General features: G+C 35.5%; 1 protein-coding gene across 1 annotated transcript; it reads left to right on the top strand.

The window, feature by feature from the left end:
• Window positions 1–32,474: 32,474 nt before the first annotated feature.
• Window positions 32,475–115,882, top strand: SPINK5 (serine peptidase inhibitor Kazal type 5; the record flags this gene model as incomplete). The annotated part of the gene is made up of 39 exons (XM_081303142.1): window positions 32,475–32,529; window positions 33,745–33,770; window positions 38,807–38,934; window positions 40,383–40,446; window positions 54,690–54,817; window positions 56,663–56,726; window positions 57,583–57,710; window positions 59,156–59,222; window positions 62,162–62,289; window positions 63,686–63,773; window positions 65,442–65,569; window positions 66,811–66,892; window positions 67,971–68,098; window positions 68,820–68,889; window positions 69,201–69,328; window positions 70,038–70,110; window positions 70,447–70,574; window positions 73,259–73,307; window positions 81,442–81,569; window positions 82,730–82,802; window positions 83,124–83,251; window positions 86,042–86,090; window positions 88,215–88,342; window positions 90,269–90,356; window positions 92,321–92,448; window positions 93,319–93,382; window positions 94,642–94,769; window positions 96,402–96,495; window positions 97,732–97,859; window positions 103,671–103,743; window positions 104,609–104,736; window positions 104,894–104,972; window positions 107,295–107,422; window positions 108,421–108,499; window positions 109,108–109,197; window positions 109,311–109,438; window positions 110,281–110,380; window positions 112,962–113,092; window positions 115,723–115,882. 39 exons carry the CDS (start codon window positions 32,475–32,477, stop codon window positions 115,880–115,882), a joined length of 3,894 nt encoding a protein of 1,297 aa, XP_081159268.1.
• Between the last annotated feature and the right edge of the window lie 28,297 nt (window positions 115,883–144,179).

The following is a 144,179-nucleotide window of genomic DNA, read 5'->3' as shown; positions in this document are numbered from 1 at the left end:
TGAGAAATAGATATTGAATTAAAAGTAATTAACTTGCCATATTGATGCTCAGAAGGGGAAAGAAATTGGAGCCTACAGTTGGAGTACTTGTGTCTTAGCCATTACCGATACCTACTAGACATTTTATTTTGAAACTGAATTCTTCATAACTAACTCTCCTCAGCGGTGAAATTAAACACAAGCATTTACTTCACAAAGCTTTTGGAGGTATGGATCATTAAAACTGAGTGTTTTAAAATGTCAGGGACCAATGTTAGTAGAGACTTTTCTGCCCAGGTCAGGTAACATCCACAATTTAAAAATACAATCTAGTATTTAAATTAAAATTTTAATTAAAAAATGTTAGAAGGACAAAGAATGAGAAAATTCCCTTAGAAACAAGGATTTAAATACTCTACCACATATTGTATTTGCAGAAATGTATAAGACATTGCCCTGTTAGAGTCATAGCTAGATTTAAAAAAAAAGAAATTAATCCTTATAATAATATCTCAAATGGGTGTTTGATTGTACGGTACATAGGTGCTAGAGGATTTCAGAAGAAGGAGTGGTCCCTGGATACAGGTGGATGGTTCTTTATGGCTGATGGAACTCTGTTCCACTTAGAGTTGAAGGTAGTGGGCAGATTCTTTGATACTGAGCTCCTGTAATAACATTACATCATAAAATGATGCAGTCAACTAATCCTTCTTCCTCATTTCACCAATATAGAAGGAAGGGCCCAAAGAAGGCAATTTTCCTATCATCTAACTTTTTAAAAAAATCAGTACTCAATTTTTAAAAAATCAATACTCAATTCCAAATTACCTGGCTTTCAGGTCATTGTATTTTAGCCTTTCCCTACCTACAGGTAACTGTCGCCCTGGAAGACCTCTGAGTGAGCTCTGTCATGTTTATGGCACTCTTTATAAAATTCAATCACTTTGATTTAAGAGTTCAACTGTCTGCTTCCAATGCTTATTAGAACAAATAAATTAGTGAGCATAAATGGACATGAGTAGTCCTGGATAAAATAACATTCTTAAATCTAAGGAAATACTATGGAATGAATCATCACATTATAATTTAATCTTGGATATTTTGATGGATTTTATGGATGGTTTTATTTAATTTTTAAAAAGAGGATGAGTGGGATCTTAAATAAAAGGCAAAGAGAACCCTTTTTATTAACCAATTACTGGGACAAATTCCATTTTACTTTAATCCTCATGTTATTTTATGAGAGCATTAACATCATGTTTCTTTATGCTAAAGTTTATGTACCTGTCAGATGGAGAAGGCAATATCTAAAGCATGTGTTCTTTCTTTAGCACTGGTTTGTTTTGTACAGTCTCCAGATTGGGTGGGATTTTAGGATTCCTCATCTATAAAATGGGAAAAACATTACATTTTCCATCTATTGCCTACGTAGGAACAAATGATGCTCCTTTACTCGTTAAAGAAGAATTAAAGGTATGGTAACATATTAAAAAATGGTATACTATTTCTTTAAGTTGGCGATGTGGGATCACAAGCTTTTGGAAGTTTAAAACTGGAAAGATACCCAATGGCATGGCTTTGTGAACGCACCCTTCAGGTTGGAATTCACTCTGTACCACTCTCCACTTTTATGATTTTGTGCAAAGAAACTCACCTTTCTGAGTCTCAGTTTCTACTTTTAAAATTGGGCTAATAATACCCCATAGTGTATTGTTAATGTTATACTAGATGACAAGTGCGGAATATTATATTAGATAGTTTTCTAGGTCATACCCAAGGTCATACCCAAGCTACATCTATTGATGGGAAGATAATTTTTTAAAAAATTGTAAAATAACTGCAAAAAGAAAGAAGAACCCTGAGGGAGGAAATGTGATATATACAGACAATGGAATTATTCAATCGTAAAAAGCAAAAGATTCTTTTATGACTCAAAAGAGTGAATTTGAGAACATTATGCTACGTGAAATAAACTGGTAACAAAAAATCAAATACTACATGATCCCACTTACACCAGGTCTAAGAAGTAGTCAAAATCACAGAATCAGAAAGTAGAATGGTGGCTGTCTTGGTGTCTGGAAGGGGAGATGGAAAGCTGCTGTTCACTGGGTATAAAGTTTCAGTCACCCAAGATGAAAAAGTTCTAGAAATTTGGTATACAATATAGTACTTATAGTTTACAATACTGTACTATACACTTAACATTTTTCTGAGAAGGCAGATCTCAATTTATGTGTTTTGTATCACAATAAAAAAGGAAGAACAAAAGGAAAGAAGGATCCAAACAAAGTCTGAAAACGTTTTGGTTCAAGACCAAAAACAGCCCAAATAGTTGTTCCAATAAGCAGACTGAAAATGTGCTTCAGTCCTACACAGCCAGAACTTACGAGAATATTTTTCAAAGTTCTGACATTTCATTGTAGTTAGTGTATAGTTGTGAAAGGAAAACACAAGTGTGTTTGGCTGCGGTACACATGATTTACATTTCTGAAAATTTTGAATTCCATATTTTGTAGAGGGGATTGTCAATGTAATTACAATGATTGGCAGCCATGTCTTCATCTCTGGTAACAACAGATTTCCTTGCTGCCCCTTTCACTAGTTCTTTTTTTAAAACAACAACAAAACAACAAAAAATAAAAAACCTTTTTATGTGTCTTATAGTTATATACAATAATGGGACGCATTGTGATATATTTGTACATGCTTGTAACACATCACGAGTTCTTCTAACTCCATACTCTCCTGATGTCAGAAAACTTTGAGTCTTATTTCCTTTTCCATGGACAGTTTCATGGTTTCTTTATATTGCACTACTCAAATTCTAGAGGGATTATTTAGCTAAGATGATATCCACTGCCTTTAAGAAGCAAGTCTGTACATGGCATCCTCGGCCTGTGGATAGACTGCCTGTGGCTATGTGTCTACCCTCCCCCCCAGTTATCATCCACCTTTCCTCATTCTCCAAGAACAGCCTAGAGCTTCTTTTTCTTCAAAGAAATCAGGTGGGAATATTTCATGTAGTCATGTCAGGTACCATGGGAGACAAATTACTGTTATAGCCATTATTTGAAATTAGAAGCCATCTGGTTTATCCTCTATATGGCATGAATAAGGAACCTCTGACCTAAACCATCTGATTTAGTCAGATGACTTGAAACTGGTGGCCAAGATTACAGTCTATGTTTCTGGCTTTCTACTTCCAGTATTTCTCCTCTATCATTTAATGTTATCAGCTTGGTAATAAAACTTGCTAAAGAAAACTATCCTGTGTCAAACAAACCCTTTGAGCAGTACAAATTTGTTATTGACTTTGTCATAGTAACTGTTATCATCCGCTGAATACTTGGGTAAATGGGAGTGGGGGGAATTTAAAAGCCACAAAGTTTGCAATATATTTTCTTCTCTTTCTCCTTCTTTGTACTCTTCCTCTTCTTCTCTTCCTTCCCCTTTGTTTTACTTTATTTTTTTGTGTGTGTGATGGAGATTAAACCCAGTTTTGTGCAGATGTTAAGTATATACTCTACTACTGAACTTCATATCCAGTGTGTTTAAACAACTTTGATAATTTCTCATTTATTTTCTTCAAAACATTATTCATATAGCTTGACTCATTTCCAGTAAAATTGCTTATGAAGTTCCATTTTTAAATATCATTTGTGCTAACCTTGGCCATGTTTTTAATAATAATATATCTTTATTGTTTATATATGATTGATATTTGTAGCATTTATATTCTTTAACTATGAAGGTATATCAGGTTACTCTTTAATTTGGCATGCCAAAGTTTGGCCACACTCAGTAAATATTCAAAGTAAAACAGTTAACTAAGATGTTTATTTTTATATAACAATAGCACCATATACTAATTTACTATAAAGATTTGATATTAGAAAATTACAGACAGAAAAATTTGTAAGAAATATATCAGGATCAGACCTATGATCCAGATATTGTGTCCTTCACATTTTGGACACAATTCCTTTTCTAATCATATCTATACTTATCTTTATTTACTTCTGTCACACTTAAAATTTAACTCTAAAATATCACTTTGCCCCAACATATTCTCTTCCTTATTCCCACTTACATATTTGTGTGTCCAGATCTTATTACAAAACATTTGTCAAATTTCATTTTTCCTATAAATTTTTTCTTGAACTTTCAGTTGACTGTGATTTTATTTCAAGTCCTCGTGAGTCCTTATCTTTTGGAAGCTTTCACTTTTTATTTCAAGTAGAGCTCATTGGAGATATGCCTTAACTATCTTATTAGCCTACAAGGTTCTGAAGGGAAATGCTTATATCTGATGATCTCCATTCACTTCTATAGAACTTTGAAACTGATGATCAATTATTACCGAACCAATGATGAATAAATAGTTTCAACAGAGATAAAGAAAACAATGAGAAGTGAGTTTTAAAAATGAAGAAAAGGAACATCAAGTCTGAATGATACAGTCAGTGGAGAAAAACACAATCCTTCACCACATGAGGAATGTATGTGACACAATCTGTGACTTACCTTATAGCATTTGAAATATGGGGGCGGAGGGGGTGAAAGAAAGTATCCATCTTTAGCATGGTTTTGATTTTCAAACTGGTTTTGGTTTTTCAATGTTTCCTCTTCATCAATAATTCAGTATACTAATAAGTATGTATATGCTTGTCTGCATTTACCTACTCAGCTAGCTGCTGGACTTAAAAGTTATGTTCCCTTAAAACTGACTTAAAAGTTATGTTCCCTTCTAGATAGGGCAGATGGGTTGGAGGGGAAGGGAGGGGGCATGAGGTTAGAAATGATGGTGGAAAAAATCAAATAATTTGGTGATGGTAATTATTATCCAAAGTACATGTATGATGACACGAATTGGTGTGAATATACTTTGTATACAACCAGAGATATGAAAAATTGTGCTCTATATGTGTAATAAGAATTGTAATGCATTCCACTGTCATATAGAAATAAAAAAAGTTACATTCCCTGCCCTTGTGCCCATCTCTACTTGTAAACAAAACACTTCTATTATGCACATTATGATTATGTTTAATATTTTTGTGAAAAATGTTATCATTTAAATATTAAATTAGATATAGTAAAGACAGAAGCATTGTAAGTCTCAAAGAAATGCCAGAAGACATTTGGCAAGTTTTCAAAGAACAAGAGGAGAGGAAATTAAGAATGTAAGCTTTGTAATGCTAAAATTTGAGATAAACCATGCTTAGGAGACTAGAGTCATAAATACAAAACAATGACAACAACAAAGCTTTGAAGTGTGATAATCTTTGAATGTCAGTGTGGACTGACTTTAAAGTTCTAGCATAGGTGAGAAACCATTTAAAGAAGATCCTTGTAAATAAATGATCTAGAAATTCAATCAAGAGGAATACTACCTTGGAGACTCTGATGACATAATAATGACTGGAAAACAGAGGAGAGGCATAGAAAGACCAGGGTAATAAGTCAAGTGTGCTACACCTTCTCTTGGAAAGGGTTTTGGGTCAAAATGGGTTGTTGATGGGATCAAATTTGTGTGTGTGTGTGTGTGTGTGTGTGTGTGTGTGTATTCTGCACTCAGAAGAATAAAGATTTGATTTTCTTTTTTCAAAACAGAGGTAAGAAACTGGTTTAGTTTAGAAGATCATTCAAAAATCAGTGTTGCTTAACTTGTCTGGTAAATATCCGTACCTTCTTTTAAATAACATAGCAAAGTTCATTGTTGGAGAATTGACTGTCTCCTTACCATGATAATTAATGAACATTTAAAGCATATCTGACTAAAAAGTATAGAGCCAGGTTGCCAAACCTCTTTATTGGCATCTTGAACTGGGTTATTATTTGTTGGCAGAGGCATCTTGTGCTCAGTAGGATGTTTAGCAACAACCCTGTCTTCCACCAAAAGCTAAAGTGCCCTGTTTGTACCACTGCCAAATATCCCCTGAGGGTCAGAAGAGCCTCCAATTGAGCACCACTAGAATAGAGGGGGGCTAACACAAATGCAAGCTAGAGGTTAACCCCACGACTCAGCATGCTGTACATGAGAGGGAAAACAGAGTGAAGAAAGAACGATCAACCCCCAAATCAGGCATGAATCTATGATGGAAAAGGAAATTGTGGTCTAGGAAAAGCTCCAGGACTGGGAGTCAGGAGAATAGGAACAAGATTCAGCTCTGCCACTTTCTAGCTATTTTTCCCTGAATCACTGACTCTCTCTTATTAGGGATGAGTGAAAAAATGAAAGGAGTAGAATATACTGGAATACCTTAAGGCCCACACCAGCTCAGAGTTCTGTTCATAAATCTGTAGTTGATTCTTAAAGTACTGAACTCTCTCAAATATTATACACTCAAGAGGACAGAATATATTTTCTTGCCAGAGCCTAACCTGAGTCGTTTTTCTTCTTTTTTCCCCATCCTCCTTTCTCTTGGGACTCATCCTTGCATCTTCATGGCTTTGTCAAAATTGTAGGGAGAAAGTATGATATGGCTAAATAAAGCTATTTTTGCTTTAAAATGATATTGACCTACAGAGAAGCAGTTTGGGTTATGAAAGCACTTGCTTTTCTGTTTGTTTATTTGTTTTGTTTGTTTGTTTTTATCTCAAAAATGTACTCAAGTGGGCAAGGACTTAAAGGGGAACTTCCACTGGAACTATATTATCCAGTCTCCTGAACTTGCCTCTTAGGAAACGGATGTCAGAGGAGATGTACCATTTCCACCCTAAGTAGGCTGCTATTTCTCCACTGCATCAGACTGAAATGAAAGATTACTCTGACTCCCAAGGGTTGTTTTCCACACACCAGTTAATTAGGCAACATGACAGCAGGGTGGAGTGATACTTGTATTCGAGATGTCTCCACACCCACAGTGGATTTGGCCTGGTGCCGCTGCAAACCACCCTCAGAGCAGTGGCATCTGAGGCAGCCACACCCAAATGACAACAAATTTTTTTTATTTAAAGGGCTCATTTTAATCTAAAATGCCATGTATTAGTTAATTTAGGTGTAAATGAGGAAAAGTGCCAGTTCTTTATTTCCTCCTCTAATTCTGCCCTTCTGTCACCATTTCTAAGACTTAGCTATGTAACAAGCCAGCCTGTGAGTGCACTGGGTCACGGTAGGAATGCAGGTGGCTTGACATACAGAACATCAATGTTCTGAAAACCTGGCCTTGGAATAGAAGGACCAACAGCTAGCTAGCTTTTACTTAGCACCTAATAGCTCACATTAACTATATTTTAATTAACTATATTTTAATGATGAAAGTGACATGCAGATGGTAAAATATTTCAAAAGAAAGAAAATGGGCTCAGAGATGTAAATAAACAGGTCTAGAGTCACCTAGACAAGTTCAGGGTACAACTCTTTTGACTTCAAATCTCATGGGTTTTTTTTCCACTCTTTTTTATAGCTGTTCCCTATGTAACTTAAGTGGAATGTTCAGGTTAAAGAAGTCATTAATTAACTCAGTATATATTGAGTACCACTGTGCCCGGGTACTGCTGCCTCTGAAGACAATAGCTTTACATTGGCTGATGTACTTGAAGAGCACAATGTAATTATCTGCCTCTTTGTTCTCTCCTTTTCCCATCTCCAATGAGCCTCACTTCTTGAGTAACTTCAGTCTCACCTCCGCTAAACCTGAAGACTGGAATTAAAACTCGATCTCAACATCAGACATCATTTCGATCACATTTACTACCTTACTAGTGACAGAGGTAGAGAGGGACTGGTAACAATATGAAGGGCAGTTTTTTCCCTCTAGCTACAGGATAAGACATTCCCCCTCTTTTTAAGAATAGAAAACGTTTGAACATTTTAGAACTTAGAATGAGTTGATTTTCAGACCTATTCGAAAAGTGTCACTTTTTCATTGTTCAGATGACTTGCCAATCCATCCAGCTGTGTGTGGCAATCGTTCATTGAAAGGTGACCCAATTCCCTGAAAAAAGCTTCACCACCTAAGTACAATCAGCTGTCCAAAGCAAGGGTCACTAATGATTAATTGACTCCTCTGCTCTGGAAGCTGTTTGTGTTTCTAAGATTAGGCATTATTTTTGGCACTTCCATGAGATATTCAGTACTTCAAGAGACCTGGAGGAGGACACCCCCATTTTGAAGTCCAATTCAGCATAATCAATAGACTAACAGTAGACTTCCAATAACAGCTAACATGGAGAACTTCCCAGGCACAAGGTACCATCAAAAGACTTTTCGTATTAACTCTTTTAACAGTTGGGACAACCACTATTATAATCCTCAATTTAGTGGTTAAAAAAAAAAATCGAGAAAGTGACTTTGGATAAATTCTTCATTGTCACATAGCAAAGAAGTCAGAATTTAAACAGGTATCACTGCTCCAAAGGTCAACGCTGAACTTTTTCTTCTTGACCCCCACCCCTCTGTGTTAGGAATTGAATACAGGGGTGCTTAACTACTGAGCCACATCCTCAGCCCTTTTTAAAATTTATTTATTTTATTTTTAAAATTCTATTTATATATATTATATATGACAGTAGAATGCATTTTGGCATATTGTATACAAATGGAGCGTAACATCTCCTTCCTCTGACTATACATAGTGCTGAGTCACCCCAGTAGTATAATCATACATGTATATATGGTGATAATGCCTGTCTCATTCTACCATCCTTTCCATCCCCACAGTGCCACCCCTCCCCGCATTTCCCTCTGCACAATCCAACATTCCTTCATTTTTCCTTACCTAGCCCCCACTATTCCCAGCCCTTTTTATTTTTATTTTATTTTGAGACAGGGTTTTGCTGAGTTGCTTAGCGCCTCACTAAGTTGCTGGGGCTGGCTTTGAACTTGCAATCCTCCTGCCTTAGCTTCCCAAGTTGCTGGGATGACAGGCATGTGCCACCATGCCCTGCAAAACACGGAAATTCTAGGTTATACTTCCTTCTGGTTCTAAAGTAGGCTTCACTATGTATGACATGAATTGTTACCAGTAACAATAGTTGCTGCAGCTTCCTCATCATCTTCTGAATCTGATCAGCTATCTCGTAAGTGGCTGGCACTCTTATGATATGCCTCAGTTAAAAAAAAAAGCTGGCAATCATATTCACAAAGTCTTTGATCTTATATGAGACATATTAGAGTTTGAATTAAGAATGTCCCCCCGAAGACTCATGTGTTGAAGACTTGGTCCCCAGTGGAGCAATACTCAGAAGTGAGGCTTTTAGAAATGATTGGTTCATGAGGGCTCATCAGTGGATTCCTCAATCTGTGACTATATCTCATCCCTGGCCTCTTCCTCACTTTATCTCTCTCCTTTTTGGCCACCATGGGATAAGCAACTCTGCTTCACTGTGCCCTTTCCACGATGATGCTCTGCCTTGCCACAGGGCTATAGCAAGGGAGGCTGCCAACTGTGAACAGAAACTAAAATACTGATGATCCTCCTTTTAAGTTGTTGAAGTATTTTGTTTTGTTTGTGTCACTGGGAATTGAACCCAGCAAGTGCCCTACCATTGAGCTATCTCCTCAGGTCCTTCCTTAAGTATTTTCTCACAACAATGAAAATCTGACTGACAACATAGATTGGAAATCTTAACTTCTCTGTCTAGGCACTGTCTGGATAAACCTTCAGATACTGGTCCAGGGATATCTTGAAACACTTTACTTTGCTATGATGGAGTGGGAGTTTTAGAATGGGGAAAATCACCCCATCCCCAGTTAAAATAAATTATGACATCTGTAACTGGATTATGTAGCTCAGGAAAATGCAGTACTGAGGGCATATGCAATTTATTTTAAAATTTGAAATAATTAGGAAAGTTCACTCTTTGCTTCAGCCAGCATATTGTCACCTATATAAACTAAAGGGGTATGATGGTTAATTTGGGATGTTGATAGTATTGACAGATGCTTGGAGGACTGGTAAAACATTTCTTCTAGGTGTGTCTGTGAAGGTCTTCTTGAATATTGTTATGTAGATCAGTGAACTAAGGGGAGAAGACTCACTTTCAAATGTGGGCAAGCACCATCTGATTGCCTGGGGATGATATAGGAAAGCAGAAACCTTCTCTTTGATTTTTCCTTCAAGACAGGGATATGTTTCTTTTGATGCTGTTCTTAGACATCAGACTCTAGTTTTTGACCTGTGGACTCTGAGACTTGAATGATTGTTTCTTTTTTTGAAATTTGCTCTAATTAGTTATATACGACAGTAGAGTGCCTTTTGACAAATCATACATAAAGGAGTAAAACTTCTCATTCTTCTGGTTGTACATTATGTAGAATCACATTTGTTGTGTAGTCATATATGTATATTGGCTCTTGATGGGGCTCTTAGGTCTTTGGTCTAGGAATAGGGCCTGTGTCATTGACATCCCTAGTTCTGAGTCTTCTGCTTCTTGGACTGAGCAATTCTGCTAATTTCTCTGGTCTTCAGCATGTAGATGGCCTGTGATTGAACTTTTTAGCCTCTGTGATTATGTGAACCAGTCCCCACAGAAATCCTTTTTAATATATGTATACACATTCTATTAGTTCTGTTTCTCTGAAGAACCCTGATTAATATAGGGGGTTGCCTGATGAATTTCAATGTCTTGTTCAACCCTAACAATGTCTGATTATTTTGTTAAAAATAGTGTTCTTGTCCTTAAAAATAATACCTACTTCATACAAAAATCTTATCAGACAAGGAAATTAGAAAGAGAAACATAAAGTGTTATAAGCAATTCCACCCACCATCAGAGATAACATGATAGGTTTTAAAGCAACAACAACAACAAAACATCTGTTTCTGTTGCTCAATGAATAATACATAAATAGTTTTTAAATGACCTGGTATTGATTCTGGTTTTTAAAGTACAATTTGTCGAGATAAATTTTATTTAAGAAATTGCAATTTAGGGGGTGCAGTTGCAGAATTTTGACAGACATAATTACTTAAGTAACCATCAGCACAACTGAGATAAACTGTTCCATTAGGCCCAAAGGTTCTCATGTACCTCCTTCCCCAGCCCATTAGAATCACTTCTGATTCCTGCTTCTAACATTTTGCCATTTGGAAAAATGTCACATCAATGGAATCATAAAGTATATAACATATAATTTTCTGTATATGGATTTTTATAGAATAATGCTTTTGAGTTTATCCATGCAAGTATAGTAGTTTATTTTTATTCTTAAGCATCAGTCCATTGATATACCAAAGTTTGCTTATGCATTCATCAGTTGATGTATATTTGAGTTGTTTCCAGTTTATAGTGATTATGAATAATGTTGCCGTATTTTATTGTAGGTATCATGGGAATGTTTTAATTTAAAAACCTAGAAGTTAAATTGTTAGTTTCTATGGTAAATACTTATAGAATTCCATGACTTACTTTTTTTTTAACAAAATAATTATAGATTCACAAGAATTTACCAAATTAGCGGAAAAGGTTTTATGTACTCCATCCATCATTTCCCTATAGTTAAATTGTATATAATTATAATACAATGAATACAATGTAAAAATCAGAAATTTGACTTGGATACAATGCATATATATATATACTGTTACTTGGTTACATGAATAGATTTGCATAATTACCCTGCACTCAAGTTATTAAATTTCCCATCACCAATAAAATCACACTACCTCTCTCCACCATCACCCTTAACCCCTGACAATCACTAATGTTTTTCATATCTATAGTTTTATAATTTTGAGGATAATATAAAGATTGAAGTATTCTGTGTGACTTTCAGAGATGTTTTTTTTTTCATTCAATTTAAAACAATTAAGATTCATCCATTTGTTGCATGTAGGCATAATTTTATTGCTAAATAAGATTCTATGGTACAGTGGAACATTTTGGTTATTTCTAACTTTTAGCTGTTACAAATAAAGCTACCATGAACAAGTAAGTATAGGTTTTTATGTGGATGTAAATTTTCATTTCTCTTGAATAAATATATAGAAGTATAATTATTGGGTGATATAAATGTATATTTAGTTTTTGAAGCAACTGCCAACCTATTTTTTGGAGTGGCCATACGTTCCCACCAACAACAGACGAGAGATTTAATTTCTTCAAATCCTTGACAGGATTTGGTATAGTCGCTATTTTTTTTTAATATTAGTTATTCTCACATCTACTCTTCTAAAATTGTTTCTCCCTCTTTTCCTTCTCATTTATTCATTGCAGTTGAAAGGCACTGCAAACTTTTCATGGATATTCCACAATATTTTGTTCCAGGGTCTTTGCTTATGTTATTCTGCTGAAATATCAGACAATTTTTTTTCTTTTAAAATTGGTTCTTTTTAGTTATACATAACAATAGGATTCATTTTGACATAATTCTAAAAGCATAGACCAGATACATTCTTATCCCCTCTTATTCAAATATCCTAAAGTCTCAAGGCCCAATTCAAGCCATGTGCAGTGATGTACAGTTGTAATCCCAGCTATTCAGGAGGCTGAGGCAAGAGGACCACAAGTTCAAGGCTGTCCTGGGTGCTTAGCGAGGCCTTGTCTCAAAATAAAACGGAAAGGAAAATGTGCCAGGGGTGTAGTCCATTTGTACAGTGGTAGAGTGCTTGTTACACATATGCAAGGCCCTGGGTTCAAACCTTACTACTGCAAATACAGAGAGGGGGGTGGGGAGGGAAGCCAGATTCAAAAATATCACAGCTTTCAAAACGGGTCATTGCTCATCTCCCAGATTTTAAATATATATATATTATCTCCTGAATATTCCCCCATGCTTATTTTATGACATATGTTATGTATTATTGAATCACTTTTGAGCAAGTATTATCATCCTTACTAGGATGTTAGATTCTTAAGGGCAAAGAATCTTTCCATTTTATTTTTTCTCTCCTTCCTTCCATTACCTAGGATTTTCAAGTGTCCAATTAATAAAATTCAACACGATTCCTACAAATTGATACTGATTTAATTTTTTGATTGGCATTAATCCTTATTGATTAGAGTATGAGAGAAAAGCATTTAACATCAAACCTCTGTGCTGATCATTTCCTTAATTTTATACTATCATCATCCTTACTTCTGCTGGTTAAATTCTATATAAACTTCAAATTTTATAGATTGAAATCCATTTATTCTATTATTGGCCCAGATAGTAGCTGCCCAGTTACAGGATCCATAAGAGTCAGTAAAGTTTTTCTGTCATTTCCAGAGACATAAAATATAATCTCTGCCAGACAGACACTTGTCTTTCTTTCGGTTGAGATTTTATTGCAGGAGAGCTGCTGTTGGAGTGGAGAGATCTCTGCCCCTAATGTCAGTTGGGTTTTTGGGTTACATGGAATAAAACTACCATTTTTTTCTGCTAGATAATAAAGAATTTCAAGTCTTTTGTGACAAGAGGTAAAACTCCAGATTAAAGTGAACTTTAAACAGATACCTTACTATGTGAATGCCTTATTTTCATGTAACAAAACAATAAAAATAGTCTCAATTTCTTTAACTTGGCTACTTCTCACTAATTAAGTACAACCATTTGAAACTGGCCTTGATTAATAGATTTTTGTCATCATGAAAAATTTTCCTTATTCCTGGTAATATTTTTTGCTCTGAAATCTATTTTGTCTAATATAAATATACCACTCAAGTTCTCTTTTGATTCTATATTTTCCTGTCATTTTATTTTTAATCTCTTTATATCTTTATATTTGAAGCTTACTTCTTATAGGCAGCAAATACGTTGGTCTTGCTTTTTTTAAAATCTAACTTGACAATCTTTAATTTACATATACAACACATTTATATCTAATATTAACATAGAATATGTTTATATTTAACAAATGTATAATTTATATAAATTATAGGCACACAATACATAGATTATTGATATGATCAGATGTGAGTCTACCATCTTGATATTTGTGCCACGTATTTTCTATTTGTGCCATCTGTATTTGTGGTTCCATTTTCTTTTAGGTGAATCAAGTAGTTCTATGATATCATTTGTATCTCTTTGTTAGTTTATTAGCTATGCATCTTTAGTTGTTTTTGTTTAAATAGTCTATTATTTTTAAAAGAAATTGAAATAAGAAGTATTCTTATATATTTACTCATACACTTACTCTTTTTAGTGTTTTTGCCCTTTTGTATAGATCTGTGTTTTTCTCTGCCATGTTATTCTTCTGCCTGAAAATTCCCTTTAACATTTTTTTTTGTGTGTGATATGTTCATGCATGTACATAACATAATTTGGTCAATTTCATTCCTTGGTACTTACTCCCTCTCCCTCTATCCTCTTCCTTGACTGTTCTCTCTATTTTCATGAAATCCCTTCTTAGTTCTTTTTTTTTTTCCAATTAGCATGATGTTCTCTAGTTTCATCCATTTAAGAGCAAATGACATAATTCCATTGTTTTTCATGACTGAGTAAAACTCCATTGTGTATATATACCACATTTTCTTTATTCATTCATCTGTTTACAGAACCTAACCAAATTATGCTGTGTGCATGTATTAATATATCACAATGAATCCCACTTTATATTTCATCATAATGCATCAATTAAAAAAAGATAGGACACCAATAGGGTAGAATAAGGGGGTGGGAGAGGGAGGGAGGGAGGGAGGAAGATAGGGAGAGAAAGACGAGGTACTAGGAATTAAATGGAACAAATTATGTTATGTGTATATATACATATGTCACAATGAACCCCAGTATTATATATAATTATAATGTAGTAATAAAAACATAATTAAAATAAGATATAATTATTTAAAAAAATAAAAACATTCTTCTAGTTCAGATCTTTATAAGTGATAAATTCTTTTAACTTTTCTATGTCTATATTTCTATAGACTTTATTTCACCTTAACACTCAAAAGGTAATTTTGCTGAACATAGAATTCTGGGTTGACAGTTTTATTTTTGTTCTTACAGTTTTTGAAAGATGTTGTTTCACTGCTTCTTCACTGACATTTTTTTCTAAAATAAATTTGGCATCATCCTAACTTTTATTTCTCTGTTTATAACAAGGTTTCCATATCTCTACCAGCTACTAGATTTTTTATGTTTTACTGTTTTTGAAGAATTTGATCGTGGTGTGTGGGTAGAGTTTCTTGAGTGTGAGTTTCATTGAGATTCTTGGATCTGTCAGTTTATACTTAGAAAATCTTTTCAGCTGTTAACTTCACATATTTATCTGCTTTAAAATGTCCAACTTCAGGGACTATAGTTACATTTTTATGAATCTGATAACTGTTGTTCCACAACAGTGAGCTGTTCTTATTCTTAACTTTTTTTTATTGTGTCTTATTATAGTTTCTTGTATATTTCTGCAAGTTCATTAATTCTTTCTTTTTACAAGGTCAAATTTATTATTAATCACTTTTATTGCATAGTCATCTCAGACTGAAAGTTTAATTTGTATTTCTGTTTTTGTATCTTCTAGGTCTCTAATTTACATTTTGAAAATGTTAAACACATTTATAATAACTGTGTTAATTTCCTTTTCTGATAAAAATATCCATAACAGTTTTGAATTAGTTCTGATTGGCTAATTTTTCCATTCCTCATGGCCTATATTGCTTCTTAGCATGTCCTCAATCTTAGATTGTATACTAGACTTTGTTAATTTTACATTAATGGGTGGTGAATATGTTTGTATTTCTACAAATACTCTTTTGAGTTTTGTTCTGGGACACAGTTAAGTAAGTTAGAAATCATGAAATCATTTTGGGTCTTGTTATTAAATTTTGTTAGGTAGAACCATAGAAATATTTAGGCCACCAATGGCTAAAAGTCCCCTACTACTGAGGCAAGGCCCCTTTGAATACTCTACCCCAAGCCATATGAATATTTGAGTTGTTAAATTCTGGATGGTAGGAATAAGCAGTATTCTTGAACCCACATGAACATTCGGCTGATTTTTCTCTAATCATTTTAGATGGGACAAATATTTCCTTGATTTCAAATTGCTTCCCCTCTGCATTTGATGATCAGTACTCCACTGAACACTAAGGAACATTAGATCTCTGGAATCCTAACTAGGCTTAGCTCTCTCCTCTCCAGTTCTCTGCTCTGCAAACACCAGCTACCTTGACCCTCTTGGAAGCTGAACTGTCACCTCTACACAGCTAGTCTGCATGATTATGCTTGGGTTTTCTTCCATAGCTAAGAAATTGTCTCAAGCCAGGAGGCTGAAACAAATTTAGCATCTGGCTTTTTTGCTTCTTGTCTCTCATAGACCTCATCTTCATTTTATGACTGATGTCCACCATCTTAAAAACCATACTTTCCTATATCTCTTTTCTGTTTTTAAAAAATTGTGGGGCCCTGGGTTCAATCCTCAGCATCACCACCACCACCAAAAAAAAAAAATAAAAATAAAAAATTATATTGTTGCTTCCTTGCTGCATGCAGGAGGGTAATACCAGGCCCTATTACTTTATTTCAGCTAGTCAATTTCTTATGGTTGGTTTTTCTTATTATTATCATGAGTCTTATCTCCTAAATTTGTATGTCTCATGATTTTTATTGTATTTTAGGCATTGTGTATTTGCTTTGATGAGGGATGAATACTTTTTTTATATTCCTATAAATATCTGTAAGCTTTGTTCTGGCAAACTGTTTAAATTACTTGGAAATACTGTGATCCTTTCAAGACTCGTTTTTGAGCTTTGCTAGGTGGAAAAAAAGCAGGCTTTGAGGTAAATTTTGCCCCAATGTGGGGGCAATACTTTCTTAGACATCTAAATGAGTGACAAACTTCCCCCTTCTGACTAGTGGGAACACAAGCTGTCTCCTGTCCTGAGTAAAGTCTAATCCCTAGAGTGATTCTTACTATAGCTTTGACTAGTTTTCTCACGTTTTACTACTTAAAACTCAGCTGAAGATTCTAAATGCACTATTTGCTGCACATTTCTGAAGTTCTCTCTTTGGAGTTCTCTCCTTTTACAACTCTGCCATGTGAATATTACCTCCTTGGATCTCCCAGTTCCTCAGATTTATATTCTCATCTCAGGAAAACTTTAGGGCTCTACCTGTGTTCTCCTCTGTACTGCAATCTGGAAAATTCTCTCCAAGCAGGAGGCTGTGGCAATGTGGCTGTGACAGCACTGTAGTCACTTCATTTATTTTCCCTCTCCCAAGGATCACTGCCCCGCACTATGTGAGGTACAGTGTCAGAAAACTAGTATCTATGTTTTTGTGTGTGTGTGTGTTTTTTCTCTCTCATCATTGCAGGTGGGAAACATCTTGGCCAGAAGCAGAAATCATATTTGTCATTTAAAAACAAATTATTATATCCCTTATCTCACACACTAATTTCTATTTGTCTTTTCAGGATATAAAGAAGGTACTTAATTTTTTTTAACTTCTTATTTGCTTCCTAATGAAAGTTTGAAAGCTGTGTCTTCAGGCATCAATACATGGACAGGAAAGTTTAAGGGTATTAGAAAAAGCATCTTGAGTCAATAGACATATCTAATTTCAATTTTCATTACTTACCATTTGTATCTCTTAGAATATTCCTATATGTCTTTAAATTTTAGTAAATTGGGTAAGATAGCAGCAATACATGTCTAACCTACTCACCAACATGATCATGTGGAAAATATATAAGTGTATGTATATGTGTGTATATATATATATATATATATATATATATATATATATCCCTTAGAATTTGTAACATATTTTACAAATGTTAATGCTTACCTTTATCATCAAGACTGGTTTAAATTTTTTTTTCTTTAATGTATTTGTTGTCTTCCTATTCTCTGTTTCTGCATGTATGTTTCTCTTTTGCATTCTCTCCTCATTTTGTATTTCTTTCCCATCCTAAAATCACTGAATTTGTGTTTATAATTCTTTTGAATATGAGTGAGTGGAAGAAAAAAATGCATCAAAATATATCAGGCCTGTTGGGTGGTGCATGCTTATAATTCTAGGAGTTCAGAAGACCAAAGCAGGAGGATTGCGTGTTCAAAGCCAGCCTGTGGGGATGTGTTAAGCACCCCTAGGTTTAATCCCAAGTATTAAAAAGAAAAAAAAAGGTTTAGGCATCCGAGTTCCTTTGTCTATGTCTACCATTCATGGCTAACTAACCTGAGGCACATCAGCCAGTCACACTAATCTTTAATCTTCCTGGCCACAAAGAGGAAATAAATATTCTTTGCTTAAATTAGAAATACTGTGAGGATCAAATACACAAATAGTCCTGACTTAGAATGTCTTGACTCATAATTTTTCAATGTTGCAATTGTATGAAAACAAACCCATTCAGTAGAAACGGTACTTTTGATTTTGAATTTTCATCTTTCTCTGGGCTGGTGATCTGCGGTACAATCCTGGGCAGGGGCAGCAAGCCATCACTCCTAGTCAGCCTGTGATCATGGGGTGGGGGAAATGCTGGTACTGTGTAGTGCACCATGTGGCTGAGCTGTGATCTTCAGCTCATTAAGTATATAGAATACATTATTGATATACTTTATTTAAAATTTATAATGGGCTTATCTGAATATAATTCCATTATAAGTCGAGGGTCTTCTGTATAAGATATAAATGTTTCTATACATACCTATTCCTTACAAATTGGCATTGTGCCATCTTTGATATGTATTGTTCTTTCATAAAATATACTCCGAGTATAATAGACAGGTGAATATATCTTTATTAATGTTAGGAACTATAAGAAGTATTTAAATCATTTCCTATATACTTTTTTTAATATTTATTTTTTAGTTTTCGGTGGACCCAACATCTTTATTTTATATTTATGTGGTGCTGAGGATCAACCCAGCGCCCCGCGCATGCCAGGCGAGCACGCAACCGCTTGAGCCACATCCCCAGCCCCTCCTATATACTTTTAAAATAGTTTCTCAGATGGTATTTTCTAAGAGGTAAAGAAAAAAAGTCCCATTTTAAACTTTAGACTAAAGCTAGTGATTGCATTTTCTGATGATATTTACATGTTGGTCAAATACACTTACACTGTGTATATTTTATTTTATTTTTTTTTTTTTTAAAGAGAGAGTGAGAGAGGGGAGAGAGAGAGAGAGAGAGAGAGAGAGAGAGAGAGAGAGAGAGAGAGAGAGAGAGAATTTTTAATATTTATTTTTTAGTTCTCGGCGGACACAACATCTTTGTTGGTATGTGGTGCTGAGGATCGAACCCGGGCTGCACGCATGCCAGGCGAGCGCGCTACCGCTTGAGCCACATCCCCAGCCCCTGTGTATATTTTATTGATCAAAAATATTTAAATAACTCTTTAGGAAAAACTTAAGTGGCTTTACGGTAAGGATTTAATAATGTAATACATTAATATCCCAAAGGAGGTGTCACTTCAAATAAACAAAAAGCATACTGAGTACAAAATATTTTTCATATTAATTTTAATTTCAAACTCTGTACCCTGATTATGTTGTGGGGCAGGTCACTCAGAAAACACATCAAAATTTTCTTCTAATAAATCCGTAGGAGGATATAAATATGGTTATGTTGGGAATGAGTCTGATAAGTACCATGAACAAAAAGTCAGGCTAATCTGAAACTCTTGATTTCAGTGTCCATGATACCTGTTAAGATTTCTATACCTGGCATTTCCAATTATACAGGCCTGACTTATATCTATATATCATGTACTTGATATCAAAATTGACATTTAGACAAATGAGTGCTCATAAATAAAAATTTAAATTAAAAAATGGATCCAAATAACTTAATTCAAATCAAGTAATCAAATAAAAATATAAATGTCTTCAAGGTTCTAACTTATAGGTTTTTCTAGGTGACCAAACAATAAAGTCTTAATTTCTAAAAATATCTAAAATATAATATAATATCCATCCATTACTTCTAAAATTTTTCTTCAAGAAAACAGAGATGATTAATACTATTAATCATGTTTTTCTTATGTTTTTTATATTACAAGTAAAATAAGTGAAGTAGATTTAACATAAATAGGATTAATCTTCATGAGTATAGTTTCTTAAATACATAAATCAAAAATTACAGCTGATGCCAAACTGATCTCTCATTTTTTCCAGTTGTTAAAGAAATAGGATGCTGCCTTCTTTCTTTCTTTAACTCCTTCTTTCAAATAGGATTTACAGAAAATTAAGGATTATCAACAATAATGGTGGATCAACTTTGAATATCTAATATGCCATTGTCATTGATAGTTTTTGTTAAAACACCTTATGCTTTTACAACAGTAGTTGCTAATTATAATAAAAATTATATTAAAATAGTTATGTTTTTTTAAGAGAGAGAGAGAGAGAGAGAGAGAGAGAGAGAGAATTTTTAATATTTATTTTTTAGTTCTCAGCGGACACAACATCTTTGTTTGTATGTGGTGCTGAGGATAGAACCCGGGCCGCACGCATGCCAGGCGAGCGCGCTACCACTTGAGCCACATCCCCAGCCCCCTAAAATAATTATGTTAAAATTATATTAAAATAAGTATATTGTCCTCATTATTCAGGCTATGATATTTTGCCTTTTACTGACATGTGTGCTCAATTAATTACTGATGATAATACTGAAATTTTATCCTTAATAGGTATGAACATTCATGTTTTATACCTTACCTATAAAAAAATTTCATATCTCTAATACTTACAATTTTCCTTTATTATCAAGTTATATTAACAGATATTTTAGCAAGAATTGATTTTCACATGCCTCATGACAGAAAATTCTCTTTGTTATATCAAGTTCCTTAATTATATCCCTTTTCCTTAATTTCCACCATTCCTCTTGTATTAAAGGTTTATACAGATAAAAGTAAATAAAGAGGAGTAATATTTGTTAATGATAAATGGACTATTATACCCTACCTCAAATTTCTCCACAGCGAGCTGAATTAGCTGCCATAATTTTAGCACTATTTTCTACTACTTTAAACATTATTACAGATTCTCAATATCTAACTAAACTTGTTCCCCATATTTTAATAGCTGTGATGTGTCCTCGTTTAAATTCCAACTTACCGTCTCTTTTTTTAACCCTTCAAACTCTTTTATAGCATCATACATCTCCTATCTTCCTCACTCATATACACAGCCACACCAAGATTCCTAGACCTTTGATGGAAGGTAACGCTCATACAGATGAAGCTGTGAAATCCCCTTTGTCCTTTATTTTCAGATGCTGTAAGTTTCCATGGATTTTTTCTTATCAAAATGCTTGATCACTAATAAAAATGTTTTCCATCCCTTATCAACAGGCTCATGCTATAGTCAACAACTGTTCTCACTGTGTATCTCTCCAGGCTCCTATGTGAAAATCTATAAATCCACAAGTCTGGCATTCTAATACATTTGAACAAATAGATGTTACCCATTACCTCCTTTTCGTCCTTACTCCTTTCTTCATTTTTTAATTGATACTCATTCTGTGTTCATTTGGGCTAGTGACCATAGGTCTGATAAGGTATCTGCTTGCATTTCTTTTTTTATTAATTTTTATTTAATATTTATTTTTTAGTTGTAGTTGGACACAATACCTTGATTTTATTTATTTATTTTTATGTGGTGTGGAGGATCAAATCCAAGGTCTCACCTGTGCTAGGGAAACACTCTGAGCCACAACCCCAGCCCCATTGCATTTCTTATTTATTACTCTGCTTTGCCAACATGGGCAAGCCTGCTTATTTAAAAACAGATATGCCCCTGCATATACATCTTGTGCTTTTTATAATCAATGAAGTATAATTTTAAACCATGAAATTCCTCATAATCCTACTGGGTAGGCTTTGGTTAAGAGAGTGCATAATATTCTTAAAATTTACCTTTTAAAACAAAAACAAAAAAGGGGATATAGCCTCTCTCATGTTAATATATGCTTTAAATATTGTATTATTTACAGTTAATGCACTCAACATGCAATACAAAGTAATACTCACAATTGGTCATCTGCTTTGGGTAGATATTTTATTCCCAAACAGCCATTACCAAAAATTTATGTAAAATACAGGGTTCCACCAAACCCAGGATGACAAGACCATATGCCTTTGACCACATGGGAAACGTAAAGACTGCTATGCTTTCACCAACAGGTCCAGTTTGGATTCCGGCTCAGTGTGTGAGACCTATCAATTATAAATGAACAAGTCAGGGACTTGACAACCTGATCCCCAAGTTGCATTTCATGCTGGATGAGGAGAGTCCCACCAAACAAGAGGACAATGATTACTATCCTTGAAAGAAAAGAAACATTAAAAGAGAATTCCAAGCTACTAGACATCCAGTGACTTGGGGAAATACAAAATTATTACCAGCATCAGCTCAGCAGCTTTTGGCTTAAATGGGATTAAAATGTACTCCAGAAGACTTAGTCACACAAAATTCTGTAAATGCTTTGGTCTTAACAATAATGTTTTTCTGTTGTACCCCAGCTGTGAAAATTCAGTACAAACTCCTTGACTTCTAAAACCCGTTATAATATCTAGGTTTGCTTGGTTGAAATCGTTATATACCTGCAAAAATGTCTCATGGTACCCATTGTTGTCTTAGCAGACTGTTTTTACCATCTTCAGGATTTAATAGGCCACCATCCTGCACAAAGCATCTTTAAAAGGTCTATTCCCCTTGATAAAAACTGTGCAGATTCAGTGAGCATTCTCTCTAAGGCAAAATTTGACGTTTTGATGTTTCCCTTAGTGGGTATCCCTGGACTAGCTGTCAGGGCTTACAAAATCACTATAAAACTGGCCTATGCTATGGTAAAAAAATATTAATCAAATCTCTATGGCAAGTAATATACTTAATGAAGAACAAAAACAACATCATCAAGCCATACTTGACAATCAGGCGACAATTAATTATTTGCTATTATTACATCATGAAGGGTGTCAGGAGCTAAATAATATATGTTGCTCTAATTTAAGTGATAATAATAATTCTGTTTCAAAGGAGATAAATTACCTTAAAGATATTGTTCAAAAGATCCAGCCACATGATGGAGGTTTAGACCTATTGGATTGGCTAACTTTGTGGTCACCCAACTTTACTTGGGTCAAACAATTATTCATAGATGAAAGTTTACTAACACTGGGATTGTTATGTTGTCCTTGCTGTTGTCAATGCCCACCCTATATTTTTGACTCTACCAGTATTAAAAAGAAAACAGACATTATTCATCCAAAAGGCATTAAAAACAAGAAAGGGGAAATGTGAGGGTTCTGTTTTGGGATTGGGATCCCTGATGACTTCATTGCTATCGCAGGCTTGGTGCCTGGGAAAGTTTCTGTGCAAAGGCATAGGATACCCATTGCTATGGCAATGCCCTCCATGCTAGAATCTTATCAGCTTAAACCTTAATCTTGGGCACATAACTCCTGGGAAAGGAACTTGCTTGCTAGATAACCACAATGTTTCACCAAGCTCTGGTGCTCCTGGATCTGCCTGCTTAACAGTAACTTTAGCCAATCCGTACAAAGCTCCTGACATTGCATATTGTAACTGTGAAATGTAACTGCAACTGCAGAATAAGCAACCTGACTGATACTCTAAACAATAATGTAGTTATGGTACTAATGACCTAATGTAACCTATTGATATAAATCAAGTTTGGCCTCTTGGTTTCTTAGCCACTCTGCCACCTTCTCTGCCTCTGTACCTTGACTCTGTGTCACCCTTTATTTATTTCTTTACAAAAAACCCGTTAGATTGAAAGTTAACCATTGTAAATTGGTCTTAGAATAAAGCAAAGTGTAATCAGAAAAACATATTAAACTAGACATGTGGGATCAAAATCATGAATTTAACAAATATAGAATTTTAAAAGCCTTCCTGGCCTTTGTCCTGAGATAGTTCTGCTCATCAAAGGTGAAAATAATTAAGGGAATATAGACAAGCAAAGGGGCCTTATTTCTCCCTGAGAGAACTTCCCAAAGAGGCATTTCCTTTTATCTTCTCAGGAGAGTTCTCTAAGTTTGAGGTTCTATTTTAAACTGTTTTTCCTGGTTTCTTGGATAGCAGCCACAAAATTTTAGACTAACATTGGAAAATCTTTGGATGATTTTTAATAGTTGGGAGTTACTCATGTTTGCAAATACTGAGAGACAAAAGCCAAATTTCCTAGACAAAATTATGCTTTTTAACACAATTTAGAAATAATAATATTATAAAACCCTTTAGAACTAATCTGCCCTCTGTAGGAACTGACATTGTCTACCCTCTTGGCCACCTGGCCAAGTTCCTAAATGAAGGCAATCTCTAGAATGTTTTTCTTTTTTTGCCTTTAGCTTTTACTTTTGACATTTTTTTAGTCCTGTTAGCAGCTGTTTATATTTTAATGCAAGCTTTAGTGAGCACAGTTAAAACCTTCTTAACCATTGTTTTAACATTAGAAACAAACTGACATAGAAATTAACACCAAACAAAAAGGAGACAAATAATAACAAACAACAAAAAAGACAAGACAGACAACAAAACACACAACCCATAAGGCTCCAAAGACAATTTCAACCAACAGAAAACCAGACTTAGACCAGAGGGCTGAGTACAAACCAGACCAAGGAAAAGCCAAATCAGAGGACCAAAGGACGTCTCACTATAGCCCTGGCCTCAGGGAAATAATGCTGCGTCCAGCTTTCCCTCGAGCCTCTCCAGAGGCAGATCCACAGGGGCCAGACTTACCTTCTCCTGGGAAACACAGAAGACTCTTGGCAGTTTCAGGTGGGCAGGGGTCCAACGAGGGATGGCCTGGGGCTGAGAAACATCTTCCCAGAGGCCTTCCCCTAAGCGACCTTATCTCCCTTGGCGGTCCTTAGTGATCTCTGGAATTCCAGCAAAGTAGATCTCCTGGGGTCTCCAAATGTTGTGGGGTGAGTGGCTCAGAAAACACATCAAGTTCAAGTTTTGTCCAAATTGAAGAGTCTTTATTTAGCTATCCAGCTGGTGACTGCTTCCCTCCTCCCCCTGCTCACAATATCCATAACTGTCTCTACAAGGAACAGCCCAGATCCTGAGCATTTTAAGATATTTAAAGACAAAAACCACATCTGGTTTGAGGTAGCTGCAAGCAAACAGGTACAGAAGCTGAATTGGGCAGTTAGCGAGACAACGCAATGGGCACATTGGTATTTCCCAGGGGTCTTTCTAGGCTGGCATAGCAGCAAGCAAGCGGAAGGGGCCCTAGTTCAGTACAAGTTAGAGAATGGACACTAACATCTAGACAATCAATCTCCGACAAGGTACCTTGCCCCCAAAAAATGGAAACCAAAGAGAAAATTTTACATTGTATAAGAATTGCTATTTTCTTTAGGTAGAGGGAAGTGAAAGGAGGGGAAAGCAGGGGATGTGGGGATAAGAAAGAGAGTAGAATGAAACAGACATTATTACTTTATGTATGTATGTGACTGTATCACCAATGTGATTCTACAACATGTACACTCAGAAAAATGAGAAATTATATCCCATCTATGTATGATATATCAAAGTATATAAGTGTATTTTACTGTCATGTATAACTAATTAAAACAAATAACAAATTAAAAAATTTAAAAAAAGAATTGCTATTTTCAGTTGTCAAGTATGCTATGCTAGGTAATTATTAATGGGTACAAAGGCAGGGCTTTCCCATGGAGAAGAATATCTTACATGTTATGGAGTCTAAGGGTAAAATGGAGTCTGTTTGGTCATTGCCCAGTTAGCCTGGCCCATAACAATTACTGTTATTTAGGTAACTAACTAGTGGTATAGCAGGTTAAATTGTGTATATAGTATATAATATAGTGGGTAAACTAAAAATGTCAGAAGAAATTACCAAAGCAAAACTTTGGTTCTCTTAATTATTTAAGGAATGATTCAATTCCATTAGCTGAATTTTCAGGTAAATGAGGTACGTTTTAAGCCTCCCAACTGACTTTTTACATGTGCCATCCATTGCCCATCCCCCTACATATGTTGCCTTACATAAATCATTTCTTTGTCTGATTATGTGATTAGATTGAAGGACACTTATGTGTCAGCAAGAAAAGAAGATCTATTTTTAGATGATAACAGAAGGGCATACACAATGTTCCTGGGAAGTTGCCAGCAGTAGTATTGATATTCTACCTCATAATTTTTTTTAAAGATTTTTTTTGTTTAAAGAGAGAGTGAGAGAGGAGAGAGAGAGAGAGAATTTTTAATATTTATTTTTTAGTTCTCGGCGGACACAACATCTTTGTTGGTATGTGGTGCTGAGGATCGAACCCGGGCCGCACGCATGCCAGACGAGCACACTACCGCCTGAGCCACATTCCCAGCCCCTCTACCTCATAATTAAAAGAATTGTCTATTTGTGATTCCAAATTGTTTTGCAGATGAACACAAAGGTGTATTTATCCTAGGTCGTATATCTCCCTACCTACTTGACCTATAATAATTCATCCTACCCTCTGTCATTTATTTTTTCAGCTGTATTAGACTTACTTTAGCTTCTGGTGGGATAGTACTTTCTTCTTGTACATGCTTGGGGGTTATTATTTCTTTTAACTAGTTTTCACCAAATAACAACAATTCATATTTCATTTATTTATTTATTTGGTACTGGGGATTGAACCCAAGAACACTTTACTACTGAACTATATCCCCAGTTCTTCATTTTATTTTTTATTTTGACACATAGGGTCTTGCAAAGTTGCTTAGGACCTCGCAAAATTGCTGAGGCTGACCTCAAATTTGTGATTCCCCCTTCCTTAGCCTCCAGAGTCATTGGGATTACAAGTGTGTGCCTCTGCACCCGGCTTCAATAGTTCATGTTTAAATAATTGAACATAATTTAATCTGGGCAACTCCTTTTCAATAAGTAAAATCTTCCTATTATGTGCAATTTTTTTCTCTACTGATATCATCTTAAAAACTCTTTTGCAGATTCAGTTGAACAATGATTTGTCTGATTATTCCTCCATTTCCTCTACTAGACTATTTTTTTCTTAGAGGTCAGAGATTCTGTTTTGTTCACAAGTTTGACATTGAACTCTAGTACAGTGCCAAGCAAATACAAGCGTTAGTAAATATTTGTGATGTTCATGTGGAGATAGTTACGGAACTTAAGAACTCCTCTGGAATACCATAACAATATCCTCACTTTAGGCTTGGACCTTTAACTTTTTAAATCACATTTTAGTAATTTGTTTCCATGCCTGAGGATTCTCTGCTTTCATACTTATTACTCATTCCTTCTTCTTATTTTACCTTCCTAATGAGTCATGATTGTCATATGACACAATGGTTAGTGTTATTTAATTTGGTATCTTCTTAATTTTTAAGTCTTAAGCCCTAGATATGAGTCTTAGCTCAATCACTTAGAAGCAATGTGGCCTGGTGTGAGTCACTGAGCTTCCCTTGGTTACATTTTTCCTAGGATAACCCTCTTTCTTAACTTAGTAGAGATCAGATAAAGTAATAATTGTGGGAGTTTATTATGAATTGTAATGCTCAGCTCAATTTTCAGGTAATATATCTTATACATCTACTCATTTAAAACAATTATTTAAAAATAATATTTAGCTCATTCACTTTAGGTGTGAGGAAGCTTGCTGAGGAAAATGTGCACATGGATAATATTTGGAGTTACATGAGGGGAAGTCTGGGAATCTGCTTGGCTCTGTTCTATACATGCCTGAGATAAGTGTAAAAAAATGCATTTATTGCATCATGCAATGTCTAAGAGCTTGGAATCTGCAGCTTAACTGCCTTTAATTGCGTTGGCTGTTGTCATTTGCAAAGGTCACTACTTACAAGCTATATGACCTTGAGAAAGTTAGAGAATCTCACCAAACCTTAATTTCTTTTGCTTTTTAAAAAATTTTTAAAGTTGTATATGGGCTCAATGCCTTTATTTGTTTTTATGCGATGCTAGGATCGAACCCAGTGCCTCACGCTTTCGAGGCAAGTGCTCTACCACTGAGGTATAACTCCAGCCCCTTAATTTCTTTACCTGTAAGAAAATAATGAAAGTATACTTAACCTTTATATTTTTGTCATATCTGTCACTAAATGCACAATATTAATAATTTTATGCTTCTTTGAAAATACTTTTATATGATGGAATGATCATCTATTTTCAATATTGTTTATAAATAGCAGTTTTGTTCTTGCTTACCATAAACACATATATTACATGTATAAAATACAAAATGCTCTTTTGGCAAAATTCAGTACACTCTTAGCTATTTCAGAATTAATCTATTGCTTTTTAAAGGACTATAGCCTCACTTTATATTTTTTCCTTTGGTGTCAATATCCTTTATGTGAATTCAGATTCTGAGCCATTTGATAAACATGTTAGATTGTAAAGACTCACTAAGGTCCTTTCTAATGAGAGGAAAAACTGTGCCTCTTTGTTTTCTACTTGTAAAGCTGAATCCCAGGAGACTTTACAATGTACTTAATTTTCAATTTATGGACAGGGTGGGACCCTAAAACAGAACTGTTCAAGTAATAAAAACTTAAGGGACAAATTGAATATTGTATTTGAGAACCAAATGCTATAACTGTAACTTTTTAACTTATTAAAGTTAAAAATTAACATTGAAAATTTCCTGTTTCCTTAATCCTAATCTATTAAAAGCAACAATTATATCTATAAATAGCAGAGTCTTTATGCTCAGTAAACAAATGATGCCCATCCCATTCTATTCTTAGATAAAATGAGATTCTTATCTCTAAATATTGTTAGTCTTTCCAGACAAACAAAAAGGAATTCTCACAGAGGAAGTGAAGTTAGTTGCTAATGAATCATTTCGAGATAAGAAGGTCAGTAAAGCTTGTTTTCCACAAAGGAGAACACAGACATTGCATCCCTGGGGAAAATATTAGGATTATAAGAAAGGGAATTAAAATTAAGAAAATAAAATAATTATTTTATCTTCTAGGATCTATTAGGAAATACAGGTAATACCAATGCTCCTCAACAGATGATGGGGTTGTGTCCTGATAAACCCATCATAAGTTGACAGTGAAGTTGTATGCTTAATGTACCTGAGCTACCAAACACCATAGTTTAGCCTAGCCTGTCTTCAGTGATCTGAGTATATTTACATCAACCAACTGTTAGGCAAAATTATCTAATCCCAAACCTAAGTGTTGACTCTTTCATGTAATGTACTGATTGAAAGACAGAAAGGTTGTATGGGTGTATTTTCCCACCACTGTAAAGTTGGAAAGTTATAAGTTGAACCTCTTAAGTTGAGGGCTGTCTGAACACATTTCTGAATTCATGGTCACTATACACCTTTTTTTTGGCCTGCTTCATTATGAGTACATAGGTGTGTGTGTGTGTGAGAGAGAGAGAACTGAGGGTCAGAGGAAAGAACCACAGTGGTAACTCTGTAGCTGGTTTAAAACACTGTAATGTCTGGATCCTCTGAACTGTAAAGTCTGTGAGTCCATAGGAACTCAGGGAAGTTAAAAGTATAAAAGACAATAAAGAATCAAGGCTATGATGGGCCTCCAAGCCAGGGTTCTATAATGGTACTCCTTTGGGTAGGTGAGGAAAGGATAATAATAACCTGTTTTATCTACCTCACAACATTACATAAAGTAATCAAGAAAGCTAATCAAGGGCACATTGCTTTGAAAGTTAGATGTTGATTTAATCATTAGGGACTATAGTCATTTATTAATTATTATCATCATCAAAAATTTCTCTACATAAAAAAAGAGAGAAGACTAACTGGATTTTGGAAATAACCTTTGTTTTTGGTAACATTACTGTTCTCCAAAAATCTTGCTTACTTTATGCTTTTTCTTTCCATGTCAATGTTCTTCCTGTGAATTCAGATTCTGAGTCATTTGATAAACATGTAAAATTGTAAAGTCTCACTACTGTCCTTTCTAATGAGAGGAAAAAGGGTCCCACATGTTTGATGAATAACTAAACAAACTGAAAACAAAGCAGATTTTTGAGTTTGAAAAGAAGTACTCTGATAACCTAACTCTGATCCAAGCCCCAATTATTCAAAACTTCAGCCCCATTCATTTGAACTGAAACACTGGTGGTTTACAGCAACAAGTAATGATTGACACAGTGTATGCTGAATCACTTCCAATTTACAACATTCCTGAAATGAACCACAGAAAAAGCTTAGATAACTGAGTACTTCCAGTATTGCGGGTGGTCTTTGGATGCTCCTTTGGCCACCTTCTCCTCTTATAAATGATTATTGATTCCAAAACTTTTATTCATCCTTCGAGAAGGCTATGGCTGTCAATGGGTGTTTTGTCAGTAGGAAGGACACCAACTCCTTCCATGTTTCCTCATAGCAGAGATTCTTCAGGAAGGAAATCACTTGTTGGTTCTTGTGTTCCTCCCTAGTGCCACTTCCATTCCTGGGAATTCTACCCATCTGGGCTAGATTTGGGGCCACTGGAGGATGCTGTACAGTCACTGATTCTCTTGTAAGACATTCAACTTTTCTACCCCCAGTGCAGAGTACAGTTAGGACACATTTCATGAGATCTGACAGGGCAGATGAAAGACAAAAATTAGTTTGGTGTGTCAATAACTAGAAGAGGCTTTTATAGAATCATGGAATTATGATTAAATTAAGAAATGAAAAAGAGAACATGAATATTTTTGTTTTAATTTCATCTTGAAATGTGTTCAGGAAGTTATTCTACACTGACTAAACTGAAATCCATTGAGATCCATGTGCAAGAGATGTTGACTTTTTCTTGAAATCTCAGAAATTATCTAGTACAACCATGTCATTATAATTTGAAGACCAGCTATCATTAACTACAAAGCTTGTAATATATACTTGGTATTGTTCTAAACAGTAAACATATATAAACACACATAACCACAATATATGAATTACCTGTAAGCCTTATAACAGTTGAACAATGTAGGTATTATTATCTTTGGTTTACATATTAGGAAACTGAGGCTCAGAGAAAATAAGTGACTTGCCCAAGGCAGAATAGGAGTGGTGAGTCAAGTTTTGCACTCAGAAATAACCTTGCTCCAAAGCCTGCTTAGTTTCCATTACACTGTGTAGTTACAAAGACAGGAATAGAAACAGACTTTCTGACTCCCTCTCCCATGCCCTTTCCAGAAAGCCAAGATGGACTGAGATTTACTAACTTGTAACAGTAATGCAATTTGCTTCCTATGCTCACTTCTTTTATTGAACCATTAGAATGAAACAAGCTACCGCAAAAGTGCAGCCCTTGAAACTAATAATTATATTTTTGTAGGAAACAAATTATTTCATGGGACACCAAAAGAAAGGACATGCTCTTACTTCTATGGTTCTCAGAAGACTGTCATGTCCTCAAAGTTGGCCAGCCTTGATGAGTTTCTTGGAACAGTTATAAAAAAGGTCTTTGACTGCATGAAGTCTAGAACTTTGCTTCTATTGGATGTGAAGCTCATGAAAATGACTGAAATCAAACCATATAGTTTTTGCATGTTCTTGGAGTGGTTGCATTGGACTGGTAGAGTAAAACAAGCTAGGAGTAAAAAGGCATTACTTACAAGATGGAGGAAAGATCCAAGAAGAAATTTTCAATAGAAAAATGTCACACATATTTATAACCTTTAAGAGTTTTTTTTTCTTGTTTTCTTCTTGAAAATATAAATAATAGGAAAATACAAGAATAAGTTTACTTTTGGTAAAAACTAATTAAGACCCATTTTTTGAACAATAATTTGGATATTTATGTGTTATGGGAAGTTAACTTTAAATCTCTGATATTTATGAACATGTTTGATTATAAAATTAAGCTGAGGATAGAAAATCTCATTGAGACTGAAAAAAAACATTAGTAATTATATACAAGCTTTGTTTTGCCTAAGTGTCTGCCTTTGGTAATGAATAGGGGTGAAGCAGTATGTTCAGTGGAAGGAACATTGAATTGTGTGTGGTCTGCTGTGGGTGTCACCTGTCCCTTCTACCTCAACCTTGTGCTCTTGGGAAAATGATTGATCCTTCTCTGAGTTTGGTTCCCTGAGTATTCAATGTTAGAATTTGGCTAGATTCTCCCTTAGGGTCATTTATCCCTTATGACAATTAATTTAGATAATTCAGAACATATGTGGATAGAGTTAACAAGGCCCCTCGATTCTTACACTATAAGCAGTTTTCTCCAAATATAGAAATCTTTACCTTTGTACCTGACTGGTAGGACAACCAGCCTGTCTTCTTTTCTCCTCCCTTTCCACTTATGAAGGGAACTCAGTTGGAAACATGTTGCCTACCAGGTCATATGTCTTGCTCTAATAAGGAACTTAGCTCTTACCCAGGATTATAGAGTGCTCAACTTTGGGTAGGTCCTTGGATTCAGTCCCTCGCTTTTCTGGGGGAGGTATCATGAAAACACTTTACTACTTTAGAAATAGATATTATCTGCTCAAATCTGCCACCTTGACAGGATCCTAAAGGATGGAAGCTAGGTTGGTGTGGTGTATGAAGTCTAGCATGAGCCTGAACAACTGGTTTTATGTGTCACCAACCTGCCAGTATATAAATGAGCTGTGTCTCACAAGTTCCGTCTTAGAGAACCAGTGAGCGATGCATGGAGCAGACCTGTAGCCACCTTACATCATCTTCAACATGAAGTCAGTCACAGTGCCAATACTTCTGACCCTGGCTCTTTGCCTCATTCAAGGTGAGTAATTTGCATGCAATCTAAGCCTCTTGCCACACATCTCAAAGCCCTGAGGAAGGGCCTTTTTCCCCAAATTGCCAAGAAAATGCTTATGTATATCTATAATTTTGAAATGTCTTGCCGATATAGGTTTTGAAGATTTAGATACACGGGTTTGTAATTATTATGTCAACTTTAGAATTAGCAAGTAGTTTAAAAACATCTTAATTTTTATCCATGAGCAATTCTTCTACTAATTCTCTACTAGTTCTGAAAGGAGAATAGATTCTTCTTCACCTTCCCCTCACCAAACTTATCAATTCACTCTACATATGTATGTTAAACATTAAAAAAAAAACTTTTGCAGGTAATATAGATAGCTTAATTCTATATGTATAAATAAAATATTTCAGAAGCAAAATTTAATTATCTATCCTTATTTTAAAGCAAATGTGCCTTCTACCTTATTTTATTTCTGTGTTTTCAAGTGCTAAATGGATTGAAAGTATTGCTCCTAAAATGAGAAAGATTTTTGTATGAGCTAAAAGATGAGTTTTAGCATTTTATATTTTATTGTGAAGGGAATACAGATTGCCTAGATTTATCTTGTTCTGAATCACTTTTTAAAAAAAGAACTACATAAATAAAGTGAGATCATTATTCACAAATGATACCCACTTTCCTAAAATAAATGTATAGGTACAAGACAGTTAATGAGGGTATGTCATAGTCTGATTTTAATTAATCTTTCTTTTATCATATCTTTAAATTTGAATCTACAGTAAGTAGGCAGAGTTGCCAGAATTTAGAAAATGGAATTTTGTGTGTATATGTGATAAACTTTGTGCTCTATTATGCTTTTAAATTAAATTTAAAGGGATATGACATCTTTGGTAGTATGTTACATTACAATTTATAAATGGAGACTGCCATACTTTACTCTGAAAGGATCTTTTGGAAATTAGATATTTTGAGTGTGTCAGAAAGCATCTGAGTATTAGTTCCCAAAGAATTTCAGCTTTCTGAGTGAGTAGACCTTCGTGAGTATACATGCTGAATTCCTGGTGCCACTACCCTCATTATATTTGCAGTGATAAATCTTAATGTGTTCAAAAATAATTTGTGGTTTTACAACGTATTGTTATTAAAGCAATCAAAACACTGCATTGAGTGAATCATTTTTTTCATTTACCGGTTTACATTCCCTTAACTTTGGTTTCTGCATTTTCATCCCAGATGCTGCCAGTGAAGATGCAAATCAGGTTAGTCTTGCTTTTTCTCATTGAATCCATTCCAAGATGCCTAAAGAAAAATGGTTTGTGGCCAAAACCTTCATGTTAATAACGCCAACATTATACAGATGGGTCATAAGAGCTTTCGTTAAATACACAGTGAACAGGTTTTTAGGACTCAAGACATGAATCCCTCTGTCTGTCTTTCTCATTCTCTTTCCCATATGCACACAACCAATGTTTTGATGATGATTAATGTCTATAAGAGACAATTTATTGTGCTAAAGAAGTGCTTTAAAATCCAATAAACAAACACAAAATAAATCAACCAAAAACCATACTGTTGTTCTACTTAGCAGCTGAACAAGCCATGGTACACCACTTAAAGAGCTAAATGTTTTCATAATCATTGTGCAAAAGAGGTTGTTCATATCTTGTTTATAGTCAGTGTAAATATTCCATCCAATAAACATATATTGAGCATCTATTATGTGTCAGACCCTGTTTGTAATGCTGGGGATATTCTAAAGTAAACAAAATAGTTGAAAACTCTGCCTTTCTGACTTGTATTTTAGTAAAGAGATGAGTTAATAACTAAATTAGTAAAATATATAGTACATTAAGTAATGATTATTGCTAGGAGAAAAATAAAGTGGGATTCAGGATAGTAATTCCAGGAAATGGAGGTGGTATCACTTCTCACTGGAATAGTCAGGGACCTTCTCCCTGAAGAGAAAGATTGGAACAAGAATCTGAAGGTTCATTAGAAAGTGAGCTGTGAAGATTTTTGCAACTTCTAACAGAATAGGCAGAAGCACCCAGAGGCCCTGATACAGGAAGAGGGTGCTGAACCAACCAGAAAGGGTCTTTTCTTTGAGAAACAGAATAATCATTTTCTATGGAAGTATTTTTTTTTAACTCTTAGAAAGACAAAAGGGCCAATATCCCTCCATGCACACACACTGCTATTCATGCCATTAATTGAACATTAAAAATGGTGTTATGTACATAACAAAATTTACTGAATTGCTCAAAGACTATAAACGTTAAAATAATAAAAACTGAAATGATTCTTCTGCCTTTTGAAATTCTTTGAACCATAATTAAATTATTTTTTTTGCTCTATTTTATTGAAAAAAAGATTTTTAAAAGATAATTCTCACAGTAATAACCCAGGGAATGCCATCATAGTCTTTTTCATCTAAGTTTGCTGATTAAGGAGAGCTCTAGAAACTGTAGTAGAGTAGAGGAAAAGGCTTGATTTGGGGGAACCAGAGAGCATGCTCAGGTGGAAAAAAGAAGAGTGTAGTACAGATCTCACAGCACCAAGCCAACATTTTCTTTTTCAGAATCCATGAGAATAGGTGATGATTGATAATTTTGCACTGATTTTTTTATATGGCTACATTCTATTTCACTAAACATTGTCTAAAAAATATAGGTTTAGCTACATCATATCAGCATAAAAGGCAGATAGAAAGGAAAACTATTGATGGTAATGTTGTTCTTTTCCATGTTCAGTTGCTAGAGATCTTTCCAGCATCAAACAAGCATGCTGAGTGTTAAAAACATGAGCCAGAACAGCATGGAAAAACACTCTAGCACTTTTTAAATTTGTCAACACAGAAGGGTCCTTGTGAAGCCAAAGCAAATGTGTTATTGCTCTGATACCCAGATAGGGTGATGCCAGTTCTTGGACAGTTATGATGGATAATGCAAGATCACAGCAAAGGAGGCAAACAAAGAACAGTTGATCCAAGAGGGCTCCAGACATGCAGAAAATAAGGACAGCAACAATATCAAAAGAAGAGTGAGCTGAGGACAGGCAGTCACACTGCCGGCTAATTGTGACTAGAAAATCATCACCCCACCTCAACACGACTTATTGGTCTAGATCTTCTCCTGCTTCAACAGGCTGTATCATGGCAATTGAGAGAGAGTCCATTTACCAGAGAGAGAAATACAACTTCTGCTTTCAATTTATATGGCCTGTTCCTGTGTCCCAGGAGAATCACTAGTTAATTTTATGACTCAGAAAAAATAATACTGAGCCTCATCTTAAGTAATTGATACTTTGAGCAAGTTTCTTAATCTTCTCACTAAACCTTTGTAAAACAATAAACAAAAAAAAAACCCAAACAAACAAATAAATAGATGTGAATCTTTCTAGGAACTTAGCTCTCATCTAATTGTGACATTGTAGGTGTTCAACTCAGAATTTATCTGGATAGATGCTAAACTTTTATGATCAACCACTAATAATTATTTAGAGCTTAATTCCAATATTATTATGTCTTTGCTCTATATATTTTCTCTAAGATAACTTCATATGGGATTTAGATCTATTATGAAGACACAAACTCTTCTCTCATTCCATTGACATGTTTTTAGGATGTTTCAGAACCAATTATATGTGGCAATTGAGGCAGTAACTTACAAAGTTGTCATAAAATACTATAGAATCAGAGACCAGACACAGATATCAAGATGCCTAGACATAAATCTATAGTCAGAAATTAACACTGTGATACTCTGACAGTATCACTGGGTGGAGATGATAATCTTAAGAGTTATTTTAACAGGTCACCCTTAGTAAAATTTCCAAGGTCTGGACTCTGATATTTTTTATTGTTCTTTACCATTAATCATTTTGTTAGTGCTTCCAACTGCCCATCATGCATATGAGGCTAGATTGTCCATTAGACTATAAGCACTATTCTGGAAAGGATACTTCTGTCTAATTTGCTACTGTATCTGACACCTGACAAAATACAATAATCTCATAATAAGTGATTGTTATTGATCGAAGTATTACAAAGATATAGGGGGCTCAATAGAATTTTATAATCAGCACTTTTGAGAAGGTTGTCAGAGTTGGAACAAAGATTTTATTTATTTTCTGAAGCAAGCATTATGAAGAATTATTCTTTTGAAAAGATCAAAATATAATAAAATCTTATATCCCAAAGGCTTGATCCAAAGACCTAGTGAACTTTCTAAGCTAAAAGGGAATATTAACACTTTAAGTCAGTACTTTGCTAGATGGCACCAATGTACCACTGATTTTTTTTTTTTTGTACCAGGTATTGAACCCAGGGGCACTTACTCACTGAGACACATCCTCAGCCCTTTTTCATATCTTATTTAGAAACAGGGTCTCACTGAGTTACTAAGGGCCTCGCTAAACTACTGAGGCTGTCTTTGAACTCTCCATCCTGCTGCCTCAGCCTCCAGAGCCGCTGGGGCACCAATGATTTTTAAACTCCTTAAAAAGATTGAGTGATATATTCAGCAGGCCTTTAATAAGACATTTTGAACCAATAAATGAGAAGAAAGAACCATCACTTTTAAAGATGATTCTACTGTCATCCCCCTATCCTCTCTAACATGCATAATGATTTCCACTTTCCTCTCTAACCTTGGTATAGTGCAATCATTGGTATTTACCAAAGCTCATAGCACATAGCAAAATATGTCTTCAAGGATGTTGCACAGAATAGTCAAACAGTGGTACAGGAGAATGATCCAAGAGAGACAAATGGACAGACAGAGAGGGGTAGGTTTTTTTTTTTTTTAAGAAAATTTTCACTTTTTGAAAAGAATTGCTCAATAACTTATTTATTTATTTTTTTAATGTGGTGCTGAGGATCGAACCCAGTGCCTCACACATGCTAGGCAAGCACTCTACCATTAAGCCACAGCCCCAGTCCGAGGGGTAGGTTTTGAGACAATGGCACAATACTTCCATGGACTCACAAGCTTTTATTCTGGTTGTAGTGACAGAGTTGATATTGAAGATGTTGTTATTGGGGTAGGAGTGGAGGCAATTTTAAGAAAAGAATACAAAGTTGAAAATAAAGAATGGCTAAGACTCTCTCACAACCTTGGGAGAAGGGCCATGCACCTTCAACTTTATTAACTTATTATTTTTTTTAATGGCACCAGGAATTGAACCTAGGGGCACTTAAACACTGAGCCCCATCCCCAGCCCTTTATTATATTTTATTTAGAGATAGATAGGGTCTCCCTGAGTTTCTTAGGGCTTTGCTAAATTGCTGAGGCTGGCTTAGAACTTGTGATCCTTCTGCCTCAGCCTCCTGAGCAGCTGGGATTACAGGCATGCACCACCTCACCTGGCCACAAACTTTGTTAACTTTCTCTGTCTCTTTCTGTCTCTCTCTCTCTCTCTCTCTCTCTCTCTCTCTATATATATATATATATATATATATATATATATATATATATACACACACACACACACACACACACACACATATGTATATATATAGTGCTAAGAATCAAATATATATATATATATATATATATATATATATATATATATAGTGCTGAGTATCAAACCTAGTGCCTCATACATGCTAGGCAAGTGGTCTACCACTGAGCCACAATCCCAGCCCAACTTTGTTAACTTTACAGTAATCTTTGCATATTCCAATAATCATAATGACCAGAACCATAATAATATTACTAATAATAATGAAAGAAAATTTACTTATTGAATATTTTCTGTGTATCAGATATTCTTCAAAGACTTTACATAAATTCACAAAATCTAATCTTCCTACAACCTATGAAATGTATATATTTGTATCCCCTGTTTTATTTTTATTTTGAGACAAGATCTCACTAAGTTGCTGAGGGTGTTGCTAAGTTGCTGAGGCTGGCTTTGAACTCATGATCTTCCTGCCTCAACCTCCCAAGCTGCTGGGATTACAGGCGTGTGCTACTGTACCAAACATCCTCATTTTAGATAGCATAACTGAATGAATAAATGACAACGATGAAATATTAGCTCAGTTTTGTTTTAACTCCCAGGCCCTTATTCTGCCTATTTCACTAATTGTATCATAAATGCTTCTTAGATGAATTTTCTATCTTCAACAGGAAAGCCCAAGTTGTATTTTTTGTTTGTGTTATTTGAAGCAATTGACTGAATGTTTTCTGTGGAGGGGATAGTAATTGTTAAGTTATACTGTCTAAGGAGGTTTTTCTTAAAGTTTTGTTTTGACAAATTTTCAGCCAACGCAACCCCCGCTTCCTCTTTGTAGGAAACATGCAGTGGATTTCAAGACTTGATGAAAAATGGGAAATTGTTCTGTTCTCAGGATAAAAAACTTTCTCAAAGCCCTCAAGGAAAATTGCTCCTCAACAAATGTGTCACATGCAAAATGATACTGTGAGTAAAGTTCCTCTTTCTTTCAAGTTTTTGAGGTACATGCTATTCTCTGAACTAGAGGAAATTATTTTTCTAAACTTGAATGGCTAAATAAAAATGCTTAGAAAACTCTTGGATAATTACAACCTACTAGAATGATTTTAATAATCACTCAAATGGGATCCCAAAGGCATTTCAGAGGACCCAATATTAATATCTTATGTAGCAAACTACAGCCTTCTGATAAAGTAGTTGGGTTTTGATTTGGGGAAAAAAGAATTTAGGAAATGAAGTCAGTTTCCTTGGAGCTAATTCTGTTGTAGTGGGACTGAGGTGGGGGTCTTAAAAGTTTCCCTTGAGTAGAATGCTAGGCTTTCTTTGTGGGGATCAAGTAGCAGAAGAATATAAGCAGAATACATCCAGATTCTCTGAGCTACCAGTGTCTTCAGACCTCTTGGATTATGCTGGAATGAGTTGGACCAAAGAGCTATTTGTAGTTTACAGCTCCCTACATATCAGAAAGAACTAGTATCCTGGAAGCTGACCAGGATATTATGCAATGTTTCGGTGTCTGTCCAGTATTTCTGAAATTGATTCCCTTCTTTCCAGTGATTCCCTAAAGGTAGAAGCAGCTTATCAATTATAAACCCTCTGACCAAAGTGTTTTAATTTTTGTTTTTTAAAGATTTACTTTGGGATTTTTTTTTTTCAGTCTGGGAGTTGATCCCAAGGCATTGCATTACTTCTGTGCTAGACCCACAGCCCTCTAATTTTTTAAACATATTTTAGTTGTTTTTTTATTCAAGATAGGAGACTAAAACTATGAATTTTAATAGGAGACCAACATTTTGAATATAATAAACTTAAAAATAATGTAAAACAAAGATAAAATATCTTAAGACTTGCAAGAAAGTTGATCACTTTGGAGTCACTTTTCCAATTACTATTTTTATTACTTATGTAAATTGTGTTGGAATAAATTTGTTATCTTAACTGGAAAGGAGATGGTGCAATGTATTAAAACTATCTTCCGATTATTCCCAGACCAGGTTCATTTGCTCTGTAGGGTCTAGGGAATAGAATTGGGACCAATACAGAAAATTAGATTTTTGATTCAATGTAAATATTGACTTTCAAAGATTTCATTCAAATAATGACACAGATAGGTTTTTATGGTTGGTGAACTTCTGGCTGTTTTAAGTATTCGAGGGAGGCAATCAGCAATGTATTCAAAGGCAGAGATTCTTGCATATAATATTCCCTATTTGAGACATTTTTTTCAACATTCAGGGCACATTTGTGCTTTTGTAATTATTTCTGGACACATCTCCACTTCTGACATGTAAGATTGAACTGAGAAGAGCAATCAAAATTAAGTGTAATTTTGATTTAAGTGTACCATGTAAGTTTTTATTCTTCAAATTTGGGTAAGCAATGTCTAAATGATGCTATTCCTTGTTTTCTTCTAGGGAAAAAGAAGCAAAATCTCAGAAAAGAACTGGGCGTTTAGTGAAAGCCACTGCCCCAACAGAGGTGAGACTATCAGGAGTCAACCTGTTAAATGTGCTTTTGGGTACTGTTTGACCCTAATTAGAGCTATCTGTTTACTTCCTAATTACCAGGTTATACCTGTCGTGAAGCCAAATACTTGGAAGGGAGGGACCCTGGCTTAGTCCAGGGGTGGGCTAAATATCTGGTACATCTTGTCTCCAGGCCCAACCCATGACCCAACTCCCTGAAAACATTTTGGGTACTGACAGGTGCTCTGAGTTGAAGTAAGCCAGGGTGGTGTGTGTCTTCCGGGACCATTTCACATACCTCCTGTCCTGACTACCTCCAGAGAGAAGCTTTCTGGTGCTGTGGAACTAAGATCAAATTCCAAAATTCTTACTATGTAACCTAGGCACTTTATGTATCTTTGGTTGCTATTGTTATTTTTTTAATCTGTGAAATGAGTCATATTTAAAATGAAAAATTGAATTTAAAAAGTTGCACGGTGTTTAACATGTGTTGGCAGGCACTTGGCTCATTCTATTTCCTGTCTTTTTTCTTCTTTTGGATTCTATTATATATCTTTTCGAATACCTTCAAGATTCCCCTAATCGGCTAAGGTTGATTATTTGTATCTATTTTGTAGACTGAGACTCAGGTTAATATTTTGCTTTAATAAAGCATTCACTGATAAAAAAGATTAAGTAATAAGAAGGAAAGACAGATAGATTTAGGTTACTACCTCATCATTTCATGTTGATAAGTCTATATTTTTATTTATACAAACATTTTAGTTTTAGAATATAAAATAAAATTTAAAAATAAAAGATGTGGGACCATATATCAGTGGGAATTTTTGATCTATGACATCTCACAATTAGTTGGCAAAACTGGGGCCTGTCACCAACTATCCTAACTACTCACATCACCTCCAGATATCCTATGTGGCTTCTTCTTCAATTTTTTTCTTTCTCTTCTCTTGGCCCTGACACATAATTAAAACAAGCAGTCTGAGCAGGTACAACCTAATTACTTAAAACATTCATAGTCTAGCCAACTTACCTCCCTCCATGGCTGTATTACTCAGAGATGTCTGAGAATCTCAACCTCCATGGTAAACATGGTCAATTAATTTCTTGTCCTGGGTTCAGTTAGTCTCACTTTTAAAACAATAACACAGCCAACACACAACTGGTCAATCTCTGTAAATCCTTTATCTGTGACAAAAGAGATATGTGTCTTTTAAATTAATATTTTATTTGTTTATATATGTTTTATGGCACAAAAATATGTAGGAGCCAGAAATGGTTAGTAACAACATTTAAATCTGTCTTTGTCATATGAGGGAGGTCACTATGTAAGATCCAGTCTCTTCTTCCTGAGATATATCTGTATATTTATATATCTGATCAACACAGGGTGTTTAAAAATCATAAAACAAAAGCAAAGGACAAAAATCAAACACACACACACACACACACACACACACACACCACTCCAAATCTCAACAAATCTATTTAAAAATCTATTTTAAAAATATTACTAGTAAGATGTTTATATCTCTAGAAATGATTTTTGAGTTTCAATCAAATAGAAGTTTTTTTAAGAAATAAAATTACAAAATTCTGATGATTATTTTTCCTGAGTTTTAATTTTTAACTCTAGATAAATAACATGCAAATATTTGGTTTTCTACTTAAAGAAACCACTTACTTATAAGCTAAGGTGGTTAATATTTGGCTGTGTGCCTTTCAAATAATTTGTCTAGATATTAAATAATTTTTTGCAATTATACTATGTTTTTGTTGGCGTTTTTCTCTCCACTATAAAAGAGAACAATCTACTTACTTTCTCTGATTAGGTTTCTCCCACCAAAAATCAACCCTGACCCTACCTCTGAGAATGAAGCACTCTACTTGTTTGAGAATGTTCCACCTATAGACATTCTCTCTCCACCTTATTCTTGATCTCTTCTTCTTCATCTAGTATGTAATCTACTCACCTCCCAATTCTAATATTCACTCCATCAACAAGCTTTCTTGGTGCTGCCTTCAAAGTATATCTCAAATTGAACTCCTTTTCACAATTTCTATTTCAGCCACACCAATTCAGAATCCAGAATTTCTGATCTCCAGTGTGTTTGGTCTATGTGGAGATTTTCAGTTTTTAATTGATGAATTTGTTCATTTAATATTTCTCATGATTCTGGTTGCCAATGTTACAAGACATTAAATTTGTGTGGGTATAGGAGTATTTTTAGCTTCTCTGTTCTTTTTCAAGTTGGTTCACTGCTTTAATGACTAGTAAGGAAAGTCCTGTTTCTTTGTTCTTGTAATTAAAACTTGACTAACATATACATATATAGAGAGAGTTTCCATGTATATAAGAAATGAAAAATTACTGAATTCATAAAACTTCAATTTGAATTTAGGAAATTAATATGTTCAGCAATACAAAGAATTAAAAATTAATTTAGGTAAAATTGGCTTTTTATAATACTAACTTGTCAAACTCAAGAATATAGAATAGTTTGTCATTAATTCATATTATTTCTATGTATTTTAGGAAATCTACAAAATACTCTCCACAAAAATTCTTATATTTTTGTTAATATTTACAAAATTTACAATTTCATTGATATTTTGAGTAGTATTTTTTTCATGATATTTCTATATGGATACTACTTATATAGACAAATTCTATTGATTAAGGAAGTTCATCTTACATTAGACAACTATGTGGTATCTTGTTAATTTGGGTGGTTTATTGAATATAGTGTTGATAACAACATCAGCATAAAACAGGTGTTTATCATTTTCTTTCAGTATTAGTGCTCCTTTATTTTCTCTTTTTCCTTATATCATTGGCAAGGATCTAGATTTGAAATGTTAAACAGTAGCGATGATAATAAATATCAAACTAACCTCTCTCTCCTCATATTGAAGGGAAGAGCATCTCTAAAATTTCTCCATTAGTTATAATATTTATAGCAGGGATATTTTATATATATTTTAGAAAGTTTCAGAAACTCTTTCTGTTCTTAGTTTGCTAAATCTGTGTTGGTCATTACCACACAAAATGCCTTGTCTGCAACTATTAAAATAATCTGATATTTCTCCTATCAATATAATAAATTTCTGGATAGATTTCCTGATTAATTAAACTACAATCGTTTGCTTAGGGGAAATCATAATTAGTCATAATATTTTGATATGCCATTGGATTTGGATAATATTATAGAGTTTGACATTTATGTTTATAATTAAAGTGACTCTATAACTTTCTATTGTAATTATTCTTATTAGTTTGTAAATATATATGAAATACCATTGAGGTGCAGTGCTTCAAGTGGTGGCTGAGTGAGGAGGCCAGCAAATGCAGCCATGAAGTTAAGCAAACAATCATGTTAGCACTCTGAGAATTAACAAGCAGGTATGCCAATCTTAGAAGCATTTATGTTTGAAATACTGCCTAACTTTGGATAAGAAGAATGAGAGTCTATGATGTTCTTGCTTAGGAATATTTCCATCTCACCCTGCCTCAGTTGGATTTGAGGTTCTGTTCAGGGCAAGCCATGAGCATCAGCAAGTGCAGGGAAGCTACTGGAGAGAGCTTACCCAATTTAGAGTAATGGGCAGCTACCATCCCCAGAGATTGGCAGGTAGAAGTGATGATCTTCACCAAGAGTAAGGAGGGTGGCCTAAGTTTGCAGGTATGTTTGGAATGGAGTTGTCACATGTGGATATCATAGAATAAAAAGGCTATGCATGCCCTTAAAAGACACAACACATCCCAGTAGAGAGCAAATGCTGGAGTAGGTGTACAAATGGTCTAAACTTCACACATCCTCCTCATACACAAAGGTCCACCTTCAGAAGATGGAAGTCTTTTTAGGCTGAGGTATTTGAGCACAAAATTAGGTCATATCATTGACTGATTCCTAAACTACAAAGACTAGGGTGAAAAACATAGAAGCTAGGCTTACAAAATAAAAACTGAGTATTTTCTTAGCAGACACGTCAGCAACTACAGATTATAAGAAAACAAGGTTTCAAAAGATTTAGTGTAGTGAAAGAAACTAAAAACTAACAACTAAATAAATTATTCAAAATAAATTTTAGAAGGATAAATTATAATCTTGAGTTTCTATTGTACATTATGCTTGAGCCACATCCCCAGCCCCAATATGTTCAGTTTCAGTAAAACTTATGAATAATACAAATAGTAAGACTATGTGACCCACACGCAGAGACAGTTGTGTGATAGCAATACCAGAAACAGGAAAGAAATAAAAAGGGATAGGAATATTATTTGAAAAAAGAGTGACCTAAATTATCTCAAGTTGTTGAAAAAATTAATCTGAACATTCAAGAAGCTCAACAAGCCCAAGAGTCAGTCAATAGAGACCCAGTAGTCCCACTGATTAAAAATGTTTTAATTACAAAGACAAAGAGAAAAATTTTAATGAGAAAATAAAAATAACACATTCTATATACAGATTTCAAATAAAAGCTGAATTCTCATCTGAAATAACAAGGACAACAAGGCAAGGTAATGATGTGTTCATAATGCTGAAAGGAAAGAAAATTAAAATATTTCATACCTTTCAAAACGATACTACAAAAATTAAGGCAAAATAGATATTCTTATATCAGTGAAATGAGATATTATGTTTCTAACAGAACTTCCTCAACAAATGATAATAAATGAGATTATTTAGCTTATAGTAAACCTCTACCAGATGGCATCCTGGGCCTACAGAAGGAAATGAAAAGCACCAAAAATGTTCAAAATATGGGCTAATAGGAATTACTCTATGAATACATTTTTTCTCTTATTTTTCCTAATTTATTTTAAATATTTTATATTGTTAAAAGTAACAACTCTAATTCTTTTTTGTTGGGTTGTAGATATACACAACAATATACAAATGGGAATGGAGAAAATAGAGCTATATTGGGGAAAAATTGTATATTTTACCAGAATTAAATATCAATCTGAAATAGATTACAATAAATTAGTATTTATATTGCAATTACTAGAGTAACTACCAAGAAGAAAAGATATCTAATAAGTATTTACAATCAGCAGAAACAATAACAAGGCACACTAAAAATATTTAAACTAAAAAAAATGAGGTAGCAGATAGAAAAGCAAAAAGAACAAGTTTTAAGGCAAATAGAAACTGTAAACGCATCCGTATAAATAAATATATTAAATGTAAATGGTTTGAACCTACCGATTAAAAGTCAAAGATTGGCAATTGATATAAAAATATATAAAAATATATATTTTATATCAATTGCCAATCTTTGCCTTTTATTATTATTATTGCCTTTTATTATTCCAATAGACTCATCTTAGATTCAAAGACACAAAACTTTGAAAGGATTAAAGAATAATATGCCAAGTGCAGGCATCAGAAAGCAGGATATGCTATATTAATATCAGACAAAATAGACATTAAAACACATATGTTATTAGAGACAAATAGGGACATTTCATAATTTTAAAAGTGTCAATACCCCAGGAGACATACATTATAAATATGTATACATCTAATAAGAGTAGTTCACAATTTAAAAGAAAAAAAATGCCATTTCTCAGAGAAGAAACTGACAATTTAACAAAAGTAGTTGAAAATTTCAATTCTCTACTCTTAAAAATTGCTGGAACTACTAGACAAAATATGGCCAAATATTTAAAGTATTTTAACAGTAGTGTCAACTAAGTCAACCTGAACTGAAATTGAGAAAGTACTTCTCCAATGATTGAAAAAATGGGCATTCCTTTCAATTTGCAAGAGTATTCTTCAAGAATATTCTTGTTAACTATCATACATACATATCTATGATACAAACTTCTCAAATTTGAAAGGCTTAAATTCATACAAATATGTTGTTTTATGACAACAAAATTGAACTTAAAACCAGCAAGAAAAATGAATTAGAGAAATACCCCAAATATTTGGAAACTGTGCAATGTTTTTCTAAATAACTAATGAACCAAAAAAAGGAATGATAAAAATTAGAAAATAATTTGAACTGAATGGAAAAAAAAAACAACCAAGAACAATTCAGAACAAAGAATTTATCTGAAGCAGTATCTAGAACTTTAAATGTCTAAACCAGTAAAGAAGGAAGGAATCAAAGTCGTATTTAAATATCCACTTTGAAAAACTAAGAAAAAGAGAGTGGACTAAAGTCAAAGTTAGCAGAAAGAAGAGCATATTAAAATTAAGGAAGAACTTAATAAAATAAAAAGAAATAATAGAAAGTATTAGTTTAAAAAAACTTGTTTCTTTGAAAAGATGAACAAAGTCATAAAAAACAAAAAAAAAACAACTCTTCAGCTAAATTGGTCAAAGTAAAAAAGAGAAGATAAAAATTGCCAAAATCAATAATTAAATAGTAGACATCAATAAATGCCATCAAATTAGTTGCTTGTATAAAATGGAAAAATTTTTAAGTAATATGTTCTTAAAAACTGACCAAGAATGAATAGAAAATCAGAATAGACCAAAGCAAGTAAAGAAATTGCATTGGTAATAAATCAAAGGACAACCCAGGCCAAGATAATTTCACTGGTGATTTCCATCAAATACTGACAGAAGAAACAATACCAGTTCTTCAGAGATGCATTCAGGAAAAAGAGAGGGAGGAGACACTAAATAGCTCATTCCGTGAGGTCAACTTTATTCTGATACAAAATACAGATGAAGACATCATCTGAAATCTCCTGAAAATATCCCTCTTAAACAGGGAAATTTAGCAAATTAAATCCACAACATGAGGAGAATAAAACCACAATCAAGTGAAAATTATCTTCAAAATGTTAGTCTAATACACCATATTGATAAACTAAAGGGAAAATCATATGATCATGTCAATAAATGTTGAGACATGATTTTGGCAAAACCTAACACTCATACAAGATTAAAAACTCACACAGTAAACTACTTGTAGAAGTTAATTTTCTCTAATGAAGAGTACCTGTGAAAATCTACAAGTAACAACATACTTAATAGTCTGAGACTGAATGCTTTTGCCCTTAAGATTGAGAAGAAAGAGTAGTTTACTTTTAACACTTGTATTCAACATTGAGCTGAGATTTTAGCCAGTATAAGACAAAATAACTTAATTAAATAGTGATTGGAAATAACTTTTTAATTGCAGAAAAGTGATAGTATATACAGAGAGTCCTAAGGATCCCCCCAAAAGAAAAGTCACTAGAACTAATAAATGAGTTTAGCAAGGCTTCTGTGAATAAAATAAAAATTACAAAGTTGATTGTGTTTCTATATACTATCAAGGAAAAATTCCAAGATCAAATTATTAATAATTCTACTCATAAGAGACTAAAATATATAGAAATAAATTTAACAAAGTAAGTGCAAGGCTTATATTATGTGAAATATGAAATATTTCAGTACACTCATGCACCACATTACAATGTTTGGGCCAATGATGATATATATAACAGTGATCTCATAAGATCATAACGAAGCTCAAAAGTTTCTATCACTTTTGTCTTTAGTGATATAATATCACTAGCCTCATTATAGTGATTATAACACCATAATCCAAAACATCATTCATGTTTGTGGTGGTAAGGTGTAAACAAACCTACTGTGCTGCCTGTCCTAGAAAAGTCACATAAATTATGCATAAATAATTATGTGCATACTTGATCGACAAGTATGTTACTGGTTTATGAACTTAATATGCCATATTTTTAATCATTATTTTAGAGGGTAGTCCTTCTACTCATAAAAAGAGGCTAGTATAAAACAGTATGCCATGTTTCAAAGGCAGAAAACTCAAAGTCCTTTTTGAACCATGACTCCTGATTGCCTCATTTTCTTTTGTGCTGATTTATCCTTCTGTTGTTTTGTTCATTGTGGTCCCAGGAGCAATAGGCAATGATATATAACATAAATAATACAGCTTAGGTGTGTAATAGGTTGTACTATCTAGCTTTGTGTAATTATACTCTAGTGTGCTCACAATGATGAAATGCACAATGGTGCATTTCTCAGAACATCCTGTCATTAAGTGATACATGACTGTAAATGATGAGGCACTATATTTTCAGAGATGAAAAAGTTACTATTATTGGGATTTCTATTCTTCCAAAACCTAAAAATTCAATATGTATTTATCAAAATCCAAGTAGGTTGTTAAAAAATAGAAACTGACCGATTACTCCTAGTGCTTATATGAAAATGTTAGGACACTAAGTAAATGAATTCAAAACTTACTATAAAGCAGGTGTGCCCAGTGATGTGTTATTATTAAAAGAAGAGACATAAAGATCAATGGAACAGAATTGAGATTCCTTAACTTTAATTAAGATCAATTAATTAAGATCAATTAATATGTGTGCAACATGTCAACATAACTAAATGCTAGGAAAATTGAATGTACATGATAAAAAAGTTAGATCCCTACCTTATGTTTCATTTTAAACATGGATTTACCATATTACCCATCAAATTCAGTCCTATGAACCCAGTAAAGTTTCTGAGAATGTGTGTCTACCCAGTCAGACATGTGACTACTAAGTAGCAAGTTTTTTTTAAAAAAGTTGATAAATTATCACTATATAAAACCATGGGATTCTTTATCACATATTTGTAGAAGCACACAATGTATAAATATATTTTGGTCAGTTTCATTCCCTAATACCTCCCCTTCCTCTACTCTATTGATCTTCCTTCTATTTTGGTTAGATTCTCCCACACCGTTATTTTTTTCTCTTTAGCTTTCACATATGAGAGAAAATATACAACCCTTGAAATTCTGAGTTTGGCTTATTTAGCTTAACATAATGCTCTCAAGTATAGTGGAAAACTGAAATCAATTCAAATGTCCAAATGTCGACTAGAGAATGGAAAAATAAAATGAACCATACTTCTGCAATGTAATATTATTCTGCAATAAAAAGGAATGTGCTCCTGACCCTGTTGTAATATATGGTTGAATCTTAGAAACATTTTGCAAAGTGAAAGAATCTGAAATTAAACAATTACATTTTCCAATTTGATTTATATAAAATGTCTAGAAAAGGCACATTTGTATAGTCAGAGAGAAGTTCTATGGTTATCTAGAGCAGGAGCTGGGAACTGGGAGTTATCTGTAAACGGCACAGGGGAATTTCTTGAGGTGATGGAAATATTCTAAAACTGGTTATACAACTCTGTAAGTAAACTTAAAAATTATCAAATTGTATAACTTAAAATGTGTGAACTTAGGGGTATGGATAAAGCAGTTTAAAATCTTATTCAGTTCACACACTTTGATTTTGTAGTAACTTGAAAATTATTATTAGTAGATACAAATTTTCCTAACTTCAAAAAAAAAAAAAAGATTGGGGAGTATTCCAGACTTGGTTATATTACAAAGGAAATATCTCACATCAGTATATCAATTGGATTAATTCTTATTGATCTATTCAAATTTGCTCTTCATTGAACCACTCAGAATTTTATACTTTTTTGTAGCATGTATTCATTTTGATTTTCAAATATATTAGCATATAGCTGTAATATGCTTTCCTTGTATTTATATCTCATTTTTTATATGGTTAGTCTTAGTTAGTTATTTCATGTTTTGTTTTTTTTTTTTTTTGTGTGTGTGTGTGTGTGTGCATGTGTGCACAAATGCATGCATGTGAACGCATACATACAGGTACGGAATCTAGGGCCCTCTACCTCTGAGCTACATCCTTAGCCCTTTTTAGTTTTTCTTTTGTGAGATGGTCTTGCTGTTGTCTGAGGCTGGCCTCAAACTTGGGAGCATCCTGCCACAGCATCCCTAGCAGCTGAGATTATAATTTTGAGCCACCACGCCTGGCTTCTTTTTCTCGTTTATCCATCCTACTAGAAACCTGTTCTGTCAGCCTTTTAAAACAATCTTTACTGTTATATTTATTTTCCAAATTACGTTTACTTTGCTCATTTAGAATGGGTTGAGAAATACTTAGTGCTTTATTTTTTTTCTATTTTATGACAAGAGTATTTAAAGATATTTCCATCAATCTCAGGATTTTTACATAGAATGTTTCCATTCATCATTTTTTAACAAACATTTCTTAATCCTCTCTCCCTCAAATTTATTAATACATTATTTAATTTTAACATATGTAGCACTTTTTAAATTTTTCACCAGCTTTTAATATTAGGAAAATTTGGTAAGAGAATAGAGACTCTGATATTGATCACTTGGGATTTCTTAAGATTTTCTTTGTTGCCTAACAACTATTATTTTATAAATGTTTCAGAAAAAATGTTATTCTAGAAAAAAATTATTTTCTGCTTCTTGAGTATTATTTTTCTATAAAAATGGAATAAACTTTTAAAATTTTTTCTTTAAAAATTCTCAGCATCTGAGAAGTGTATTTTAATATCTCTAATTGATTGCTTCTCCACTGCTATTACTTGCCTGTATTTATTGTCTGATTCCTTTAATCTAGATGGATTAGAGTCATTATTGTGATATACCTTCTTGTTCTCTTTTACTTCATGTACTGTTCTTTGTCACTTATGATACATTTTGACTAAAGTCTATTTTTAAGTTTTAATATTGCTGTATCTGTCATTATTTTTCTTAATTTTTTAAAAATATTTGTGAGCTTTTAAACTTTTTCTCTTGTGATCAAGCATGGATTTGATTCTATTTTTAAAAATCCACTATGAATTGCCTTTTATTTAATTTTATATTATTTAGTTATTTACTTTTGTGATGCTTAGGATCAAACCCAGGGCCTCATGCGTGCTAGACAAACACTCTACTGCTGAGCCACATCCCCAAAGCTCTAATTGTCTTTTATTTTGTGGGCTTAACCCATTTACATTTATTGTCACTCTGTTATAGTAGGTCTCGTGTCCCAGTTTTTCATATTTTCAGTTACTGCACTAATTCTTCTTCTTCTTATTATTATTTTTTAAAATTTTATTGGTACTGGGATTCCAACCCAGGGCTTCTCAAGTGCCAGCAAGTCACTTTGCCACTGAACTACATCCCACGCCTAGTTACTGCACTAATTTCTAAGTTATTTTTAAAGTAGGTTACTCTTTCTTAGTTTTCTTTGGTTCTGATTTGAATGTAACTATTTAGTTTTATTCTTGTTATAACTACCTTGAACCAAAATCCATACTTTCAGTTATTTACTATTGCCTATATCTGTGTCTGTTGTTACTGCTATCTTTACTTTCTCTCCTAATATGTTACCTTTTCTCAGTTTAGTTTCTGAAAACACCCTGTAAACCTCCACAATTTTGTTTTTAACAAGAGTTTAGTGGTTAGTTGCTATGGCTATTTAGTTCTCTTGATATTTCATTTTTGTCATTACCTCTAAATTTTTTTTTTTCTATTTGTTGAGATGCTTTTACCTGCAGGACTTCTAATTTAATTCCTTATGTTCTTTAGATTTTCTCTTCTATTTTAAATTAGTTTTCTACTTCCATTGCCTTTTAGTAGAGTACCTTGATCCATTCCTCTGGTTTGCAAATTCATCTATTTTAGCTATATAATTTTTATTCCTTATATTATATATTATTTAAAATATTTTCTAATTGAAAATATGCCACTTTTTTCTTCCTTTATAACTTCTATTCTCTTGTTTCATATTGCTGTTATATTTTTTATCTCTCTAAATCATAGTAATGCTTTTGATATATTATTTTTCTATCCATTCCAACAATTTTGCTTTAGTTGATACATGCTGTTTAATGTACTGAATTTCTTTTATGTTGTTTTACTGAGATATACATACATTTTTAAAATTTGTTCTAATTAGTTATAGATGACAAAAGAATGCATTTTGACACATCATACATAAAGGGAGTATAACTTCTCATTTTTCTGGTTGTACATGATGTAGAATTACACCAGTTGTGTAATCATATATGTATTGGGTAATAAAGTCCAATTCATTATTGTACATACATTTTTACTGTTAAGTTTTCATAATGAGTTTAGCTACCTTTTCCTGCTAAAGTGAGTTAGACAATATTCAAGGTCAAGTTTCTGGTGCGTGTAAGCATAAGACAAGGGATAAGGCCTAGACTGAAGATTCTGGAACCACTGCCTCCCACTCCAGTTTGCTCCTGTGGGTCAGGATGCATCTGCGAGCGACCAGGAGTTGTCAGCATTAGGAAGTAGTGTTTTCTGTAGTCTGTGATTCATGTACCCATGGAGTATGGAGAAGAAGGAGGTGGAGTATTAAATGCTTGCACCTGTTCTCATGGCCGCCCAGCTGGACTTTTGATTTGCCCCCTGGCAACACTTGTGATCTAGTATTGCCATTAATTTTCTGGTGAAGGGAAAGAGCACTGATTGTCCCAAGTTAATTACTTTGATCTGTAATTTTTTTATTCTCTGTAGTTTCCAGAAATGACTTTTGAGAGAAGGCCAGCAGCTCATATGCATTGTTTCTCTCTCTGTATTGCTCTTTTATGCTCTACCCATAGTTATTTCTGCCCCTTAAGCAAAACAATCCAGTCATCTCTATGAATTCTTGTCCACATTTTCTGTACCTAGAATGTTCTTCCCTTAGTCCTCTGACGGTTGACTTCTCATTAATCTCATCTTCCCTCAAATGTCACCTTTGAAGAAAGACCTTTCTGCATGTTGAAAGTTAAAACCATCACTATTCTAGGCACTATTATATTGTTTAGTTTGGTTTTTATAGCACTATCATATAAAATTGTTGTATTTTTTTTCTATCAGAAGGTAAGCTCCTTATAACAGTATTTTATATATATATATATATATATATATATATATATATATATATATATACTCATACATACATATACATATACACACACATAAATATATATATATTGCTGGGGCAGATTCACAGTCTAGTAGAGAACTTAAAGTCTTATATAAATGTAATAAACTTTAAAAAATAAATGAGCAAATGAATGAATGAAATAAAATTATTTATCTTATTTTCACTCTACTAGTGACTTCTTCCTGAATATAGGAAGTGGATAGTGGAATAGTGTTATATGTTTTCCTCTCTATTTTAAAATCTTCTTGTTTTATTACCTTCTAGGAGAGTTCTGCAAGCATATATTCTGGTTGATAAATTATATATATATATATATATATATATATATATATATATATATATATATATCCCCTTAATTGCTATATTTGTGGCAAACTAGATCATAAAAGGAATATGTTCTAAGTGTTCCATATATACCATTAAAACATTTTGACAGTGATGACATCAAAAAATATTTTTCAATGTGAGGTACAAAGCTTGGGGTATTTCCATTTTATGCAACTGATTTTAGATAGAAGTTAAATTTAAGATAACACTCTTCTTTAGTTAGCATATGTCACAATAATTGTTGCCAATTAATATTTTGTGAGTATTTGTATGATCTTTACCACAGACCTGGAATGTGGGTAGGGTGTGAATTCTCATTTTTCAGGTGAGGAGAATGAGGTTCAAAGAGGTGAGGTAAGTGGGTGGCACGTCTAAGATATAAACACAGCCTTCAGTTATTGCCAGGTGCAATTGTTTTCTCACTATACAGGTGTCCTTAAGTCTATGCCATATTATTAGAGCAGAGTTTTGGGATTTCTCTGATTATCCCTGAAAGATATTTTAGCTTTCTTGGCTTGATTGTCAGTGGAGAAAACATTTTAAAATAACAACAACAGATGATTAGAATATGTTAGGACTATTTCAACTGCTGTACATGTAGTAACATGCTTACATATCCTTGTAGTCCTGAGAGGTTGGTGAAATTATGTTGTGTTAGCAAATGTGGACGATTAAGTGCCATGAGGTTAAGCTACTTGCCCAACCCACACAGCTAGCAAGTGGTAGAGTTAGAACTATGAACACAGAAATGTGGCTTTTAATAATCATTCCAATCTATGATAGCAGAAACTTTATAGTAGTTTACAGCTTACAGACTTTTCATATACATTACCTGTGGAGCCTCACTAACACTCTCTGGAGAAGGAGGGCAGGATTTGACAGTGTACTAAGTTTTAGAGAAGTGATTTTACCAACTCCACCCAGATAGCATGTGGTGGAAATCATACTGAGATCCTTTCTTTTGAAAGGTAATTATATCTCTATTCTTAGATATGTTCCATTACCCATGATTTTATTAGCTTACTGATCTTGATATGTTTTTTTTTTTCTTTCTGATGGTGAGTTATGTGATTCTGGGCTTAAACTTTTAACCTATTTGTATCTAATGAATATTTTATTTCTTGTATTTTAATGCTCCTTGATAATGTCTCTTTCAGCTGAATTGCAGTGATTTCCAGAAAGGAGAAAAAGATGGGGATTTTATCTGTACTGCTGATGATGCTGCAGTTTGTGGCACAGATGGGAAAACATACCGCAACAGATGTGAACTGTGTGCTGAGAATCAGTGAGTGGTCTGCCTGTTCTCTGCATAGTCATAGGACGTCTTCCCCCCATCTTTAAGATAATTCATTTCGTGGAAGTTAACCACCCATAAGCTATTAGTACCACTTTTTTTTTTTTACCACTTTTAAGAAAGGAGTATGTAGAGTTATGTGTGTAGCATAATTTTATATTTTACTTTTGTGTGCACTGTCATCACTGTCTTTATTAAGTAAACAGGATAGGGAGATTTTATATATGTGTGTGAATATGTATAATATCTGTACACATGTGTGTATGTACATATATAGACATATACCTGTATGCAATATGGATGTTATACGTATACATGTGTGTCCTTACACACTTCTATCAATTTATTTATCTAACATGCCATTTTAAACAGAGATTGATTTCATCTCAAATGATATATGTGTTCATTAATTAAAGTAGTATTCATTAATTAATTAGAGTAAGAAATTGGACCTTTAAATAATGAATTTCTTCTCATCTATTTAATCTTTGCCCAATAGATAAAGCATCTCACTGCCCTATATTTTGCCCCCGTTTTATTCCTTCTCCACCCTGGAGGCTAGGCTTGGTTATTGATTGTTTTCCATCAACAAGATGCAGACCTGCTGTGCAGGTTCTGAATTGTGACCTCAATCTTGAGTTGTCTGCTCTTGAGTTTTTGCAAATATAATAACTAATGTATGAAAAGAGTAGTCGGGCCATACTCATTCTTTGATATTCTTTAAGTTTTATCTTTTCTTACAATAAGGATCTCCCACCAAAATAAAACTCTGATCCTTCACATGTTCAAATTTTCAGAAAACATTCTAAAATTAGGCTCTGAACTCCCACCAAGGGCCAATATAAAGAAACAGAAAGGAAAATAGACATGTGAAGAACATGCAGGTTGTTATGAGATATATTTATTTTGTAACACAATTGCAAACAAAAGAAACACTTGTTTTTTACTGTCTTGAGTGAGGAATCCTGTCTAACATCTTCAAATATCTAATCAAGATGAAAATTCCTCTCCTTAGATTTCTAGAATACTCCTTATTATTATACACTGAGAAACATACTGCCCATTAGGTTTCTTTTTCAATATTTTAAGAATTTAAAATTTAAATTTTAAGAATTTAAAATATTAAGAAAGAAATTTATTTCTTTCACAATATTTTAAGAATTTAATTTTAATAGTTTTCCTCAGCCAATATCATTGGAAAACAAACTTCTTTTCTTATCAGTCTTACATATTTTATTTTTATTTGTGTTATTTTTGTTGTTATACAGATCTTAAATTGCAAGCTGCCTTTTTAGAAATTAGGAAGTGTCTTACCTTTATGGTTCTATATTAACAGATATTTTTTAAAGGTCTACTAGACTAAACAGAGTAAATTATCAGAATTTAAAGTACTTTTCTTGAAAAAATGGATTACTATTCAGTGTAACCCAAATGAAGAGAACTATAATGGGATGCTGGATAATAAAAGCTTGAATTTGTTTACTAAAAATAACAAGAGCAACTACAGCAAAGATCTTGAGAGCATCTTGCATCTAATTACAATTCTTCCTTTGGCCATCTTCTGATGTGAATTCCCACCCCAGACACAGGAAACAAAAGGTCTCTGGAAATTACATTCACAACTCTGAATGTTATCAGCCTTTCAACATGGCCATTTCTTTGACTTCAGGTTCTAACTGAATAGGCTGTCATTAGACAACTGAAGTAAAGAATGGAATGTAGCACTGTTCTCAGGAGGAAAAAAGAATCAAAATACAAGGAAGAGAAGCAAAGTGGGAATGGTGGGGAGTTAGTTCTGTGATATTAACTGGTAAATCTGCTAACTTGTGATTTCAGGAAGACCAGCTCCCAAGTTGGCATAAAAAGCGAGGGAAAATGTGAAAGCAATAATCCAGAACAGGTGAGGACAGGAGTCAGGGTGGGGGAAAGCCATGGGTGGGTGGGGGATGACCTCATAGAGAAAGTGGGTGCTGTCCTCTTCCTCTTTGGTGCATGCCTGCAAGGAAGTAGTTCTTGTTTTGCTTGAAGTGGAATAGTGAATACACCAGCTAATATGGAAAAGTAGTTGATAGTTCCTGAAAAGAATCACTTTACGTAGGTGGTTAGACCTTCCAACTCTATTTCTGCTTTTATTTAAAAAAAAGAAATCAAGCAATCAATCTAAAGGAAACTGCATGTGTGGTGAAAAGGGCCCTAAAGTTCAGTCATTTAACCTGATTTGAAACTCCAGAGTTGTCATTTGCTGACAGAAGGTCTTGTAAATTACTTCACTTAAATGATATTTAGTATAAATAGCTACTTTCAATGCTGATTCTGTGAGTCTGCAATGGTAGGGGATAAAAGAAAGTGTCACAATGGGGCTTGACATTTTCTAGCTGAAGAACATTCCTGCTCTTCACAGTTCAGTTCCCTTGCTTTAGGCCTCTGAGGTACTTGATATTACCTCCCTGAAGGATTTTAGCACATACTATTTTAAATGTTTCTTTATCTGAATATCCTAGGAGATAGTGAGCTACCTGAATTCTAGCACAATCATCATGCTTATGCACTAATGAATGAATAAGTAAATAAGTAAATATACTTAAGTATATGAATTACAACTACTCATTGAGCTGCCTCTACACAGTTGGCACTGCTTTAGATGGCTAGGGCCATCATGATGCAAGAGGTGCTGGCTTCTGTAAAATTTATGAAAGCAGTGTTGTAAGTACTGCAGTCATTCTAACAAATGCCAAGTTCCTTTCCCTGTTCTTCAGGATGTATGCAGTGCTTTTCGGGCCTATGTGAAAGATGGAAGACTTGGATGCACAAGAGAAAACGATCCAGTTCTTGGTCCTGATGGGCGAACACATGGCAATAAGTGTGCAATGTGTGCTGAACTCTTGTAAGTATCCTCATACCCAGGTGGTCCTCTGAGCATGCACAGGGTTTCTCCCCAGGAACCCCTCCATGGAGCAAACATTCTTTTTAGGAAGCATGCAATCCTTTGTCTTTATAATGTGAAACAGGCTTTGCTTTCAGAATGGCTTGTTTTTTTCTTTTTCTTCATATAATCAAAAGTAGTTTCTAAAAAGGAGAGAATAAAGTGGTTATGCTCATTATTAAATTTGAGACCCTGCATTTTTGGAAATACCCAGTGTTTTATAAGGCATAATGTTTTAATATTCAGAAACAATTTTATATAGAATGATCTAGGTCAGTAATTTGGCATGCATTGCTTCATTTGGGCATGTGGAGAGATCCTTGTTGAATAATGACAGTTTAACTTTGATAAAAATAATGATGATAATAATAATAATAATAGTGCCATGTGTCTGAATTAATTGTTAGTTTAAGTGAATGTAATAAAAGAAAAAGAACAATTGGGTGAACCTTTATCTGAGGGCCTTGCACTGTTTTAGATACTGGAGACTCAGATATGAATATGAGGCAATTAGTCTTTTATATTCTGTCTGTTAAACTAGGTATAGACTCTAATCCTTGTAGCAGCAAGCCTTGAAGTGCTATATTTACATTACTGAATCTTTAAAATCAGGGCAAAAGAAGATTTAGCAGATTAATAAACTTCACACTTGCTTTTGAAAATGACCGTCAGCAGTTGTAAATTCCAAGGGCATGTTCTATCAGGTTCAGCAGACAGTGATTATTATTGGTTTCCAGACAGGAAAGTGGATTTCCACTTTCTTACCTAAGAGGTATGTGCTTTTGGTGTTCAAACCTGCCCTAAATTCTGTAGTTTTCTGTTTCTTTTCAAGCACCAGCTGAAAAAGAGTATTTGAGCTTTCTAAGCTGGTTCTTCCACTGTAGAGTGATATTGCAATGCCTGTCTCCAGGATGAGACTATAATTAGGTAATAGATGTGAAAGGGTTTAGGAGCTCAATTCAAATTTAGCTTTTATTAACAACCATTCCTTTACATGAAGGCAAACAAATGCTTTAAGGTTTAAGAAGCTAAACACAAGGGTGTGGATAGCAATGCCTCAGATGTGCAGTTTGGTTTCACCTGTCACAGCATTGTTCTAAAGACCTTGGTTCTGCCTATTAGAGGGAATTTTCCTGACAGCCTCCTGTTTGTCAATCAAGGTGGCACACCCATCCACTCGTACAGAACAAAGCTTCTAATTGACTGGCAGTGAGTCAGTTTCACACCCTTCCTTATCTTTGATAATTTCTCTGGCTCAAGCATTCAAGACAGGGAAATGCTTGTCTCCTGCAAATGGATCAGTTTCAACAGGTTATGGCAGAGGACACAAAAGTGCTTAGAGTAAGGTTGGATTCTGAAAATAGGATCGAGCCATAAACTAACCAGCTGTTTACTTTCTGTAACAGTTTGAAAGAAGCTGCAGAAAATGCCAAGCGAGAAGGTGAAAATAGAATTCGAAGAAATGCTGAAAAGGTAAATGATTCACCAATATAATTTGGCTCATGTGGTTATGAACATTAACCAAATTATGCTTGAAAGTTTAAAATAATGCAATAATGTCATTGTCTTTTATTACCATGTGGCTTCTTCTGAATGTTAAAATTCCTCAAATTTATTTATTTATTTTTTAACTCAGGGGCACTTGACCACTGAGCCACATCCCCAAACCTATTTTGTATTTTATTTAGAGACAGGGTCTCACTGAATTGCTTAGCATTTCGCCATTGCTGAGGCTGGCTTTGAACTAGAGATCCTCTAGTCTCAGCCTCCAGAGCCACTGGAATTACAGGTGTGAGCCACTGCACCTGGCTGAAATTCCTCAAATTGACTATTACATTGCTTAGTTTTAATGTTAAAAAATCCACAAGTTGATTATTCCTACTTTATTATCATTAGGTTCAGATTTAAACCAACGTTTCCCATTCAAACCTCAAAACATGAATCTCCACCTTTGTTTCCTAGTCCCTCCAAAAGGATCAAGTTTGATTTATACTAAATCTTACTAATTTTTATAATCCTTCTCCCTGGCATGGCTTAAACCATTTTACCTTGAATAATATTTTGAACAATTGCAACATAATATAAATGAGGAATGACTTTAAACTCTTCAAACAATGTACTCCCTGATGTATTTTATAACAAATTCCTCTGACAGAGTTCAGAGTTATTCACTTTTCCATATGGTTATTACCTTATTGAGATCTGCATTTATAAAGGTATTGCTTTTGCTTAAATGAATATCTCTAAAATTGAGATGGTGGTTCAAAAAATACTCTTAAAATGAAGGGGTTTTCCCCCCAAAAAATATTTGATAATTTAATTATTTTTCAATCTAATACAAAAAGTTATTCCTTTTGTTAACTAAAGAGTCACTGTAGCTAATGCAATTTGGATTTTAAGTCACATCAAACCAACTTTAAATAAGAAGTACAGCAATTGCTTTGCTAAGTGACTGGCCTTTGTGAAGTTAGGACACCTGGGTTTTAGCTTTGTTTTGTCATGCTGTGGGTGTGTGAGACAAAGCAAATCTTCTCCTCTCTGGGTCTCAATTTTCTTGTCAGCAAAATAAGGAGGTTGGATGAATGACCTCGATTTTTTCTCTTCTTCCTGTTGGACTGTGATTCTACATCCTGCATTCTTTGTACTAACACAAACATTATTTTTGTGGATTGTAGGGTTTGTGTTTTCCTATGGAAAATACAGACACAGTGTTTGGAAATCAAGAGCAGACCCTCCTTCCACGTCACAGTGTTAGATAATGAAACAAAATTCCAAATTCAGTGGGGTATTCTGAGTTAAAATTTGAAGAAAAGGCTATGGAGAACCCTCCACAATGTGCTGGACACTCTCCAAGGATTGAAAGTAGTCCTTCCATGGTGGTTGGTAAATTTTGGTCTAAGGGTCCTGTGATAGGTAGCATTTATTACTCCCGAATACAGGAAGTTGTTCTCCCCTGGTTTTCTCTGTGTCTGGGCTACTCTGGCTTCTTTATGTGGCTGGGGTCATTAGGTGTAACTGTATTGAATAGGACTGCCTAACACTGATGGCTCAATATGGCTCTATAATTAACCTGTCAGTGGGTTGCTCACAAAAGTGTTTCTTCAGAATCTCCTTGGATGAATCACAACCTATAAACCGAAATTATCATTGCTTCCCTTATGGGAATCATTAGGCATTGATTTTATTACCGTGTCATGATTATCAGCATCTGTTTTCCTAGATTGTTACAACCAGGAAGTTTGGCACATACCCTTTACTCCTCCATAAACAAGTACCTTATTATAAGGAGGCAATTAGGATTCTCCTTTAAAGCACCCTATTGAAATTTGAATCATAAAGAAAAATCAGAAAATGCTTGATCTAAAACAGATCCTTAAAATCTTCTATTCCAAAAACCTCACTGTGTGGGTGGCAATGTTGAGTTCCCAAAGGTGATGGGACTTTGCTATGGTCTCCCAGTGAGTCGAGCCACAGTCTGACTGCCCAGGTTCTCTGACTCCCAGTCATCCTCTTTATGCTCATGTTTCCTTGGTTGAAATGGAAGGATGAGGGTCACACAGTTGAAAAGTTTATATAGTAAATTTTTTAATAGTTTACATATTATAGTAATATATGCCATCACAGCATATGATGTGGAGATCTCAAACCCAGAGGAATTTGGGGTATGTTTTTTTGTTAAGTATAGCCCTCACCAAATAGAGCTTTCAAAACACAGGGGGGAAACCTGAAAGTTCTTTCCAAAGCTTCAGGAAATCTGAGAAGGAATCTCTCTTTGGTTACTTTGATAATTCACAATCTTTTTAGGTTATCTAAGTAGATATTAGTCTTGATGGTCTGTCAATCTCTCGAAGGTAGAGGAGAAAAAATTAGATTCATCTTCCAGAGGTTTTTAACCTATCATGTCAGAAACTCAATAAACAAGGAAAAAGAAAGCAGAGTACACATAATGCTGGACACCATCTTATTCTCTTTCCCTTGCAAATGAGGACTGGATTATTTTTGACTTGATCCTTATTAAGTAAAATTTAAACATCTAATTTCTTGAATTCAATTTTTTGTCCATTGGAATTTTTTTTTTTTTTGTCTTGGCTAGTATTTTGTTGGGTTCATGTGGGAAAAATCTTGGCTTTTTTTTGTTGTTGTTGTTCCTATGGATTAGGAATTAGCAAGATCTAGTTTTAGTTTTAGGAAACACTCTTTCTTTTTTCTTAGGCTGTTTTTGCCTTTTAATAACAGATAAAAGTGCCAAATAACTTCACAAATTGATTATTATTCCTCATTAATTCTCCTTAGTATGTTGTTTGTGTTTACCAATACTTCCAGACCTGACATCCTGTGATTATAAATCTATCATATAAAATGTCAAGATTAAAGAGTAAAAAATGGTAACTATAATGCCTTGTCTTTTTAAGGACCTCTGCAAGGAATTTGAGAACCAAGTGAGGAATGGGAGACTCTTTTGTACACGAGAGAGTGACCCCATCCGTGGCCCTGACGGCAGGATGCATGGCAACAAATGTGCGCTGTGTGCTGAAGTTTTGTGAGTACAGAACAGGAACACTTCCCAATCTCTGGAAAGGAGGAGTGAAGGCTCACCAGGACTGATCAAACATCCATTTGATGTTATTCAGAATAATATCGAGTGGAAGTTTTTGTCCGTGAGAATTGTGTGAGCAGTTTATGTCCTCCACAAATCACAATACCATCAGTAAGTTAGCACTAATTTTTTAAAATATTTTTTTAGTTGTCAATGGACTTCATTTTATTTATTTATATGCAGTGCTGAGAATCGAAACCAGTGCCTTACACATGTTAGGCAAGTGCTCTACCACTGAGTCACAACCTCAGCCCTAAAGTTTTGTTTCTTTTTCTGAGTGCAAACTGACTCCCTTTTCCAGTTAGAGGGCTGATTTCGAAAACACTTCTTCACATTTCCCCGGGGGACCTTTGTGAGCCGCTTCAGTTCCCAGTCGTAGCACAGAATGGGTTAAAAGCAGATTCCAAGATTTGTTTTTCTTTAGTAATTACATCATTGTGACAAAGTTGATGGAACAGCCTCAAAAAAATTGTTTACACATATTTTAATTGTATTACAATTACCTTTTTATCTGGGATGCGTGGCCTTGGGAAAAGGACAAATCCCACTATGTATCAATTATGGCATTTATGAAGATGTCCCGGACAAGTGTCATTACACTTTCCTTCAGATCCCTGAGTTCTATAAGCTCTTACCCACTTGCTGTGTATTGCCAGTGTCTCTCAATCTTGGCATTTTAAGATTCTCTTACTTGGATAAGAACTCTTGAAGTCCTTAATCAAAAATCAATCCTCAAATCCTTGGTAATGTTTTTTAATAACAATCATCACAGTTGGTAATTGTATAACTGTTTCTATGACTCTTTGTTGATTATCACCCTAGTGGACTATATGTGTCAAGAGAATAGGGGACAGATTCATATATACATGATCGTATACCCAGGCCAAGGCCAAGAATTACCAAAAAATAGTTGCTAACTAAATGATGGGTGAAGGAATGAATGAGTAGATATATAAATGATGATCCCTGCTGTGAAGAAGCTTATGGTTAATAGCAGAAATAAGCCATGGACATGAACGCACATGCACATACGTGTTTACGTGTTCTAAGACAGAATGAAAATTATTCTATAAGAGAAGAATTTTGAGGTATAACAACACAATGATTTACAGAGAGCTCATGTCTCTATAGGGTCTGGAATGACCTCTTCACAAATTTAAGCTGGGAATATTTAAAAGGAGAGATGAGAAAGAAGATCTTTTTAGTGGAGCTTAAGATGATTTAGATGTGCTTGTGCCAGAATCCAGGAAAACTTGGCTGCTTTTCTATCTATACCTAAGACTATTTTTCAGCATGAAGTTTTAAAGCACCTCTACTAATTATTTATTTATTTTTCCAGCTTGAGGAACTTTTCTGAAGAAAAAAATAAATCAGATCAAAATCTGATTGAGAATGAAGAAAATGTTAAAGTTAAAAGAGAAATTGAGGTGAGGAAGAGTCTGATCCATCTGGTCATGACCTTTTGTGTGAGAGGTTTGGATGTGTGGGCATATTACTCTAATATGCACTTTCAATTTTGTTTAATATTTTCCCTACTATTAACAAGTTTTCTGGAAATTAATTTATAGTTATTGTTTTAAACTTATAAAAATGATTATGTCATTACCATTTCTTGATCCATGTGGAGGAAAATAATCAAGGCTCATTAGTAAAATAATTCCACATTCCAAATGAAAGTGGTATATTCAAACATTGTCTGAACTCAAAGTGTGTTGTGTCTCTTCCATAGTGTGGTAGCTGCTGTGGAGATATTCATCTTAAAAGCAATAACCACGTACAAATTCAATATGCTTCCTTTAAAATCATGCTGCATTCATTTTCTAAACGTCTCTTAACTTACCATCTGCCTGTTTCTATTGCTGTTATCTTAGCTCAGACACCTCATAGTTTCCCTTTGCACAGGTGCATTGTCTCATCTATAAACTTGTAATACACTTAGTCTCCATCTTCCTCAGTCCTCATGATCCATTCACCCTCCCTGTTGTCTTCATAGAACAGGAGATGTTTCATGAGTCCTTGGCATTATGAAATTCCAATGTTTAAAAATATCCTTGAGTATATTTGAGTCATTTATTGAAATGCTATAAATCTATTGTGCAGAAACCCTATTTAAATTTATTCTTACTGTTACCAGCCTTCTCAGATACATAGCTTAGTTTGGCAGAGTGACCTGCCCCGTTAAAGCTGCCTCTGTGTAACTCCATCTTGTTGCCTAGGCTTTAATTTTAACTTCTTTCTTCCTCTTAATCTTAGTTTACCAAGTTCTTCTAATTTTAGTGCTTAAATATGCCTGGACTATTCGATTATCTCTCACTTCCATTTCCTCCCTTCCCCATCTCTCCCCACCTTGGTTGGTTCCTTCCCATCCTCCTTTCTTTTTGTTTCTAGAATCTGGTTAGTTTCTTTAATTTCAATCTCTATTCACTCAATTCCTTCACAAATCTCTTTGACAATCTTTCTAAAACAAATATGATTCTGTCATTCTCTGCTCTATGTATTTATCATGTTTTCATTGCCTACGGATAAAATCCAAATTCCTTTGGAAGTTTAGAGGTGTGGTTTTGATCATATTCAAGGTCTCCTTTTTGACCACTTCCCAAACATTTCTTTTTTTACCCAACTAATTGTTTAGCTACTATACTCAAAGAAATGTTAAATTATTTCTAGAGAACATGTAGTATAATACTGCCAGGATTTTGCATATCGTAATTCCTCTTGAAGGACTTTTGTTCCATGGTGATCCTGTGTACATCCTCAAGACAGAACTTAGTCAAAAGTTCTTAGAGCTTCCATTACACAATTAATCTAGACCTGAGTTATATTTCTTAGTCATGTATATTGAAATTACTTATTCTATTTGACTAATAGAGGACCTAAATCACATTCATATTTGTATGCTCTTCATGTATTTGTTGAATCCTTAAATGGATGAATATTGCAAGAAGGGAAGTGTTACAAAATTTTTGGTAGTCCTAAATTCTCAGTTTTATTATTTTTTCATCTGAAATTTCTCTTTTCCAATTTCTTTGAATAAACAGCATACAAAATTTACAAATAGAGACCTATGTCTAAAGTATCTCATTTTCATTATTCAGAAACAATGCAGTGAATATCGAGATCATGCAAAGAAGGGGATACTTTTCTGTACCAGAGAAAATGACCCTGTCCGTGGTCTAGATGGAAAAATGCACGGCAACCTGTGCTCCATGTGCCAAGCCTTCTTGTGAGTATCGAGTTTCTGAATGTCACATGGTGCCCTAGTACAGCCAGTTTGTTCCATAGATAGGGAAACCATGGTGCAAGATTGGAGGGTTGAAAGGGTCACAAGCACAATGCTGCAGTAGAGCTGAAAGTAAGTGCTCAGAGTCATTTGTTTTAAGTTGCCTTGTTTTCTCTGATGTTCACTCTCTTAACACTGGAACCTCCTGACAAACATAAACTTATATAAATCTTAGTTGCTGCTTTGTTACTGAAGCTTCATAGGTAAACCTATTTGACAAAATAGGCACCTCATTTTCCATGGGGGTTGGAGTCAAAAGTTAGCACTGATAGAAATTGAATGGAATTGCCAAACTTCTCTAAAATTATCTTAAACATTACTTTATGTACTCTGACATTTTTAGTAAGTGAGAACTAACAGTTTCCTTTTACTATTTAGAATAGTTCTTACTTTATTTGGTTATGCTCAAACTAAGGATTAGACTATATCTAGATTATAAAAAAGCTATATTTAACTTTTTGTTCTGGTTAATAGCCATGTACAGCTGAAATACCATCAGGTAACTGTGCATACCATACAACTGCATTGTACAAAACAAATTTAGCATCATTTGGTTTATCAATGTGTGGAAATCATGATTTTTTTTTACCGGTTGGTATCATATTTTGGCTTTTACATAAAATAGCTATGAATAAACACTGCATTTTAGTTTAACTGAAACCCACTGTCTACATGATGTGTAGATGGACCATGGACTTGAGGGAGGATACTTTGGTTGCAGTCACATCCTGAAAACAGAGATAGCCGAGGCCTTTCTGCCTCTCATCCTTTCTGAGAAACAAGAAACAAGAAAATGAATCAGTGAACTTGGTTAAAGCTGCTTTCCACCTCCAGATGTTATATCACCATTATTCTAATTCTGATATCTATCTTCTTTGTGAACCTTGATGATCTTTTTCTCACCATATGCAAGAAGGATAATTTACAGAAAACAAGTTTTCCAGATACACTATTGCCATCTTTCTTTTAATGTTAAGTAGCAACTATGAAGAAGTCATTATACCAAACTGGAGGTATTATACCAAACCTGAGGCTGCTTTGTTTCTTCTTTTTGATATGTCATGATAGAGGAAAAGGGATGCTCCTCCTTAAGAGGGAGGAAAGATCAGTGGTGCAGGCATGTAAAAAAAAAATCAGCACGTGTTTGCTCTTAATGGATCTCTTCTATTTTCTTTTTCATTCAGCCAACAAGAAGCTGAAGAAAAGAAAAAGGCTGAAGCCCAAGCAAGAAACAAAAGAGGATCCGAAAAAGCACCTTCATATGAAGTGAGTGGGATTCATCTAACAAATCCTCCTCTAACCGAACACCTCAAAGAAACTATCAGAAAATCCTAACCCTTCAATCCCAGATAGATAGCATTGAGTTGAATGCAGTGGGATATTTTCCTGTTCTTGGATCTTCAGAGACTAACTTGTCAACTATAAAGAACTTCTTGGAGTCAATAACAGAGTTCCATATCTAGTTTCAACATTTCCAGATAGAGGCTTTTAGTTATTGCTAAGTACTATCCAGAAAAACTGTACATGTGCAATTTCTCCAGATGAATACCTGAAATTTCATATCTGAGTCGAAATAAAAATGCCCTGATTCTATAAAAGGCATGGATTTTACCTCTGAAATATTACAGTATTCATTAGATGAATGATCAGCACAACCTGTTGTAATGATGAGTGTTGCTTAATTCTCTCTCTAGATTCTGTCCTTTCTCTTATCCTCCTCTTATCCAAATATTAACCTAATACAGTAAAAATAATATTGCAAAATGTAAATCAGGTCATAATACTGCTATACTTAAACCCACAGATACTCCTTATCAGCTACAGGATACAGTTTAGTCTCATGCCTCTCTCTTAATTTGCTTCTTTACCTCCATTCAGAAATCCACTTTCCACTATGTGCTATATAATTTTGCATCTGTGTCTCTTGGCTTGTTTTATTTCCACAATGTAGTGCACATATTCTAAAGTTCATTTTTTTTAACCTAGGAAAATGCTACTTTTGGCAGACTTACTTAAATTATTCTTGACATCTTTCCTGGTTTCCACCATCAAATTCCATGATCCCAGACATTTAGTTGTCAGATATATTGTACCTGTATATTTTCATTTATTTTATTCTGTTCAGTTTATGGTAGGGTTTGCTTGTGTACCTCTGACATCATATTGTGATGTTCTATTATTTCTTATGTGTGGCCATTTCTTAGAAAATGATATTTTGTTATTGTTGTTGACTTAAATTTTACATTTAAGAGAAATATAATTAAACTCCTGGGCTTATCAAAATATAACACTAATTTATGCCAATGTAGATGTTTGAATTAACTTCCTTCCCATACCATGGCAGGATATTTGCAGTGAATATCGACAGTTGGTGAGGGATGGGAGACTCCCCTGCACCAGAGAGAATGACCCCATTCAGGGCCCAGATGGGAAAATGCATGGCAACACCTGCTCCATGTGTCAGGCCTTCTTGTAAGTAGAGTCACAGCCAGAGAAACAAGGGAGGGCGTTACCCTCTCTGCTTCCTTTTATGTTCAATTTGGAGAGGAACTACTTCTGTAGGGAACTACAAGAATTAAAACATATTTGAAGAAACTGCCTCATTGGAGAAACAAATAAAAACCATGTCCTTACATTTAGGCCAGGGAAGAGTCACAGTTTTGAAAGATCCAAGAAGTGAGACAGGACTTTTCTAGGTTGCCTCCACGAATGCAATTGAGGCCAGTGGGTGAAAGCTCTGGAAGACAGGCTCCAGCTCAAGGCCAGGAAGAACTTCCCAACAGTTTGATGATTCCAAAGATGGAATGACTTACCATTGAGTGTCAAGGATGATATAGGTAAAGGCATTAAATAACAGATTAAAGCAAAGGACAGTCATCATAGATATAGTCCTAAGCACTGGAAGTTTAGAAAACCACCTCTGAACTAGGGTCTAAATGCTTGGCTTGCACTTACCATTCTGTCCTTGGATAAGTTAGAAATTCTGTCTGTTTTCTTATTAGAAAAAAAAATGGGTTAAAGTAATAGTTTTATTACATAAAGCCATGCCTCTTTCAGAGTATGAGCACAGACTTAGGCACACAGTAAGAATTTAAAACATGTTAATTAGCTGTCAAATTTTGTCTGAGATTATTTTCAATCTGAAAATTCTCTGATTCTTTCTCATATGTTTTCTTCAATCACTCTTATTTAGCCAAGCAGAAGAGGAAAAGAAAAAGAGGGAAAGTACATCAAGAAATAAAAGACAATCTGCTTCCTTTGAGGTGAGCTACACTTTTGAATAAGTCAGAGGCATATGAACCTGGGGATGAGCAGGTGGCATTGGGGAACACGTGAATTCCCTGAAACCCTATGAAACCTTTGTACAGCTGTTATTTTTGTGTGTTTGCATCTGTGCATGTACAGATGTGATTTTCTTGCTTGAGGATCCATTGATTGTATCGCTTGGAAGTATCCTAAAATAGGCCAAGAGTTGACCTCCAGTTTAAAAAATGAAAGGCTAAATTTCACTCATTCTTGCAATCAGATCTAAACTTTGTTTAATACCTCCAACTTTCCTCCTTGATTTCTTTAGAAGTTATGTAGTGAATACCGCAAATCCTGGAAGAATGGCCAACTTATTTGCACCAGAGAGAATGACCCCATTCAGGGCCCAGATGGGAAAATGCATGGCAACACCTGCTCCATGTGTCAGGCCTTCTTGTGAGTAGAGTCACAGCCTAGTTGCCCTCTCTGCTTCCTTTTATGTTCAATTTGGAGAGGAACTACTTCTGTAGGGAACTACAAGAATTAAAACATATTTGAAGAAACTGCCTCATTGGAGAAACATATAAAAACCATGTCCTTACACTTAGGCAAGGGAAGTTTTGAAAGATCCAAGAAGCAAAACAGGACTTTTCCAGGTTGTCTCCATGGATGCAATTGAGGCCAGTGAGCCAGTGGGTGAAAGCTCTGGGAGACAGACTCCAGCTCAATGCCAGGAAGAAATTCCCAACAGTTTGATGATTCCAAAAATGGAATGACTTACCATTGAGTTTCAAGGATGATATAGGTAAAGGCATTAAGTGACAGATTAAAGCAAAGGCTGGACCATCATCATAGATATAGTACTGAGCACTGGAAGTTTAGAAAACCACCTCTGAACTAGGGTCTAAATTTTTCACTTGCACTTACCATTCTGTCCTTGGACAAATTAGGCATTCTGTCTGATTTCTTATTAGAAAAAAAAATGTGGTTAAAGTAATAGTTTTACTACATAAAATCATGCCTATTTCATAGTATGAACACAGACTTAGGCACACAGTAAGAATTTAAAACATGTTAATTAGCTGTCAGATTTTGTCTGAGATTATTTTCAATCAGAAAATTCTCTGTTCTTTCTCATATCTTTTCTTCAACCACTCTTATTTAGCCAAGCAGAAGAAGAGGAAAAGAAAAAGAGGGAAAGTACGTCAAGAAATAAAAGACAATCTGCTTCCTTTGAGGTGAGCTACACTTTTGAATAAGTCAGAGGCATATGAACCTGGGGATGAACAGGTGGCATTGGGGAACATGTGAATTCCCTGAAACCGTATGAAACCTTTGTACAGCTGTTATTTTCGTGTGTTTGCATCTGTGCATGTACAGATGTGATTTTCTTGCTTGAGGATCCATTGATAGTATTGCTTAATAATATCCATGCCTTCAAAGTTGAGAAGTATCCTAAAATAGGCCAAGAGTTGACCTCCAGTTTAAAAAATGAAAGGCTAAATTTCACTCATTCTTGCAATCAGATCTAAACTTTGTTTAATACCTCCAACTTTCCTCCTTGATTTCTTTAGAAGTTATGTAGTGAATACCGCAAATCCTGGAAGAATGGCCAACTTATTTGCACCAGAGAGAATGACCCCATTCAGGGTCCAGATGGGAAAATGCATGGCAACACCTGCTCCATGTGTCAGGCCTTCTTGTGAGTAGAGCACTGCCAGGGAGCTTGGGAAATGCTTTGGGAAAACTGTTTTAATGGAAAAAATGCACTTTCTTTTTCAATGTAGAATTCAGTTTGAATGTCATATTTAAAAGTACCAAAAAATTGTAACAGCAAATGGAGAACTTTCAGACTATAAGTGCATAAGAGATACAACATAAGCAAGATTTAAAAGTGAATTAGTGTGTGATCTGATATATATATATATATATATATATATATATATATATATGACATCTCAAATATCAAACTTACAGAAGTAGACAGAGACTGGGGTTGGGAAGGATGGGTGTTGGGAATGAGGAAATCTCAACTAGAGGATCTGATTTCAAGAGGCATGCTTTTTGAGATCTTTTGCACAATATGGAGACTGTAGTTAATATATCATGTATTTCAAAAGAGCTAAAAGAGTACATTTTAAATATTCTAACCACAGAGAAATAAATATATGAGGTGATTATGTTTCTTAGACTGATTTAATCATTCCACATGCATATCTATATAAAAATATCACATTATCTTCATAAATAGAAATTATTTGTCAATTAAAACAATTTTTCACAAAAGAGATGCAGAATGGTATCTTATAAGGCATTTCAGAAGTAATCTATAATTTCCTATCTAGATTAGAGAGTATCTATGACAATCATACTAATTATTTTCAGCTCTCTGAAATATTATTAGTCAAACTAAGAAAATACATGATATTACAGGTAAAGTATCATTGTAGTACATAGAAATTTTATGAGATTTTTTTTCTTTTGCTCACTATTTTTCTTCCCACTTATTCTGTGTGAATTTAGGGAATAGAATTCAAATGGATAAGAGGTATAGAGAGGAATGTTTGAGTTTAACATGAATAATAACATAATGATAATGACTTAAGTATTATGATTTCCATGTGTAGAAGTCAGTTACCTATTTTAGGGAACCTGAAGTTTGTGAAATAAGTGAAATGATATGAACCCTTAAGCAAGAATCTGCAATTTCCCAAACTCATTTTTTTTGACAAAAAGTGTTTTCCAATTTAATTTCTTGACAGGTATTTGGTTATTCAGTTTTCTCTGTTGGGGCCACTATAATTCATCAAATTTCTCCCATAATGTTAGAGCCATTGAACTCTAAAAATCTTTTCGATTTGGAAAGTCAATATGATGATGACTTAGGTATCATAATAAGCATTTATTGAATAGATGTAATTGGCTGGTATGTGATAATATTTGCCACCCAATCTCATAATATATTCATCATAATCATATGAAATAGGTACTATATTGTCACAAATTACAGATGAAAAGACGAAGGCCCAGTGAAGTTGAGAAGGGCAGAAAATCAGCTGAGGTTATGTTCCATGTTGGTAAAGAAAATTATAACATGCTTCTCACTGTAGTGTAGACAGGACGTAATCTCTTATCAAGGCTTTACCAACTACTGGTGATATATTTGCCTATTCATAGGCTTGTTTCAATGTTTTTCTTTTCCTCTACAATCACTTTTCAAAGACAAGAAAATAATTCTGCCACCTAGTGGTCAGTTCTGCTGCCTTTTCTGATCATTCCTCATTAAAATATTTAGTCAACTTGGATATGTTTAGGTCAGTTTTCACATAAAGAAGTATGAAAATCTCACATTTTAAACCTATTTTAATAAATACAATAAATACAAAAATTCTCCAATAAATCCAAAATCTCTATTCAAAAACACTTTTATTACCCATATTTTGTGGATATGCTAACAAAGGTTACTGAGTTTCTTGATGATCTTTTTTCCTCCATTGTCATTTTTTGCACTTTTTCATACCATGTGAAAATAATATTTTCATCTTTTAAAAATGTTTTTATTTGATGGATGGTCAAATCTTGTACTGATTAGAATACATTAAAACATTTTAACAAATTATGCAATTTTTTTTGTCTGTACAACAGGATTTGTTTGTGTCATATACCAGCTATGCTATAGGTCCAACCACTGAATTCAGTTTGCAACACTAGTAATTGTCTAACATAGAAAGATGTATTGCTCTCACTTCATTTTATCATATGCTTATTTTTGGAATGTTTACTTACAATGATGACAATGCTGATGATATCAGTCCCTTATATCATTTATGCTAATCACTGCATAAATCACTGCATATGATGTAAGAGTTACTATTCTAGAGACTTTATATGTAACAACTCATTTAATACTCCAAACATTCCTATGAGAAAGGTATTCTTATTACCTGTCCCATACCTCTATTGCCTCTTCATTTAAAAACAAGGAAGGCATAGGGAGACTAAGGTGCATCTCATTCTCCTTGGATGATCTCATTCCAGAGTATTTCCCCTTTAGCCACTCTGCTCTACTGCTGCCCAAACCAAATATTACCACTTTATAAAAGTGACCACAGAAGCAAATCAGAGAGTATTATTGCAGAGCACATGCTGGGAAATTAAATGGATTACTCATTAATAAAAGGACTTCCTCTTGCACACTATTGTCTTGAGGTGTGGTGAACATTTCTAGTTCATTAAAAATAAAAGGACAAAGTACTATGGGTGGATCTGGAGAATAGACAAAGCAGTGGATTATCAATCTATGAATCAGTCTGTGAATGTGAAAGGTCTGCTCTCCTGGAATAAGATACATTTCTTCTCTCTCTCTTTTTTTCCCGTCCCTTGTAGTAAACAAGAAGAAAAAGGAAAAGCAAAAGATAAAAGGGAAGCTGCAAAGGTAATTTTCTCAGAAATGCTGATTCTGTGCCTTGGCAATTTTTCTTTACAGTAACATTCTAGTTATCTCGTTATCATAAATTGTTTCTGTTTGTTTCATGTCTGAAATAAACTAAGAAAACTCGTATCCTTTAAAAAAGAAAGAGAAGTCTTTATGAAATTTTTCTAATACCAATTTTACTTCATAATTATTCAAATTTTGAGGTTCATTTTTATAAAAAATGAGTATTCTAAGGTTAGAGGGAGACCTAAACCCCAAACTGATAACAATGTCCTATGTAAGAATGGTGAAGTAACCTTAGAACCATTCACAGACATTCACTCCTACAGCAGCAACAGAGAGAATAACACAGAGATTGTAGACAGCACACTTATCAGGGACCTCAATATAGATCATGTCCATACCTTCACAGAATTGTGAAGCCTAGAAGAGCAATAACAGAGAATGTACTCCATATACACTGCTGCATACAACATATCTGACCCACTGGACGGACCCCACTATTGTGAGATCTACAGAGAAAGTGGGATCCTCAAGCACTAACACAATAAAGTGTCAAGATACACTATCACCACAGAAACAATAAGGAATCTATGCTACAAAACCCCCTTGGAAATATATTCATAATAACCTGATGCTCTGGAACATTTCATCAAGAGAGAGCTATGCCCTAAAGGGGCCTTCACATAATAGTGGAAGAGAAATCCATCCCAACAGATGCACATATACCAACTTAAGACTATAAGAATATGGAAATGAAACAAAACAAGAGACTGTGTCACCATAAGGCTCACAATTCACCAGTAACTTATTCCAAAGATTAAGTGGATGAAACAGAAGATAAAGAATTTAAAGAATGATTATAAAAGTGACCAATGAAACAGAGAACACAGAAAATTGTGTGAAAAAAATAAGGAAACAAATATAGGATATAAATGAGAAATTCAGTTAAGAAATAGAAATATTGACAAAGACCCGAGCAGGTATCTTAGAAATGAAAGGCACAATCAATGAAATAAAAAATTTAGTTGAAAGTCTCTTCAACAGATTAGACCTGGTAGAAGACAAAAATCTCAGTTTGAAGACAAGTTGGCTGACTTTGAATAAACAGATAAAATTACAACAACAGGATGGTGGGAAGATGGCATAATAGATGAAGTCCTGTTTCTGGCTGTTCTGTGGCATGAAACCAAGAAAGCAGACAGGCAGCTTCTCCACCAGGTCTCTCCTAGATGGAATACAATATCTCAGAGAGTGTGAGAAGACCCCTATACAGTGGATTTTTGCAGAAATCACCAGCATTAAGACCACCCGCACAGAAATCAGAGCCTCTGGGCTCAAGTAAGTCTGTGGACTCCAGACCCAAAGCCCACAGTTCTAGCTCAAGCATGGCTTACAAGCGACTTAGCAGAACCAACTATCACCACCTCTGCAGAACTCCAGACTGCACTTTGCTCCCACGCAAGTCACTCGGCTGCTACTTATCCACAGCACAAGGCCATTGCCCAGCTCCCCCCACATCATCAGACACCCTGGCGCTGGAATCAGTCCAACTCCATGTTGGAAAATATTCCTCACCATTTTGTGGTGGGTGTGGCTATCAGAATGGTTCGCCATTTGAGCAGGTACCTGATTTCCAATCCACCCCCCTCCCCAGTGCCAATAACTCAGCACAGTGGCCACCCAACACAAACACATCTCTCAGTTGGACAGGAGTGCAGTGTGAACAGGGCGCCACCCACCTAGTGTGAGCTTGGGGGTGAGAGGTCCCGCAGTTGGGATCTAATAAGTAAGAGAGGGGAGGGGGTTAAAGTCTGGAGCATAACAGATCAAGATCTGGGAAATCTCCAGGCAAGAGAGGGAGAAGACACCAGGGGCTCAAGTCAGACTAGTGGTCACAAAAAAAAGACCTGTGATGCGCTATTTCTCTGCTGGGACTGGTGGGCAGCACTCCCTGCTTTCAGGCGCTCCCCAACAGGCCCAGTCTTCTCACCCTGGTTACCTACACCATCCTGAGGGCACAGTCACCAGCTTAAAACAGACAACTTCACCTACAGGATGAGAATAGAAGCAGGAAAGAAATGAGTATTGTTTCTTCTTCTTCTTCTTCTTCTTCTTCTTCTTCTTCTTCTTCTTCTTCTTCTTCTTCTTCTTCTTCTTCCTCTTCTACCCTTCTAGTCTCTGTCCCTCACATCCCCAACATACATAAAACCAAGAACTTTGCATGAAATAGGACTTTGAGGACAGAGTCACCTGAATAATATAGAGTAATTGCAAAAGCCCTTTTTTCTCTTTCTTTTTTCCTTTTTTTTTTATCTCTTTCTTCTTCCTTCACCCTCCAAATTTTACTATTTTTACATCCTGTATTTTTCTAAATACATAAAACAAATACTCTACTTTCTTCCTATGTAATTGTTACCCCAAATAATTTCCTATCTATTCTCCTGCTACTAACCCTCTTCACTAGATTTCTCCTTCACATTTCCTAAGATATATTAACTGTCTACCCTCACATCTTTTCCCCTCAGCATATCATTCTATGCCTGACCCCCAGTTCATTTTCCACTGCTAGAAACTGTAAACCATTTTATGAAACTACTGATGATATTTTAAATAATAATTGAATCCAACATTTCTGGACATTGAGACTAAACTGTAAATGTCTCAATATCAACAATTTGTTCATAGGTGATGTATTGTTGATATTGGAATCAGTTAACATTGTTCTTCCCCACAAAGGAGAGATCTTGGAACCCTATAATGGCACTGCAAATCTCCCACAATAAACAAAAGTTAAAACAATAACATACCAGATCCACAGAGCTGCAAAGAAAGACACATGAGCAAAATAAAAAGGGAAGAAAGTATCACAAACAAATCAAAAAAACCTATCATTAGAAGCATTGGCAACTACAGAAGAAAAATTGACAGAGAAAGATTTCAGGATATACATGGTTAAAATGTTTTGAGATCTCAAAGAAGACATTGAAAACAAATACAGGCAGTGAGAGCTACATAAACAACTGCAAGAAGCAAAAGATCACTTCAAAAGGGAGAGGTTAAAAAAAAACAGAAATACTTGAAATGAAAGAAATAATAAACCAAATAAAAACCTCAAATGAAAGCATTACCAACAGAGTAGACCACTTAGAAGACCATATACTATGCCACAAAGCAACTCTTAGCAAATACACAAAAGTAGAAATACTACCATGCATTTTATCAGATCATAATGGAATGAAATTGGAAATCAATGACAAAATAAAAAATAAAAATTTCTCCATTACCTTGAGACTAAACAATATGCTATGAATCAACAATGGGTCACAGAAGACATCAAGGAGGAGATTTAAAAATTCTTAGAGGTAAATGAGACCATAGACACAACATATCGAAATCGCCGGGACACTATGAAAGCAGTACTAAGAAGAAAATTCATTTCATGGAGTTTATTCCTTAAAAGAAGAAAAAGTCAACAAATAAATGACCTTACACTACATCTCAAAGCCCTAGAAAAAGAAGAAAAAATCAGCAAAAGCAGTAGAAAGCAAGAAATAATTAAAATTAGAGCCGAAATCAATGAAAACAAAGCAAAAAATAATTGAAAAAATTGATAAAACAATTTATTTATTGAAAAAAATAAATAAAATTGACAGACCCTTAGCCATGCAAACAAAGAGAAGGAGGGAGAGAACTCAAATTACCAGCATACATGATGAAAAAGGTAATATCACAACAGACACTACAGAAATACATAAGATAATTAGAAATTGTTTTGAAATCTTATTCTCCAATAAAATAGAAGATATTGAAGGCATCGACAAAATTCTTAAATCATACAATTTGCCCAGATTGAGTCAGGAAGATATACACAATTTAAACAGACCAATATCAAGTGAGGAAATAGAAGAAGCCATCAGAAGCCTATCAACCAAGAAAAGTCCAGGACTGGATGGATACACAGCCAAGTTCTACAAGTCCTTTAAAGAAGAACTAATACCAATACTCTTCAATTTATTTCAGGAAATAGAAAAAGAGGCAGTAATTCCAAACTCAATTCTATGAGGCCAATATCACCTTATCCCAAAACCAGGCAAAGACACATCAAAGAAAGAAAACTTCAGAACAATATCTCTAATGAACATAGATGCAAATTTCTCAATAAAATTCTGGAAAATTGAATTAAAAAGCATATCAAAAGATTGTGCACTATGATCAAGTGGGATTCATCCCAGAGATGCAAGGTTGGTTCAACATATGGAAATCAATAAATGTAATTCATTACATTAATAGACTTAAAGATAAGAATCATATGATCATCTCAATAGATGCAGAAAAAGCATTTGACAAAATAAAGCACGCCTTTATGTTCAAAATACTCGAAAAACTAGGGATAACAGGAACATATCTCAATATCATAAAGGCTATCTACGCTAAGCCTCAGGCCAGCATCATTCTAAACAGAGAAAAATTGAAAGCATTCCCTCTAAAAACTGGAACAAGACAGGATGCCCTCTTTTACCACTTCTATTCAACATAGTTCTTGAAACACTGGCCAGAGCAATTAGATAGAGGAAATAAATAAAAGGGATATGTATAGGAAAAGAAGAACTTATATTAGAACTATTTGCTGATGATATGATTATATACCTAGAAGATCCAAAAAAATTTCACCAGATAACTTCTAGAACTAGTAAATGAATTCAGCAAAATAGCAGGATATAAAATCAACACCCATAAATCAAAGTCATTTCTATATCAGTGACAAATCCTCTGAGAAGGAAATGAGGGAAACTACCCCATTCACAATAACCTTAAAAAAAAAAGATACTTGGGAATCAACTTAACAAAAGAGGAGAAATATCTGTACAATGAAAACTACAGAATCTTAAAGACAGAAATCAAAGAAGACTTTAGAAGATGGAAAGATCTACCTTATTCTTGGATAGGTAGAATTGATACTATCAAAATAACCATACTACCAAAAGCACTATACAGATTTAATGCAATTCCGATCAAAATACCAATGACATTCCTCATAGAAATAGAAAAGTCAATCTTGGAATTCATCTGGAAAAATAAGAGACCCAGAATAGCTAAAGCAATCCTTAGCAGGAAGAATGAAGCAGGTGGCATCACTATACCAGACCTTAAACTATACTACAGTGGAGTAGGAACAAAAACAGCATGGTATTGGCACCAAAACAGACTGGTAAGACCAATGGTACAGAATAGAGGACACAGAGACTAACCCACAAAATTACAACTATTTTATACTAGACAAAGATGCCAAAAACATGTACTACAGAAAGGACAGCATCTTCGACAAATGGTGCTGGGAAAACTAGAAATCCATATGAAACAAAATGAAATTAAACTCATATCTCTCACCATGCACAAAACTGAACTCAAAATGGATCAAGGACCTAGAAATTAAACCAGAGACTCTGCTTCTAATAGAAGAAAAAGTAGGCCCTAATCTTCATCATGTGGGATTAGGCCCCAACTTCATTAATAAGACTCCTATAGCACAAGAATTTAAACCAAGAATCAATAAATGGGATGGAATCAAACTAAAAAGTTTCTTCTCAGCAAAATAAACAATCTGTGAGGTGAACAGATAGCCTACATCCTGGGAGAAAATTTTTACCCCTCACACATAAGATAGAGCACTAATCTCTAGGGTATAGAAAGAACTCAAAAAGTTAAGTAACGAAAAAATAAATAACCCAATCAACAAATGGGCCAAGGATCAGAACAGACATTTCTGAGAAGTGAATATACAATCAATCAACAAATATATGAAAAAATGTTCATGATCTCTAGGAATCAGAGAAATGCAAATCAAAACTAGTATAAGATATCATCTCACTCCAGTCAGAATGGCAGCTATTATGAAGACAAACAACAATAAGTGTTGGCCAGGATGTGAGGAAAAAAGGTACACTCAGACATTTCTGGTGGGACTGCAAATTGGTGCAGCCAATATAGAAAGCAGTATGAAGATTCCTTGGAAATCTGGGAATGGAACCACCATTTGACTCCAGCTATTCCTCTCCTCAGACTATACCCAAAGGACTTAAAAACAGCATACTACAGGGACACAGACACATCAATATTTATAGCAGCACAATTCACAATAGCTAAACTGTGGAGCCAACCTAGATGCCCTTCAGTGGATGAGTGGATAAAAAAAATGTGGCATATATACACAATGGAATTTTACTCAGTAATAAAAGACAATAAATTCATGGCATTTTCAGGTAAATGGATGGTATTGGAGAAGATAATGCTAAGTGAAGTTAGCCAAGCCCCCAAAAAACAAATACCGAATGTTTTCTCTGATATAAGGAGGCTAACTCATAGTGGGGTAGGAAGGGGGAGCATGGGAGGAATACATGGATTTCAGATAGGGAAGAGGGGAGGGAGGGAAAGGGAGGAGGCAGGGGATTAGCAAGGATGGTGGTGGAATGTGATGGACAGCTACTAGGAGCCACAGCAAATAATATGATGCATGGCACCTTTGGTTGTAAAGTGACGCCAGCTAGCCACTGAGATGATATGATTATGTTAAGATTTACATTCATATGGAAATTGGGCTCCTGCTGTTCACCTTGGCCTGCTACCTGACTCATGTTAAGGGACTCTTGGAGAGTTCCCATTGGTTGGGGAAGGATAGTAGGAGGAAATGCCAGGGGAGGTCCGGCCCCGGTTCGGGAGACACACGGTTCCCTTAGACGCCCGCGTGGGAGGACTGGGTTTGGCTTGCCGGCGCCTACGGAGTATTGGCGGCTTTTTCAAAAATAAAGTTTTGTTCCTGCTTGAGTGGCTCGTGATTCTGTGCCCAGCCAAGACTGCGGCAGACAGCATTATCCAAAGTACATGTATGAAGACATGAATTGGGTGTCAACTTACTTTATATACAAACAGAGATATGAAACTTGTGGTATATATGAGTAATAAGAATTATAATGCAAAAAAGTACATGTATAAAGACATGAATTGGCGTGAACATACTTGATATACAAAGATATTAAAAGTTGTGCTCTATATGTGTAATAAGAATTGTGATTCATTCCACTGTATGTAATTTTAAAAAATCAATTAAGTAAGAAAAATTAAAACAACAAATAAGAAACTATGATTAGGTACATAACTCTGGGACAATATTAAGAAACCAAACTTAAGAATAATTGGCCTTCAAGAAGGAGAGGAAATTCAGACTAATGGCATTAATTACCTTTCCAGTGAAATAATAGCAGAAAACTTTTCTGAATCTTGGGAATGAGATGGACATCTATATATGGGAAGCACTTAGAACCCACAATAAACAAGCTTGCTGGTTTCACACAGTAACCTTATACACAATTTGCCTTTAATTCTATTTTTAAAGAACAACTACAAAAGTCTGAACCTAACCATTAGTTGGGAAAGGTTGATACCAACTCTTTTTTTTAATAACTATGTTTTTCTTAGCTACAAGTGTTTCTTGTGGTAATTTAAAACTAAAAATCTGTTTCATCTATTATATTTGATCATTTTCCAAGGCCTCTTTGATATTCCCAATGTTCCTCACCCATTTTCTCCTTCTCTCCTCTCCTGTTGTACCCTCCTGATTTAAATCCTCATTCCCCATCCCTGGACAGGGTTTCACTCTAGGAAAGATGTCACTTTCTCTAGGGATCATATCTATAAAGATGGGCATGCTAGTGTTTCCTCTTCTTGGCTTGCTAAAGACAAACCTTGACTCAGCAATTCTCTCTCACCTCTAGGAAGGCTTCCCTATAGGCCTATTGACTCTCCTCACCATGGTTTTTCATAACTCTTACAGATAGATTGAAATATATGTCACGACACAAACATGCATGTTTTCTGTTGAACTCTGCCCAACTCGTCAGCCTGATTCTGCACCATAATTACAGGCATCCTCAGGAGGATGATGGTGATGGTTACAGATCTGATGTAACACCAGGGCAATTTTGAGTGTATGACTGGAGCTTTGTACTTCTTTACTGATTTATTGCTATATGTCATAACTTTTCCTCACTTTGTCTATACTGCCATGAATGACTTGTTCCTCATAGGTAAAAAGGATAGAAAACTGACCTGAGAAAATATTTTCTTCATTTTCCAGGAAATCTGCAGCGAATTCCGGAACTACGTGAGAAATGGACTGCTCATATGCACCAGGGAGCACAACCCTGTTTTTGGCCCAGATGGCCAAATTCACGGAAACAAGTGTTCCATGTGTTCTAGTGTGTTGTAGGTATCCACCCAGGCTCTCCCTCTGACTCTCTTCATCACTGTTCACCTTGAGCCTCAGATTCCTCCTACATCTGTAGTATATCTACCATGGACTGTCAACTAGAAAATCTTACAAACACATGGAAAAGACATTAAGTGCTACCGAAGTACACAGTGACAGTGTTATTCTCAAGGCAGTCTTCCTTCTATCTTCTAGTTAAGTCAAAGGAAAAGTCTCCCTTTAGTGTTGATATGTTTTTAACACTTGACACTCTTTATTTATGACAAAAAGGGGGCAGAAATTTCATGGTCTGGATTGCATGCTCCTTTTGGTCCCTCTACCTCCTCTGGTATATTACCACTCTGTGAGTATATTCAGATGTGGGTTAAGGTAATCCAATTGAATAGACGTGTGTGGGGCTGAGACATAAAGATTGTTATAATAACCTGAAGAAGACAGAGAAGTGGAATAGAGAGGATTGTGTCTACCCTTTCAGGGAAGGTGCTAGACACAGATGAAATGCACACTTTGAAAAGTGTATTAGTGTGGTGGGAAACCCCTGAGAGTCAGGTTCATGTGCCACATTTGTACTGAAATGTTAAGTCAGGTCAGAGCTTGCTAGGCCTTTCTGTTTGTTCCTACTATGGATAAACCTGAGGGCTGGAGCTCCACTGTGTGGGGCAATATAGAAGCTGAGTTTTATCAATTCTAATTCCTTCCTTGTTAGACTGCCAATTCCCTCTTGAACATCACTCTAAAATAAATGTGGAGAAAAATATTTAAATGTCTGTTTAAAGATACAACAAACAACAACAAAATAATAGTTTCCAATTACAGAGGTCTTACCTTAAGTTTATGCAGGTAATTTCTTAAAAGGAGAGATTGACAGAGTGAAGCATTAGATTAAATAGTGACAGGGAGGAAAAGAAATAGGATTTTTCCTCTCATCTATTCCACTTGCTTGTGCTGTGGTAATAACCAGAGGTGGTAAATACTTTCAATGTCTAGCATGACATGCTACATAAAGTCATGCCTATTTCATAGTTTGAGCATCGGCTTAGGCACACAGTAAGAATTTAATACATGTTAATTAACTTCAGATTTTGTCTGAGATTACTTCCAATCTGAAAATTCTCTGATTCTTTCTCATATGTTTTCTTCAACCACTCTCATTTAGCCAAGCAGAAGAAGAGGAAAAGAAAAAGAGTGAAAGTACGTCAAGAAATAAAAGACAATCTGCTTCCTTTGAGGTGAGCTACCCTTTCTAATAAGTCAGAGGCATATGGACCTGGGGATGCACAGGTGGCATTAGAGAACACATGAATTCCCTGAAACCCTATGAAACCTTTGTACAGCTGTTGTTTTTGTGTGTTTGCATCTGTGCATGTACAGATGTGATTTTCTTGCTTGAGGATCCATTGATATCCATGCCTTCAAAGTTGAGAAGTATCCTAAAATAGGCCAACAGTTGACCTCCAGTTTAAAAAATAAAAGGCTAAATTTCACTCATTCTTGCAAATCAGATCTAAACTTTGTTTAACACCTCCAACTTTCCTCCTTGATTTCTTTAGAAGTTATGTAGTGAATACCGCAAATCCTGGAAGAATGGCCAACTTATTTGCACCAGAGAGAATGACCCCATTCAGGGCCCAGATGGGAAAATGCATGGCAACACCTGCTCCATGTGTCAGGCCTTCTTGTGAGTAGAGCATTGCCAGGGAGCTTGGGAAATGCTCTGGGAAATTATTTTTTATGGAAATAATGCATTTTCTTCTTCAATGTAGAATTCAGTTTGAATGCCATATTTAAAAGTACCAACAAATCATAAAAGCAAATGGAGAACTTTCAGACTATAAGTGCATAAGAGATACAGCATAAGCAAGATGTAAAAGTGAACTAGTGTGTGATCTGATATATTTATGATATCTCAAATACTTAACATATAGAAATAGACAGAGTCCAGGGTTGGGAAGGGATGGGTGTTGGAAATGAGGAAATCTGAACTAGAGGATCTGATTTCAATTAAGAGGCATGCTTTTTGAGATCTTTTGCACAATATGGAGACTGTAGTTAATAATATGTCATGTATTTCAGAAGAGCTAAAAGAGTACATTCTAAATATTCTAATCACAGAGAGATAAATAAATCATTCCACATATTTATCTGTATAAAAATATCACATTATCCTCATGAACAGAAGTTATTTGTCAAAACAATTTTTCACAAAAGAGATGCCGAATGGTATCTTATAAGGCATTTCAGAAGTAATTTATAATTTTCCATCCAGATTGGAGATTAGTCTATGATAATCATACTAATTATTTTCAACTCTATGAAATATTATTAGTCAAATTAAGAAAATACATAATATTACAAGTAAAGTATCATTGTACTACATGGAAATTTTATGAGATTTTTTTCTTTTGCTCACTATTTTTCTTCCCACCAATTCTGTGTGAATTTAGGGAATAGAAATAAAATGGATAAGGGGTATAGAGAGGAAGATTTGGGTTTAACATGAATAGTAACATAAAGATAATGACTTAAGGATAATGATTTCCATGTGTAGAAATTGGTTACCTATTTTAGGGAACCTGAAGTTTGTGAAAAAAGTAAAATGATATGGACCCTTAAACAAGAATCTACAATTTTCCCTAACTCATGTTTTGACTAAAAGTATTTCCCAATTTACTTTCTCAACATTAAAGTTTATGAGGATAATGTGATATTTTTATACAGATATACATGTGGAATGATTTATTCAGCCTAAGAAACATAATCACCTCATATATTTATCTCTCTGTGATTAAATTTAGAATATTTAAAATATACTCTTTTAGCTCTTTTGAAATACATGATATATTATTAATTACAGTCTACATATTGTGCAAAAGATCTCAAAAAGTCTTCTCTGTTGGATGAGGGATAGGGGCAATCTAATTCATCAGATTTCTCCCATAATGTTAGAGCCATTGAACTCTAAAAATCTTTTCTATTTGGAAAGTCAATATGATGATGACTTAGGTATCATAATAAGCATTTATTGAATAGATGTAATTGTCTGGTGTATGATAAGATTTGCCACATTATCTCATTTAATTTTCATCATAATCATATGAAATGGGTTCTATATTATCACAAGTTACAAATGAAAAGACGAAGGCCCAGTGAAATTAAGAGTGGCAGAAACTCAGCTGAGTTTATGTTTTATGTTGGTAAAAAAATTATAAAATGCTTCTCACTGTAGTGTAGACAGGACGTAATCTCTTATCAAGGCTTTACCAACTACTGGTGATATATTTGCCTATAGATAGGCTTCTTTCAATCTGTTTTTCTTTTTCTCTACATTTTTTAAAGACAAGGAAATAATTCTGCCACCTAGTGGTCAGTTCTGCTGCCTTTTCTGATCATTCCTCATTAAAATATTTATTCAACTTGGTTTTGTTTAGATCAGTTTTCACATAAAGAAGTATGAAAAACACATTTTAAACCTATTTTAATAAATACAATAAATACAAAAATTCTCCAATAAATCCAAAATCTCTATTCAAAAACACTTTTATTACCCATATTTTGTGGATATGCTAACAAAGGTTACTGAGTTTCTTGATGATCTTTTTTCCTCCATTGTCATTTTTTGCACTTTTTCATACCATGTGAAAATAATCTTTTCATCTTTTAAAAATGTTTTAATTTGATGGATGTTCAAATCTTGTATTGATTAGAAATCATTAAAACATTTTAACAAATTATGCAATTTTTTTCTCTATACAGCAGGATTTATTTGTGTCATATACCAGCTATGCTGTAGGTCCAACCACTAAATTCAGTTTGCAACACTAGTAATTGTCCAACATAGAAAGATCTATTGCTCTCACTTCATTTTATCATATGCCTATTTTTGGAATGTTTACTTACAATGATGATAATGCTGATGATATCAGTCCCTTATATAATTCATGCTAATCACTTCATGATGTAAGAGGTACTGTTCTAGTGACCTTAAATGTACCAACTCATTTAATACTCCATGCATTCTTATGAGAAAGGTATTCTTACTACCTGTCCTATATCTCTATTGCTCTTCATTTAAAAACAAGGAAGGCATAGGGAGACTAAGGTGCATCTCATTTTCCTAGGATGATCTCAGTCCAGAGTATTTCCCCTTAACCACTCTGCATTATTGCTGCCCAAACCAAATATTACCACTTTATATAAGTGTCCACAGAAGCAAATCAGAGAATATTACTGCAGTGCACATGCTGGGAAGTTAAATGGATTACTCATTGATAAAGGGACTTCCTCTTAAACACTATTGTCTTCAGGTGTGGTGAACCTTTATAGTTGATTATAAATACAATGACAAAGTACTATGGGTGGATCTTGAGAATAATCAAAGCAGTGACTGATCAATCTATAAATGTGAAAGATCTGCTCTCCTGGAATAAGATTCATTTCTTCTCTTTCTCTATTTTCCTGTCCCTTGTAGTAAACAAGAAGAAAAATCAACAGAAAAAGAAAAAAGGGAAGCTGCAAAGGTAATTTTCTCAGAAATGCCGACTTTGTTTCTTGGCAATTTTTCTATATAATAGAATTCTAGTTATCTCATTAGCATAATTTTTTTGTTTGTTTCATGTCTGAAATAAACTAAGAAAACTCTTATCCTTTAAAAAAAGAAAGGGAAGTCTTTATGAAATTTTTCTAATATCAATTTTGCTTTATGATTATTCAAATTTTGAGGTTAATTTTTATAAAAAATATTGAATATTCAAAGGATAGGAAGAGACCTAAACCCCAAACTGATAACTATGTCCCAACTAAGAATGGTGAGGTGGCCTTAGAACCACTCACAGACATTCACTCCTACAGCAGCAGTAGAGAGAAGTAACACAGAGACTGCAGACACAACACCTATAAGGAACCTTAATATAGATCATGTCTGTACCCTGTTACAACAGAATTGTGAAGCATAGAAGAGCAATAACAGAGAATGTACTCTATATACACTGCTGCATACAACATCTGACCCACTGGATGGACCCCACTATTGTGAGATCTACAGAGAAAGTGGAATCCTCGAGCACTAACATAACAAGTGTCAAGATACACTATCACCACAGAAACCATAGGAATCTACAAAACCCCCTTGGAAGAATATTCATAATAACCTGATGCTCTGGAACATTTCATCAAGAGAGAGCTATGCCCTAAAGGGGTCTTCACATAATAGTGGAAGAGAAATCCATCCCAACAGATGAACAAATACCAATATAGGAATACAAGAATTATGAAAATGAAACAAGAGAATGTGTCACCATAAGGCTCATAATTTACCAGCAACTTTTTCCAAAGATTGAGTGGATGAAACATAAGATAAAGAATTTAAAGAATGATTATAAAAGTGACCAACGAACCAGAGAACACAGAAAATTATGTGAAAAAAAATAAGGAAACAAGTATAGGATATGAATGAGAAATTCAATTAAGAAATAGAAATGTTGAGGAAGACCTGGACAGATGTCTTAGAAATGAAAGGCACAATCAATGAAATAAAAAATTCAATTGAAAGTCTCTTCAACAGATTAGATCAGGTAGAAGACAAAATTTCAGTTTGAAGACAAGTTGGCTGACTTTGAATATACAGATAAAATTAAAACAACAGATAAGAAACTATGATTAGGTACATAAATCTGGGACAATATTAAGAAACTGAACTTAAGAATAATTGGCATTCAGGAAGGAGAGGAAATTCAGACTAATGGCATTAATAACCTTTCCAGTGAAATAATGGCAGAAAACTTTTCTGAATCTTGGGAATGAGACGGACATCTATGTATGGGAAGCACTTAGAACCCACAATAAACAAGCTTGCTGGTTTCACACAGTAACCTTATACACAATTTGCATTCAATTCTATTTTTAAAGAACAACTACAAAAGTCTGAACCAAACCATTAGTTGGGAAAGGTTCATAGAACTCTTTTATAATAAATGTTTTTATTAGCTGCAAGGGTTTCTTATCAGTAATTTAAAACTAAAAATCTATTTCATCTATTATATTTGATCATTTTCCAAGGCCTCTTTGATATTCCCAATGTTCCTCACCCATTTTCTCCTTCTCTCCTCTCCTATTGTACCCTCCTGATTTAAATCCTCATTCCCCATCCCTGGACAGGGTTTCACTCTAGGAAAGATGTCACTTTCTCTAGGGATCATATCTATAAAGATGGGCATGCTAGTGTTTCCTCTTCTTGGCTTGCTAAAGACAAACCTTGACTCAGCAATTCTCTCTCACCTCTAGGAAGGCTTCCCTATAGGCCTATTGACTCTCCTCACCATGGTTTTTCATAACTCTTACAGATAGATTGAAATATATGTCACGACACAAACATGCATGTTTTCTGTTGAACTCTGCCCAACTCGTCAGCCTGATTCTGCACCATAATTACAGGCATCCTCAGGAGGATGATGGTGATGGTTACAGATCTGATGTAACACCAGGGCAATTTTGAGTGTATGACTGGAGCTTTGTACTTCTTTACTGATTTATTGCTATATGTCATAACTTTTCCTCACTTTGTCTACACTGCCATGCATGACTTGTTCCTCATAGGTAGAAAGGATAGAAAACTGACCTGAGAAAATATTTTCTTCATTTTCCAGGAAATCTGCAGTGAATTCCGGAACTACGTGAGAAATGGACTGCTCATATGCACCAGGGAGCACAACCCTGTTTTTGGCCCAGATGGCCAAATTCACGGAAACAAGTGTTCCATGTGTTCTAGTGTGTTGTAAGTATCCACCCAGGCTCTCCCTCTGACTCTCTTCATCACTGTTCACCTTGAGCCTCAGATTCCTCCTACATCTGTAGTATATCTACCATGGACTGTCAACTAGAAAATCTTACAAACACATGGAAAAGACATTAAGTGCTACCGAAGTACACAGTGACAGTGTTATTCTCAAGGCAGTCTTCCTTCTATCTTCTAATTAAGTCAAAGGAAGAGTCTCCCTTTAGTGTTGATATGTTTTTAACACTTGACACTCTTTATTTATGACAAAAAGGGGGCAGAAATTTCATGGTCTGGATTGCATGCTCCTTTTGGTCCCTCTACCTCCTCTGGTATATTACCACTCTGTGAGTATATTCAGATGTGGGTTAAGGTAATCCAGTTGAATAGATGTGTGTGGGGCTGAGACATAAGATTGCTATAATAACCTGAAGAAGACAGAGAAGTGGAATAGAGAGGATTGTGTCTACCCTTTCAGGGAAAGCGGTAGACACAGGTGAAATTCACACTTTGAAAAGTGTATTAGTGTGGTGGGAAACCCCTGAGAGTCAGGTTCATGTGCCAGATTTGTACTGAAATATTAAATCAGGTCAGAGCTTGCTAGGCCATTCTGTTTGTTCGTACTATGGATAAACCTGAGGGCTGGAGCTCCACTGTGTGGGGCAATATAGAAGCTGAGTTTTATCAATTCTAATTCCTTCCTTGTTAGACTGCCAATTCCCTCTTGAACATCACTCTAAAATATATGTGGATAAAAATATTTAAATGTCTGTTTAAAGATACAACAAACAACAACAACAACAACAAAATAGTCTCCAATTACAAAGGTCTTATCTTAAGTGTATGCAGGTAATTTCTTAAAAAGAAAGATTGACAGAGTGAAGCATTAGATTAAAGAGTGACTGGGAGGACAAGAAATCAGGATTTTTCTCTCATCTTTTCCATTTGCTGGTGCTATGGTAATAACCAGAGGTGGTAAATACTCACAATGTCCAGCATGATATGACACATGTCAGAGGGAAATGACAAGAGAATGAAAGCATTAGGCTTGTGATCAACCTCAAAAAAGGAGCTGCTGCTGAGCTTGGTGGCACACACCTATAATCTCAGTGGCTGCAAAGGCTGAGGCAGGAGGATCATGAGTTCAAATCCAGGCTCAGCAACTTAGCTAGACCCTAAGCAACTTAGTGAGAACTTGTCTCTAACTAAATAATAAAAAGCACTGGTGATGTGGCTTATCTCTGGTACAAAAAAAAAAAAAGTAGCTGCTTAATCTTACTGAACTAGGATCACTGTTATGATCTCAAACTAAAATTTCTCTATGAACATTAGATCCTCTAAAATAATATTTAAAATTTGTATTTTATGGTAAAACATGTTTTTTAAACATGGTATCTTTTTAAAATACTTTTATTTTGTTTATTATTTATTTTTATGTGATGCTGGGGGTCAAACCCAGTGCCTCACGAGTGCTAGGCTAGTGTTCTACTATTGAGCTACAACCCTAGCCCATAAAACATGTTTTATATGATGATGGGTTTATCATCGAACTTGGCATTACCCTTTGCTCTTGTCCTTGATGTGGTAGTTATTTGTATAGGAAAAGTTTCACAATTAAAAAAAAGTCGAAACAATCGTGGCTTCTTATAGATCACTGATTGAAGTCATAAAATCTATAGACTATAAGATCAACAGAGGGGCATAAGCTGATTAAATTCGTGCTTTTTTATTATTGCTATTTTTTAGAGAGGGGATATAGACTATTTAATTTGTCTGTACATTGGCTAAAACAATAGCACTTGTTGGGGTGGGTATAAGTGTCATAAAGACTGTTTGACTTTCATTCTGAAAGCTCCTCATTCCTTCTTTAAACATGCTACCAAAGTCAGTGGAGAATCATACTCAGCCTGTGATCTTCTATTGCAGCATGCTTGAAGAAGAGGAGAAGAAAAAACATAGCGAAGAAGAAACAGAGAAAGTTGAGGCTGAAAAAGTTAAGAGAGAAGCCGTGGAGGTAGTTGTTTTAAATCATCAGAGTCACATACATATTCAATGTCGTTCTCCCTCAACCTGTCTCCTACCCCACCAGTCCCAGGGTCTTAGTGTCTGCAAAATGAGGAAATATATTGGATCCCGGTGGATTAGAAGACTCCTTTTCTTATATATTAAGCCCAACAGGGCTAATATGCCTGAAGGGCTGTGCCTAGGTCTTTGTCCCTTCTTTCCTTTATCCTTTTCCAGTTTACAAGACCTCATCTCTACTTTTCTCTTACCTCTTACCTGTACTCCCTAGTGTCTATCTTTGATTCTGAGAGAAAAGTAATCATTTAAAAACATTAGGCAAGCCATGTCACCCAAAGGCCTCTCAGCTCAGAGTAAGAACTGAGGTCCTTCTAGTAGCTTACAGGCCAGGCTTGGTCTGATCCCTGTCACATCTCAGACCTCATTTCCTATTGTTCTACATACCGTTCTTCTGCTGGTTTACACTGACCATCTTGTTGCTTTTTGAACATGTCAAGAATCAATTCATGTCTTTCTGTCTTGTAGAATTCATGATATCATGGTTAAAAATCTGAATTCAAACTTGTGCTCTCAGGGTTCAAATCCTTGCTCTGTCTTCTTACAAGTTAAGTTCAGATAGCCAAAATCTATATGTCTTGATTTCCTCATTTATAAAATGAGAATGTTATAATTACTTATAAGAAACTTATCTATGTATAACAGCACAGTGTCTCCCATATCTTTTTAAACATTTTTTAGATCTTGATGCACCTTTATTTTATTCATATATTTATATGTGGTGCTGAGAATTGAACCCACACATACTAGGCAAGTGCTCTACCACTGAGCCACAACCTCAGCCATATCTTAAGTACTCAATATGTAATATCTGTTGTTGCTGTATTTATTGTATTTATCTGTGTAATCTCATTACCCAATAGGATGTGTCACATTGCACTATTCACTAATTATTCAACAACTTTGCCTTCTATATGGCTTTGCTCTTAGGAAATTTCCTTGACTAAATAAAAATTCAGGCTCAGAATATACATTAGTTTCTCCCTAAAGATTTCCCCCACTTGAATAATATATTTAATAACTCTATCATTTATTATGCAAGAAAATGCCTTTATTTTTACAAAATTTGCTTAATTCTTATAATTTCTTTTTTTTCTAAAAAAGTAAACACTTTGTATTAGTTTTCTATGTTTGCTACAACAAATTACCACAACTTGGTGGCTTAAAGCAATGTAAATTTCTTATCTATGATTTTGTAGGATAGAAGTTAGACAAACATACCACTTGGGCTAACATCCAATGTTGGCAGAGCAGCTTGCCTCTCTGGAATCTCTAGGGAAGAATCCATGTCCTGCTCTGTAGCTTCTGGAGGCCATTTGTGTTGCACATGCTTGGACTCCTTCCTCCATCTCAAAGCCAGCAACACTGCATCTCTCTGACTATTCCTCTGTGATCATATCTCACTCTCTATTCTGTCTCATCCTTTCAATTTTAGGGGTTGGTTCTTGAGATGAAGCCCATTAGGGTAACCCAAGATACTCTGTTCATCTAAAGGCCTTTAACCTTATCTTTGTCATGTAAGGTAATCTATTCACTGGTCCCAGGTAGTAGGACTTGGACATATTGGTGAGAGTGAGAGTTATTATTCTGCATACCGCAAATTCCTTTGCAAATTTAAGAGACAATAAATTGTGCTTTATATCTGCCACAGTGCTTGCTTCAGAATAATGTTTGAATTGAAGAGTTTCTAAAGAGATGAATACAACTGCTTTATATTCCAATTAATGTATGGCTTAGGCCACTGAGAAAAAAAATCTTGGCTAATATTCTCCTTCTGCATCATGTTTTCTATGCATTCATTATGCTGTAGGGCATTGTGTTTTAGTTTTCAAAAGGGTAAGTGGAGGAAGGTTTCCAGTGCTTTGTTATCTGATTCCGAAATCATCCTCCTTTTGGCAGAAGCTGTGCAGTGAATACCGTCAGTATGTGAAGGATGGGCGGCTCCCCTGCACCAGAGAGAATGACCCCATTGAGGGCCTGGATGGGAAAATCCACGGCAACACTTGCTCCATGTGTGAGGCCTTCTTGTGAGTAGAGTTCCAGTCACTGCTGCTGCTGAGTGTAGGAGGAAAGCTCCGGTGGGTGAGAGGGTGACACTGCTGGTCTCTCCAGGAGGTAGATAATGAAGGCTGTATAGGCATTGAGTTTGGAGATTTACTATTTTGAGGCTACATACTTAGCACGCTTTTCTCCTAGTGTCCTGAAAAGTACTTGAATTACCATCAAGGAAGGCCCATGTTCTAAGGGCAAATTTCCCTGGACTTAATGGCATAAAAGGGTTAGGCCTTCTCATATCTGCGCACGGGGCACAGTTGTGATTAATCCAAAGGTGTAATCTTTGGGTACTAACAAGTAGAAAAAAGTGTTAACCTCTCATCAATATCCTAATTTATTTTTGAGAGAAGGACAATATCTGTATTTTGTAAAAGAAATGACATAGTGAAAATTTGTTTACTGGTTTGCTATTACATGTGTGTCTTATTTTTTAAGAAATATTAAAAACCATAACCATAGCTGGGCATGGTGGCACATGCCTGTAATCCCAGCTGTAATTCCAGTGGCTCAGGAGGCTGAGGCAGGAGGATTGTGAATTCATAGCCAACCTCAACAAAATTGAGGCACTAAGCAACTCAGTGAGACTGTGTCTCTAAATAAAATACAAAACAGGGCTGGGGATGTGGCTCAGTGGTCAAGTGACACTTGTAACCCCCCCCCCCAAAAAAAAAAAAAAAACTAGAACAATGATATGGAGGTGTATGCATTTACTTTTTTTCAAGTCCTGAGGTAAATAAACAGAGGTATAGATGTAATGGAATACTCTTACCTAGAGATATTTTCCTTTTAATATAATCTATATTGAGTTCTATGAATGATTCTCCCCTACCCTTCTCTAACAGCCTGCAAGAAGCAAAAGAAAAAGTTAATGAATCCAGAGAAAAAGTTAAAAGAGAATCTGAAAAGGTAATTGTCCTGGAAAAATACAAAATCAATCCTAATTACTGCTGGTAGTTACTTCCATGATCTTAAGTGATTCATTTATTCTCTATTAGTTTCTCAGATAACTCTAGAGTTTACGTCTATCCAGTAGTGCCTACATGTTAGTAACTGTGCATATTTATACACTTATCACATATTCTAATAATAATCTGGGATATTTATTGAGTACTTAAAACATATTGGCCACTATTATTTTATCCATGTACAATAGGTGCTATTACTTCCTTTTGTAGATGAGATAACTGAAGTACAGAGAGGCAAAAACCTTTACCCAAGGTTCTCTTGATGGAAAATTTGGAATTCTCACTGGCAATGCAGTTGTCAGCATAGTATGGTTACCAGGCCACACTTAGGATATTATGCTAAATTTGTTAGGAAAGGGGAAGAATCCGGAGTAGGAAATGGTACTGAAACCACATCATAAACAGAACAACTGAAGTATCTGGGTATGTTTAGCTCTTGGAAGAGAATATTCAGAAGCATGAGAGAAGATCAAGAAAGCTCTCTTCAAATATCTAAAGAACATGCGTGAAAGAGGAAAAATACCATTGATTTTTCAGAAGGATGTAAAAGGCTTCATCTTTGCTTTCAGGTCTGAAGGAACATATTCATCCTACTTTATTAACTTAGGAAAATAAACCTGTTTTCAAAGATCTCCCAAAAGTAGTATTATGGCTAGAATTATCCAGTAAAATTTTTGGAATAAACCATCTGGTAGGTAATGGGGTCCTTATCACCGCATGGCTTCCAGCAGAAATTGAATGACTTCTTGGCAAGTTAGGGATTGAGAGACAGTATGGATGGTCAGACTAGATGAAATTTGAGGATTTATCCAACTCTAATCTTTTAATTCTATAACATGTGTAGTGTTTTTAATTTTGTTTTTTTTTTTTTGCATTATGATGTAATGGAGATAGACAGCAACCCCCTGAATAAGGACTGCAACCAGTCCTCAGAGAACCCAGTTTGTTAAGAGAGTCTTACTTATGTGTAATTGCTGGTTCAGTCTGGATTTGGGGGATAACTTGCAAGGAAAAAGAAACACGGATCTCTTTTTGAGTTCTATGTTCTTAGTAGGAATTGGGTGATAGAATTGTCAGAGAAAGAAATCCCTAGGGTATTTCTTTCCCTCATCCCAGCACCTTTCAGGAAGTACTTAGTAGGAACCAACAAAATAATTTCCAAGAACATAACCAAGGTCTTGCCTTTTCTCTTTCTTTTAGGATAACTGTAGTGAATTTCGGAGCCTTTTGCAAAATGGAACTCTTTTCTGCACACGAGAAAACGATCCTGTGCGTGGCCCAGATGGCAAGACCCATGGCAATAAGTGTGCCATGTGCAAGGCAGTCTTGTGAGTGCATAGATAGAGCTCCTGTTGTGGGCTGAGAAAGTAGTTGGGAGGCAAAGCTAGGTAGGAGATGTGTGTGTGTGTGTGTGGGGGGGACTTTTCCCTTCCTTAAATATAGAAGAAACAAATGATTATCTATCTTGATTATCTGTAAAGAATTTTTAGGTAAATTTATATATGTGTGTATATATATAAATTTATATACACACACACACACACACACGCATACACACACACACACACACACACACCAAGATTCATAGTTCTAGAAATAGACAATACATTATTAGGTCATTTTCTAGTTCTGGGGTAGAGCCTCGATCACCACTAGATCAGAATATTTTTCTTGTTAATATTTAAGTCCTTTGACAAGTATATCCCTTTTCTCGATTATTTTAGAATTCCCACAAGGAAGAAGACATGCAGATTTTACTGTCAATTTGAGTTTTCAATTTACAATTTTGTAAATATCACATTTTGGGAAATAAAATGTTTAGAAGTACATCTAAAATATTTAATTCATTCCATAGCAATTTTCTGAACATGTACAATATATAGCATATCTAATGATTACACACAGATGAATGAAACAAACTCTCAGAAATCATATAGGCCCCTAGGTATTAGATATAGACATGAGCTAATATAACATGAAAGGAATTGTTAAATGAAAAATGTTGGTATGGTACTTCAGAAAAAGCACAACTAATATAAAGTTCTAAGTGGAATTAGAACTGAACCTTGCAGTTTGGATCAGGTGTAGACATGACAGGAAGGAATGAAAAAAGAGTGAAATAGCAGAGGTGAGGACCTCAGTTAAGAAATCTATATTATGTCAAGAGCAAGGCATTTAGTTTAATTAGAATTTACCAACTTACCACATTTGAATGACAAATCAAGGATTCTGGGGTCAATTCTACATCTAGGAAGCTGCTGAAATGGTTTCAGGTAGGAGAGGAGGTGGCCAAAATGTGGCCCCTTTAGGAAGATCCATTTGCTAACAGAAAATTGAGAAAGAAAAGGAAGGGCCCAAAATTCAGAATGCTACTGGAGGAGAGTGAGGGGAAAGGGTTGCAGTAATCCAGTGAGAGACAACTAGAGCGCAGGAGCAGGGTAGAAGGTTAGTGGATCAAGGGGGAAGAATGTGAAGGTGAATTCAAGGTTATGTGGCCACAGCTATACCAGCTGAGAGAGGAGCCCTCAGAGGAGATTCCAATACTTTGTTCTTCCAGAAAAGCAGAGAATCCAAGAGGATGGTAATGCTTGGTAGAGAAGCAAATTATTTTGTGTGGGGTGGGGGGTGGGGAAGGCCTCTTAAACATGAGGTATTTATAAGAAATACAGCTGGAAATCCCTAGTTAACACTTAGGAAATGCTAATTAATGGCTCACCTTGCCTGGTTTGTGATTATGTGTATGTTGGTTTTCTATACTGTATGAAAGCTTTTTAGGCAAAGGACTCCACCCAATTTATCCCTTTTATTTTTGGACAAGAGGGTCTGTAACATAGTAGATATTAAGTAAGTGCAGGTAGACACTATACAAATCTAACTTGGTTATGTGATTTGAAGCTCATAGAAATATGCTCTGTGTTCTGAAAACCGTTTCTTGCTATCTTCCATTTTCTAATTTCCAGCAAGAAGGAAAATGAAGAAAGAAAGAAGAAAGAAGAGGATGATCAGAGAAATTCTGCAGGACAAGATTCTAATGGTGGAGGAGGGAAAGCTCAGGTAAGAGCCACCTCTAATGACATAACCAGGGGATGGACTGTGGGCAGTGGGACAATGATAGGTCCTGAAGCAAAGGAGAATATAGGGAGTAAGGAGTCAGAAAGGGTGCTTGGAGGAACAGAGTATGTCTCCTAAAGGATGCAGGGTAAGATGTCAGCCATCACAGCTTCTCTAGGGCTCCTTTTGGATTCTCTAAACATGGAAGTAATTAGCCACATGAAGACCTGATCCCAGTTTTCTCCCCCATGTTCTAGTGACTTAGTGCTTCTGTCAGCATATCTTTCACATGCTCTGCATCTTCTTTCATTATTTTTTCTTACCCTGGATGGATCCAAGTCCTGAGGCATCTTTTCTACTGGCCCAAGGCAGCATCACATGGTGAAAGAGCACAGGCTTTGGAGTCTAAGAGTTTGGGATACAGACCTGCTCACTACCACTTGGACCTGTGAAACACTGAATGCATCATTTGTCTCCCTTGTCTAGCAGTACTCTTACAGAGATAAAATAATTTAGGCATGCATTTAGCACATCTTCTGAAACATTTTTAAGTGTCAGCAGGACAATATTGCATATAAAGCAACTCCTCGGACTTGTCAATACAACCTGCTAAGACTAGGGCCACCTTATTTATCTTCTTATGACCTTGGAATCTCAAGATCATTTCTTTGTTTCTAAATCTAAAACATGTCTATATTTTTACCTTTAATGAAATCTGTCCTTTCTGCTTTTTCAATCTCTTCTGCTTGAGGAGGCTAAATTCTCACTTTCAAGTACACCCGTACATATGTTTTATCTGCCTTCTCTGTAATTTGAACAAGCTAGCTTTTTTGATAATTTATGTAACTTTGCACTTACCCCCAGCATTTTTCTTTCCTTTCTACTCACAAGAGAAGTCAGCTCATGTTTTCTGTAAAAGGCCAGTTAGTAAATATTTTAGGCATATGGGTTATATGGTGTCTGTTGTAACTCTGCATCTCTGTCATTATTGTTGGAAAAGAACCACAAATAAAGGCTTAAAAAAGGATCAATGATGTGCTTTGATGAAACTATACATGTAGGAGCAGGCAGCAGGACATATTTTGTCTATGGACTATAGTTTGCCCATCTTTGATCTATGCTTTTAAATTGCATATGCAATTTAAATATGCAAGAACTTTTCTCAGGTTGTTTAACAAATTTAATGATAATTCAATAGTCTAACCAATTCAGGAGGCCTGCTTTCTTTTCCCTTATTAGGATCCATGTGCTGAGTATCGGGATCATATGCAAAATGGAAAACTCAGCTGTACTCGGGAGAGTGATCCTGTACGTGGTGCTGACGGGAAATCATACAACAACAAATGTACCATGTGTAAAGAGCTACTGTGAGTGCTTATTACAACAGTCATTTCTAAATGATAGGCATGTACTCTCCCTGAATTAATAACTATTTCTAATTTTCTTTGGCTTCCTTCATGAAAATCATTATTTTTGTCATTTCCAAAATATTATCTCTTTCTCTTGCATTTCCTAAGAAATATGGACCCTAGGGGGCAGCTAATCAAGTGGCTGGTGCCCACATTGTTTTTTATTATAATTCTGTGTGACTTCCAAATGCTGTTATTGATAGAGTTGTTCTTCAATTATGCCTGAACCCTAGGAGGACTTCATGATGGTCACTTGGAATAGCCAATTCATATAACTCAAGAAAGCTTATTTCCTGTTGTATTTATGGCACACTTATTCCTCTTTCTTTTACCTTGGTTCATGGTACTGAATTAGCATGCTTTATGACCCAGTTTGGCCCTTGTTTTGCATAGTTAGGGCAAGTAACACAATTACTATCAATCCCATCTGTAAGTAGAAGTATTTGTAGGTGACCTTGAAGAGTGTTTTCAGTTCCCAAAATTACCACAATATTCTTAATCATGGCATTTAATTGATAAGTGTTTAACAATTATTTATTGCCCCCTTAAAACACACACACACACACACACACACACACACACACACATGTTCTTCACCTTTCTACTTGAAAAAAAATTGTTCAATTGGCCATGTGAGAAAATCTTATTTAAATATTACACTCTACTATTAAGAAAAACAGATTGATTTATTCAGGGTTTCATGAGGAGTGAACATCAGGGCTCAAGCTAGAATCCAGTTCTTCTGAATAACAGCCTACTATCTATTCTACATTATTAAAATCTTCAGTAGGAGCAAGAGTGGGGTCATGTGAGGGGTTAGCATTAGATGAGTATTTTAGTTCCATGTTCTTGAACAGGTCACATCACTTCCAAAGGCTTCAATGACTCATATTTTAAGTCCAAAGAGGCAACAATAATCACAGTAGCTGTGTAGTGTTTCTTTTTGTAGTTCAATGAGATGAGCCATGTAAACCTCAGCACAACAACAGACACAAAATAGACATCCATTTAATGTGAATTGTCACGAGTAGTGTTGACCTAATGTTCAGTAAATATTTGGTACAATATTTACAGTAATAAATAATCACTAATATTATGGTCTCTTACATAAATACCATGTTCTCTTTTTCCAAGACTCATACTTTGTAGATATGATAAATTTAAATGATATAGCTCTTTTCATTTGTGACTTTCTTTCTGTATCATTCTTTAATAGCAAAATATTTTGTAAAAGAATATTTTGTATAAAACCACAGATCGTCAAATGAATAAGATTATTAAGATAAAAATCTGCTATTATAAGATCTTTACCTGGAATAGTTAACAGGAGAAAACTTAAATTGATTATTTTGACAATCTTTTAAAGACACTCATCCTACAATGATTGGCTTTTAAATGCCTACCATTTGACAGGCACTCTACATGGACAGGTTTTCTACAAGTGAATTAGACAAAGTTCTTGCAATTATGAAACTATAATATAATATAGGAACTATAATGTAAAATAATATAGATAACAGACAAATAAGCAAATAACTCTATAAGACAAGATGATAAAGATAATAAAGCAACAGAACGGGAACATAGTTGCTGTTTTAATTATGGTATTCAGAAAAGCCTGAGAGTTCAGGGAGACCTGTGAGGTTTGGACAAAGTAAACCATTTGGAAATCAGGAAGAAGAAAGTTTCTGACAGAGCAAGAGACAATGCAAGGTCTGAATACATGTGTGTGAGAATTAGCAAGCCCATGTGATCAAAAAGGAGGTTATGAAGATTATCATCAAAGATTATTGAGGAAGGGAGACAAATACAGGAAATGAGTTTTGAAAGATTATAGAAGGCGGTTTAGAGCCATGAGAAAGATGTTGAATTTTATTCTATATGTGTTCAGAGGATACTAGAGGTTTTTTGAGCAGAGCTATGACTATAATTCAAATTCCACTAAAGCCAAATAATTATAGGAACACTCATTTTTCCAATAATTTACTTGATTAAAATTTAATGAGTTTAAATGTGAGTCTTAAATGTGTATTTTATTGCCACATCTCTATTTCCTGTATACTTAAAGGGAACTCCCTAAAATAAATATGTATTTATTAAAATCATATATGTGTATATATAGGTATATAATTATATTTATACAAATCCTTTTTTTAGTGTGAAAACCCAAGTGAAATTCTGAAAAAGAAATAACACAAATTAAAGTTTTATATTGTTTGGATCTTGGGTTAACTGCACCAGAGTCACCAGACTTGCTTTTTAAAAATTAGGTTACTGAACTCAAATTCAGTTTTATTAAACTGTTGAGATGGTCAGTAAATCAAATTTTGCATAGGGTGATATTCCAAACTCATAGAGTGAGTTTGGAAGGTTCCCTCCTTTTCTATTTCATGGAATACTTTGAGGAGTACTGGTGTTAATTCTTCCTTGAAAGTCTTGTAGAACTCAGCTGAGAATCCATCTGGTCCTAGGCTTTTGATGGCATTTTCTATTTCATTACTTAAAATTGATCTTTTTAAATCATGTATGATTTCCTCATTCAGTTTTGGTAGATCATATATATCTATAAATTTGTCAGTGTCTTTGATATTTTCTATTAGAGTATAAATTTTCAAGATAGTTTCTAATTATCTTCAGTATCTCAGACATGTCTGTTGTGATATTTCCTTCTCCATATTGTATTTTAATAATTTGAGTTTTCTCTCTCTTTTTTTTTTTTTGTTGTTAGCATGGCCAGGGGTTTATTTATTTTATTTATTTTTTCAAAGAACCAGCTTTTTGTTTTGTCAATTTTTTCAGTTGTTTCTTCTTCCTGATTTCCAAATGGTTTACTTTGTCCATACTTTACAGGTCTCCCTAAACTCTCAGGCCTTTCTGAATACCATAATTAAAACAGCAACTATGTTCCCGTTCTGTTACTTTATTATCTTTATCATCTTGTCTTATTTAGTTATTTGCTTATTTGTCTATTATCTATATTATTTTACATTATATTTTCTATATTATATTATAGTTTCATAATTGCAAGAAGTTTGTCTAGTTCACTTGAAGACTACCTGTCCATGAGTATTTTATTTCATTGATTTCAACTCTGATTTTAATTATTTCCTGTCTTCTACTGTTTTTTGGTGTTGACCTGTTCTTTTTCTAGTGCTTTGAGATGTAGTGTTAGGTCATTTATTTGTTGACTTTTTATTCTTTTAATGAGTGCACTCTAAGAATTTCTTTATTTCATCCTTGATTTATTCTACTATCCATTCATAATTTATTTGTGAATTATTTAGAATATTTCCAAACTCTTTATATGAGGTTAATATCACCCTGATATCAAACCCAAAGACACACTGAGGTAAGAAACTTTAAACTAATATCCATGATGAACAAAGATACAAAAATTCTCAATAAAATTTTAGCAAGTCATATACAAAAACATATTTAAAAGGTAGTGCACCAGGATGCAGGGTTGGTTCAGCATAGGGAAATCAATAAATGTAATTAATAGATTTAAAAACAAGAATCACATGATTATCTCAATAGATGCAGAAAAATCATTTGACAATATACAGCAAACCTTTGTGTTCAAAACACTAGAAAAACTAGGGATAGTAGGAACATGATCAACACTGTAAAATCTATATATGCCAAATAAAGCCAGCATCATTCTAAATGGAGAAAAATTGAAAGCATTCTCTCTAAAAAATGGAACAAGACAAGGATGTCCTCTTTTATCACTTCTATTCAACACTGTCCTTGAAACTCTCCCCAGAGCAATTAGACAAAAAAAAAAAAAGAAATTAAAAGGATACAAACAGGTATAGAAGAACTCAAACTATCATTATTTGCTGATGACATGATTTAATACCGAGAAGATCAAAAAAAAATTCCATGAGAAAACTTCTAGAAATAATAAATGAATTCAGCAATGTAACAGGACATAAAGTCAACACCCATAAATCAAATACATTCCTATATATCAGTGATGAATCCACTGAAAGAGAAATTAGGAAAACACTTCATTCACAATAGCCTCAAAAAAAATAATAAAACTGGGAATCAATCTAACAAAGGAGGTGAAAGACTTCTACAATGAAAACTACAGAACATCAATGTTTCTAGAAGCTCAATTCACAATAGCTAGACTATAGAATCAACAGAAGAGAAATACAACTGATCAACAAATATATGGAAAAAGTGTTCAACATCTCTAGCAATCAGAGAAATGGAAATCAAAACTAATCTAAGATTTCATCTCACTCAATAGATGAACAGATAAAGAAAATGTGGTATGTAAACTCATTGGAATAGTAGTCAGCTTTAAAGAAGAGTAAAATTATGGAATTTGCCAGTAAATGGTTGGAGTTGGAGAATATCATGCTAAGTGAAATACGCCAATCCCAGAAAACCAAAGCCAAAATATTTTCTCTTATATACAGATGCTAATTCACAATAAGGCAGTGGGCACTAGGGAGAATAGCATTATCTTAGATTAGGTACAGGGAAGTGATGGGAGGGGAGGGGAGGAGACCTGAGGAAAGGGCTAACACCAATTTCACCTCTAAACCTTCTTGAGGGGATGTGGGGATAGTAAAGATAGTAGAATGAAACAGACATTATTACTGTGTGTATATAGGTGATTACATGACCAATATGATTCTGCAACATGTACACTCAGAAAAATGAGAAATTATATCCCATCTATGTATGGGATATATCAAAGTGCATAAATGCATTCTACTGTTATATATAACTAATTAAAACAAATAAAAAATTTTGAATAAGAAAAAAAATTTGAACAATCTCTCAGGTAATTCTTAATGCATGTAAAAACTTATAGACCACTGGCATAAATCATTTGTGAGTATTTTAGTCAAATTATTTCACTGCTGTGACTGAAAAACTGACAAGAACAATTAGAGGAAGAAGAGGCTTTTGTGGGGGCTCAACAATAGAGGGCCAACTCCACTCTTTGGGCCTCAAAGTGAGGCTCAACATCAGGGCAGAACAGTGTGACTTAAAGAAGTAGCTTCAGACATGGCCACTGTGAAGCAGAGAGACTCCACTCATCAGATACAAAATATATACCCCAAAGACATGCCCCTGAGGACCCACCCCTCCAGCCACACCCTACCTGCCTTCAGTTACCACCCACTTAATCCCTATCGGAGGGTTAACTCACTGATTGGGTTAAGGCTTTTATAACCCAATCATTTCACCCCTAAGCCTTCTTGCATTGTCTCACACATGAGCATTTGGGGGACACCTCACATCTAACCCATAACAATGAGAAAGATAAGATATAAAACAGAATGTGATCCTCAGATGCTTTGCATATTACTATTATTTCTATTTTGGGTTCCACACTTTGAGAAATGATGATTTAATGGGTTGACTTCAAAGTTAAGGAAGTGGAATGGAGAGCTGATGCAGCAGTAGAAACCATTGCTTATACTGAAAGACCAAGGACCTGAGGAAAGGGCTAACACCAAGGAGTAATAGATTGAGTGTCAAGCTCTGTATTGTTCTGAGAATATGATCAACAGAATGAAATTTAAAGGAAGATAAATCTGGACACAAACATAGGAGACTCTGTAATTGGGAGTTGATGTACCTTGTGATGAAGGCCAACTGCTCTAAGGTCAGTAACTCAATGGACTGTCCTCCTCTATGAGGGGCAGAAGGAGTTGCTCTAGAGGAGGTTCAGGCTATGTAAACCATCACCCCTGAGTACGTGCTGCTAAGGTGACACTTTTTGACACTTTTCTCTCTCAGGCAAAAAGAAGTAGAGGAAAAAGAAAAGAATTCTGGCGTCAGATCAAATGAGACTGGATCAGAGTCAGGAAAGGTGAGTCATTAACTAGGTTTTGACAAAACTGTCTTTCTCTAAGTCCTCATAGACATAGAAAGGGGTTGTGAATATGGTCAACCAACATCTTGTCCTTTGAAGGTCAGGAACCAATGTTAAAACAAGAATATTATTGGCAATTTGCAAATTTGGCAATTTAATGTCAAATGGGAACCTTCCAGTCTAATGATTTATTAATCATTACAATTACTAAATCATAGTTTATTCAATTGTCTCAGCAGCTTGTAAAACCTTTAAACTTTATTTTAGAGAAAATAAGTTTTAACAAGTATAGTTCTTTTTAAATTGCTATTATAACAAATCACTATAAACAGTAGCATATAACAATACAACCTTATTATCTTAAATTTCTGGATTTTAGAAATTCTAAATGGTCTCACTGAAACCAGCACATCAGTAAAGTTGTGTTCCTTTGCGGAAACTCCATAGAAAGTTCTGATTCTTTGCCTTCATTAACTTTTGGAGGGAACCTGCTTGTCTTCAAAGCGAGCCAGGGCCTGTCAAGTCTTTATTATGCTCTATCATTGTGACACTGAATTTCTTGCTTCCCTCTTTCATGGATAAGAACCTTTGTATTTACATTTGATCCAGTCTGATAACCTCCCCATTTCAAACATAAATGCCAGATCTAATTCTGTATTCGATACAACCCCCCGCCCTTGACATGTAAAGCAGCATTTTTGCAGGTTCCAGAAATTGGGACACAGCCATTTTAATGGGCCATAATTGTATCAAGCAAAGCAAGATTAACTGGCTGCCTTGCTCTTGGATGCAGTCTGATTTTCAAATCCGGTCAATACTATGTGAAAACAGCACTTCTGACATAATGTTTCCTTCTTTTCAGGATGTATGTGATGAGTTTAGAAGCCAACTAAAAAATGGACAACTCATCTGCACTCGAGAGAGCGACCCCGTCCGGGGTCCTGATGGCAAGACACATGGCAATAAATGTGCCATGTGTAAGGAGAGGCTGTGAGTACCTACCAAAATAGGGGTCTTGTCTGCAAGTCAGGAAAGTGCAATTTCTCAACAATGTGAGAAAGGAGAAATTGTTTTAGAAGAAGATCTTGTCATTGATGAGGGGTTTATTCACTTTGGTTGAAATGTTTCTTTTCCTCCTTTCCTTCAGGGAAAAGGAAGCAGCTGAGAAAAAAAAGAAAGAAGATGAAGAAAAGAAAAATACAGGGGAAAAGAACAACAACAAGGAGGTGATGCATGCTAGACACACTAATGCCTACACTAGGTTGCTTTGCTGTTCATGAATTCATCTGAAGAGTGTTTGTGGAGGGCAGACTTTTCCCGTCATTCCTTCTTACAAAGAAACAGCCTACTCTCCAGAGCCCCAGGGTCAGCTCTGATGCACACATTTGTAGGGCAAGTGACAGTTCTCAAATTATTGTGATCATACATTCAGTGAATTTCACTTCTAAAGTTTTAAAACAAAAAAAAAGGAACCAAAAATTACGAATAAGAAAGCAAGTATCAAAATTTAAAGTTTGAGAAGATAAATTCTTTAGCTGGCATTTCAGTGCCACTTAGAGTTGATTTTGGCTTTATAAATAGTGTTCACCCTATAGAACTTTACATAGGGTCATCCTTCTAATCTGTCCAGAGATTCCAAATAGAAAAACAAAATAGTAAAATTTTCCTAAGCAGGTTTTCCAAGTAGTGAGGCAACTTTTCATCAGTTCACTGTACTGGACTAAACAAAATGAAACATTAATAGTAATCATAGTTTCTCTAAAATATCTGGGCAATATCTATTGTGCATTTCAGTGATGAAAGGCTTTGAGAATACAATTTATTGTACAACTTCAGATGATCTGAACTGGATTTCATGTAAAATTTTGGTCAATTTTGGTCAACAATTCATGTTTGTAATATTTTGGAAATTTCACACCGAAAAATAACTATCTGTGTGTGTGTGTGTGTGTGTGTGTGTGTGTGTGTGTATTTAAAGTATTGAGATTTCATGTATGTGTCAAAAGACAATTCTGGTTCAACTGTAAGTAAAAATTACCATATTTAGAAATACCTAATATGTATGATGTGGGTTGTTTAAATTTTACAACAGAAAAAAATTCAAGAGACAGTGACTACACATAAATATTAAACAGAAGGGACTAAACCCTTAAAGCAAGAGTTACACTACAGGCAGATGGGTACTAAGAAGAATGTTTGTGGTACTCTGGGTACCTAGAAAAGAATATGATTCTAGTTACTTCTAAAAATGATGGTTGTGAGACATTTAATATATTTATCAGGTATTCAATTTCAAATTCCAGAAATATTTCCTGCATGTTTCCTTCCTTCCTTCCTTCCTTCCTTCCTTCCTTCCTTCCTTCCTTCCTTCATGCAGCAGATTAAAGCAGGCCTGGAAGGTGGGAGACATGGCTCAGTGGTAGAGAGCTTGCATGGCATATGTGAAGCTGGGTTTGATCCCTGCACATTAAAACATCAACAACTACAACAAAAGAAGTCCTGGAATTGTTTATGAATTTCACAATTTAAAGAAAAAAGAAACACTATGATCTCTAGGCATTTAGCAGTATTTTTAAAGATGTTTTCGTATATCTACTTTGCCTCTTTGAAGTTAAAGGAAGTTCAAGTGACTTCTACACATCTCCAAAGCTTTAAAAAATGCCAGGTTCTGTGGACTCAGTTATATTGACTTCTTTTTGATGTCCTTATTTTCAACCAACAAAAAAGTCAGCTTGGATGTGGTTCAGTGGTAGAGCACTTGCCTACTATGTGTCAGGTCCAAGGTTCCAAAACTGGGAGGGAAAAAAAACTCAGCTCTATTTTTTATTTTTTTAAGAAGTATACAGGATTTTTATTTTTCATGTAAAAGCAAAGCAATAAAAAGAAAAGCCTAGTTGTCATAAGATTCCTGTTCAAAACTCTAACTTTGATGTTAACTACTTAATATTGCTTATTCATATTTTTCTCATCTGAAAATGGGGATAATGAATATTTATCTTATGGATTTCTATGACCATGACAGGAAACCTATTAGAGCATGTAACAAATGTCTGACATGTAGTCCGCATTTGATTAAAAAAAAAACAAAAGTGTGTATGTGGGGGGGGGGTTAAAAATTGTATTGAGGAACAAAACTGAACATTTACATGTTTGTATATCTTGCCATAAGAGTGTTTTCCATTCATTCCAGGGCTGTTGAATTAGACTTTTAATATATATAGTAATGACTACAGTTGCAGAAACAGATTTAGTGGTCAGCATCTCAAGAGACTATGTAAAAATAGAATGTTTTCTCCAAGCAGTAGTGAAATTCCACTAGGGTAAGACAGTTATTGGGAGAGATTCTGTGGACAGGATTCAAACTATTTAGACAGAGATTGGATAGAATACCTTTAAAACACATTTCATCTCAGAAATCTCATTTTTTCTTTTTTTCCCCCTTCAAGTGTTATGAATTCATATCTAACCAACCAATCATGTTTTCAGGCTTCAAAGATCAGCCTATTATAGTAACATCATCTTTCCTCCTCCACCCCTCCTGTTGACAGGATCTGTGTTATGAATTCCGGAGCAAGCAGAAAGATGGAAAGCTTGTCTGCACCAGAGAAAATAACCCTGTTCGAGGCCCAGATGGCAAGATGCATGTCAACAAGTGTGCCATGTGTCTGAGCGTCTTGTGAGTGAAGAGGCTTATTTTTCTGTGCATTTGTTATATTATGCCTATTACTTTAAAACCTAAGAGCCCTTGGCTTCACACATTAAAGATAAATAGATATTCAATTCTGAAGAGAACAGTTAGTTTCCAAAACATTAAAATTTTCTTTTTTTTTAATTTCAATGATAAGAAGCATAATCCTATGTGAAGTCCCTGTGATAGGAAAATAGCTACAGTCTAATAACAAAATCCATGGCCTTTCAAGAGGGGGTTTAGTAAGTAATCTGGGACAAGCCAGCTCACTTTGCAGAGCCTCAGTCTCTTCTCTCTGTGAGTGAAATACAACGAATACCCAATACAGTTGTTGTGGGGATTCAAAGTGAGAACATTTTTTAAAAATGTTTCTAAACTTCAAATCACTATCACTATGTAAAGAACAATCTCAATGCAGAGTTTAGATATAATACACCTGGAAAGATGAGAGTGGGAAAGGAAACACCTCTGTAGATAAATGTATTCTATTAAGAGAAAATAAAGTAATGGCCTTTTAGGATCCTGTCATTCTTGATGACAGTATCATAAGTGAAATAAAGAAACTTGAGAGCATTGATTGCCATAGATATGATATGAAAACTCCAACCCCCAGAACAGACTAGGCATTTTTTTCAGTTTGAGAAAATAGTGTTAGATTTGCTAATGTTTAGAATTGGCAAGATTAGCCATCCTGGTGGTGCATGCCTATAATCCTAGTGACTCGGGAGGCTGAGGCAGGACGATCACAAGTTCGAGATCAGTTTGCGAAACTCGGTGAGACACTAAGCAACTTAATGAGACCCTGTCTCAAAATAAAAATTAAAAACAATGGGTGACATGGCTCAGTGGTTGAGTGCCCTTACATTCAATTTTCAGTACCCCCCCAAAAGAATTGCCTAAAGACAATTCATTAACAAGCCTTAAAATACACACACACACACACACACACACACACACACATCCTATTTTTCTTTTTCCTTCTGCAGTGAGCGAGAAGCCAGTGAAAGAAAAAATGATAAAGAGTCAAGTTCCAAGCCTTCAAACAAGCCTTCAAATGATGCAAAGGTTGTTTCTTAAAAGATAACAAAATAACTCTTCCACCTTTCACCTTTAGAATCTTGCCTTCTTTTGCAGTCTTGGGATAACAAAGATACTAATATTTTGTGTAAAAGATCATTGATTTTGCCACTGTTATCACTCTGGGTAATAATGAGATTTTGGGGGTCTGATGCTTTTCTTGATTTTGTGGATAATTTTCCTAGAGCATGTGTCAATTATTGCTTTAGTCTTTCTGCTTTAGGAGAAATGAAGATTCCAGTAGTTCGTAGTCATTGGTTTTAATAATACAGGCAAGTTAAACTAATCTTAAGTCTTCTGGTTAGTTTCTCTCCTTGATGTCTTTTTTTCTGTTTTCTCCAGATGATTTTCTCAGCATCAACGAATCAATAGTGCATACACCATGCTGCCTTTTCTATTTTGCTTTTCAAGACTGCAAAGAAGAACCTCCATTCAGTCCTTTAACAGTGATAATCACATTTATAGAGTTGCATTCTGGTGGGATTCTCCTGGAGCTAACAGCACACCTAATGTGGAAATGGGGAACAGTGGATGAAAGGGAAAGGACAAGAAGGAGGGCGTATCAAGTATTGTTTTATGTTTCTCTACATTTCCAGGACCAGTGCAGAGAGGTTCAGAATGAAGCAGAGGAGGCAAAGTTTAGACAGTCTGGGAGTACCTTGGCCTCAGTTGCCGGGATCAGAGCAGTGAGTCTGAGCCCAGAGCCAGCGGAGGACTACCTAAAGCCACCTTTGTGTCCTAAAGCCCCCTAGCAAAAAAGGAAAAGGCCCTGTTAACCTCCCCCTCTCTCATCTTCCAGGATGAGTGCAGTGAGTTTCGGAAACACTTGAGGAATGGAGAGCTCATCTGTACCCGAGAGCATGACCCCGTCCGTGGCGATGATGGAAAGTTCTACAGAAACAAGTGCCACAAGTGCAGAGCTGTCTTGTAAGGAGATCCCACTCTGGCTTTAGAAGCAGGGGAGCTGCGTTTTTAGAAACAGTTCATTAAATAACTGTGTGTGCTCATGGAGCCACGGAGTCCTTAAAATAAGTCTTTAGAATCCTTGCCCTTAAAGTGAGAATACCCAGCCTGGTAGAAATAGTAGAAGGAGTGGTTGAACTTGCTGACAGGAAACCCAGGTGTAAGTTCTTACCATGATACTTGCTGTGCCACTTACATTTTTTCCGCCTGCTTTCAGCATCATAGTTAAAAGGGATCATTCCAAATCTTTGTTCTACAACTCTATTGGATTCAGCAGAGAAGTCTTTTTAAAAGCAGATTTTTATACTTAAAAATTTATTAAATCAAAATTTCTAGAGCTAAAGAATTTGTGTTTTAGAAAAGGTTTCAAAATTGTTTTAATGATCAAACAAATTTTGAGACCAATGTACAAGTTGATGATGGTGACAATCAATAGTTATGAAAAACACTAAGATAAGAATAACAATATTTATTTAACTTTCACAGAGTATTTTTTTGAAGTAGGAACTACCAACACTGTACTCTCTATATTCTAGGAAATTGAGACTCAAAGACTCTAGGCCACTTGTCTAAGGTCACACATCTATGAAGTGATAAGAGCTCTACACCAACTCCCTGTTGCATACTTTTCTAGATGTTTTTTCCTGGTTGCTCTCTAATGTTCTGGGTTCCATAATATTTTACCAAGATTGCCCAACTCTCCACTAGACATCCCATTCACATTCCCCTTGTGATTATTACTTTAAATAATAATAATAATGATGATAATGATGATGATGATGATGATATTTTGTTCCCTTGCTCAGTCAAAAAGAAACTTTTGAAAAGGTAAAACTTCATAAAATGTCATTCCACATTAGAGCTTCCGAAGAGGAAAAAAGCCCAGGTTCGCCCAATTCTTCTCTGGTAAGAATGACTATTTTGAAAACCTATTCAAGAATTTAATTCACTTGCATTTTCACTACAGCTGCTCCTTTTGCATAATTCCCATTTGCTAGCAGGGTCTGGGGAGGCTGATTGGGTGCAGCCCCGAGAGAGAGCTTTGCTTAGAGGACTAGATGCAGTTCATGCTTGGTGACATCTCTGGGATTACTCATCAGTGCATCTTTCTGCTCTTTGAGATTATTAGCTGTGATTGCATTGGGAACATTCTGAAATTTTAAGAATTGGGTGAGACTAACTCAATGTGTGGTTAAATATGTAGTCAGATGCCTTAATTTTCTAATATCTGCAGGTCAGAAAGGTCCATCACTCAGCTTCTACTCATTTGCCTCCTCCAGCCCAATCCCTTCCTAATAGCCAAGAACACACAGCAAATCATTCTGGAAAGACATTACAGGAAGGCAAGGGCAGAAGCCAGATAATCCATGAGAGACTGCAGTAATTCATGAAAAAGTTATGCTGGCTTTTACCACCATGGAGGGTAGAGCTCCTCAGAGGTGGTGGATTCTGGCTCCACTTTAAAAGTGGAGTCAAGAGAATTTGTTCAGAGTCGATGTACTAAGAAAAGAAGCATCCTGCCTTTGTTGCTTCTGTCTTTTGCTTCTTTTGTAGGGCTTTGTCCTGATAGCAATCATTGCAGCTACAGTAACCTGAAAATACAAGGGACTTAACTAGTTCAGTCCAGATTTGCCAAGATTACTAGAAGTTCCTGTCTGAAATCTCCCTGAATATTTATATTAATATGGAACTCACTACAGTCTAAAGCAGTTTATTTAGATGTCTGAATTATTTATCAAAACAAAAGAACAAGTAGTTGCTGCCCAAATCCCTTGGAGTATCAACTGTTATAATACCATTGCATTTTTAATTTCTTCTTTGTGTTTGTTTCAGAGTATAGTTTCCAATAAATTTATTAATTTGTTCTAAGTTGTCAATTTCATTGGCATAAAGTTATTCACAATATTTCCATGTTATCCTTTTAATATCTGTAGTTGATATCTCTTTTGATTTTTAAGAATGGTGATGTGTATTTTTCTGCCTTTTTCATTGACTTCACAGGTAGATATCACTCTATTAATCAATCTATTAATCTCTTCTAGAAGCTAGCTTTTGGCTTTGTTCTCTTTATTTCATCACTTTCTCCTTTTTTTCCTTCTGGTTTCTTTGAACTTAATTTGCCCATCATCTGCTGGATTCTTGAGATAGTAGTTTTCATAATTGATTTTAAAACTTTCTTATTATTCAATCCGTATAAATTTTAAATTTCTCTCAAACCACTGCTTTAAAACTTTCTTATTTTTCAATCTGTATAAATTTTAAATTTCTCTCAAACCACTGCTTAAATTGCTGAGATTGGATAGTTTATATATATATATATGTATATATATATACTTATATATATTAAATATTTATTATTTTTAGGTGTAGATGGACACAACACAATGCCTTTATTTTTATGTGGTGCTGAGGATTGAACCCAGGTCCCACCCATGCTAGGGGAGCGCTCTACTGCTGAGCCACAATCCCAGCCCCTGGATAGTTTATATTTTTGCTGTCCTTTACTCTAAATCATTTCTCAATTGTATCATGACTTTCAGTCATGAGTGATTTAAGACTCATTCTTGTACTTTAAACCTGCCAATTCCCTCATACTTAAAGTATATTTCTTATAAATGATAGTAGGACCTTCATGTTCTTCCTGCTTGACATTTCTGTCTCGTAACATTTATAATCACCATCAAATTTGTCTTCTGTCATCCTATTTGTTTTCAAATCTGTTCACCCTCCTTTAATTCTTTTTCTTTTGGTCTTACTTTTTTTTCTGAATAATCAAATTATTTTTGTTGTTTTTGCTATCACATTAAGTATTGTTCAACTCGTACTTCCAAAAGACTATAAAAACATGTTTCTTCTATGTTGAAAATACAATGATTACCATGGAAAATGTACTGATAACTAATATTTACTGAGCTTTTGGAATGCAATAGACTCTGTATTACACATGCATTCAAATACATTACTTGATATAATTCCAAAATCAATAATGTAAGAGCTACTATTTTTGTTATTCAGGTGAGGAAATTAAGGCTCAAAAAATCTAGATAAATTGCTCTCTACTTAGTGGCAGAGCTAGGTCTCAAAACCCCATGCAATTAACTAGTATTTAGCTATGAGTTTTTTTCCTTCTAGGATGTACATTAACAGCACCTTCCTTTAAAAAGTGGATGTTATTTCTTGTGTGATTAACATCCTAATTTTCTTCCTAGGCATGCACAGCTTACCATGCCTGGTACTTCATGGGATTTATGCTGTTATTGTTTTGTTCTCCTTGGTTCCTTTGTTTAGAAAGTCGTCTTTTATACTTGAACCAAATCCAGGAGGTTAAGTCTGTCTAATATGGTGTGAAATAAATATGTAGTTTGTATCACTGTCCTGTTCCTAATCATTTACCCAGATGTGATTAAGGAAACCAGGATGTGCTCCCAAACCTGTCCTTTTCTTTGAATGCTGTTAAGTAAGTCTGCTTTATGCTTTGTTTGTTCAGGATTCCGAGATGTGCAAACAGTACCGAGTGCTGCCAAGGATGGGTTTTCTTTGCCCAAAGGATTTACAGCCTGTCTGTGGTGATGATGGACAAACATATAACAACCCTTGTATGCTCTGTCATGAAAACCTGTAAGTATGCAGGATGCACCTCAAAACTCCCAGAGCAGCCCAGCGATAGTGTTGACCTACACTAGTGTACTGATATCATATCATGTTGGTGTGTGTGTGTGTGTGTGTGTGTGTGTGTGTGTGCGTGCGTTGCTGGGGAATAGAACTCAGGGCCTTGTGCAAGCAACTGAGCTATATCTCCAGCCCTGTTGGGGAATATTTTAGTCATTTATAAATCATAACAGTTAAAAAATTCAAAATTCCACATCTTTCTTATATGGAATAGAAAGGATTCACTGCTATTTCTTTGATAAAACTGCTTACGTATATTGTAATATTCTTTACTGAGTAGAAGAGAACACAAACAGGGGTTTGGCTACAGCCATTACAGAGCTTCTCTATAAGCTCACGTATACTCATGGGAGCATGGACATCATTCGTCCTGCACATGGCTAAGGAAAGTGTGGAGAACCACTGCTGTGTAGAGTCAGCCTCACCTATGATGTCTAAACAAGTCCTATGGCTATAAGAGAGTCACTGACTTCCCACCTTCTGTGAACCTTCTTATTGAAGGAAGTGGTTCCATACAAAAGACAGTGCAAAACATGCCAGGTGTCATGCTCACCTGTAATCCCAGTGGCTCAGGGGGCTGAGGCAGGAGGATCTCAAGTTCAAGGCCAGCCTCAACAACTTAGGGAGGACCAAAGAAGCTTAGTGAGATCCTGTCTCAAAATATAAATAAATAAATAAATAAATAAATAAAAGGGCTGGAATGTGGTTAAATGCCCCTGGGTTCAATTACCAGAACCAAAAAAAAAAAAAAAAAAGAATCCCAGAGCAAAGGGCATACTGATGTCTAGGTTAATTCTAATTTATTACTGTCCGTGTAATCCAAATTGCCTCATCATTCCTTTGATATCTCCATTAAAAAATTGGAGACAGTTCTCTAAGCAGCTGACTCCACAGGTTATTTAGAATAACTATTAGATATAAAAATATTTTTATTTTAAGGGATCTATTTTATTGCTTTAACTATTGGTTTTAACTTTGCTCCAGTAGACAAATTTTCCATGAAACTATGGTGACGGAGTTTGGCTTTTCCATCCCACGCCACCCTAGACTTACACTGCAGTTCAATTACTACTCAGGCTTTCTTTCAACACTGTAAACAAGGTCCAGGATATAAGGAAGAAACTCCTTGATATCCTCATTTTCAAACCTAGAAAATATCTGAATTGGCATTTATTCTATTTTGAATAAAATAACTCATAAAAGGAAAAAACATACCCAGGTCACATACTTAAAAACATAAATTATGCACATAAGTGCTTATGTGTTCTAGGAACTATATGTAAGTATGTAAGGTATGGTAGATAGAATACCTTCACATTCAGTCAAGGAGTCCCTATAACCTGCTATGGAGGGGTATTGGCATCTTTGTTCAGAGAGGTTTAGAGAGTTCAGGTAATTCATTAAAAGTCACAAAGCCAGGACATACATTAGACAACATCTTAGCCTTGTTGATTTGGGTCTAAATAGTTTTTTTAAATTATTTATTCACTGTACTCCAGTTATATCCAAAGCAGTAGCTCAATAAAACTTTGTGGAAGCAAGGATTCCTTTGGTAACATAAAAAAGTTACTGCTTTTAAGAATAGAAAAATAATGATGTAACATGAGAGACTTGTATGCATAACATTTATGGGCTTATGGGTGACTTATAAACCATTTATGAACCCTACAGAATTTAAAGTTAATAAGCCTTGTTTAAGCAGTGAATATTATCGTCTAGGAGATAAGTTGTTGTGTATACTGTACACCCAGTCCAGAAATCCTCCAATTCCTTTTTATTACAAGTATCAGGAATTAAATCATCTATATAATTTCATCAAACTTTGTATTAATTGTATAGGCCCATAAAAATTGATCCTCTATTCAAGGGGGATTTAGAGTCAGAAACTTACATGATGAAAATATTAATAAAGCATGCCTCAGGATGTATTGTTTAGCAAAAGAATCTGGGAATATATATTATAGAGAAGAGAAGACTCAGGTTATCCCAGACAAGAGGGTCCATTTTTTTTTTCCAGTGATGTTAGAGAAGTTGTAGGGGAGAAATTTCAACATAAATTCTATCCAAAGACCAAGTGCCCTTTCTTGTTAGACAACCAGTTTCCAACCCCAGAGGCAAACAAGTCCATGTTTGATTCATAATATTTCTTGAGTGATAGGCACTATAATTCCTACTCTTTAAGATTATTTCAAATGATGAGGTACAGACTGTTTGATGGTGTCTTGTTTGGTGTCTTGTTATATTTTCCGTGGCCCCAAGTCATATTACATAAATTTAATATAGTCAGCCTTCTCTCTGGGATCTGATATTCCCATCTACAAAATCATGACCTGTGGAGTAGATGATGTCCAACATTCTGAAATTCTATGAGTATTAGTGGATGAAATGTGACAGTATAGGTTCAGGGCTAGAGGATATCTGGAGCAAGAGAGACTGAACCTAGAGGATGAACCCTGGAGAATGGTTGTGTTTTGATCCCAGGCCCTTCTAACTCCAGTTTTTGATGTTCAGTTTTACTTACGTTGATCCTTATTTATATATCATGTAGGATTCTTGAATCTTCCTCTGTTCTGTTTTAGGATGCGTCAAATGAATATACACATACGTAGTGAAGGGAAGTGTGAGGAAAGCAGCATCCCAGAAACCCCTGTGGACGCACAGGCATCTGTGAGTACCCGGGACTTCCTGCTCAGGGTGTTAGAAGCAGCTGGTCCGCCTCTGTCCTCTTGCTCTGGGTGATGGAAATTTCTCAGGCCAGAGAAGTGACACTAGGTCTGGTGACCCCAGAATTGGTCATATTTTTACTGTGAAGATAATTAAGTAATGATTGAAATATGTAGGAATAATAACACAAGTTTACATTTTAGACTCATGACTTGATTTTTATGAGCAATGTCTCCAATCTAACATTACATTTTGCAGGGTAATTTTTATTCTCTATAATCCACATGAAAAAGATGAAGCAGAGAATAGGGGTAGGGTCAGAGCTGGATTGCAGACATTTCTATGTAATGCTCATATCCTCTCATATTACACTGCATTTAATTTTCCCAAGCCTTGAACATTGACCCATTTCATTTAAATCCCTGCAAGGATATTTTAACACATATAACTGTCTTTGATAGTCTCCCTGGTAACTTTATTTGAGAAGTTTCTTCCTCAGGAAAAATGATTTATAACCTGGAAAAAAATTTCAAATAAGATAAAACACTTAGTTAGAAGATAAATATGGGCACAAATGAAAGTTTTTAATGTTTTTCATGCATTATACCTTTGGTGAATCACATAAATACAGTAAGTCAAAGATCTCAATGAACTATTGAAAATAATCACTAAGCACTGACTTTAAAACACATGGAACAGCATCTAAAACACAAATAACAACTTTTATTATGATGATCACTGTCATTATTATACCTAAGACCAGAGAATAAATTTAGAGATAGTCCCAAGTATAAATTTAGAAAAAGACCCTGGCATAGTGCTTAGTTAATGTAAATAAATAAATAACTTGTCTAATTACATTTTAATGTGACTATACTTAATATCTGCATCAAACAAAATTAAAATATCTTAATCAACTATATTTAACAACTTTATTATTTTTCAATGGACTTCATGCCACTGCCACAAAAAGCTTTAGCAATAATGGAATTAAAAATATTCTGCTAGATTTGAAAGCAACACTAAATGAGTCCTTATTGCCTTGATGTGGGAAATTGGGAATACTAGGAGTGTGATCAGGTATTTCTGGTCTCAGAATAGCAGTGGGAAGGCAGAGTAGAGTAGACCAAGAACCAGGAAACCTCTATTTCTTTCTCATGTAACTTGACAGGCAATTATCTATGTTGGATCTTTAGACATCCATAAAAGACAAGGCTAGTTCCTATGTTACTTTCTAATCTATTCCATATATAAATTCTTGATCATATTTTATTGACAGAATATACTGTTCTCCTTCCTCACAAACATACCTCTTTGCATATATCTTAGAAAGAAGAGGTGGAAATAATCTTTATTCCAGCCAGATAGACCACACCTCCCTGTAACAAGCATCCTGTGTGGGTGACTTGACAAAAACTACTTCAGGAGGAACTTGCCTTAAGGTTACACTTATAAGATATATATTTTTTTTTAAATAATGAAGAATCTTGCCAGGGGGTCGGCACCCAGGGTTTTGGAGGGGAGTTGTTTCCTTTAATTTCTGGGTATTTCCTTTCCACTAGAGTTCCACAGCTGGTGTTGTTAATGACAGGAAAATTTTTATAGTTTTCTTTGGTGAAACAAATTTCTGTACCAGAAGGTTTCCTGGATGTGAGTGCAGTTTCATCTCCCTCTGTGTGATTTAGAGTGATCTTGGGTACAGGTGGTACAGATGGGCATGACTCAGTATTGCACTGCTGGTTATTATGGTGGTATATTCTGGGTTAGATATAGGTTAGAACCTATTGTCTGAGCTTTACTGCTGGGTGGAAGTTCCTCCAAGAGAGTCTGGCATCCCAAGAATGAAATGATGCCAGGCAGTGGCAACTTTCTCAAAAAGTAGGTTGAGGATCCTGAAACTCATACATTTGCTTACTATCTAAGTTGTGCTTTCTATTATACAGAAACTACTAAGATTTATGTACCTCTTTAGAGTTGCAAATACATTTTCCCTTTTGCATCTTCATACTATTCTTATGATTAGAGCAGGAATTGTCACCTTCCCCGTCTTATAGAAAACCAACTTGGGAGAAACTCTGCCATTTATCCAAGTTACTCAGTGCAAATCTTGAGTCAAGTATGTGTCTTCTGATTGCATAATCCATTCCCTGTCATGATTCCTTAGTCATCAGGAGATTCTGAAAAACAGTCACTGTAAAGAAGATCTTATTTCAGATTTGCTATATCAGGCAATAGGTTCCAACCTCTGGGAATATACAGCCATGGTAGTCATCATGTTGGACCATGACCCATCTATGGCAGCTGGGCCCAAATAGTTCCCACATAAAGGAAATTACAAATATAATTTTGTGAGATGAATAAATAACTATTCTCAATGTTATGACATACTATAAAAGATTTGACAAGACCACAGCTTGTCCCTTTCAAACCAAAGGAAATCTTGTTAAGCTGATTTGTAGGTACTGAAATAAATAGTTAAGTTTGGAATGACTTAACTGCTCTTGCCATGATGGTAGTAGCTGATGACGTGCAGTTACCAAGAAGGACAGTCTTAGGCCTTCACCCCCTTTTAAATTTTTTTTTTAATTTTGATTAATGTTTTATTTTTTAATTTTTTTAATTTTTATTGTTGGTTGTTTAAAACATTACATAGTTCTTGATATATCATATTTCACACTTTGATTCAAATGGGTTATGAACTCGCATTTTTACCCCGTATACAGATTGCAGAATCACATCAGTTACACATCCACTGATTTACATATTGCCATACTAGTGTCTGTTGTATTCTGCTGCCTTTCCTATCCTCTACTAATTTTGAGTTCAACAGTGTTTGAAAACAGGTAAGCCAGGAAAGGAGTATAGCTGATTCTATTCTAAAGGTGCAAACAAACTGTAATAGAAGAGCATTAATATCACAGGCATTGGATTCAACATGACCTAATCTGAGAATTTAGTAAGCCACTAAGATCTGAAGCCCAATTTCCTCATCTATGAAATGGTGTTAATGACACCTATCTTTTTTATCATCATGAAGGTCACATGTAATCAAGAGCAGAGTTAAGCTATATTCATTTCTGTATTATCTACCTCAACAGGAGTTCAAACATGCTAGGAGCTCAAATAATATTCACAGGAAAACACGGATAAAATGTGAAAAGAACTGTAAATTGTTAATTCTTAGCAGAATACAGGAATCTCTGATTAAAGTACAGTTGATTGTCCACCTCAGTTCTCTGCATTGTACCTGACTTCTATCATCTGACCTTCCCATCTTCTCTTCCAGGACAAATGATTCAAGGATTGGTGGATGCAATGAGGGAAAAAAATATGCCCTAAATTCTGAACCTCCTACCTTCGTCATCTGTATATATAAAGAATGCTTCAGAGTTCTTCTTATTTACTATAGAAAACAATGCAGAGCTGTTGGGACTGGACCCACTGATTTTCAGTCTTTTTCCATCTCTTTCCTCCTAGACACTGTGGTCTTAGAGCACACAGAAATCCCCACCTGGTCTGTGCTCTGAAAATGCCCTGATCACAATGTTGTCTGTCCAACTGCCTGTTTAATAAAAGTAGACTCCGCAGAACACCCTTTGGGGGATTCCTTTGTCACTGCCTAAGATAAAAGGAAACTTTTTTTTTTTTATTTTTTACAGTAGCTGGATAAACTGTACCCTTTTGTCTTGCTAATAAACTCACTGGTAGACAGTCTACTCATTTTCTTTATGTTCAAGTTGCTGTCATAGTTGGGAAGGAGTGCCTATGTAGGAGAGAAGGCAGTGTGGACCCCTATGCATCCAGCAGTATATAAAGCTGCCTACTACAAAACCAGTTCTCCTATTTGGCTCCTGCATTTTCATGAAGAGCATAACTATCTCTCAGTTATGTAAAGCCATCCAGTGAACTAGCGAACTAATGAATAATTTCTCACACCCAGCCATGTTACCTCTTGACAATTCCATATATGGGTGCTTTGTACCCATAATCTGGGAAAGACTAAGGAAATGATTACCCATATGTGCAAGTCCCCAGAGTAGCAATCTCCAATAAAACAGTAAAAGCCATATCCATGCTTTCAAGTTTTCTAGAACTACAAAAGAAATGAATAAATTTAATTTTAAATAATGTATTTTATGTAGTCCCATATACCAAAGCTCTTAATGTAACTAACATAAACTCTTTAACTTGCAAAGTCTTTGGTATAGGTGTGTATTTGACATGTTAAGTACATCTCTATTTGGACCAACCACAGTCCAAGGGCTGAAGCTAACAGGCATGGAAAATGAGGAAAGGAGGAACCAAGCATTAGGTATTGGTGGAATGAAATGATATGTGGACTCCTGCCTCTGTGCTGAAACTCATTCTCAGAATCTGTTTCATGGTCTACCTCCGGGTCTGGTTCACCTGAAGATTCTGGGCTGGTGCTGAACACATTCCAGAGGAAGAAAACTTGAGAGAACCCTTCATGGTCCAAGGCATTCTCAGCCTCCGAACTGTGCCTGGTGTTACTAACCTATTTGGATTTGAAGAGTTAATTTTGTGTATTTTCCTTTGCTCTTTTAAAAAGTGAAGCCTCCATCCACTAGGCCAATTATAACAGGATTTTGTGATCTTTATCTTTTGTAACTGAATGAAAATCCATCAATCCCTATGTTGGTTTTTTTTTTTTTTCCCTATGGACTATTAATCATTTTTCAAGTATGAAAAATATGGGGTTATTTCAGAAAAAAATGAGAACACAATGTTGGAACTGTTTTCTTTCACAATTCCAAGATCTGGTTTAAAGATTCTATGGCATAGGAGGCTGCATCCCCTTCCTGTTCATATCTAGGAAATCTAGGAACTCTTCATGACTAAGAAGGTTTTTGTTGAGGAGCTGATGTTTTGTCATGTCATTTCATATGTTATTGATATCTGAACAAGAAACCCTTTACATTTCTCTCATTCTTCTTATGTAATATGTACAAAACTTTAATATTCTGCCCTCAAGAATTAACCAACCCCGGGCAATCATCCTGGGTCTCCACGAAAGAATGTGGCTGAGAGACAGAATGGAGTGGAGTCAGTGGGGTCTGGAATAGAATGAGACACAGGGAGGGCAGAGTTCCAGGGACCACAGGGTGACTGGAGCAAGGTGGAGATGAAGAGATCAGGAACAGGGTGGGAACAAAGGAAAATAAAATTGAAGGGAGGGTGAGGCTCAAGATCAAGGTTAAAAGTGTGAATGTGCTGAACACATTATTTTGGATTTGAAAGAGGCCTCAAGTTGATTTCTTTTTAGATACACTAAACTAGAGGTACATGAAAATGCCATCTATGTCAAAATGATCACAACAAAAATTAGCTGCATGAAATGTCAATGAAACTACTTTTGGAGTTACTTCTTGAGTTACATTCTGATTGGAAGGAAAATGAAAAGCAGACCCATATCCCTAAAGCTTCACAAACCATCCCTAAAATTCTAAATTCTAGTATATGACAAAGGATAATTGATACTTTAGACTCTTTTTCAGAATATGGATTTTTCAGAGATCTATCCCTTTCAATCTCTTTATTTTCTCATATGATGAACTCTCCTGGAGTCTTCCTATCTCTCTCAAAGCTTCAGAAACACCCAAGGAGAGGCCCTATGTAGAATATGGATTGGCAAACTTTTTCTGTAAGGAGCCAGTTAGAAAATATTTTGATTTTTATGGAAGATATATTCTCTGTCACAACTATTCAATGCTTTTGTATTTTTAAGAGGAGAAAAAGTTTATTCACTTTTAACAGTTTCAGAGAAGGTGTCAGTCCATAGATAGTCAACTCCATTCCTCTGGGCTTGGAGTTACTTCTTGAGTTACATCATGGCAGAAGGGCATGGTGGAGGAACGCAGTTCAGGATATGGCAATCAGGAAGCAAAAAGAGCTCTGCTCACCAAGCACAAATTATAAACCTCCAAAGCATGTTTCTAGTGACCCACCTCCCTACCTGCCTACAGTTACCACCCAGTTGATCCCTATCAGTGGATTAATGCATTCATTAGGTTAAAGTTCTCTTAATCATCTCTCCTCTAATCTTTCTTGCTCACATGATGATCAGCTTTTGGGGGACACCATATCTCAACCATAGCAAGTATAGAGCCTTCATAAAGGCTCCATTTGTGAATGGGATTAAAGCCCTTGTGAAAGAGTCTTTCTATAGCATTTGACTTGCTTGACCACCTGTCTTTCACCATGTGAGAACAGAAGATTCCTCCCCTCCAGAGGATGCAGTAACAAATGCTGATATTATATACATAAACGCAAATAAGTATTTATATTATGTAAAGAAATCCAACTCTATTTTAATGAAAATATGTAGATTGAGCATTGCTAATACAAAAGTCTGAAATCTTAAATGCTGCAAAATCCCAAAAGTTTTAAGCACTGACATGATACAACAAGTGGAAAATTCCACAGTATGAAACTTTGTTTTATGTACAACATTATTCAAAACATTACATAAAATTGCCTTTGACTTATATGTACAAGCTATATATGAAACATAAATGAATTTAGTGTTTAGGCTTAAATCTTATCCCCAAGATATTTATCTTTCCCTGCTCCCTTCTCTCTCTCTCTCTCTCTCTCTCTCTCTCTCTCTCTCTATATATATATATATATATATATATATGCATATATACATATATATACGTATACTTATATACACACACACATCCCCAACCATATATATACATATATACACATAATATATAGAGAATATTTGCATATATATGAATATAAATGTATGTATACATTTATATATAACAGACATAAAAATCTCACATTTATGTTTGAGAATATTTGTGTATATATTATACACAATACATATGTGTGTGTGTGTATATATATATATATATATATATATATATATATATATATATGAAAATATTCCTAAATCTAAAAATATCCCAAATCCTAAACTCTCCTGGTCCTAAGCATATTGGAAAAACTTATATTTACAAAAGAAAGTGGCAAGTTAAATTTGGTCTGTGGGGCTCTAGTTTCTGGGGTGTAAACCAACTCAGTAATGAACAAACATCTGTTTCTTGTTCTTTATTTTGGTAAATTGTCTTCTCTTTGCCCCTCTCCATTCCCTTAAACACTAAGAACTTTTCCTATTCTAGGATAGTGATAGTAGAAAATAATACAAGTTGATATTTATAAATACTTAACACGCTTAAAACTGAGAGAAGCACAGGACAAGTCTTGTTTGTGTTCCCCAATCTGGTGTGTTATATTAAGGACTGAACTGTGTTCCCTCAAAATTTACAGGTTGAAACTGGAACCCCCCAATGTGACTGTAATTAGATTAGGGAAGTAATTCAGTGTTTTAGTCAGATTTTTATCTTTTGGGACTTAAGAACTCAACCAGAACAATTGTAGAGGAGAAACAGTTTATTTGAGGCCTCATGATGGTTTCAGAGGTCTGCGTCTATAGAAGGCTGGCTCTATTCCTCCGGGCTCAAAGTGAGACAGAGCATAATAGTAGAAGAGTGTGGCAGAGGGAAGAAGCTCACATGATGATCAGAAATCAGAGACTGACCCCACAATCAGGTACAAATATACACCTCATAGCCACTCTGCCAATGCCCCACCTCCTCCAGCCACACACCACCTGTCTCCAGTTACCACTAGGTTAATCCCATCAGAAATCAATTCACTAATTAGTTTAAGGCTTTCACAACCTAATCAGTTCTCCTTCAAACCTTACATTGTCTCACACATGAGCTTTTGTGGGACACTTCACATCTAAACCATAACATTCAGGCTAAATGAATTTAAAAAGTGAGGCCCTAGTCTGACAGCATTACTGTCCTTCTAATAAAGTGTGAGAGACACCAGGAATCTCTACTTGTGCACAGAGGAAAGCTCATGTGGATTAAAAAAAAAAAGTCAGGAAGAGCCCTTGCCAAAATCTGAATTTACTGTCTCCCTGATCTTGGACTTTTAACATCCTGAAGTATAAGAAAGTGAATTCCTGTGGTTTAAGCCACCCAAATGTAGTATTCTGTTATTGTAGCCCAAGCCAAATAATATGCTATTCTTTTTCTACTATGATTTGTGATGTTCTTAACACTGATCAAGGGAGTTCTCATATCTTATCCAGTTAGATTCTAAATGTGTTCTCAAATAACATCTCTGTGGACTTTACTAGTGATGCATGATATCATAAACTTCTAGAAAAGAAGCAAAACAGAGTGCTTTATTCCCTCCATGACACCATCCTGGCACACAAATCCATTTTGATTGATCCCTATTGGAATGAAAAGTGCTATCTAAATAATATATGACTATAAATGTTTTTCAGTCATAAAGAATGAACAGAGAAAGACTCATAGATAAGTGCCCCATATACTTAAAACCTTTAAGTAGCTTCTGCAATTCCCAAGATGGACTTCAAACTCTTCCTGACACGCTAGGCCTCTATTCACCTCAAACTTCAAACCTGTGTTGCCTTTCTCCCTTTCACAGTGTAATAATTTTCTTGAACATGTTCCCATATATCATTTCCTACCCATTTGTGTGTGTGTGTGGTTTGTGTGTGTACACACGTGCACATAAGTGTGTGCACACACGCGTATGAGTATGTTTGTCACAATGGACCAAAACCAACACCTTGCTTCACAATTGCTTTCCAGCTGAGCTGCATCCTCAGCCTGAAGATCTTCTCTATTCACCCTGGTCCTCTTCCTTCCTTTATTCCTTCCATCTTGCAAGGTTCACCCTCCAAACTCTGGACTAATTATTTTTTTTTTACCTCTTTACTAGACAAGCTTTTACTCTAGAAGCTTTCCATAATCTTTTCTCCCTTTGGATGTGAATAATTTACTGCATTTTTAGGTTCCCACAATGCCCTATTCTTACACCCAAATTATCAGCTGTCACTATTTTGTAGCTGCTTATTTATGAGTATCTTTCTCATCAGACTTCTCCAGAAGAGAGCTTAATGTTCTTGTCTATATCTCTGATATAGAACAATATTAAGTATAGATCAATTTCTCTTTAAAAGTTGTTGAGTACATTCAGACATTTAAGGTAAGGATTTTAAAAGAAGAGTTGTTTTGGGATAGATGATTTGGGTTCTGGTCAATAACATAAAGCTTACAAGGAAGAGGAAGGAGTATTATTTTTCAAAGAACTTAGCAATTCTACATACTCTTCCTGGTACAAATTTGGAATTTCTGGAAACAAACTAGTTACATGAAATATGTATTTATAGAATAAAATCACCTCCCCTGCTGAGGAAGCCTACATTCATAAAAAAAATAGTGGAAATTGCAGTTAAAGAAGAATGCAAAGAGTAAGCAGCATAAGCCCAGAAAAATATGTGGTGAGGCGTGCTTTTGTAATTAATATTATGCTTACTTTCAACTAATTAATTGGTTTTGGTTAGCTAAATATATGATATATATTTGATAAAGATCTTGATCAGGAAAAATGTCTTTATTTTCAGTTAATAAAATACTGGATTCACAGAGGTAGAAGAAAATCTGAGATGATATTTCCAACATCTTATAATACACAAGGATATTGACACTGATGGGAATGTGATTTTCTGCATATCCAAGTGCGTCTAAATAAGAAATACAAACACAGGTAAATGGATTATAAAGTCCTGTCCTTGCGCCTCTCCCAGACCCAGGTTTATGGGGTTTTTTAATGAATTGTCTATGTTTTCAGAAAAAAGAAGGAATGTAAATTATATTCAGTAATCCTAGAAAACTGTTCATTAGATAAAGAAATATGCACTTCTGTTCATTTGTGGAATAGTTCAATCCCATATATGCAGAATATGTGGGAGAAGGAAGTACACTTGCAGTGTATAGCAATGGGATTAATGATGAAAAGAAAATTAATGCCTTGAATTACATGAAAGAAATCAAGCATGGCTATAATAAAATTTCCAACTATGAAGTTCTCATCTCTGCATCCACTTTGCTCCAAGAATGTTAAATGACAAAGTTGTCAGAAGTGCTGTTGTCAAGGTCCTTAAAATGAACTATTTACAATTTGAGTTCACAAAGGATAATTGCTAGGTCCTACATAGATATTGAAGAGTCCAAAAGAAAATTCCACTTCCTTCTCCATCCAGACGTCATTCCTGTGCACTCAGAAAGAGGTAACAGCAGCTAGCTGGGTTTCTGACATAAGAATCACTTCAAACCTGATAATATAGATATTATTGAAAAACAAAAGGCAAGTTTCAAGAGCGTGTAGAAGTTGGAACCCTGTGTACTGGTCATGAGAATATAATATGAAGCAATCATAATGGAACTAAAATAGAGATTCTTCAAAAAATTAAAAATAGATCAGACACAGTAGTGCATGCCTGTAATCCCAGCAACTCGAGAGGCTGAGACAGGAGGATTGCAAGTTCAAAGTCAGCCTCAGCAACTTAGAGAGGCCCTAAGCAACTTAACAAGACCCTGCCTCTAAATAAAAAATAAAAAGATCTGGGGATGTGGCTCAGAGATGAAGTACCCCGGGTTTAATCCCTAGTACAGAAAAATAAAACAGGAAATAATCAAAAATGGAACTACAATATGATCCAGCAGTCCCACTCCTGGGTACATGTTCAAAAGAAATGAAATCAGGATCTCGAAGAGATAATTGCACTGTGATGTTCAGTTCATCATTATTCACAATAGTCAAAAAGTGAAAACTACCTAAATGTCTGTACACAGATGAATGATAAAGAAAATGTGGTACATATATACATGTAATTGAATATCACTTAGGAAAATGTCGCATATCACAACATGGATGTTCCTTGAGGACATTATACTAAGTGAAATATGCTAAACACAAATGGACAAACACTGCATGTTTCCACCTGTATGAGGAATCTAAAGTAGTCAAATTAATAGAAACAGAATAGAGAATGGGGGCAGGAGCCATGAGGACAGGAAGATGGAGGGGTTGCTCGATGGGTATAGAGTCTTGGTCATTCAAAATAAAAAGCTCTACAGATTTGTGTAAAATGTTGGACTTACAGTTAATAGTACTGTACTGTACCCTGAACAATATGTTAAGAGGGAAAATCTCACTTCTTTTTTTTGGCCACAATTTGAAAGAGAGAGATTTGTGTTTGGCAGCATCCTGGGGAGGTACAAGTCTCCAAACAGTGTCTAGTGAACTTAGCAGTATTTATAATTCACTGTGATAAAATCTCAAATCTCAGCTAAGCAGTAGAGTGAATATTCATAGAAACAAGATCTTTCTTCATGTGTGTCCTCTGTCTTTTCTCCAATTTTCTAGCCCTTTGGAAAATTTTCCACCAAGTGCAATAGCAAGTACTGTTCAGGTCTGAGATTTCCATTCAGCCCTCTCCTTGCCCCTCAACTACCTTCCCCTTGGCTTTAGCTCATGTTTTGCCATTAGGAAACCAAGATGCCCCAAACATAGGGCAACTTTTACTTAAAATAGTACAGTGTACCAGGATTTCCCCTTCTATTATTTATAATAAATTGTTATGTACAATTGATTCATTTGATTAAGCTTCAGAACTGTTTGGTAAAGTCAGATTGAATAGCATTTGTATGTGAGATTCAAGCCTTCCAGGCCAATGGAGCCACAGAAAGTCCAACACAGTGGCTGCTTCCAAGAGTAATGACAACTCAATAGAGTTTCAGTTTTAAGTTTTAGAGGATTTAATTTTTGCTTGGTGAGAAATCACTCTTCATAAATGAAATTTTACTACCGTTTACTTGGTTCTGCTCATTGTTACATAAGCAGTACAAAAATTTATTATGGAAAACTTTAATGCATACAGAAGTAGAGAAAATACATTAATATATGTATTAATGTGTCCATCATCAAGTTTCTACAATTAATAACCCATGGCCCAGGACCCTAGAAATAATGAAATATGATTGTCAACTGAGAATAAAACATTTTAGAGACAATTGGCCATTGATGCTAAATCAGGGAAATGTGTAGAAGTAAAAGTTTTTGTACCAGAAAAACAAAAAGCTGCAAAATCAGATGTGGTAGAAGATTTTAGCATATGCAAAGAAAAGAATGTTTTGGAAAGAATATTTTTGACAAGTGGAAACAGAGAAACCAATATTAAGAGAGGTCTGTGTTGCCATGTTCAGCCCAGCATTGCAAAGAGTCAAGGGTACTCTCCTAGGGCGCTGTAAGTCCTCTGTACACCCTAGTGGTCTGCACACCTCTTGTAGATACATATGCATCAGCTGTTTCTTTGTAGGGACACAAAATCTAGGCTGTGACTGGTCTTAGTGAGACAGAAGAAGTCAATGCCCCAGGAAGCAAGGAAAAGAAAGGCTGATGCTCAGTCTGGGTGATTGCTATTTATCACCCACTGTTCTGCCACCATGGATATTAGTTTTCTACTAAGCAAGTAGACAGGGGGACCACTAAGGGATGAGAAAATAGAAAGCTAGATTCATTACAGCATTGCTGTCAATTGTAAGAAAAGGAAACAAAACAAATGATAAGAGACAAATTGATTATTTTTCTTTATCCTTCAGTTTGAAGGCTGGGGAGAGCAAGGATTCTTAAGTCCTCACAGAAATGGTCATTTTAGTGCATTAAAACCAACAGTCCATGTAAGGGTATTTTGTTTGTTCTGTTTTATCTTGGCCTGCCTGGAAGGTCTCCCCTGAAAACATGAAAGTAAATAGATTTCTTCTTAAGAGAGATGGGCAGCTTTCAGGAGAGAATTTTTGTCTCCTTGAGGAAGGAGTTAGTCTAGGAATGAAAATAAACTTACTTTCTCCTTAGAAGAATATACAGATTTCAGATAAAAATTTTTTTATTCTTCTAGGGACTTTAAAGATTTGGTCAAGGGACTTTAAAACTGCGATCCACTATTTTCTTTCAAAAAGGGGTTTTATCTCACCACTTTGAGAAACACACACTCAAACACAAACAGTTCAAGCTGTATTGCAATTCCTATTCTATAGTCTATTTCATTTTATTGTAGTTTATTTTTAAGGAGTTGTGCAATAAGCTTTACAACCAGTGAAGAATTGCAATCTGCAGGTTGAAAACAAACATTTTTTTCCTCTGCTGTTTCAAAGGTAAAGCTTCTTTGTGGCAGTTGTGACTATGGATGTATGTACGTGTGTTTATTACCCATTTGTATCAGTTACTATGGGGGGGAAAAGCAGGGCCCTCTGGTCAGATGCATGCTGATCAGGGTACAGTGAAGAAGTGTGCACCCGGAGTTAGTTGTGGACCCTTTCCAAGAGTTAGATGCCAGAGCCCTTGCACCTTAGACTTCCTATTGTTATTTTGGACAGGATTTGTTGTCCCAAAGAGAAGTGGAAAGAAGCAAGGAAGTCTTTGAAATGGTACACAACCTGAAGAAAGCAGAAGGTGGTGAAGCCTGGGTGAGCTTACTATCAGGGCCTCACTTTAAGGTCTTTTTAGTTATTTACTGGTGGCTGATCTGGGTCAGTTTGCTTTCTATGCTATTTAAATGTTAACTCAATTAAGGACACCTTATTAGGGGCTGGGGATGTGGCTCAAGCGGTAGTGCGCTCACCTGGCATGCATGCGGCCCAGGTTCGATCCTCAGCACCACATACAAACAAAGATGTTGTGTCTGCCGAAAACTAAAAAATAAATATTAAAAAAAAGAACACCTTATTAAGAACATGTGAATGCCATGTAGTGCAGATGGGAAAATTCTCTGGTTCCAAAGAAAGAAGCTATTTTCCATGTTGACAAAAATGTTATGGCCAGGTCTTCTGTTTCTGCATCCGGAAACTTCATTCCACAGTGGAGTGTCTCTTCCTATCTGCACTGGGGAACGAATGATTGTCACTCAGGAATAGGACAGGATGTTTTCAAAATATTTCACATTAGATCACAAATATAGAGCCTGCAAATTAAGTAAAACTATCTTTTTCATATTTTAGTTTTATTCTCCAAGTCTCCAGTAGGTTCATTTATAGGTATTTATTAAAATAAAATAAGAGATACATTAACTGATATAAGAAATTTATTATCCAATATTTTAATAATGATGAAAAATTGGAATCACTAAAATCAGTAACAATTAAACAATAATTATAATTAATATATATAACAGAATATGTCATCAAGCAACAAATTCATGTTCTATGACTCTATCTGAAACCAAGAAAATACAATAGTATATATCTAAATTTAAAAGTGCAGCAAAATACATAGGCTATAAAAATTTGATAGAATATGAGAATAAATATATGTTTATATGGGTGTATGTATATATTTTTAAATTGGAAAAATATAATTCAATATATATTTAACACTGATCTCTGACTTGTAAGACTTTGTATCTATCTCTATTTTCCAAATTTTCTAAGTGAACATGTATTTCCATTACAAAAGAAAATTTTGTCTTTACAGAAAGAAAAGTAGAGGCCAAAAATGACAGAAGAAACTCAGCTTTGATAACGTACCGTTGTGATGGCAAAAGGTGCAACCACAGTTGAGGAGGAGAAATAAAGAATGTGTATACACTTTTGCCCTTTTCAATGCTTTATTCACTCAAATCACTCAATACAATATCACTCTATAGGTTCTTAATCAATAAAATGACAACCCTTAATGCTAGGCACTGCAATAGACATAATCAATCCATAGTAAACAATTCTAGATTAATTCTAAGCACTGCAAACACACTTAATCATCACAGGCTCACGACAGACATTCCATCTGCATGCTAAGCTCAAGTGTCAGATCAAAAGTCTCAAGTGTTAAGACTTTAAGTCCAGCAGATGCACACTCACTCAGACCATGGTAATCAGATCAGGAACCAAGGCAGGCTTCTCCTGGAGTGGAACCGACAGCTGATTCAAGAGAGGGTTGTAGGGGAAGTTGCAGCACTCACCAGGGTCAAGATGTGGCTATAGAGTTTGAGAGCCATGAGGAAGATACAGAGGATCAGGCAAATGATGAGAAGAGTTGGGATGTCAGTTCAGGTCCTCATCAGGCTCTCCATCATGAGGGCATCAGTGTCAGCTGGCTGAATGTCTCCATCATTTATACTAAATTTGGGGGTTTCTGACCACCCTTTTAATCCCTATCAGCTGCTACTGGATTTCTCAGTGATGTAATTTGCCTTGGTGTTAAAACATCTGGCCTTGTGGTCCCCACCCCGATTTTCTTGCTTTTCCCCTTTATCAGGGTGAGGACAGCATGACAGAGACTTCACTCTGAGTTTGTTAGGGTGGGAGAAGTCACTTGTTTGTGCCCAAGGGCCATACTGGAGGGCTCCATTAGGTGTTCCCGGTGAGACTGCAGGTTTCAAACTGAAATTTTAAAATGAAGTTGCTGAAGCTAAGGCCTAAGCAAAAGCTCAGGATTGCTACAAGAACAAGGCTACACCCACTGCAAACAGCTACCGTAGATTTCATGCATCACTGCAAATTCCTATACCAGCCTTCTTTGCCTCAGTTGTTTCTACACATTTTCATTTTGATTAAAGGTACTAGTTATTCTATATAACAGAGTAATAGTAGCAAAAAAAGCATGGTATTGGCACCAAAATAGACTGGTAGAATAGAGAATACAGAGACTAACACACATAATTACAGTTATCTTATATTAGACAAAGGTACCAAAAACATGCATTGAAGAAAAGATAGCCTCTTCAACAAATGGTGCTGGGAAAACTGGAAATCCATATGCAACAAAATGAAATTAAACCCTTATCTCTTACCATACACAAAAATCAAAGTGGATCAAGCACCTAAGAATTAAACCAGAGAAACTGTGTCTAATAGAAGAAAAAGTAGGCCCAAATCACCATCATATCAAATTAGGTCCCTACCTCCTTAATAAGGCTCCTATAGTGCAAGAATTAAAATCAAGAATTAATAAATGGAATAGATTGAAACTAAAAAGCTTCTTCTCAGCAAAAGAAACAATCAGATTAGAGAGTCTACAGCTTGGGAGCAATTTTTTACCCCTCACACATCAGAGAGAACACTGATCTCTGGGGTATATAAAGAACTCAAAAAGCTAAATACCAAAAAACAAATAACCCAATAAATAAATGGGTCAAGGAACTGGAGAGACACTTCTCAGAAGGTGATATATAATCAATCAACAAATATATGAATAAATGTTCAATAACTCTAGCAATTAGAGAAATGCAAATCAAAGCAAATCAAAGATTTCATCTCACTCCAATCAGAATGGCAGCTATTAAGAATACAAACAACATGTCCTTGGCCCATTTGTTGATTGGGTTATTTGTTATCTTATTGTCTGATTTTTTGAGTTCTTTGAATACTCTGGATATTAGGGCTGTATCTGAAGTGTGAGGAGTAAAAATTTGTTCCCAGGATGTAGGCTCCCTATTTACCTCTCTTATTGTTCCTCTTGCTGAGAAAAACTTTTCAGTTTAAGTAAGTCCCATTTGTTGATTCTTGTTATTAACTCTTGTGCTATGGGTGTCCTATTAAGAAATTTGGAGCCTGACCCCACAATCTGTAGATCGGAGCCAACTTTTTCTTCTATCAGACGCAGAGTCTCTGATTTGATATCAAGCTCCTTGATCCATTTTGAGTTAACTTTTGTGCATGGTGAGAGAAAGGGATTCAGTTTCATTTTGTTGCATATGGATTTCCAGTTTTCCCAACACCATTTGTTGAAGATGCTATCCTTTCTCCATTGCATGTTTTTAGCTCCTTTATCAAATATAAGATAGTTGTAGCTTTGTGGATTAGTCTCTGTGTCCTCTATTCTGTACCATTGGTCCACCCGCCTGTTCTGGTACCAGTACCATGCTGTTTTTATTACTATTGCTCTGTAATATAGTTTGAAATCTGGTATCGCTATACCACCTGATTCACACTTCCTGCTTAGAATTGTTTTTGCTATTCTGGGTCTTTTATTTTTCCATATGAATTTCACGATTGCTTTATCTATTTCTACAAGAAATGCCATTGGGATTTTGATTGGCATTGCATTAAACCTATAGAGAACTTTTGGTAATATCGCCATTTTGATGATGTTAGTTCTGCCTATCCATGAACAAGATATATTTTTCCATCTTCTAAGATCCTCTTCTATTTCTTTCTTTGGGGTTCTGTAGTTTTCATTGTATAGGTCTTTCACCTCTTTTGTTAGGTTGAGTCCCAAGTATTTTATTTTTTTTTTTTGCGGATATTGTGAATGGAGTGTTTTTCCTCATTTCCGTTTCAGAAGTTTTGTGGCTGATATACAGAAATGCCTTTGATATATGTGTGTTGATTTTATATCCTGCCACTTTGCTGAATTCATTTATTAGTTCTAGTAGTTTTTTTGTAGACCCTTTTGGGTCTTTTAGGTATAGAATCATGTCATCCGCAAATAGTGATAATTTAAGTTCTTCTTTTCCTATTTTTATGCCTTTAATTTCTTTCGTCTGTCTAATTGCTCTGGCCAGTGTTTCGAGAACTATTTGAATAGAAGTGGTGATAGGGGGCATCCCTGTCTTGTTCCAGATTTTAGAGGGAATGCCTTCAATTTTTCTCCATTCAGAATGATGCTAGCCTGAGACTTAGCATAGATAGCTTTTACAATGTTGAGGTAAGTTCCTGTTATCCCTCGTTTTTCTAATGTTTTGAACATAAAGGGATGCTGTACTTTGTCAAATGCTTTTTCTGTGTCTATCGAGATGATCATATGGTTCTTATCTTTAAGTCTATTGATGTGGTGAATAACATTTATTGATTTCCGTATATTGAACCATCCTTGCATCCCAGGGATGAATCCTACTTGATCATGGTGCACAATTTTTTTCATGTGCCTTTGTATCCGATTTGCCAGAATTTTATTGAGGATTTTGCATCTATGTTCATTAGAGATATTGGTCTGTAGTTTTCTTTCTTTGAGGTGTCTTTGTCTGGTTTCGGAATCAGGGTGATGTTGGCCTCATAGAATGAATTTGGCAGAGCTCCCTCTTTTTCTATTTCCTGAAATAACTTGAAAAGTATTGGTATTAATTCTTCTTTAAAGGTTTTGTAGAACTCCGCTGTATACCCATCCGGTCCTGGGCTTTTCTTGGTTGGAAGTCTTTTGATTGCTTCTTCTATTTCATCTATTGATATTGGTCTGTTTAAGTTGTGAGTTTCCTCCTGACTCAGTCTGGGCAAATCATATGACTTAAGGAAAATGGGCCAAGGACATGAACCAACACTTCACAGAGGAGGACATACAATCAATCAACAAGTACATGAAAAAATGCTCACCATCTCTAGCAGTCAAGGAAATGCAAATCAAAACCACCATAAGATACCACCTCACCCCAGTAAGATTGGCAGCCATGATGAAGTCAAACAACAATGAGTGCTGGCGAGGATGTGGGGAAAAGGGTGCTCTTGTACACTGCTGGTGGGACTGCAAACGGGTGCGGCCAATTTGGAAAGCAGTATGGAGATTCCTGGGAAAGCTGGGAATGGAACCACCATTTGACCCAGCTATTGCCCTTCTCGGACTATTCCCTGAAGACCTTAAAAGAGCACACTACAGGGATACTGCCACATCGATGTTCATAGCAGCACAATTCACAATTGCTAGACTGTGGAATCAACCCAGATGCCCTTCAATAGATGAATGGATAAAAAAATGTGGCATTTATACACCATGGAGTATTATGCAGCACTAAAAAATGACAAAATCACGGAATTTGCAGGGAAATGGATGGCACTAGAGCAGATTATGCTTAGTGAAGCTAGCCAATCCCTGAAAAACAAATACCAAATGTATTCTTTGATATAATGAGAGCAACTAAGAACAGAACAGGGAGGAAGAGCAGGAAGAAATGATTAACATTAAACAGAGACATGAGGTGGGAGGGAAAGGGAGAAAAAAAGGGAAATCACATGGAAATGGAGGGAGACCCTCATTGTTATACAAAATTGCATATAAGAGGTTATGAGGGGAATGGGATAACAAACATGAGGGAAATGAATTACAGTAGATGGGGTAGAGAGAGAAGATGGGAGGGGAGGGGAGGGGGGATAGTAGAGGATAGGAAAGGTAGCAGAATACAACAGTCACTAATATGGCAGTATGTAAAAATGTGATGTGTAACTGATGTGATTCTGCAATCTGTATTTGGGGTAAAAATGGGAGTTCATAACCCACTTGATTCTAATGTATGAAATATGATTTGTCAAGAGCTTTGTAATGTTTTGAACAACCAATAAAAAAAATAAAAAAAAGAATACAAACAACAAATAAGTGTTGGCAAGGATGTGGGGGAAAAGGCACACTCATACATTGCTGGTGGGACTGCAAATTGGTGCAGCCACTGTGGAAAGCAGTATGGAGATTCCTTGGAAAACAGGAATGTAACCACCATTTGACCCAGCTATCTCCCTCCTCAGTTTATACCTAAAGGACTTAAAAACAGCATACTACAGGGACACAGCCACATCAATGTTTATTGCAGCACAATTCACAATAGCTAAATTGTGGAACCAACCTAGATGTCCATCAATAGATAAAGAAAATGTGGTATTCATACACAATGGAATATTCCTTGGCATTAAAAGAGAATAAAATCATGACATTTTCAGGTAAATAGATGGAGTTGGAAAATACAATGCTAAGTGAAGTTAGTCAATCTCAAAAAACCAAATGCCAAATGTTTTCTCTAATATAAGAAAGGTGACTCATAATGGGATTGGGAGTGGGAGCATGAGAAGATTAGACAAACTCTAGATAGGGCAAAGGGAAGGGAGAGGAAAGATGGGGGCAAGGAGTGTACAAAAGATGGTGGAATTAGATGGACATCATTAACCTAACTATATGTATGAAGACACAAGTGGTGTAAATATTCTTTGTAAACAACCAGATATATGAAAAATTGTGCTTTATATGCATAATATGAATTGTAATGCATTCTGATGTCATAAATGACAAATTAGAATAAAAAGATAAAATAAATCTAAAAACAAAAAGTTATTCTTGTAAAACATGTAATGATATTCTGCTGAGCTCTTTCTGATGGGGTATGTTCCTTCACAGTTAGATTGCCTCTTCTCTTGGCTTGATTACTAAGAACTGCCCTTTCCAGTAATTTGTTCTCACCCTCCTCAAATCTTCCTCATTACCCCCTGCTGATATTTGACCTGATTCAACCTGAATGGTGGACCTCCCAGGGCCTATTCAGACCAGCACATGATGCCTCGGTGCCTTCTCTCTCCTAAGCATCTATCCTGTCCTCTCCTGAGGTCCTAAGACATGCACCTTGAAGGAGTTGCACTAATCACAAAGGGCACCTGCATTCCTCTGGCTTTTCTCCTGTAAGGTGGGTTAGCTGTTTGCATGAGGGATGGGGAAAGAGAGGATCTTCTTGCTTGGTGCTTTAGATCTCTGGTTGTTTCTGTTGGTTCTTCATTCCTACAGGAATCTAGGGAATATTTCAGGAAGAAATGTGGGTGTGCTTAGCAAGTCTATGGTGTCTTAGATTGTCTCAGAGCAGAGTAGGCAGTACGGGACATTGTGCCAGAAACTTCCAGCCATCTTAGGGAATGCAGTTTTGTGGAGACATTGTAATGTTTTATATACCCCATATCCCACCAGAGTATATAAAAAACAAGTTTATATAAATTACCTTCTGACACCTATTGCAGAGCAGAGAACTAAAGGACACAGGGAGAACCAGGTCACCGTTGCAGGACTAGGAATACAGAGAGAGTTAAGTGTGGTCTTGGTCAGACCCCAGAACCTGTGGATCCCAATTGTCTCAAGTCAAAAATGCTATAGGAGATTGTTCCTGAGGGAAAATTTGTTCAATTTCTTCTCCCGCTGTGTGTCCAAATTAAAATAGACATGGGGCCCCCATGAGATGGCACCGAATATTTTCTCTTCCTCTACAGTTTCTTAGAATGTCCCAGGAGTTTAGTGGTCAAGTGAGAAGATTCCCAGCACAATCCACCTGGCCTGCAATATCAGGGATCTTTGTTTTGATCCAGAGAGCTATTCTCTGCTTCATGAACAAATACAGACCTATTTCCTCTGTGGAGGCACTGTTGTCTTGAAGACTGTCGTGGCTGCAATTTTTAGTATTCTCTCAAAAAATGAATGTGGGTGAAACTCCAGGAAAGGAGTTTCCTTTTCAAGGAAAGTACTGAAGGAAGTAATGAAGTACTGAAGTACTTCCACACTAAAATAATACAATGGTGCACAGAGTGCCTTCTGTTTTCTGAACAGTCCCAGGTCTGCCTCTGAGCTCTATTTTTTAGTCCTTGTGATGGTTATTCAAGATTTCTCTTCTCCTAAGCATTTGTTCTTGAGGTAATAGGATTTCCAAATGGAGTGTGCTGCAGAGATAATGGACTAACGGAAGAGGGCTGTTTATTTCAATATCTGTAATATTCTGATTATCTTCGTTTAGGTGATTGTAACAAAGAGCTACAGCCTGAGGCAATATCTCAGAGCATCTGTCCAAGAACAGGCCAGGAGGAAAAATGGCCAAATTTTTTTGAGTACTCTGGTCTCTTTTGTTCTTCATTTGGATACATTTTGTATCAGTTTTAAGTGAGTAATTTGGCTGATCCTGGCAGAAATGTAAGGCTGATTTGTGTGCTTTGATATTGTAATCTGAAAGACAATATTTTAAATTAAAAAATTGTTTCATTGGACATTTACATAAATATATGTATTATATATGAAATATGTATATATATAACATATGCATATACACATACACAAACACACACACACACACACACACACACACACACACACATACACACAGGGGCAAGGGTTGACCAAAAGACTCTAGATCAATGATTAGATACCTTAGTTTTCCTGTCTATTAGATGCAAATTTTGAAGGCTAACTCAGAGATAGAAAGGCTTGGGTAATTTAGTGAGGTACCATGTAAAAGTGACTGGCAGTATGCCTAGACCACAGCACATCTCAAAAATCTAGAACTTTTTAAAATGTTCTTTTCAAGGGTATCATGAAGTCAGGGTGAGGAATCATAAAGAGATCTAGCCTCTAGAACTAAGATCTCAGTTTTTCACATATCTAAAATCAGCCAAATGATCTCAGAATTCCAGCATACCTTATTTCTTTACTTTATTGGCTACCTGCTCTGAATCCTCTCAAGTACAGGCTAATAAGTGTTAGTTAAAAAACAAACAAACAAACAATAAAAAAACTTTGGTGTTTTGGGCTGGCAACTTTTATGGGAGCAAGGATGCATTGATGTAATACCACTGATTATGATAGTAGTATTTTAATGAATGAATACATGTATAAATGAAATAGTGTTTTTGATTATCGAAAGCTTCCTTTGTAATACATCAGAACTATTTTATTTTGCCAACAGAGTAAGCTGTGATTTACCAGGAACTAGATTCTGTAACTATTTTCATGTATTCTCTAGTTTCAGGCCCTCGGCAATGGTGGCCACCACATGGAATTATGAAGGTAATTGTCCACTAGATTTCTCAGGACTGAGATTCTAATCTGAGGTGTTTTTTTTTTTATTCTTTTGAATTGTCATTTGAAACTTTACTGCAACAAGATCATCAATGATATTCTTAAAGGTCTCTTCATATGAGGCTGGTAGGCACACTGCTGGTAGAGGTGCCCAAAGTAGAGTGATCCAAACTGGGAACCAAATCAGAGTTTGTGCATATGTACACCAATAAATCCTCCCTAGTGCCTGAGAATGTTTAGGAGTGTCAACAATTGGCAGGTGACAGGTTCTTAAGACCCAAAGACTTGGGCAATACCATGGTTCCTGCTCTCAAGGAGCTCACTGTCTGGTGGAGGGAGCATCTGGAGTGAATGTCCCTAAATAAGTGCTTTTAGATGCTCACATGATGGCTATGCAGGTTGTAAATAGAGAAAACAACATGGGAGTAGGGATGGAGGAACATATGAAAGAACAAGACCTCTGAACTGGGCCTCCAGTTATGTTTGCAACTTGTCCGAGAGCAAAAATATGCTTGGTCAGGTGGTCAGAACAACCTAAAAGACAAGGAACAACTGAAAAAAAAAAAACCCCTAAAATGTCAAAAAGCAAGGAAGGTTGGACGAGTTGGGAGGATTTTGATCTCATGGGATGATTTAGCTTCTAATAAGAAAGTTCGGTTTTTTTTTTAAGAAAAATGAAGTATAATAAAAGAATTGTAACCGATGGAATACAAGTATTCAACTAATATTTAGATACTGAAACTATAGAAAATGGAGAGAGAGGAAGTAGAGGGATTAGTTAGTGATGGTTGTGGCCTCGCCATGATGACAGTATTAGATAAAGGAGGACGAGGAGCTTCTGAGCTCAAGCATTACTCCTTTGTCTCTGAATTCCCAGTCCAATCCTCTCTCTACCTTGTACATGTGGTGCTTTATCTATACCAATCTCATGTTACCCACAGTCCCTGCTCCCTGAGACCACTATCTTCAAGCTCCAAGCTTTCAATGACACCGGCTCTGTCCAGGGAAGAACTTGCAAGTAATCACAACACCTGGGGTCCATCCCCTGTTGAGAATGCCTCTTCTTTTGTTTTCAGGTTTCCCTACAAAATCAGGGAGCTTATTTTAAATGATGTCACATTTTAGAGCCTTTGTGATAAAAGATAGCACTGAATGTTCCGACAGTGGATAAAATTGGATAAAATAAATATTTTAAATTAAGATGTACTTTTCCAGTGAAATGTCTTTTTTAACCATTGGGCTTCAGTTTCCTTAGCTGAGAGGCATAGAAAATGTCTAAGAATATTTCCTAGTCTGGTAGTATGGGTATAAGGGACACTGAGAGAGCAGATCAATGTCCCAGATACCTTCTTCATGTTTATCCACTTCCCCAACCCATTAGAGCATACCAGGTCTCAGTTACCAAGGAGATCCTAACAAGGGTATCACATGGTTATTCAGTAGGATATGCATAGGTTCTCATTCTATTGCTTGTGTAAATGGAGTCTGTGAGAGTTCTTTTTGAGACCAGAACACGGTAATGAGACCGCTTAGATTTTCCTAAGAAAGTCCAAATGTGGTGCACCTGTCTGAGCTTGGCTCTCAATGTATCATTCTTTTCAACTCAATTTCAGATCAAATGTCCTCATAAGAAAATGAATTTGAGTTGGTTCAGTCAAAGACCTGATCCATGCCCTGACTTAAAACAACCCATCTGTGGCAACAAGTACGTAACCTATGACAATCCCTGCGTCTTGTGTCTTGAGAGCTTGTGAGTACTTCTCAGGAAAAAGACAACTATGGCTGTGCTCATTCATAGCAATTGCCATCTACCTTTCTTGTCAAGTACCCCACTGTTGAAGCCAGGGGTTTGCTCCGGTTTCTGCAGATAGCCATCAGCCTCCACTCAGAAGGACATGTGCTACGAGACAGCCTACTGGAGTAGAAAGCAGACACATTGTACTGAGCAGTGTTCCTCGGGTTCTTTCTGTTTCTGTTTCTATATGGTAGTTGACCAATTTCTACTTAAAATTCTGAAATATCCCTTCAAGTTCCCAAATTCTTTGATTTTAAGACAAATTATAGTTTCACCTTCTCTTCCATATCTTCCACCTCCTATGTGTTTGAAACTCTAAACTAGGATGAGACAACTTCGACATTTAGGTCCTTCATGTATGATTTAGTATTTAGACTTTTGCATTTACATGACATGAAGTCTGTGACTAGACTCTGAAATTTCACATCACAATGGTTTCAGATTCGATGCCAGGGCATTTTGAAGGGGCAAAAACTTTCCTTATGGCAACAGACAGGAGCCCTCATCCCAACAATGGATTTGTAATTTTATACAGGGACAATGACAGGAATGTGCAAACCCCAGATCATTCTGCTCATGAATAATTCAACCAAAGAAGGAGAATATTGACCAAATAGGTGAGGGCTGGTATGCTTCACACAGCACAAACTCAGGCCTGATTTAACAGCTTGTTTTCAAAAATACTATAGCATATGTCATACTAACTCACAACAGTGGCATCTTTGAATCCTGGAAACATGACTGGGTAGGAAATCCAATAATTTGGCTTTTGTCTTTAGTCAATTCCAATTATACTCTGGATTTTAATTTCTTGAATACAAAATAAAGGTGCTAGATAATTTTTTAAAGTATTTTTGTGGCTTTGACCATTTATTAATGGAATGTTTATTGCAACTCTTAGGAAATCTCATGGAAGAATAAAGTTTTACCATGATGGAAGGTGCTGAATGGGGTCTGATAAGGAAGATGGTAACCTCTCTGTCCATCACAACAATCCTCTTCAACCTTATCCCTGCGTTATCTCTGTTCTTGGTGACAGACAGCTGCCCCTGCTGAGCTTGCAACTGGTATCTTGGGTATCTCGAGGTTCCATCTGTGGGCCCTTTTCTCTCATTGATTAACTGTTTCCCATATTTTCCCTAATAAACTTTTATGAGCTTTTCTCTAGTTCCTTGGTGAAGTGCTTTCCTTGTATGCTGGAGGCCATGGGTTCCAACTCCAGATTTGCAAATAAATAAAACTTTTCTGAAAGTCTTATTTGACTTGGATCTCAGATCTGCATCTCAAATTTTAAAAGCAGAATAAATTGAACAATTGAGCCACAAGTCAAAGACAACCATTGGGATTAATCAGCTCTCTAATCCTGTGAACAGTGATGTAATCTGTGTAAAGCCTCTGGGTTGTCTTCTCTGGAATGTGACAAAATGTTCTTCTATACTTCTTTGGCATTTAAAAGAAACACTAAAACTTACGGAGCACTGTGCTCTGCTTGGTTAATTCCATTGCCCAGCTTCTGCAAATTCCTCATTAAGCCTCCTCACATTTAGATTCAGCCTGGATGCAGAGGCATTTATACATGTTCAATGCAGATCAATAAGACACGGTATCTTGACCAGCGCCACTCACCTCCACGGGAGGAAGCCTACGTTGTTGGAATTTATGAATGTCTTGTTGGTCATTTTTCTTAAATTCTCTAGACACTTTTAACCTCTGAAGGATAGAAACATTTTTCTCTCAGTTATGCTTCCTCTGAGCAGACTACTATGCACTGATGTGCACTCTCCCTCTTAGCAGCTCTCTGTTCAGGCCTGGGAAACTGCAGCTATTCTGCTTCTCCATGCTCTATAGAGTTCCAGTCAGCCTTTGTGGAAACATGACCAATGCAAGGCTCCAGAGAAAAGAAAATTTCCTTTCATCACTTTTGGTCTTTTCTCTTGAAAATATGAGGAGGAAATAGCTCTGGGGAAAGGAGATATTCACTGACTATAGCTCACCTACTTCTAGAGCTCCAACTCCTGGGCTGTGTAGGGACACCAACAACTCCAGGCAGGCTTGTTTTCTAATGCTATTGCTCTACTTGCATGTTCACAAGTCATTTTTTTGTGCAATAAACAATTTTGTATTAATGTTACCCAGTGAAGTTTTCATCTCAAAGATGCACCATCACCAACCTTTTATGAGATTAGGGCTCTGTTATCTCTAATCCTCTCTGGTGATTCTTTCTTGACTCTGGTTAATTTTCTTATGCATACACTGATAGTAATCTGACCCTTCAGTGCAGTTCTCCTGTGCTGAGGTCCTGCAAACACTAGCCACGTTGGTCTCTCCTCTGAACTTTGCATCATCAACTCACGGTTGCTCCATCACGGTTCCTCTTGGCTTATCCTGGAGTCTCCCACAGTGCAGAGTTGAAGGCCAGCCACAGAGTGAACTTATTGTCATTTCAGTGCTCAGGAATCAATGTCCTTCAATGTCTGCTGGTTTTATGTTGTTGTTTCGCATACTTAGTGATATTTTATTGTTATTTTAGGTAAACGTATCTCTTTCACGACAGTGTCTGAGAGGGGAAGTCATCCTTCTTTTATTGTGCCACACTGTACTCTCCTTCTCCTCTGGTATCTTCTAAACTCTACTCTAAAATACAATGTCACTATTCTATTCTTTTTCTAATAATTCCAAAGAACAAGACTATATTTTTGCAATAATCATAGTCTTTTTTGGTGGATAATAAAGCACTTATTTAAATATGCTACACACAAGAGGAAAAAATGTCTTTGATAACAATATTTTTCTGTGGGTCAGCATGTATCAAGTGCAAGGCTCCCTCCTTCTAGTGCAACCAAGATAACCTCCACAGATCTCCTATGTCTGCATGCATAAAGGGAGTTCTCCCTTTGTGTTAGTTTTGATAGCCACCACTTCGTTTTTTCATCTTTCTCTCTCATTTCAGATGTCCAGGAAGAAGATGGTAGCTTTCCTCTTCAGGACCTTATTTGAAATCCTTCTCTTTGATTCCCTGTATTCTTGATCCTCTAGTTTTTGGTCATTTACAGGTTTCTCTGCTTGCTGTCTTCTTGGTACCATCTGACATCCCCTGCTGGTAACCCCATGTTACTAATTACCCTGTTGCCTGGGTCACACGTGCATCCACATCTTGAGACCTCAGCCACATTAAGAGCTTCTGACTCTGGACCTCTTGATTTCATTGGCTCATGGAATATTTAAAATCAATCTGATATAACTTCTTTTTATTTTCTTTTAAATGTTCTCTTACATGTGCTTTGATGTAACAAAAGTTAATGCTATTAGTCTAAATCCTTTCTCACTCACATTCAATTTCAGTATATAACCTCTACATATCTATATCATCTTTTTTATAATTTTAATTAATTAATTAATTAGTTTATTTTTTTTTCTTTGTGGTGTTGAGGATCCAACCCAATAAGTTATTTTGATATTCATCTTAATGATTATCTCTGTCTCTATTCTCTACTCCCAATCATAATCCTGTCTCTATTCTATAATCATTTAAATATAGCCTGTCAAAATCCTTATCCTCTATTCTTACACAGTCCCCATTGTGAGTTAGCATCTGCATATCAGAGAGAACATTTGGCTTTTGGTTCTTGGGAATTGGCTTATTTCGCTTAGCACGATATTCTCTAGTTCCATCCATTTACTGGCAAATGCCACGAGTTGATTCTTTTTCAAGGCTGAGTAATATTATCTTGTGTATAGATGCTACAGTTTCTTTATCCATTCATCTGTTGATGGGTACCTAGGTTGGTTCCATAGCTTAGGTATTTGGAATTGTGCTGCTATAAACATTAATGTGGCTGTGTCACTGTAGTATGCTATTTAAATCCTTTGGATATATAACAAGGAGTGAGATAACTGGATCAAATGGTGGTTCCATTCTAAGTTTTCTGAGGAATCTCTATACTGATTTCCAGAGTGGTTGCACCAATTTGCAGTCCTACTAGAAATGTATGAGTGTATCTTTCCCCCCACATCCTCCTCAACATTTATTGCTGCTTGTGTTCTTGATAATTGGCATTCTGACTGGAGTGAGATAGAATCTCAGTATAGCGCTGAATTAGACAGAGGGGAGTGAAGGGAGGGAAAGGGGGTATTAGGGTAGGAATT

This window comes from Spermophilus citellus, assembly GCF_964194105.1.
Source record: "Spermophilus citellus genome assembly, chromosome: 1".
NCBI lineage: Eukaryota > Metazoa > Chordata > Mammalia > Rodentia > Sciuridae > Spermophilus > Spermophilus citellus.
Note: the sequence above shows the minus strand (reverse complement) of the source record. Positions and strands in the feature narration are given on the sequence as shown.